Source organism: Coenobita brevimanus, chromosome 26 (assembly GCF_032717465.1).
Source record: "Coenobita brevimanus isolate Jiangsu-jjx chromosome 26, ASM3271746v2, whole genome shotgun sequence".
Taxonomy (NCBI): Eukaryota; Metazoa; Arthropoda; class Malacostraca; order Decapoda; family Coenobitidae; genus Coenobita; species Coenobita brevimanus.
In genome coordinates, this window is record NC_136979.1 from 41,194,966 (window position 1) to 41,314,965 (window position 120,000).

Sequence of the window (120,000 nt, forward strand, 5' to 3'; positions counted from 1 at the left end):
TGTAAGGTGTAGTAGTTTAAGGTGTAACAGTATTACAGTATTAGGTACTGTAGCTTGAAGTCGCGTGTGATGGTGTGGTACTCAGCGGTGCTGGCAGTGAGGCATGTTACTTGTAGTAGGTTGTGGTGTGGCACCTAAGCAAGTGGTGTGAGGTGTGACTGGAAAAATATATGATGTGTGGGAGTGCCGATTGTGCATATATGTATGAGAGAGAGAGAGAGAGAGAGAGAGAGGCTATCATGAACTATGGCTGTGTCTTCACAGTGACTTCTTATTCCCTACAGAAAGCTCCCTTACATTCTGTGTGTAAATGGCATACTGATTGATAAAACAGATTATAATAGATAAGACAGGTAACGTATCTCTTTCATGCACCGTAAATACGTCAGTCTAGACTCTAGAAGCTCCTTCACTGTTATATCTCCATTTTGTGTTGTATTTATAAGTACCACCAAACGTTTTTCTGCAGATGAAGAATAATCTCTGACAGTGAAAGAGCACGTTTCTTTGTAAATGCCGTCTCTGGTCGTGGTCGGAAATTGTTTGACAGTGACGCTGACCAGATCTTTGTCGGTATGGTATTAGAGAATGGGTGCCTCAAGCAGTTATATAGTTGCCTGGAAAAGTTACCTGTGTCGTATGTAACGTATATATTCTTTTTTCCTTTCACTTCCGATTAATATTCCGTAAAAGATCAGCGTCGTCATATTGCATCTTCATACCCCGTCTGTAATTTTCCTCAGCTGCCATTTTCCAAAGTTATGCCGCGTCTTCCCAAGACACCGTGTATATTCCTTTCCCAATTCTCTTCCTCTTAATATACAGTAGCATAAAAGATCCATGTCATGTTATTGCATCTTCCTACCCCATGCGAATATTGACAGTCGTATTCTTGGCCACTCAGAGGTTTTCTTCGACATCTTCTTTCAGTGACTGTGTAGCATACGAGTATTACACATCTTTATCTTCTTTTATGCTGTACTGGATGCTGTGTTTATCGGTTTTATATGGACGAACTACTTCAGTGGTATACAAGTGAGAGAGAGAGAGAGACTGATCGAGAGAGAGAGAGAGAGAGAGAGAGAGAGAGAGAGAGAGAGAGAGAGAGAGAGAGAGAGAGAGACTGATCGAGATAGACAGGGAGATAAAGAGGAAGAGGTATATATATATATATATATAGAGAGAGAGAGAGAGAGAGAGAGAGAATGTATATTGTCAAAGATGCTGGTGACAATTGACCTGCGTCAGTTGTAGGCCAGGCAGGAAACAGGTCATGGTCAGCATTTAAATGAAGCTTTAGTGGTGATCCGCATCACGTCTGTGGATGCACTTTTGTTAGTTCACTGACGTTCGTGCTTTCTCCTCCTTTGTTTCTGCATCCTACCTAGCTGGTCCCATCCTTTTGTAGAAAAGGTGTCAGGATAATGATCTATCTATCTATCTATCTATCTATTGCCAGACGCCATAATCCCGTACGGGGTGGCCATTTGACTTTGAGTTATTTGTTTTACAGGGAGGGGCACTAACCCTCCACCAACCCACTTGACACGTAGGGAGCACGTATGGTTTGGTTATATGGTTACCACCCAGCGTTGTAAATGGTTTCTTGGCTTACCGTACAGGAAACCATTTGGCTTGTCACTCAATGTAAAGCCACCTGTAACGGAAAGAAAAGCATTAAGTAGTGATAGGAAAGATGGGAGAAATAGGAAGAGAGGAGGGCAGGCACAGAAAAATAATGATAAAGGCTATGGAAGAAGTAGGCAGCACTACATCAAGTGAGTGGATGATGGTCGCCACCATCTACCACTACCTCTCCAATTTGAAAATTCTTATATATTATATTATTTTATTGACGTGGATGAAGCTTAGGAACTATTAAGCGACCGAAATGGATGCTTGAAGTATGTTCGTAAAAGAGTCAGGAGTTGTTCGGCAAACTTTGGTTTCCGATAGGTGTATATGAAATGCATTGGTAAACAAACAGGCACAACAAAATTGCGCTGTCCCAGCCTTACAGGGTCACAGCAAGCGCAGATAATGCATACAGTGGGTAGCCCCAAAGCGATTATTGTAATAAACTAATAATAGCATAGTTAGCCTTGAAACTGTTTTTTGGAACGCTCCCGGTGCGCCCGGACGCTAGTGGTTGCTAGGTAATGGTTTTCGTTAGAACTATCCTCTTCCCAAGATCTAAAGACTAGTCTTTATATCTTGCCTCCTCCTCTGCGTCCACGTCCAGGAATCGAGTCGTACCCACAGCTCATTGTGAAGTGGGAAAAATCCAAACGATCGTGTGCTGTTGGTTAGCCTATACATTTGAGATGGAGCCAGGACTCACAAGGCTTGATTGAATTGTCCATTTGACTCGGCTTAATGTGACTGCTGCTATCCACTTTTATGCTAATTATATTTATATTATTATTATTATTTTTTATCCTACATGGCTCCAACACTCGCTTCAAGTTGGTGGTAGGAGTAGATAGAACATTGAGTTAGGAACTGTGTGGTCAGAGGTTCGATCCCAGATGTTGCAGGGAACAGTTTATGAAACTGATCTTTTTTCACCATATTCACTATTTTCCATGTGGCCAGAAAAGATAATAATGGGCAAGTTCCCGAACCTGATATCACTATATTCAAAGCTTTCTCATATACAGGTAGATGGTAGGTATTATTGCCCAAGTGCTTGGTGACGTATCAGGGCTGCAAGGTTTAGCTTTCAGGTGGTGTGTCGTAGGTTGACTGCTGAGTCTCAGCAACAGGCTTCCTAGTCACATTTAAGAGTCCAGTGCACACACACACACACACACACACACACACACACACACACACACACACACACACGAAACAAGAAAAGCTGTCATTTGAGTAGTAAACAGTTACTTTTTGTCGTTAGAGAGAGGGGGGGGGGCTGGATTGTGAATCTATTTCTCTTACCTAAAGCGCAACATCCTGTGACGCATTTGTGTGCGTGTTAAGTAGAACGTATTGTCCCACTACTGCTAACCCATTGACCTCATTCTGACCACATCATGACGGGGGGTCCGGCCTCTATTTAAAACAATGAACGCATAGATCTGAAACTGATAAATATGTATTTTACTTCTAGTTGACGTTTATTCTGTGCTCTCTTTAACCTCACCAGCTACAGGATGTTTAGTACCACCGCTGACCAGTTTGGACGGTTACGTATGATGATTATAATTACTGAGTGTACGGTTGTGTGTACAATATATCTCAAAAGGTTGTTATCGGATTTAGGTGGGCAGTGGGTAACAGAAGAGTTGATAAGATTTTGAAGTGGATCGGATCCGGGTGCAGGAACTTATCATACATTTTATTGGCGTTGACGGAGTTATGCACCATATAAGACTGTAACAGAGCAGAAATAAGACCGTATAAGTAACTGATAATTATGTCAGACTGCAAAAGTATTCGTCTTGCAGGAAAGAGGAAGTACATCAGTAAATAATGAATTTTATAGACATTGGTGGAGGTATCCGCTCTTGGTGTGTTTTCTAATCTTATTTCAGCCTTGTTGTTGCAGTCAATCGGTATTAGGCTATTTAGCATACGAGAGCACCATATTAATAAAGAGGTTAATGAAGGCTGTATATAACCCCTCCAGTTTGGAACGCCTTCTTTAAGCTGGAGAGAGAGAGAGAGAGAGAGAGAGAGAGAGAGAGAGAGAGAATCCTCGTAGTGAAAAGGTTAACTTGTTGAAGCCTAGGACGTGTTTTATACATTTGTTCTCGCTTTTTCCGGACTGTTTTATTTAACCATTGTAAGAATTCGTCCGGCACATCAATCCTCCTTCTCTCTAGCTGGTTGTGTGTTTGTTTTATCTTTTGGTGTATGACATCAATTATGATGATGATGATGATGATGATGATGATGATTATAATTACTGAGTGTACGGTTGTGAATGCAAACTTTTCAGAATAAACGCGATATAAATACACGCTCGAAAATGCGACTTCTCATGCTTTAATCTGCATAATAAATCGCGGAGGAAAATAAGTTACGACGTCTACCATACCAGCAAGAATTCAGTATTAAAATTTAGTTTAGAAAGAAGAATATGAAATGTACATCTTATTCTCTGGAAAAGGTGACATAAAGAAGAACGTGTTAACAAATAGCGCAGCAAGTTCACCAAAGAGAAACATCAGATAAATACCACGCAATTAAAGTTTCCGGTCACCATAGACAAGTTTTTTTTTATCGTTTCCCCAGTAATTTATTTTTCACGTTACACTGAAGATTTCATATGTAGCCCATCTTAGGCTATTTGTATCCTTTTTAATATCGACCTGGCTTGCATATGTAATATCGGAATATAATAAAGGGCAGACTTCCTTGTAAGGCGGGGATGTGCAAAATTTATCGTAGTGTTTTTTTCATATAATTTGAGTAACTGACTGGGGGGGAACTGGCAAATCACCTACGTAGATATTGTATTAGAACTCTGACAGTTTTTTTTTTTTTTTTTACTGACCTGACTAATAGCAAATATGGACGCCAAATCGCTGATGGAAAGATGTAAAGAAATTTCTAAAGTCCAAGACAACCATTAGATAAATACAGCATCTCAGCATCGCCTCACCAATAATAATAGCAGTAGTAGTGGTAATAATAATAATAATAATAATAATAATAATAATAATAATAATGTTGGCTGGGACACGAGGGGAAAGAGTTCTGGGAAAGAAAGGGTGTGGGGAGTAGGGTGGAGAGTAAAAGAATGGATAGGGTGTGGAGTAGGGGAGGGGAGTAGGGGATAGGAGGGGGGAGGGGGAGACAGGAAGGATGTGGGGTGGGGAGGAGAGGGGAGTGGAGGAAGAACAAGGTGTGTGGTTGGGAGGAGAGGGGAGGGGAGGGGAAGGAGGGGGTGAGGGTGGAGTAGTAGCAAGGTCGGGTAACTTAGTGAAAGTTCAAGGGATAATGCTTTTACTTACGATCGATCGTTTATTATTATTATTATTATTATTATTATTGTCGTTGTTGTTGTTGTTGTACTCGAGATGGATGAGGAAAGTTTTGAAGGTTCAGGTGGTTCAGAAATCTAAGTTTAAATTCCTTATCAGTTTTGTATATGTAGGAAGGACAAAAAATAAACGAGATGGAGTGCAGAACTGTCGTCATCATGCCTCTTTGTTCTCCCTGGAGAAAAAATATCGGGGTTAAAAAGTCTCCCTAACACGTCATCCTTTGCATATAATTATTTTGCATATATTAATAGTGTCAACATATATTGCATAAATAACATACAAAAGCATATTAACATGCTTTATGCAAAAATAACCTTGTAAATAGGAAAAAAAAGATGTTAAATCTAGAGTGCCTTTCATAATAGTAGTAGTAGTAGTAGTAAAATAGTAGAGGTGTTGGTGGTAGTAGTAGTAGTAGTAGTAATAGTAGTAATGGCGGTGGTAGTGATGGCGGTGGTGGTAGTAGTAGTAATAGTAGTAGTAGTAGTAGTAGTAGTTGCAACCCTTGGCTTATCTGGACGTAAACCCGGTGGACTGCAGAATAAAGTTGCCAGTTTCCCGCGGTCAAGTATCCTTTCGGTGGATAGGGGGGGCTTTGAGAGATGTCTTAATGTTTATATAACCAGACAGGGAAGTTGCCTTGCCATATCGGTGCCACCACGTGAAGGCGTCCCTCTCCATCACCAGAAAACCTTCTAAACACACGAAAACACCGCGGTAGGTACAGTACCACAAACAAAATCCTTGTCGGGTGAAGATTTTATTCCACTGGTCAGGTGGTATAAACACAACGAGACAATGCAGGATAATGCGAGACAATGGCGGGGAGATGGGGAGATACTGGCGGTAAATAGGACAGTCCTGAGTTGCATATTTCCGGGGCGAGGTTCATATTTGTTAAGGATCTTACGGGAGTATTCTTAAAACATATACGGCGAAGTGAAAAGTAAGGATCCAAATTTTTGAGGCATCTGATGAAAATACAGCGCGAATTATTTTTGTATCGTACTTGACTGCACTCGGTTATGTGGAATGTGGACTTAATGGAGGAGAGAGCGGGGTAAATAGGACTGGGTCGCCTCTTTCCGGAGCCAGAATTACTGTTATAGCTTACGATTAACTCCCTCTCATATTTATCAGTATTATCAAAACATCCCACGTCACTGTGGGATGTTTCCTTGTTTTTGTCAGTGTTATTCTTGCTTAATTTAAAGTTGCGATATTTCACAGGCTATTTGGCCTGGAGCCTTCAGGCTTGGTCGGACAGCTGTCTGCTTCTTTTACCCAAAAATGGTGGCAGTCCGTCAACCAGATCACTGGATACAATCCGGAACACAGAAAAGTGAGTCAGCCATGCTGTCTCAAGAACGGCTGAAGCTAGGAAGTTGAAATTTTACCACAATATAGTCTTAAGGCGTACGCAATACGGGAAGGAGTATGGTTCCGATTGGTTATTTTATCACTGAAATCGCCTGGCGTAAAAATCTGGGACTTTTCCGGATGTCACCTAATATTCCATGAAGGATTAAAGCTAAAGCCACCAAACTTAGTGGACATATAGATTGTGATAACCTAAGGTGACATGCACAAGATCAGTGACCTTGACCTCAAGGTCCATTATAGCTCGGCTTCTGGTGGGCAATGTCTGTGAGATGTTTTCCTGATCAAAATCGTCCTTGGACAATTTTACGATGTTATTATTATATTATTATTATTATTATTATTATTTTGTGCTAGGTGGTGGCAACCATCATCCACTCACTTGATGTGCTGCCTACGTCTTCATTCACCTTAATCATTCTTTTTCTGTCTGCCCTTCTCTCATCCTGTTTCTTCCATCTTTCCTGTTATTTTTTATTAAGTTTCTTTCCTTTTCAGGTGGCTTTACACTAAGTGACAAACCTAATGGTTTCCTGTAAACCAAGAAACCATTTACAACGCTTGATGGTAACCATATTACCAGACCACACGTGTTCCTTATCAGCAAGTGGGTTGGCGGAGGGTTAGTGCCCCTCCCCATAAAGCAACTAACTGGAAGACAAATGGCCACCCCATGTGGGCTTATGGCGCCGAGCTATAGATAGATTAATGTTATTATTATTATTATTATTATTAATATTTGTTATAATTATTATTATTATTATTATTATTATTATTAATATTATTATTAATATTATTATTATTATTATTATTATCATCATCATCATCATTAATTGCCGCCATATAAATGGCGAAGCTTCTTGTTTTTGTCATTATTATTATTATTATTATTATTATTATTATTATTACACTGGTTTACAAAAAAAAATTTAGGCAAGCATGAAATTAGGTGTTCTTACCTAATTTTGGGGTGCTGATTTCAGATTCGCAATCCATTTTCATCCATCACCTCTAGTTTTTGAGATATACATGTATACATGTACAGACATGTATACATATATGTCTACAGTAGACCCAAAATATTCGCCAGAAATCCATTTACCGTCCTATTTTCTTGGAACTTAGTTTAAAACGCGCACCACAACAAGGTCAAACATGTGCATTGTGTGGCTGGGAACACCAGTAGCTTACTGGGGGTCTAGGAGCACTTTCGTGCCTGGGAAACAGTGTCCAAGAAAATCCTGTGGTGGACATGAACAAGGTGCTTCTTCCCCCTTTTCATATCAAGGTTGGCCTTATGAAGAATTTTGTGAAGGCCATGGACAAGGATGGCACTGCCTTCCAGTACCTGTGCACTCTGTTTCTAGCTCTCATTTCTGCTAAGCTCAAGGAAGGTCATCTTCATCGGACTTCAGACCTGGGAGGTGCTGAGGGATGAGGTATTCGGGGAGAAGCTCACCTTGAAGGAACCGAGAGCATGGGAAGCATTTAAGTCAGACTGCCATGGCTTCCTTGGTAACACACGGGCACTAGATTACCAAGAGCGTGTCGAGAAGTTGTTGCAGGCTTATCAGGATATGGGGTCCCAAATGTCTCTCAAGATTCACTTTCTCCATTCCCACCTCAACTTCTTCTCCCTGAACCTAGGAGCAGTACATGATGAACATGGGGAAAGGTTCCACCAAGATATTACTGAGATGGAGAGCAATTACCAAGGCAAGTGGAACCGCAGCATGATGGAGGACTTCTGCTGGATGCTCCTGCACGACATCCCGGAGGCAAAGTATACCAGATCGTCCAAAACTCAATTCTGACTGTCTGTAGTACTATGATGGATATTTATGCTTATATCCAAGTACGAGTAATAGTAATATTTAGTTCTGTCAGTGTTCTGTGTCTGATTTGTTTCGTTCTGTAATATGCCATTTTAATATATGAAATAAACTCATTATATTATAAATATATGCATTACAATTAAAAAAAAAAAACGGGATATGTGAAAGCAAAAAACTAGAGGTGATAGAGCAAAACTGTTTAGAAATTTGAATTAAGCATATCAAAATTAGTCAAAAACACCTGTTCACATGCTTGCCTCAGATTTTTTTTTTTTTTTTTTTGTAAACCAGTGTTATTATTATTATTATTATTATTATTATTATTATCTGCACTTTTTTTCTTCGATCTTCTTGATATTATACATGAAGGTACCCTAGGGTAACCCAAGTCCTTGTGCCAAATATAAATGACGACCTATTTTTGATGGTGATACACTCATTTTTATTCTAAAAAGTGCATATTTGAAATAGTAATATCTCTGAAACTAATTGAGATACAGCTGTTTGGTTGCAAATGCCGTGATAAAAATGTTTTCTGAAGAATTTTGGTTTAATATTTTGGAATTTAGCCTAGTGGAAAGTACCGATTTCTATCTATCTATCTATTGCCAGACGCCTCAATCCCGTTTGGGGTGGCCACAAACAAATCGCCTCCAAGTCGCCCTGTCCCCCGCCATTTCACTCCCCACTCCCAACTCACCCCCCCCTCTCTCATATACCTCTCCACCCCATCTCTCCATCTCATCCTCGGCCTCCCCCTCCCTCTTTCCCCCTCCACCTCACTCACATACACTCTCTTCGTCAGTCTTTCACCCTCCATCCTCTCCACATGGCCAAACCACCTCAGTGTGTTCCTCATAACGCTTCCTATCACATCCACATCTACACCACAACGCTCCTTTATATCCTCATTCGTCAGCCTGTCTCTCCATGTGACTCCACAGGCTCCTCTTAATTAACTCATTTCCACGGCTCTCACTCTTGACTTGTGTCCTTCCAACAACGTCCAAGCTTCACTTCCGTACGTTAGAGTTGGTATCACAATACTGTCATGTAGTAACTTTTTCACTTCCATGCTCACTTCCCTGTTTCTTATCACTGCTTTCAAAGTACCGATTTCAAATCTGCTAATTTTTTCTTCTTCTTTGCAACACGTTTTAGAGAAAACCACAAAAGCTTTAAAGCTATTACTTTCCAGATATATACCTGTGGTCCCTCTTATGCCGTGGCAAAAGTCAGTACTCCTTTCCTCGTCCTTCCTCGCAAAACATAGCTTTTGTAACTTTGTTCATCCTTTGCCGAGCAGCAGGCCGCAGTGAAAGTCTGCACGGGCCAGGCTATTAGCTTCGTATGAGATACAGTTTACGTTTGTTATAAAACAATGATTCATGGGAGGTAAACTACCTTACAAATTTATAATCAGCGCGGTAGGAGTTAAGGGCTATATTCTGTCTGGAAACTTCGTAACACCTTTTCCTTAGCGATTTATTCTGCACATTACACGCAGTATCCTTTTGTATGGTTATTGATGCAGAGTATGTCAGTATTAAAACTATATAGCGTACACAGGAAAATGGTAATGTATAACATTCAAAATAAATAGCAAATGGAAAGTTGCTGCTCCTGTACCAGCAATAATAGGCCTACGACCTTCAGCACGCAGTTTATTTACCTGACCTAACTAAACAACCATTATAGTCAGACCTAACATGTGAACCCTCCTTTACCTAGACCCTCCTGGAAAAGAAAATGTGTCCAACTCTAACCTAACATTCTAACCTTTCTAAATTTAGATCCTCCTGGAAAAGAAAGTGTGCCGAACTCCATCCTGACATCCTAACCTATCTAAACCAAGACCTCGTGGAAAAGAAAATTTGCTCAACTCTAACCTAACATCCTAACCTATCTGAACCTAGACCTTCGTGGAAAAGAAAATGTGTTCAACTCTAACCTAACATCCCAGGCTATCTTAACTTAGACCCGTCTGGAAAAAGAAAATGTGCTTAACTCTAATCTAACATCCTAACCCGGTGGTTCTTAGCCCCTGGGGCGCGACCCAGCAGATCCATATCGTGTGGGGCGCAAGTAAAGGGTTTGTAGTGACTGTCCGAACTTTCCTTTGTAGTCCTTCAGTTTACTGCACAAAGGATCTGAGATATCCAGAGTCTAATGAGATTCAAATTAGGCTTTGTTGGGGAGAAGGAAGTTGTGATAATTGAACCTTTTCTCCTCAGTTCGTAAACCCACTGACTTGTCTACCCTAGTGATCCATAAGCAGTATATATATATATATATATATATATATATATATATATATATATATATATATATATATATATATACAGTATACAGTATATATATATATATATATATATATATATATATATATATATATATATATATATATATATATATATATATATATATATATATATATATATATATATATATATATATAGTAACAAAATGTCTGTCAATGGCTAATTTACCACTCACCTAATGAATTCCGTTTTCGGAGTATCTGTGAATGACGTGTCGGTGTGACGTGTGTGTGTGTGTGTGTGTGTGTGTGTGTGTGTGTGTTATAGGTTACAGATGTAAACGGGTAGCATGCACCCCCCAAAATATACGAGTATGTAAATTTTTTATAAGTTATATGAGCTTATAGTAATAAACAACCACGAAATTATGATGTAGTGTCAGGTTTTTACATTTTTCGTGGGGTCATGATATTATAATAAGTTTAAGGTAAGCATGTTAAATTACTGATAAATTATTTTGCCATCGCTTTTACAAACCTAGAAATATTACCGGTAAAATTTATGACGTCATGGGTCGTCGAGATTGCCTCATTTCCAGAATGTGGGTCGCTGATGTAAAAGGTTAAAGAAACACTGTCCTAACCTAACTTAGCTAGAGCCTCATGGAAAAGAAAATATGTCCAATTCTAACCTAATAACCTAACTTCCCTAGACCTTCGAAGAAAAGAAAGTATACCCATTCTACTGCAGTTAACACGTGTCCACTCACCTTGACACGACCGTCCCGAAATTTGTGTCATCTCGCCAACCAAGGACAGAGAAAGGCGGGAGTGTCGCCGGTTTAAACTGTAGTTTCTGTTCTCAAAATAGATTTTGTGGGTTGTTGAAGTAATTGTTATTCTGTTGCATACTATGCTGGTCGTAAATAGTAAATAATCACGGATCTGCTCTACTTTACCAGACTCCGCTAAGCGCTTGAACATAATACCAGGTACGTTGTTATTTATTTTTATGGCACCCTAATTATAGCAGATGCTACCAGTCTACTGGTCACGTGATTTTTTTTTTTTTCCCCATCCAGGATTCAGAGGGCTTGAATGGTAAATAAATGGGTGTGTGTGACCCACTTCATTGGGCATGCTGTTGAATAGTTATATTTCTAAAATGCCAGGTATACCTGTAGGCTCCGAGGACGACACGACACCTCCAGAAGGAGCTGACGGAGGGGCAGACAACGTGCGGTCCAGCTTCGAGCGAGAGGGACATAAGTCCGCCCGGGCCGCGCACCCATATGACCCGGAACTCGCCCGCCGCAACCGTAGCAGGAAACCGCAGCTGCCTTGCGGGCGACCCGACCCTCAACAGGATCGGGGTGGAACTACTACTCTAGCTCCACGCGGCACCCCTGAGACGGCCGGTAACCGCTCAACCCTCCTACAGGAGACGGCCTGCAGCCACTTTGGAGGTAAACAGGAGATGGCCGGTAGCCGCTCTGAAGGTGGCTGGTAGCCGCTCGACCCTCCTACAGGAGACGGCTGGTAACTGCTCCGGAGGTAACCAGGAGACAGCCGGTAGCCGCTCCCGCCTTCGTCAGGAGACGGCCAGTAGCCGCTCTGAAGGTGCCCTAGATGGCCAGTAGCCGCTCGACCCTCCTACAGGAGATGGCCGGTAGCCCCTCTGGAGGTAATCAGGAGACGGCCGGTAGCCGCTCTGAAGGTGCCCTACAAGAGACGGCCAGTAGCCGCTCTGGAGGTAATCAGGAGACGGCTAGTAGCCACTCCTGCCTTGTCAGGAGACGGCTGGCAGTCGCTCCGAAGGTGCCCTTGTGTCGGCCTGTAGCCGCTCCCCCACACGGGCCACGGCCAGTAGCCGGGCATTAGCGACGGCCAGTAGCCGCGCCCTTAGAAGGCCATGGCCAGTAGCCAGGCCGTATGAGAGGAGATGGCCTGTAGCTGCTCCTTCGTCAGGTGCTGCCTCCCCTTCACGAGACTACTACCCAGAGGGAGGTCCCAGCCTGGGGGACTGCTGGAAAGGCCCTGTGACCACCACTGGGCTCTGTTCTCTACAGCCGGTTCCTGAGAGGCCTCGCCTTACAGACCCCGACGGAGGCCGACGCCGCAGCTCGCTCTTGACGGCGTCACCGACCACCGCAGACAGCAGCCCGCAGGACCTCAAGACTGCCCCCAGGATCCCTGGGTGGGACATCCCCACACCTCGACGCCGGAGACCCTCGTCCTCCGTTAGGCACCTGAGCGAACGGTTCAGGAAGCTATTCGGCCCCAGTCCAGAGGGCCAAACTCCAGCCCCGAGCCCTGAGAGCGTGGGGCCCTTCGCCACCCACAGCCCCGGACGAGAGAGGACACCCGTACGGGTGATCCCGTGGCCCCTGAATGTAGAGGTCCCTGGCGGAACTCAGCCCCGTCAGTAGTCAGGCTGAGCTATTCCCGCCTCCCTTGTACCTGATCGCCACCACGCCCAGTCCCGATAGTGAATGACAATGAAAGTACAGTGAAAGTGATACAGTGAAGTGAGGGCAGAACAGTGAGTTATTAGAAACACGGGAAATCAGAAATAAAACCTGTCAGTGTTAATGTGAAAGAGAGGTGGAGTACGTAAGGTAACCGTGAGACAGTGAACACGGCCGAGCAGTGAACAAAGTGTTTGTCTGGGGATGTAATCCCATCACAGTGACGTAGCCTTGCGCTAAGATCAATCGGAGGCTCCTAGAACCAAAATACAGTAATAATAACAGCGTAACAGACAAACAAAATAGACAATCCAACAGTAATAACAGGACCTCGGCCCCAGTGAACGGAACTCCACCAAAGCAGGTAAAGTATAGACTTCTCTCGAGTGACAGTGCTTGATTTCTCTGCCCTAGGACTCCTGTCTTAGTTAACGTACTATTCACTTTTACCTGATCTTTTCCTAAATAGTATCCTGCGTGATACTGCTACCCACGATCTAGACATATGTTTTATAATTGCCCAGAATAATTACTCTTGTGATATCTACCCTTTCCACTTGTAGAATTTAGCAATACACGTGTAAGGATGTTGCCTTGAGTTTTTGTGTCCTGCCTCTTTCTTATTTGTCTAAGCTCCGGTCTAGAAAGAGAACCCAGCTACTCACTAGGCGTTAGAGGGACGGGAAGCCGACCTTAAAACACCTAGCATTAGTTTCCTCGTTCTGGCTTTCTGCACCCCACATGCACGTGGGAGAAAGATGCTGGATGACGAATCAATGTCAGCCTTGTTGTAATACCCATATGGATGCATAGCGGCGATATGATTAACCGAGGAACTTTCCAATAAGGAGAGTATGTTTTCACCAGTTTGCTTGTTTCAATGTTAGTTTGTCTTTCTGTTAGCAGGATTACTCAAAAACTAAAAGAGAGATGTGGACCAAATTTGTTGGGTAGATAGCCCATATTTCAGGGAACCATAGGTTAACTCTGAGGACCGGTTCGGATCCAGTTTAACAGATTCTGGATCCAGAAAACACTTTCTGCTAAACCCTAATCAATGATGAAAGAAACTAACCCATTATGAAGAGTGGTTTGGAATTTACGTTGCCCTTGTCGGAGAGTGTTTGCCTGTTTTGCAGGATTACTCAAAAAGTAAAAGAAATTTGGACAAAATTTGGTTGGTAGATAGCCCATGCCCCAGGGAACAATCGATTAACTTCTGGGACAGATCCGGATAGTATTACTGATTCTAGATCCGGAAAACACTTTTTGCGAAACCCTAATCAATGAGAAAACCTATCCAATTATGAAGAGTGGAAATTACGTTGCCTTTGTCGGAGGGATGAACTCCACCGAGAGCCTATTTAATTCTTGGTTTTTAGATTTTTCCAAAGTTAAGCAGAATCACGTGATGTTAGTCTAAGTAACATTATGTGTGTGTGTGTGTGTGTGTGTGTGTGTGTGTGTGGACGAGTATTGCATAGTACTTTCATCCCTATGAGTATGCCAGCAGACAGCCGTGTGTGCTACTTACCCTCCTGTGGCCTTGAAAACCTCTGTGGAGTGGTGTCACGGTTTGTTATTATGTACAAGTATTTAACTCACCAAATGGCCCAGTTAAAACTTTCACCACAGAGCGTTTGTTCTAACCTGCCGAAGATCCCTATAGCCTCTTTCAGCACAATTGATGGCCAAGTGTAATCATATTCAAAAACTGGCCTTGAAATTTCACTCACGTAGAATGGTGTCGCAGATCATAATATTATGTACAGGTATTTAGTTCAGCATGTGACACAGTTAACACTTTCACTAGTTGAGGTGGTGCTGGAGAGGGACGCCTTCACGTGGTGGCGCCGGTATATATAACTGGGCTTTTCAACTGTACTTCCCTCCTATACCCTGAGAGACGGATGGTGGACTGCATGAGGAGTGTGCCGCATCCATGTGTAAAGGATTAGCCTAAGTAATTTGTTAACCCTTCCATCGAGAAGTTTCACTTTGCTATTAATCATCTAACGTGCGCTGAAGTAAAATTTCAAAGTGTACAGTATATAACCAAAGCCTTGACGTAAAGGAGTGAGGCACATGAGAGGGTTCGGGCCATAAGGAATGGACTTTCATATATATTCTCAGATTTAGACAAATCTCTCTCTCTCTCTCTCTCTCTCTCTCTCACACACACACACACACACACACACACACACACACACACACACAGGGTTAATACAATAATACAGTACAGTTTATCGTAAAATTTAGACTGGTATTCTACAAAACACCACTCCTTGATTTTAGGGCTTGATTGACCTGGAACTTAGCGAGGTTTATATCAGGGATAGCCTAATGTGACAACTTCATCCCCCAGTCCACCTTTGTGTGTATGTGTGTGTGTGTGTGTGTGTGTGGAGAGAGGAGAGTTAGTTTTTTTTTGGGGGGGTGGGAGGTAGATTATAGTTAAACAGTTTCAAATTACGGACGTCAAGAGTTCTTAAAGTTTTTTTCTTCACTCAAACTATAAGCGAGTATGCAACAATACTGTCTGAATCCTTCTTAGCCAAATCTAACAGAGTTATACATGTTCTTATAAAGATGACATTTTATAGAAAATATAGATTTCAACCTTATGTTTATTTGCTTATTTCTAGTGAATCAGTGGGAAGTGGCACATTGTTTAGTACTTCTCTCATAGCAACCGGTAAAGGGTGTAGTTCCCCCCTCCTTTCATATTTCTTTTTAGCTAGTCCTCCTACATTCCCAAATTGTCAGTGCATGCCTCCGGTACCCTACAGTGGATTGTGGGTTTCAATGCTTGTTGGTACTCAGTACTCATGCACACAATATTGACAGCCTCACTTGTCTGGTTAGATTTCTGTGGGTTGAATGTGTGACTGGGTTCATGAAACCATTTGGTTGCAGGTTATGTATGGTTATGGTGACTGTGTATTCACAGACGTTTGTGAAGCATAGTGTTGGGCAGAGGAGGAGGGGTGTTGTCAAGACTTTATATGCAGTTTTGGGATTTTTTTTTTTTTGGGGGGGGGGGGGGGAAAGCAAAGCGTGGCATGGATCCTGGGCAGAAGTGATGAACTGAGTTCCTTTCATGTTCATATGTCAGTGACTGGTAGTACTGTACTGTACTTTTGGTCTTTGGATGTCCTCTTATTGATCTGGTTTGTTTTGTTTTATCCAGCATTTAATGTTGGGTACTAATGTGGAGGCTTGTCTTGGGCTCATGTAATTTATCATTGCCTAAGTGGATTGTATTTATAGACTGTTTTTAGTGATTTCTTCCATTATCTGAGGGTAGTCAGTGTTGGTGTAGAAACTTGTTCTGACCCTGACAGTGCAGCGAGGTTTGGCTGATGTATGAAAGATATACATTGAAATGAAGGAGAACGGAAGCAAGTTATCTTAGAAGGACATGTGGGTTGAGTTGGTGATATCAGTGGATGAATGTTTATGAAATGACTGTTGAGTACAAGTGGATGCATTTGGAAATATAAATGGAACTGCTTTGAGATAGTTTGGCCATAGGGAGCAACTGGAAGGTGAGATTGACTTCAAAGGTGTGTGAGAATGAGATAGTCTGAGGATACAGCGCACGAGTTAGGGACATCATGAGCTATACTGATCATTTAAGATATCACTGCACCCCTTCCTGCACAATACTTTTTTATGTTGTGCATAAAGTACAGTAAGGGAAGGATTCCAGTCTCCACTTTCTGTCCCTTTTAGTTACCTTTTGAGTTCAGTTTGCTTATTACAGGAAGAGAAAAGAGTATTCAGTTCATGTGTATCATATCTGGCATAATTAAGTTAGATCATGAAAATAATTTAGATGTAAACAAATTATATATTTTGTTCAAATATACAGTACAGTATAATACAAAAGTAAAAGTAATATCACACTGATCCATTTTCACCTAACCATTTGATATTTGTATTACAGTCATTTTCAATAAAAAAGGAAATTATGTTACAGACATTTTCATTTGTCATTAGGGGATTATATAACAGCCAGTTTCACTGATAATTAAAGGATTACAATAAAAGTCCTCTCATTCGGCATCTTTGGGACCAAGCAGATGCCGGAAGTGCAAAAACTGCCGAATGACAGAAAACCTGGCAAAAAGTTTCTTGCAATCACAGTCAGTCCCCAATGCAATCACAGTTTCTAGCAAGTATTATTGGTCAATCTTAAGCACTAAATTGGCCTTCTATTTCTTAAGGTCATATAATGTACGGTGGAAGAGCTCACACCGAAATCTTCCATTTTCTTCTTCCTAGGAACAACTGCCTCCAATTTTTTCAACAATTCAATCTTCTTGGTGATAGTTAGCACCTTATGGGTGCATTTTTTCACAATACCAGTAGGCTTTCCATTAGCAGAGGCCATAGCGCAACATGAGAACAAGAAGATGACCGTAAAACAGCACAACAGTTTCCTAACTTTCGAAAGGTCCTGCTCACAAAGCCAGAGGCTCACGAATCATGATGGCCAACGGCGCAAGCAGTGTTGGCAAGCAGAAATCTTTAAAAGTGCTAAGCTCAACTTTAAAATGCACTAAGGTACAGGCAAACTGTTCAAACTTTCATGCTAAATTGGACTTCAAAGCGGGCTAGATATAGAAGGAAATCTAATATTTATATGTGGTAATTATTATAAAAAGTATTAAATTATTATGAAAAGCAGTAGATCTAGCGCCAAGAGTGCCAAATTGGTCCATGGGCTCGGAATATGTGCCAGAAGAGCAGAGAACTTTCGTAATGGGATTATTTACGAAAACCGCTGAAAGACCAGAAATACCATAAGACCAGATGCCGAATGAGAGGACTTTTACTGTATATTATAGTATTTTTCAGTGACCAAATTATTTAACAGCCACTTTCATGTTCCATTAAAGGAGTGCATTACAACCATTTTCAGTTTATCACTAGCAGATTATAAATTTTGCAGAGTTCTTAGTACAGCATTAACAAGGCATATACTACACATCGATATGAATGATAGTGGTATGATGTAGCTCAGGGGTGTCATGGTGGTATCTTGATGGCACCAACCTTGACGATGAAGTCCATGATGTACATCTGAACTTTCAGCTCCACTGGGTTTTGTGTTGGGTGGAACCCTGGCACTCCCACCTGCTGCATTGTTGTCTGCTGCTCTGTCACCTACAACAAAAGAGGTTAGCAGGAGATGGCATTATAAACTGGCTTGGTGGTGGACGCATTATAGAATGGTTTACAAAATACAGCACTGTATGATACAGTGTACCTAGGTTCACCTACAGGGCAGTGCAGTACAATTCCGCAGTTCTACTTTGCACTCAGTGCATATCCTTTAGTTACCTCCTGATGCATCATATAATGGAGCATTATCTAAAGGGAGAGAAACAAGTAAGCCTCTCTCAGCATTGGAATAATAGCCATTAGCCAGCAGAGAAAAGTGAGACCAAGAGGTGAAATATTACGTGAACTGGCTTGTCACTCAATGTAGAGTCACCCATAGGTGGAAGGAGGAGGAATCAATGAAAGAAAGAAAGACAGAAGAGGGAGTGTAAAGTCACCCGCACGCAGAAGGACGAGGAAAGAATGAAGTAAAGAAAGACAGAAGAGGAATGAGGGAAAGAAGGAAGGAGAAGAAGAAAGGGCAGACACCTGTGTGCAGCACTCCTCTAACTTTCTCTCTGTTGAGCACCACCTCTCCTCTAAACCTCACCTTCTCTTTTTAACTGAGACTCAGCTGTCTGCGGCAACTGACAGCAAACCCATTTCTGTATCCTCCTACTTTCTCTATGCTCATTTCAAAGCCAGAGGTGGCTGTCGTGTGTATGTACACAACGACTTATCTTGCTCTTGTGTTCCTGAACTTGATTCTTCTGAATTCTCTACTCTCTGGCTTCAGCTTTTCTGTCATTCTCTGATTAAATATACCTGTGCTGTTTACTTATCCCCTAATTCTACTGACTATGAAAACTTCTTTGATTATCTTACTTCTATGATGGAACACATCCTATCTGTTTCCCCTTTTTCTGAAATCTCCATTCTAGGAGATTTCAATGTTCACCACCAACTTTGGTTCTCCTCTCCTTTCACCTGGTGAATAATCCTACATCTTTTCTATCCTAAATGACCTAGTGCAGCTCGTACAGCACCCTACCCGTATCCCTGACCGCCTTGGAGAGAGTTCCAACATACTTGACCTCTTCCTTAAAACTAATCCTTCTGCTTATACTGTTAATCTTTCCTCTCTTTTGGGCTCCTCCAATCACAACCTTATTACCTTCACCTGTCCTATCACTCCAGTATGACCTGTGGACCCTCCATGGTCAGTTATGGCACTTTGGAGCTGCCAACTGGGAGGTATGTAGGCAGTACTTCTTTGATTTTCCCTGCAATGAATAATGTTTCCATGACTGGGAGCCATCTGAGTGTGCCATGCACATTATGGAGATTATTCTCTCGGGCATGGAAGAATACATTCCTTTCTCATATGCTTTGACTAATGCAAAAAAGCCTTCGTTTAATCATGCTTGTTCTAATGCTGTCCACAACAAGGAGAAGGCCTATAAAAGGTACCGGAACCAACTCACCCCTGAATCATATCTTTATTATGTTTCTGCCCGGAATCATGCTAAGTCTGTTCTTCACTCTGCTAAAAATAATTTCATCTGTACTAAATGCTCTCAACTCTCCAACTTAAATTCTTCCCGCTCCTTCTGGCACCTTCCCAAAAACCTTTCTAACAACTTTACCTCATCATCCTTCCCTCCTCTTTCTACTCTGATGGCTCTGTAGCAATTTCTTCTACTGATAAAGCAGATCTCCTTGCTCAGACTTTCTCTTCCAATTCCACCTTAAACGATTCCGGTGCTGTTCCTCTATCACTTCCCCCCTCTGACTTCCTCATGGCTGACATTAAAATTTCCTCAACTGATGAATTTTCTGCCATCGCTGGCCTCGATACTAACAAGACATATGGGCCTGATGGGGTCCCTCCTGTTGTCCTCAAGAACTGCTTCTGTGTTAAAACCTGCCTAGGTAAACTCTTTCGCCTTTGTCCATCAACTTGTACCTTTCCTTCTTGCTTGCTGGAAGTTTACTGTCATTCAGCCAGTCCCAGAGAAGGGTTACCATTCCCAACCCTTTAACTATCACCCTATTGCTTTAACATCCTGTGTCTCAAAAGTTTTCGAGTCTATTTCTAACAAAAAAATATAAAAGTATCTTTCCTGTCACAACCTTCTTTCTGATTGTCAGTATGGGTTCCATCAGGGATGCTACACTGGCGATCTTCTCATCTACCTTTCAGACTCCTAGTCATCCTCCTTTCATGACTTTGGTGAAGGTTTTGCCACTGGACTTTACATCTCAAAGGCTTGCAATTGAGTCTGGCATAAATCTTTAAATTCCAAACTGCTCACTTACAGTTTCTATCTGAGCCTTCATCTATAGCTTCCTTTCTGGTCGTTCTGTGGTTGCTGTTGTAAACGGCCACCATTCTTCTCCAAGATTTATCAACTGTGGTGTTCCTCATGACTCTGTCTATCACCAACTCTCTTCCTTTTATTCATCAATGACTTTCTATGCTGTATTTCTAACCCTATCCACTCCTACGCTGATGATTCCACCCTTCACCTTTCCATCTGGTTCCCACAACATCCATCTCAGCAGTTACTTCAGCAAACAATGGATGAGGCTATGGTACACCTAATGTCAGACTTGGCTTGTATCTCTGACTGGGGTAAAAGTAATCTTGTTGTATTTAATGCATCAAAGACTCAGTTCTTACACCTATTATCATCATCATCCATCATCCAATCCTCTATCACTCCACAGAGTGGGGCTGCGACAGGGATGTGTGACGTCGCCTTGGTTGTTTAATATTTACATGGATGGTGTTGTAAGGGAGGTGAATGCAAGAGTTTTAGGTGGAGGTCTGAGTCTGGTGAACGTTGATGGTGGAGAGTGGAATCTGAAGCAGCTGCTGTTTGCAGATGATACTGCACTGGTGGCTGATTCATAGGAGAGATTGAGACAGTTGGTAGAGGAGTTTGGAAGGGTGTGTGAAAGGAGGAAATTGAAAGTAAATGAGAATAAGAGTAAAGTGATGAAGTGTACAAGGTTGGTAGATGATAGGGGGATGAATATAGTTTTGAATGGTGAGCTGCTTGAGGAGGTAGAGTGTTTTAAATATCTAGGGTCACATGTTGCTGTGGATGGAAGAATAGATGCAGAAGTGAAGTTTAGAATAAATGAAGTAGGAAAGGGGCTGGGAAGAATGAAAAAAGTATTTAGATGTCATTCGCTTAGAATGGATGTAAAGAGAAGGCTGTATGAGGGTCTTGTGGTACCGACTGCGTTATATGGGGCTGAAACTTGGAATATGGGTGTAGCAGAGAGGAAAAGTTTGAATGTAATGGAGATGAGGTGTCTGAGGAGTATGTGTAGAGTGACTCGTATGGATCCAGTGCGAAATGATGAAGTGCAAAGGAGAACTGGAGTTGTTCGGGAGATGGCTGGTAAAGTTGAGCAGAGGGTGTTGCGATGGTTTGGGCACATGGAGAGAATGGATAATGAGAGATTGGTGACAAAGACAACTAGATCTGATGCGAAAGGTGTAAGGCTGAGAGGAAAACCATGAACAGGATGGATGGACAGTGTGAAGAGAGCGCTGGATGCGAGAGGGATGTCTGTTGAACAAGGAAGAGTGGCTGTGCATGACAAAAATAAATGGAGAGAAATTGTGAATGAATAAGTGATGACGCAGCCCTGAGGGGATATTCTCCTGCATTTGGTCTGATCAGCTAGTCAGGTCAGGTGCGGGTAAGGGGATAGGTCTGTTATGATGTGGCAGGGGTAAACCAGTTCTGCTGTCGGGCCCTGCTGCAGATGCCACTGATTGCATTGCGCAGTTGACCCTTGTGCGGTGTGGTGCGGTGAGGATCTGTCCGTTTTCCCCTTTGGGGCTAAGATGCGAATGAATGTGTTTGAATGGATGATTAAATGGGGAGTGCGTCGTCCTGTCTCGGCTACTTCCCTTTCCTTGGGGGAAGCAGCCTAGGTATATAGATATATAGTGTAGAGCACAACTCTCATGTGTGGGGAGGCTCCCCACATACAACTCTTCTCAATTGGGTGGAGTCAAAGGCCTTTCTTCTCATTAACTCTCCTCCTCTTACCGGCTCCCTTCAACTTCTGTCTCTTCACTGCACTGCTGCATCTTTATCCCTCTTCTATTGCTACTTCAATGGTCACTGCTTCTCTAAACTGTCTGCCTACATCCCTCCACCTCTACGACGGGTGCGTAGCACCTGTCTAACAACAAATTCTCATCCTTTTTCAGTCCAACTCTTTAATGCAAGAGTTAACTGTTACTCCTAGTCCTTCATTTATGCAACAGATCAGCTCTGGAACTGTCTCCCCGTCTGTATTTCCTACTTCCTACGATCTCCAATCGTTCAAACGCAGTGTGTCCAGGCATCTCAAAACGAATGGATTTTGAATTTGGCTCTGTATTTTTTTTTTTTTTCCCAAAAGGAACAGTTTCTGGGCTCCTAGCCCTTGGTTCCTTTTTCCTTGCAAAAAAAAAAAAAAAAAAAAAAAGTTTCTCAGCTTATGTGAAGTATCAGGCAAACTTTTTGTATATTTGGGCAGAGAAACACCCCAAGCCTCTCTCAGCACAGGAATATTAACTAGGAGTAATAGAGTAATGCTGGTCTGTCTGGCTGGGCATACCTATCAGCTGTAGGCAAGCAATCATCCTTGCAGGGCCATTCAGTGCGATGAACTGATGTTCCCTCTTGGTGGACAGTGTAGGTATTGGTTCCTCGATGGACACCACAACTGCATCTCTCCACCCAGTTAACTGGCGCACAATACTGTAGTAAGCTCCACATCACCCTGTTATTTGGTTAAGTGGTTACCACCCAGCATTGTAAATGGTTTCCTGGGTTACAGGAAACTTAATAGGTTTGCCACTCATGTAGAGTCACCTTAAGAAGTAGGCAGTACTAAAGAACATCAGCAGGTGGATGATGGTTACCACCATCAACCACAAAGGAATATTAACTAGCAGAGGAAAGTGAGAAATACAGGAAGTGAAATATTAGATGGTGGTAGGTGGGGGTGCTCACCATCCACTCACTCGATGTAGTGCTGCTTTGGGTGTCTGCCCTTTCCTCCCTTCCTTCCTCTTGTCTTTCTTTCCTCCATTCTTTCCCTCTTCCTTTTGCCTATGGGTGACTTTACACTCCCTCTTCTGTCTTTCTTTCGTTTTCCTTCTACCTATGGGTGACTCTACACTGAGTGACATGCCAAATGGTTTCCTGTACGCCAGGAAACCATCAGCGGGTGGATGATGGTTACCACCACCTACCACAAAGGAATATTAACTATAGGCCTTCTGTTTTATGAAGGCAGTTTGGGTGGAGATGCCTAAGACCTCACACCACTAGCTCAGATGCCACATCACCACCGCCACACATGTGTAATTACTCCTGCTCACCTATCTCTCCCTCTCTCTCTCTCTCCCTCTCCTATTTTAAGTTAGTAACTACTTATAAATGAATTGTAAATACTCTGTAGAGATGTGATTAAAAAAAAGCTATAGTATAGTATAAATCCCATAAGACTTGTCAGCATTGCTTTTGCAACATTGTCAAGTGCAGTGACATGAGAGACTGCCTTGCGTGTGCGGGTCAGACTCAGTCAGTCTCCTGCCATGGAAGCTTGCCCATCAAAAGTCAAAACGAGATAAAAAAATAAAGAAATTAAATTAGAAGTAGTTAATATACAGTAAATATAAATATGAGAGAGAGAGAGAGAGAGAGAGGAGCATGTGTGTGGCGGCAATGTGGCAACATAGCTAGCGGTGTGAGGTCTTAGGAGGCCCCACCCACACTGCCTTCATAAAACAGAAAGCCTTTAGCAGAGGAAGGTGAGAAATACAGGAAGTGAGATAGTAGATGGTAGTAGGTGGGGGTGCCCACCGTCCACTCAGTCGATGTAGTGCTGCTTTGGGTGTCTGCCCTTTTCTTTCTTCCTTCCTTCCTCTTCTGTCTTTCTTTCCTTCATTCTTTCCTGGTCCTTCTGCCTATGGGCAACTTTACACCAGGAAATAATTTCCTACGCTGGGTGGTAACTATATAACCAAATTATGGCACCTGGTGGTCTAGTGGGTAATTAAGGCACTCCAATCAGACTGAGCCTGTGAACGTTTATATCCGAGGGATGGTTGTGGTTTACTGCTCACGTAATGCCACTCAGGGATGAGTGAGGCTGGTCACTCTCATCTTAAATGTCAGAACCAACTTGCCTAGCCCTGGGCTCCTATGCTCCTCATGGGGCAACATAGGATTGGATGATGGATGGATGGATGGATGGATGGAAACATTAAATGAAGTATACCTTCTGGTCAAGGACTTGTTGGATGAGCAGGTGTGTGTTGGTGACCTCCTGAGCATGTCGTGTCTCCTGCTCTGTGCGCTGAGTCTGGTGTAGCGATGGCAGCAGTGCCAACACGTGAGCCTTCCCCTGACGTTCTGCTGCCAATACCTCCTCCCTCTGGCTCTTGTTCAGGGAGTCACGCTCCACTGGGGGAGGAGGGGGATGGTCAAATGACTATGCTCAGAAGTAAAGCTATTTTACATATTTTTCATAAAAATATAAAAACTTTTTCCCTTCACCTGGGACTGCAAATTCCAAGAAGTGGAAAATAAACTTAATAGGTGGCATTAATATTTCTATACACAAAATTTCTGTGAAGTACTGTGGACTTAACAGTAAAAAACAAAGTAAAAAAAAAAAAAAAAAAAAAAGTGACAAAATGTTCCTTGGAGTTTATAAAGGCAGGAAAAAATGAAACTCAGAGTGTACTTAACAGGAGAGAGAGAAAAAAAAGAAAAAAAGGGTGACATAACAGTGACCTGATGTATTAAAAAACAGTAAATATTACTGACTCTTATGCTTGTTGACCATCTGACAGTGCTGGTGGTGTAGGCTCTTCTCAGTCATGTGTTGCAGGTCTGCCAGCTCCCGCACAATCTCAAAGATGGTCGAGTCGAGGAGGACGTGAGCCAGCGAGGACAGGAGGTCATAGGGTAGCCGCTGTTGGTACTTCCTGCAACAGTACATACAACTATGATCACTTTGTTTTCAACTGACAGAACCAGGTTACTCCCAGAAATTGAATACTGAAGTTGTGGTTGCATGAAACTTGATTAGCCTTAGTTATGAGGCAGGAACAAGCCTCCATGATGCATGAAATTTGATGAGCCTTATGAGTTAGGATTGAGTCTCCATGGTTACTAGTCATATTAATCCTCCAGTCTGATCACACTTGAGCTGAATAGATAAATTGTCAAGTAAGAACATAGGTGCTATAGTGTTGTGCTGTAATGGGCAAGTTCTCTGACAATACCCTGCTAGTGTTTTGTCCTGCATTCCATACTTCTTATTCCTCCTTTAATGTCAGAGGGTATCCTGCCTTCTAATACCTTTTTGCTGTGTGCTTCAAATTACCATCTATCTATTTATAGCCAGATGCCTCAGTCCCATACAGAGTGGTCAGCAAACAAATCACCACCATCACCATGTCCTCTTGACATTTTGTTGCCCTCCCTCCAGCCCACACCCCCTTCTCCAGTACTGGTATAATTGCCTTCAACCCTTTCAGTTTGATGATATACTCTCCTATTTTATTCCAGCTTCCTTCCTGAGGGTTTTACTTAGCTGTAGGGAGACCTCTTGTAATGTTGGGGTAAATGAAGGCTATATCTACCCTCTCCAGTTTGAAAAATCTCCCCAAGACTTAATAAAATTTAAGAGAGTGAGAACATAATGAAAAAAGGTCAGTGGAGTGAAGGAGTTAATACCAAACTTTTATATTCAGTTGTAGAGATATTACATACACTCCCCAGTAACCCTTTCAACACCTGATAATTTAATTCAGCTAAGCCCATTCAGTTCAGTATTATTATTTTTAATACTCCCAGACTATTTTATTCAGCTTTGGGGAAACCTGTCATAGTACAAGTATTGATAAAATCTATATTTAACCCCTCTGGTTAAAATATCTCTACAGAGCTGAATTAAAATGTCTGGAGATACCAGGCATATGAAATAAATGTCCAAACTGCTGGTTAAGAGACATGAGCTGAAGTTCATTCTGAAGTTTTTTTTAGTCTGACAGTACCTCCACAATAACATCATCTTGGCTTTTGTGTAAATTTTGCTCAGATGGAAACTGAAGGACGCCAAAATTAGGAATAACGGTGAGATTTAGAATGATAAATATCTAGCCAAAATATTGACAGGGTTATAACCAGTGGATAATTATGACTATTGGATGTACAGTTAGGACCAGAGTATGCTGCTTTCTTGGTTAGGTAAGGTTCCACTTGGTTTGGTTGGTATAAAACGAATACAGTACATCAAATAGACATGCAGTGTCCTTCTTTGGTAACTGTCAAACAGCCAGTGTCCTTCCGGCTCCACTTCGTGCAAACATTTGACACCTACGGGGGAATATCGCGAGCCAAGGTTTGTAGCTTCTCAAGCATCTTGTATAATCTCTCTTGGGTGTCAGATGAATTGGACATTTCGCTGTGCATGGTTGCTGTTATTCTTTGAGAAATCGTACGCGGTAATCGCAGACGATGCACAACACCAAGACAAGTGTCCGAATGCATCAGTTTTGTTATATAGGCAAGTACTTTTAGGAATTCCAGTACTTGTTGGATAAGAGTGGTGCGGATTTTGTTTATACTTGTAATTTACATATAAGAGGTATTGTTTGAAGTAAAAAAAAAAAAAAAATCGTGCCAACTTGCCAAGCGATACGGAGAGTTTATTTACACCAACCATGTGAGTGACTGAGTCAGTTGGTCTCTAGCAATAATCTTGTGTTGCTGAATTTAGTTCTAACTTGCCGTTGAATTATTTAATAGCAAGTTATATTTTGTACGTAAGCCACTATGGGTAAATATGCGTTTTACTTTAAGCGGCATTACTACCAATTATTATTACTCTAGTTTCAGTATTTTTGCTTTTCATAGTGGTAAACAGTTTTTTTCTGTATACTTTTTTTTTTTTCTCTGACATTTGTAATGGCGGACATGCTGAAACTTGCTCGAATCTTGGTTGTTAGGTTAGATTAGGTTAAATTGCCAGGTTAGGTTAGGTTAAGTTAGATACAGTATAAATGTACGACATTGATTTGGTATTTACAAATTTCCCATTGGAATGAAGTGTTGACAGGATCCTATATTGTTTTGGTAAATTTTTACAAGTGGACTACACCCCCCGGGTAGTGCAATATATTTTTCTGGCTGTTTTTGATGCGATTCGAATGTTTCTGATCTTCATTTTTTGTCGGAAATGCCTCATTGTCTCTCTTTTACAATCATGAAATTTGATTGGATAAGTAGGTGAAATAAAGCATTTTCCAAAAAAAAATGAAGTAAAAAATAACAACTTGCATCAAAAACCACCAGAAAAATATACTGCACCACCAGTAAACGTAACAGAACAGACCAAACCAAATGAAATGGACCTAACATAACCTCACCGAACACAATAAAACTAACCAAACCTAACCCAACATACCTAACTTATCCTAGGGGAGCATGTAACATAACCTCACCGAACACACTAAACCAAACTTAACACAACATACCTAACCAATCCTAAGGGAATCCTTACCCTAGATATATGATGGTCCAGGACGAGGGTCGTCTGGGTCGTCGTTGTTTTCTGGGGGTAGGCCAGTTCCAGTGGTTTATGAACAATATAATTTGCCAGGGAGGAAGGTGTGTGTTGTCCAAAAAACTTCCTTTGTAGTCAGACACACAAAAACTATACTGGACCCGTTTCTTGGTTTTTGTGTACTTTTTGTACTGACCACAGTACCACTGATGTTTGTCTTTTCTAAATTTACACGGTTCCTGACAATCTGGGCAATAAACTTCAGGAGGTAATACACCGTGTCTTCTAAAAAACTCAACAGCCTCCTCAGGTTCCGAGTGGAAACGCTTAATCACCAGTAAATAATCAATATCACACCCAGGACACACACAGCACGTCTTTCTTCTTCAGAGGCCATAGTGAGAAGGATTTGAATTTTCCATCCAGACTGAATCAAAGACTGCGATTCAAATTCATTGGCTGAATTCCATCACATGACCTAAAGTAGGCCTATGAGTGGGTGATACAGACCTACGAGATGCATGTGCAGTCAAAGGGAAGAGAGGTACGAATGCATGCATTTCTTACCCAGAGTGGCCGAGTGAAGATGCAATGTATTTTTTTTTTTTTTTTTTTTTTTTTTTAAATTAACTTCATTATTTCTGAAAATATCAATTTTTCCGAATGGGGTTATGGGGGTTCATTATGATCCTTAGGAACTATACGTTAATGGTGCTAAAATTCCAAAACTGCGTATTGTCCACCTATAAAATAATACCATTATTTTTATACATTAGCATATATAGTGGGCTTTTAAATTTTTTTTTTATAAATATAAGTAGGAGGTTCCATTATTTTACGAAGTACTGCGCCTATCCTATATTTTACAGAATTTGAAGTTATTTATTTAATCGGTGAGTGCTAATTTACTAACGTGTATCATATTTGAATGGACGTCTCCTGTGTGATATATAGGCCTATACAAAGATTTGCTTTACTATTGCACGTACCTCTCGATTGCCAGATGCTTTTATCCCGTAAGGGCTGGCCACAAACAAATTGCCTCCATGTCACCCTGTCCAGCACCATTTCACTGCCTTGCTACCAGTTCACAACCCTCTCTCTCATATAGGCCTACATCTCCATTCCATCCCTCTGTCTAATCCTCAACTTCGCCACCCCTCCCCCCCCACTACCTCACTCGCATACACTCGCCTCGTTAGTTGCTCATTCTCCGTCCTCACCACGTGGCTAAACCACCCCAAAATATTTCTCCTAACGCATTCTATCACATCCACATCCACACCACAGTGCTTCTTCGCTTCCTCATTTGTCAGTCTGTCTCTCCTCGTAACTGCACATGCTCCTCCCAGAGAACTCATTTCCACTGTTCTCACTCATGATTTGAGTCCTTCCAACAAGGTCCAGGCTTCACTTCCATGTGTTAGAGTTGGTATCACAATCCTGTCGTGCAGCAACTTTTTTTTACTTCCATGCTCACTTCCCTGTTCCTTATCACTGCTTTCAAAGAACCAGCACCCTTTCTTCCCTGTTGTGCCCTTCAATCATTTCACCTCTCAACTTCCATCTTTACTCATCACTCTACTGAAGAACTGAAATGCACTCACATTTTCCATTTCCTCGTCATCCAACCTCACTGTACATTCAGTGGCTTCATTTCTCTCAAAGACCATAACTTTACTCTTCCCTACATTCACCTTTAGATTCCATTTCTTACACACTCTCCCAGACTCATTCGCCAAGCCTTGCAAGTTCCCCTTCGTCTTCATTTAACGATACCGTATCATTCACAAACAGCAGTACAGGGAGTTTCCAAATGCTGCTTTCTCTCATTAGGGTCACGTCAGCATCCACTGCCCTACCTTGTATCTCTTTTATAATCATATCTATACAGTATACAGATTGAACAGCCATGGGGACATGACACATCCCTGTTTCAATCCAACATTCAAATTAAAAAATTCACTCAGTTCACTGTCCATACGCACTGCAGCCTTAGCACCCTCATACATACTCTTCGTGGCATTCAACAAAACTCTCCCTTTACTCCATATATTCTTAATACTTTCCACATTCCTTGTGTATCCACCCTGTCATATGCTTTCTCCAAATCCATGAAGTCTGCATACAGATTCTTTCCCTTCTCCAAACACTTTTCCACTAAAGACCTAAGAATGAATATCTGATCTACGGAACCTCTTCCTTTCCTAAAACCTCCCTGTTCATCTCTAAGAAAATCCTCTGTTATTTCCCTAACTCTGTTAATAAGTATCTTACTATATACTTTTCCCATTACAGTAAGAAGACAAATGCCCCTGTGATTACCACACACTTCTTTTTCCCCTTTTCATTTGTACAGGGGAATAATTATGCCTAACCTCCAATCCTTCGGTACTTTACCTTCCTCCCAGGCCAATCTGCACATCTTCCATACTCACTTTGCCACTATTTGTCCCCCATGCTGCTGCATTTCACCACTACTCCATCAGTTCCTGCAGCTGTCCCCATTTTGACATTCATCATTGCTTCCATTACTACCATTTTATTTATTTTTATTTATTTTTTTTTTTGTACGACTCTGGGCAAAGGCTTCAGGGCCTATATCTCGGGGGCAGTAGCCAGTCCCAAGGCCCAGTAGTCCTCCTACACCTCCTCAATAATACTGGTTTCCTCTCTTCTCACCTCCCTCCTTCATCCAGCCATTCCCCAGCCACATATATATGCAGCACTTTCATTCTCCTTGTTCAATATTTCCTTAAAGTGTTCTCTCTGTTAACTTTTTCTCCCTTCTCCACCAGCAATCTTTCATTTTTATCTTTCACTCCCCAACTTACTTCTTTATCACCCTGTCTTTACCTCATTCCAGAACATTTTCTTACATTTCCTCCACTTTACACTCAAATTCCTTCCAAATTCCTCATTCATTCTCTTCTTACTCTCTCCTACTAATCTTTTTACCTCTCTTCCTCTCTACATAGGCTATAACTCTCTCTTCTGTCTCTCAATTTGCACATACCTTCGCCAACACATGGTTGTGTGACTATTGCGCCACGATTAATGAATGATCATAACACACAATACTGTTTTGGTGTAAGTGTTATGTAATTCATATATTAGTGTGCACTCTAGGTAGGTTATAATCATTGGGGGGGTCTGGGGGTTGGGCAAAGCCCTCCAGCTAGGTTTCATCGCTTCCAGTTAGGCTGCCACTGCTATTTATGGTTTTAAATTGTGTACATTTGAGTTTGTTTTGGTGTGCTGATGTCATGTCCAGTCGGTGGGATGAGCAGTAAACATGCTGTTGGAGCTGTTCAGGCAGCTTTCTGTCATATTGCAAAGTAGGTATATTTTGTTTGTTCTCCAGTATTTTTTTTTAATGAAAATCAAATGTTAATCACCTGGGATGTATCTAGTACTAAAATTATTTCCTTGAGAGCATAGGGCTGTATGAGAAAACAGCTTGTATCCCTGCATCACTTTTGTTCATATTTACCAAGGTACCAAAGGCAACCCGGACGTATGTTGAAAGTGTCCACATTACACTCGAAATATCATAGGGAAAGAAATTTAATGTAAAACATTCATTTACCACCCCAAAAATAACCAGAAAAATATAAAAGACTATCAGGAATAATAGCTGATTTGGTAATGTGCTCCTGCTGCTTAAGATAAAGCATATGTTTCTCCCTTTATGCAAGCTGGTAGGTGGTTTTAGGTGTGTTACAGCCAGCATTTATCTCAGGTGTTACCATAAATATTTAGGTCTTTGCAGTCAGATGCAACTATTTAAGGTGATATCACACTAATTTATGCACTTGTTTTTCAGGCAGGAATCATTCCAGGTGCAAGTTCCTTAGAACCAGGGACAAACCTTATCACAGCACACTTTGCCTTACACCCCCAATGCGTGACAGAGATCCCTGTCTACTATACTCTTTTGAATTCAGCCCAGTTTCTTGGACCCGTGTTTGTCCATACCGCTCCAGTTTATGACTGGGAGTGGCTTTCATTACCATCTCTGTCTTTGTAGTAGCTGCCTAGCATGGACAAACTGGTTTACAGATGTTATTCATTGTTCCTATATTCTTATGTATGATTCCCCTCTCAGCATGTGACACAAAGCATAGGTTTCCCTGTCTAAAGCATCCAGTGGCTGATTGAGTAAAAAAAAAAAAAAAAAAGATCAGTAAATAGCATTGGAGCACTGAGCAGTTTAGATTGCACTGTGTATATAGTTAACTCAGGCAAGTAGGATGTGCCTACTATATCAAGTTTTGAAATACCAGAAAACAAGAAAAACCATATACTGTACTGTACTTACGTTTCTCTTACAAGGCCCTCTCCTTGCCCTATGTGGTCCATTGGTTCTAGCACAGGGGGTTCACCCTTTTTATGTTTCTCTCATCAGACTCTTTATAGAAGAAGAAACTAATTGGTTTCCAGTGTCAACAGTGCTCCTGGTCTTACTGATTTCTCAGGCAGGTATCCCAACAGTCATGTTCCAAGCTCGTCGAGCTTTACTTTAGTGGAACGCTCTTGAGATGCATTCTTCAGCAAAAAGTAATCCCTCCACTATCCGATGTAACAGAGCCAAAGGCATGTCCGGAAAGTGGTCCCATCTGGAAAGTGAGCCTCTGACTGCTGGACTGGTACTTATGACCCTAACCAAGCCTAACTTTGAAAGCCACCTAAATAACTCCCTACCGGACATGCATAGCACTTATTTAAACGTATTTAAGACCCTATTCACACCAATAATGGACATAAAGCATGAAATAAATGAAAAGGGAACCAGAGAATGAGGAATTAGAAGTGAGTACGGAAAATACTCAGGCCTAGCAGTGTACAGGGTTCTGTACTTGCAGCACGTCTGTGACCTCCTCCTCTAACTCTCTAAGGCTCAGGTAGTTGTGAAAATGCTCTTGAAGCATATACAGTAATACAGTGTTGTGCTACACTTAATTCTTTGCACTGTGCGTTATAATTGTTTAACACTGCACATTCTTCTTAACTGAACCACGCCGGTTTCAACCGCCAGTTTCAACCGCCACTTTGCACTCCACACTCACTCCACACTTAATCCTTTGGACTTTAAATTCTAATTTCTTAACACTGCACAACACTGTAAATTCCCGTGTGGTCTAGTGGCGAGGTATTGCAGCTTGTTCACTGTTTATTCATAAAAAAGGAGCACATGTGGCATCCATTGCGATGGACGTCTTCCCTGAACGAAGGTTAGGCAATAACTGAGGACAGGGTTGCCAGATCTGAACTCGGCCACATTACCAAACTCCTCAATTTTCATTACCAAATTTAACTTTTCATTACGAAATTCTTAAAGGAAGCATTTATTCTTCACTAATTATATGTACAAATGGAAATAATCACTCTCTTTATAATCAGCAGGATGTTTATTTTTGCACTATGTATGCTAGCAGATTAATCAAAGTAAGCAGACAGTCCACCTTCTCCATTCTCTATATCTTCATACATGTGAAAAATCTGTTTGGTAATGGATCATGCGGATTCACTACCAAATAAACTTTTCAGTACCAAATTGGCCCACTTTGGTAATGAAAAATACCAAATGGCAACCGTGACTGGGGAGGGGGGAAGGGGGAGGAAGGAAGGGGTGAAGGGGCCATGGTGTAAACAGCTGTTTGGCGCCGCACAGCAGTTTCAAATTACGGGTGGGAAAAAGTTCAGATTTTGGTGGTATTTTTTTCTTTTTTTTTTGTGCCATTTTGGGGGCCGAAGATCCAGGCCTACAATGTCTGGTAAGTGGGGAGTCCGGAAAGTGGGCATCCGGAAAGTATAGGGATTACTGTACTCTTTCTGCCAAGGCAGACCTGATTCCAGGGGCTAGTTTGTTAGCCCCTTAACCAGCCTTACGTTCACAGATTGTTGATAACATCTCCTGCAGAAACAATGAGTAAAACCCACCAAAAATATTCACTTTCCCATTCCCACGGTCTTGCAGCTCAAAATCCCTCCTTCCCTTTATACCTTACCACAAGATCCCCTCCCTTTCCTCCAGCTTGCAGAAAACGGTTCTGCTCCCAGGTGATTAAACTCTTTCACAGCTGTTGGAGTACTTGATATTATAATGAATGGAACTTGAATTTGGCTGTCTGCCATCTTTTTTTTTTTTTTATTCTTCATCTTGGAGGGAACAGTTTTGCTGGCTCCTGGCCATTGGTTCCTTCTTTCTTGTATCAATCAGTCAATCAATCAATCATTTCCTGTGACACCCCACGGGATGCATAGGGTCTCGATGAACTCTTTCCACCAATATTTGTCTTTTGCCATCTCCTTCAGGTCCCACCAACACTCCTCTCAAAAAAAAAAAAAAAAAAAAAAAGGAAGTGAATTTGTTCGGCTGAGAGAAATTCTGGCTGTCAAAGACTTCAACATTTACATCATGTAACCATTTCTCTGCCATTTGTGTGACAAAGAACTGTTTGGGTTAACACCAGACAGTTATGTTCACCTTTGCGAGTAAAATAGTTTTGTAGATTAGCTATGGCATTTTTGGCTAGGCTACCAATCACAGTAAAGTATATTGTCATTGCTTTGCTTGATAAATAACCCTGTCATAAAAATCAGTCAACAAAAAATAGAAAAAAATAGAAATTTGAATGAAGTTTTAATGAAAAATTATATTTTGGACATATTGAGAGATTGGAGGATGAGACTGACTAGAAGCATTTATGTGAGTGGGTGGAGAGGGGAATGGGGAGGGGGAGACCAAGGATGAGATGGGAGGATGGCACACAGAGATATATGTGAAGGTGTGAGTTGGTGGGAGGATAGCCCAATGAGAGAGGACTGGACGACATGGAGGCCGTTTGTTTATGGCCACTCCTAATGGGATTAAGGTGCCTGGATGTAGATAGATAGATAAATTGATAGATTTTATCCAGACATAGCTGCTACTTGTGCAGGGGACATTAATGGCCATGTAAGTAGCCTTTTGAACTTGAATGTAGAAACTGTGGTTTGTAAATAATACAGTAATAGTATAGCTAATGCAATAGATATAATCTTATGTTTGTGATATACCTTGAAATGATGGCTTACATTACTTGCTTTGTGTTTTGTACCGTATAGCACTATTTTATGTACAGTAAAACCTCGATACACCGTGACGTACTTTAGTATACCGGAATTCGCTTTTATCGGAATTGAGGAGCTACTGGACTAAATTGTTAAACTGTATATTGGAAAAAGTGATAAAGCCAGAAGTAGTCCAGACAGCCTGACCACTTCAGCTATGTTCACCACATTAAGGTAAATAAAAGACATGTTTATCAGTGTACAAGTAATCCCTCCAATATCCGACGTAATAGAGCCATAGTCAGGTCCAGATAGTGGTCCTGTCCGGATATTGGGCCCCAGCTTATGGACCTGTACTTATGGACCCTAACTCAGTGAAACACCTATACAACTCCCTCTGGACATGCATAGCACCTATTTAAGACCCAAATCACACCAATAAGGCACATAAAAGATGAAATAAATGCAAAAGAACCATAAAATGAGGTTTTAGAGGTGAGTTTATACAATATTAACCCGTCTCGTCCCGGAGACGTAAATTCACGTCCTCACATGATATGCACTCATATCCCGGAGACGTAAATTAACGCGGCAACATTGCAAGGTCCCTAATTTGCACAATTTTCAATTTTCGCGAGTGATTTTTGGCACATATACACGGGACACCTTCCTCTACTGGATGCCAGGCAGGGACAATGCCTTACCCAGCATGACCTCCCCCCCCCCACATGACCTTTTCTCAGCAATTCACCGGTTATCAGTGACCTGGCCAGTAAAGCCATGTCATGCCACGGTATGATATTCAGGGCCAGAGTGATTCCCCAATCGATGACAATGTGGAGGACAAACATTAGAGGAAGAAACAGTCAGAAATGATGATCAGGTAATGTGGCAAAAAAAAAAGTCGGGAATGGTGATGAGTAAGTGAGTGAAACAATGCTTATGTTGCCTATATTACCGTTTGAAAACCAATATACTCTCGTACTACATATAAATTCGTACCAAATAAATAAATAAATACCGTTTATGAGTGGTGTAGAATAGTTATCCTCCCATAGAACTCGTTTTCTTTGCAGCCAGCCTGATAGAAAACCCTGTAAGGTAAGGAGGTACTCCTACCTGGATCGAGTATTTTAAACCTCAGGTGAGCGATTTCTCTATGAATTTTCGATGTTTCTCACCAAAAGTGGATGTTTGAGCCAAAAAAAAAAAAAGGTCCAAAAATGTCGGGACTAGGGCGTACCACTGCCCAGAAAACGTCAGGATGGGGCGGGTTAAACATTCTGGGTACTTACAAGTCCCTGGCTCCTGGACTGGTTTGAACTGGCAGTTTGCAGTCCACAGTTAATCCTTTGCACTCTAAATTCTAATTTCTTAACACTGCACAACACAGTAAATTCCTGTGTGTTCTAGTGGCGAGGTATTGCAGTTTATTCACTGTTTATTCACAAAAAACAAGCACCTGTGGCTTGCACTGCTATGAGCATTTGCTCTCGATCGGATTGAGGCTGTGACTGTTGATGATGGCGGGGTAACAGAGTTGCCAGATCGCAATGGCCACATTATCAGTCTCCTCAACTTTCATTACCAAATTTAACTTTTCATTACCAAATTCGTAAAGCTAGCATTTATTCTTCACTAATTATATATACAAGTGGAAATACATGTAATCACTCTCCTTATAATTAACACCATGTTGATTATTTTCACGCTATGTAGGGTAGCAGATTAATCAGAGAGAGCAAACAATCCACCATCTCCATCCTGTGTATCCTCATATGTGTGAAAAATCCATTTGGTAATGCATTATTTTGATTCATTACCAAACAAATTTTTCATTACCAAATTGGCCCACACTTGGTAATGAAAAATACCAAATGGCAACCCTGACAGGGGAGGGGGGAGGGGGGAAGAAGGAAGGGGTGAAGGGACCATGGTGTAACAGCTGTTCGGCGCCAGGCGGCAATTTCAAATTAAGGGTGGGAAAAAAGTCAGATTTTTTTCAAATTTTTTGCGGTTTTTGGCCCATTTTGGGAATATTGGATCCCAGGACGATTATGTCCGGTTAGTGGGGATGTTCGGATATTGGGCGTTCGGATATTAGAGGGATTACTTATTATATATACTATACCATTTGATTATTGTAGTGAATCTATAATACAGTACAGTACTGCAATGATAGTGAAAATGGTTTAAAAACCATGTGTGCAATCCAGACTAATGTCTGAGATATCAGAAAAAGTCCAGGATAGCAAGGGGAAGTCCAGATGTTGCTTTTGTCGGAATTTTGTTTTTTTTTTCAGAATGGCTTGGGCCCCAGTTAGTCCGTTTTAGTGAGGTTTTACTGTATTGTTATATTTTTCTGTGTATTATTATGTGTTTAGTACAGAACATATTGAACACCAGATTATCATTAGTCTCTTTTGTAGTTATATTGTGATCCTAGTATTTTTATGTATTGCAGATTACAGTGTAAGATTTGGTAACACTGGCTGACTGAATTTTGCAACCATGAGGTTTTGCCAGCTTGTCCTTGGTCCTGCTGGGTCAGGGAAATCAACCTATTGTACTGCCATGCAGAAACATGCAGAGGCCATCAACAGAGTAATAAGGTAAGTGGTTGACTGCTGGACAGTTTGAGACAAAAGTTTGTCTACTAATCCACTGCATATAGTTTGCACTTAGGAAATGTTTGTTACTTTCCTCCCCGATGCATGATATCAGGGAGAATCAGTGGGTATATAAACATACCAAAACCCTTTCAGTTTAGGAGAGTTATTAATTTCTTGAGAAGAGTAAGAATTATGTGTAGGAGAGATGAAATGCTAGGCAGGTTTTTGTCCCTGACTATACGGAAGACACTCAGCTGCTGATAGCTTGGTTATTTTTTGGTGGCACATATCCTAGAACATTTAAAGTATGACCTGCCTCTTCATGTATTTGGTGATAATGTCCCTTAATTAACAGTGCACTCACTCCTCGTAAATCGTGTGTTCATAAATCACGGATTCTTAAATCACGGCTAGGTGGCCGTCAGACTGCCGGCAACCGTAAATCACTGTTAAGTCATGAAAATCGCGGATCTAGGCACCCAAGTGGGCCTTTTCCGAGGAGAATTGTAAACTGTGGCATTCAAACTGAAAATCGTGACCCAACAACCAATCACCACGTGTCCCTGGTGGCAAGTGTGCATACTAATGTCGCCATGTTGTTGTTGTTCTTGTCCCGCCAGTCTGCACACTACAGACCATCGCCATGGAGTATGAGAGTTACCTGCCTTTTTTGTGCAACTTCCCCCTGCCTCCTACCTGCCATGGTCCCCCCTGACCCCCCAGTGAAGCGCTTTAAGCAGTATGGCGTCAAGAAGCTGCCACAATTGTTGTACAGTCAACGTTTGGAGCTCATTCGTCGTGTTGAGAGGGGAGAGAAGTTTTCAAAGCTGGCGAAAGAGTTTGGGAAGAACAAGTGCTGAGAGGTTCTAAGTTCTTCCCAGCACCATCCCACTTCATTCACTTAAGCAATTTCGTTGTAGCATTAAGGTGAGATCCCTTAATACATGCACTGAATATTCCTAAATTTGTATGTTTGTGTTTGATGGTGCCTAGATAGGTTGGCCAAAGTCCAGACCCAAATTAATTTTTCACATAAAAGTTATTATTCATAAATCACAGAATGCGTAAATCATGGCAATGGTCCAGACCCAAACTGCCGCGATTTACGAGGATTGAGTGTACTTCCCTCTCTCGTACTACAGTTTATAGTTGCTAGGCAATTGTGATATAATTTAGACATATAGGTACTGTATTTTGATAATTTGTTGGAAGAACTGATCCTAAATGCATCTGTTGCTTCTAAAGAAAAGTGTGAATGAAAATATTTCATGGGCGTTCTGCTGCAAAACAGAATAGTTTTGGAGGTAGCTAACAAAAATCCAAACTACATTAACCCTTTCGATACTTAGGGTAGTGATGCAAAAGTCACCCGCTTATTACTGGACGACACAGGCTGCGTCGAACCTAATCCCACCCGCTCATTACTGGATCACGCAGGCTATGTTGAACAAAATCACCCCTTGATGGAAATAAAAAACATCATAAATTAGCGCATAATTTATATTCGCTGAATGTTTTTATCAACACCATAAGCAAGTACAACTATTTGAGATTACGTGAATAAAAAATCACGCAGATAGTGGCATAAATAAAGGCAGGGGAAAAAATAATTTAGCAACAACTTTGGCCGTGTGAAACACCGCTCCCGCACTGCAGCATGATCGTAAGATAATTTCCTTTTGCGGTATGTAAAACCGACCCAAATTGTCCTACATTAAATGTTTATATACCAAAATGTAGCTAATGAAATTTCCTAAAACTCTTTCTTAGTAGCTAACAGTTCCCATAAAACATATTTCTATGAGGAAACAAGAAGGAAAGAAAAAACATCGTAAATTATCCCATAATTTATATTCGCCGAACGTTTTTATCAACACCATAAGCAAGTACAGTACAACTATTCGAGATTACATGAATAAAAAATCAGGCAGATTAGAGGCATAAATAAAGGCTGGGGAATAAATTACATAGCGAAACACTGCTCCCGCCCTGCAGCACGATTGTAAGATAATTTCCTTTTGCAGTACGTAAAACTGACCTGAATTATCCTACAGTAAATGTTTATATACCAAAATGTAACTAATGAAATTTCCTGTAACTCTTTCTCAGTAACAGTTACCATAAAACATATATTTCCATGAAAAAACAAGAAGGAAGGAAAAAACATCGTAAATTAACACATAATTTATATTTGCCGAATGTTCTTATCAACACCATAAGCAAGTACAGCTGTTTGAGATTATGGGAATAAAAAATCAGGCAGATAGAGGCATAAGTAAAGGCAAGGGAAAAAATAATTCAGCAACAACTTTGGCTGTGCGTAGCACCACTCCTGCACTGCAGCACAATCATAATTTCCTTTTGCGGTACGTAAAACTGACCCAAATTGTCCTCCAGTAATTGTTTATATGCCAAAATGTAGCTAATGAAATTTTCTAACACTGTTTCTAATTAACAATTACCATAAAACATATATTTCTATGAGAAAACACGAAGGAAAGAAAAAACTGTAAATTAGCGCATAATTCATGTTTACCAAACGTTTTTATTAACACCATAAGCAAGTACAACTATTCGAGATTACGAGGAGAAAAAATCACGGAGATAAATGCAAAACTAAAGGTGTGAGGATAAAATGTTTAAGAAGTACCGCAAGTGTGGAAATGGGGGGGGGGGGGTTCTCCCAACACTTGGCCAAGATAGAACCATCCCACTTCTTGAGTACTTGCCCGCGGTTGGATGCAGCCTGTGTCATCCAGTAACGAGAGGGTTAATTGTATGGGAAGGTGTTGACACTTCAAGGATAGAGATAATATAACCTTTTAAAGGCAATACTGGCTGTACAGTACAGGTATACGAGCTCTGTCAAAAAAGAAAACAGACCTTTTTCAGTACTGCACCAACTAACTGGTATAGCATGATCTCAGTGGGAGTGCTGTGTAGTGGCAACTTTGAGCTTTAGTTTAACAGTTGCCGCATCACACCATGTCACTTAATTATCAAGGTACACACACTTGAGTGACATTGCGTTTAGTGCAATTGGTGATATGTTACAAGTTGAACAATGAACCATCTTGAAGAGCAATGTGTTTGCCTAAAATTCTGTCTCAGATTAGGAAAAACTTTACGGAGATTTTTCAGATGTTTCAACAGGCCTATGGGTAGGATTGTTTGAGCTGTATGTAATGTGACAGGTGCTTCCAGTGGTTCAAATAGGGAAGAACATCCTCTGAAGATGATTCCAAATCTGGTTGGCCTTTCACATCAAGAGACTATGGTCATGTTGAGAAAGTGCGTCCTGTCCATGAAAATTGTTGCTTAACTGTCTGTGAAATTTCTGAAGAAGCAGGCATCTGTAAAGTTTGTGCTGCATGATTTTAACCGCAAACCAGAAGATGCATCATGTTACCACAGAATTATGCTGCATGTCTTGACAGGCAAGCAAAAAGAGAACCATGTCACAGTCAGTCAGGAGCTGTTCAATTATTGAGACACTGATGAAAACTTTCTGGAAAATGCCATAACAGGTGATCAAATGTGGGTGTATGGCTGTGATGCTGAAATGAAAAAGCAGTTGTTGCAGTGGGGTGAAATGCTGTCATCACTACCAAAAATTGCACGTCAGAGTCGCCCAAATGTGAAGGTGATCCTGATATATTTTTTTTTATTGGAAGAGTGTCGTTTATCATGAGTTTGTTCCACATGGTCAGACGTTCAATAAAGAGTTCTAGTTGGACATCCTGAAGTGTTTGAGGGAGGGCAGTGTCCTGCTGATAAAGGGGTTACATTCCGAGAAACTGCTCATAAATCAATTTTTTTGCAAGTCAAAAATGCATTTAATACACCTAACCAACTGAACGTCATAACCTAGTCAAGCCTACCTTAAATGTGCATAGAACACTTGCAGCTGGGCAAAATCATCAACACAAAGCCTATTTTGTAATAAATTATTGCATATCACATATTATTTAATGAATACTGTACTGTGATCGTCGGTTGCAAAAGTCCAAGTTCACATGTGATGGCCATTACGGGCTGGTTCGCAATTCCCCGTCACAACAAAAACAGGACAAGTTGCTGTCTAGAGTAACCGTGTTTCTTCGTCACAGTGGTAGCAGGAGAGACAGAAAGGCATTTCGTAGACATGATGGATGCACAAAACACAACGTAGATAGGGGATGGTATCCAAAAAAAAATGCTGGCAACACAGAACACTTTAGAGCATTGGAGTGTCGATTGTTTACACTAACGACCTCCCAGGCAGACTGGGAGTGACTCAACTTGCTGCCACTGCGTCATAGTGCTTGTCACTAGCCCTGGAAACGATCAGAATTCAAATTTCGAAGGACAGTTTCTAAATTTGAATTGTCAGAAATTTTTAAGGCAACTGTTCGTAAGTAGGGGACCTCCTGTATAGGACATGACTGTCATAATGAAGAGGTTTAATAAGGCTATATCTTATCACTCGAGTTGGAAAAACGTATCTTAGTCTACAAGATCTGTCCAAAAAGAAACTAAACTTTTTAACCTCTTAACCTCGGGTTACGCCCATAGTCATTCTAGCGAAACATGCTTTATACCCCAGGTGACGACTATAGTCAATCTAGCAAAATTTGAAAAATCACGTGTTTTTTCCTCCCCTCAGCCACCCTCCACCCTCACAGTCAGTAAGATATCTTAGAAAGTTGTGTATATATATATATATATATATATATATATATATATTGTTTCTTTTCGTTTCATTTTTAAAGGCTCCAACATGCTTGCATGTGTCGGCCTTGGTCACCTAATGGCGGCACTCCACGCTGCACGATCCATTGCAGCCTCCCTGTTCAGTCCCTTAACCCTAAGGTCACACTTAATGACCTCGTCCCATGTCTTTCTCGGTCTACCCCTCATAACCCCACCCCCAATATTAACACTTCTCACCTTCCTCACCCAATTATCATCCCCCATCCTCTCCACATGTCCAAACCACCTCAATCTACCTCTCCTCGTCACAACACCAATACACTCCAGTCCCATCCTACCTTTCAACTCTTCCATTGTAAACCCAGCCCCTCCAGGCCTTGGACGCAGGGACACACTGCACATCCACCTAATCATTGTCATTTCTGTACGTCTGAGCCGGCGAATATCTTCCTCCTTCACTGCCGAGGTCTCACTGCCATACAGCCTTACACTCCTAACACATGCTGCATACAAAGACCCCTTAGCACATAGGGAGAGCCCTCTCAATGTCAGGAGAGGCAAGAGCTCCCTGAACTTCATCCAACCACTTCTCACCGTAGCCACAGCACACACCTCCAGCACACAACATGTCTCCCAAATAACAAAACTCTTCCACACACTCAAGAGATTCACCAGCAAGTTCAATCCTTTCACGTCTGACAATCTCCACCTGCTCACCCCGGCACGCCGTACACATAAAATCTGCATTATCTCGCAGTCTACCTCTGATACCACTACATCTCTTATGCACTCAGTTATCACACGCACCGCACAAGATGGAATTACTTCCCACGTCCTTGTGGCAAACTGCACATTGCCACTCTCCCTCGTCTTTGACAGTACTGCCCCCAACCCTAGATATCATCACTTTTGTTTTATCTGCATTTACCCTTAAACCCTTTTGCCCCATACCATCTCTCCACTTCCTAAACCTTTCCTCCACCTCCCTTTCATTCTCTGCAATCAACACCAAATCATCAGCATACAACATCTCCCACGGGAGTCCGTTTCTAAAGTCACGTGAAGGGCTTCAAGTACCATGATAAACAACATGGGACTCAAGACTGACCCCTGATGCACACCAACATTCACGGAAAACTCATCACTCAAATCTCCATTCACTCTCACCTGGGTGTGAGCACCCACATACATGGCCATAACCACCCCAACCAGCCACTCCTCCAAGCCAAGCTTTCAAATTGCCCACTTCACCACATCTCTAGGGACTCTGTCAAAGGCCTTTTCCAAATCAACAAAAACAAAATAAAGATCCCTTCTCCTATCAATATATTTTTCCTGAAGCTGTCGAACAATGAATATGGCATCAGTGGTCCCCCTACCTGGCATAAACCCAAACTGCATCTCATCAATATTCACTCTTTCTCTAATCATACCTTCTAAAACTCTCTCCATTACCTTCATTATCTGATCTAAAAGCTTTATACCTCTATAATTCCCTCTTACCAGGGCATCACCCTTCCCTTTATACACATTTACAATTACACTCTTCAGCCAATCATCTGGGACAACACACTCATAAATAATCCTGTTGATCAGGTCAGTGACTAAACTCACCCCTATATCGCCTGAGGCCTTCAACATTTCGGCAGTCAACCCAGACACACCTGCTGCCTTCCCCACCCTCATCCTGCCTATTGCCTCACTCACAGTAGCAGTATCAATCAAAGGCCAAGGGCCAGACACTGGATCTGCTGGCTCCAAACCTTCCCTGTCCCAGTCAAACTCCTCATTCAACAACCGGTTATAATGCTCTCTCCATGCATCTTTAATATCCTCACTGTTCACCACTACCCTTCCTTAAGCATTCTTTACACACTGCTCACCTATGATATCCCAATTATCCCTTCACCTGACCTGCCACCCTAAATATATTTTTCCTTTCCCCATGATTTAGGTTATCAAGTAATTGTCTCTGTGACTCAGACTTCGTCCTGTATACCTGTCTTCTAGCCCTATGCTTGGCAGCCAAATATTCCTCTTTGCTACCACCCTTCTTCCATTCCCGGAAAAGCCTTCTTTTCTCCTTAATTGCAGCTTCTACAGCCTCATCCCACCACCAAGTTACTTTATGTCTTGGTGGTCCTCTTGTCCAGCCGCATGTTACATCAGTAACTCTCAAGAAATTGTTCTTGAGGGCTCTGTACTGTTCATTAACACCTCTGTCTACAGCTCCCTGTTCAGCCACCACTCTCCTCAACTCGCTATAGAAGGCATCCCTTACTACTTGGTTTTTCAGCTTCCATATTTTCCTCCTAGGTACATAAGTCCTCTTTTTCATCACTTGTTCTTTAAGCACCATATCACAAATCAATAGTTTGTGCTGCTGCACACTTTCCTCACTTCCTATAACTTTAACATCCCTCACTAACCTCCAATCGGCCCTCCTAACCAGAAAATAATCTATCTGATTGCTATTTCCCCCAGACTCATACGTAATTAACCTACTGTCTCTTTTCCTAAAATATGTGTTGCACACAATCATGTCCATTGCCTCCCCAAACTCGAGTATCCTTTCCCCTTCTGCATTCCTTAGACCATATGCACATCCCCCATGCACTCCTTCATAACCTTGTGCTGCTTCACCTACATGACCATTTAAGTCCCCTCCCAAAATCACTATCTCATCATCCCGCATACCACCCACTACACGTATTAAATCATCTCAAAATCTATCTTTCTCTGATTCATCCAATCCTGCCTGTGGAGCATATGCCGATATAATGGCAGCTATCTTTCTTCCCAACAGAATTTTCACTACCAATATCCTATCGCTTACTCTCACATATATATACTGTATTATATATACAGTATATATATGTGACTTTACACTCCCTCCTCTGTCTTTCTTTCCTTCATTGTTTCCATTTCCTTCTACCTGTGAGTGAGTCTACAGTGAGTGACAAGCTAATTGGTTTCCTGTACACCAGGAAACCATTTACTCTGCTGGGTGGTAACCATATAGCCAAATTTTGGCACCTGGTGGTTTAGTGGGTAATTATTGTGCTCCAGTCGGATTGATCTGGTGAAGGTTTATATCCAAGGGGTGGTTGGGGTTGATTGCTCATGTAATGCCTCTTAGGGATGAGTGAGGCTGGTCACTCTTATCTTAAATGTCGAGACCAACTGCCTAGCCCCGGACTCCTACGCTCCTCATGGGGCAACACAGGATTGGATGATGGGTGGATATATATATATATATATAGGGTATATGTATAAGTAATAACCCCAATATCCGATGTAATAGAGCCAAAGGCACGTCCGGAAAGTGGTCCTGTCCAGATAGTGGGTCCCAGCCTCCTGGACTTGTACATATGGATCCTAACTCAGAAAAACACCTATACAACTCCCTCTGGACATGCATAGCACCTATTTAAGACCCAAATCACTCCAATAAGGGACATAAAAGACTGAAATAAATGCAAAAGAACCAGGGAATGGGGTTTTAGAGGTGAGTTTATACAATATTAAACATTCTGGGTACTTACAACAAGTCCCTGGCTCCTGGACTGGTTTCAACCACCAGTTTGCACTCCACAGTTAATCCTTTGCACTCTAAATTCTAATTTCTTAACACTGCACAGCACTGTAAATTCCCGTGTGTTCTAGTGGCTTTGTATTGCTGTTTATTCACTGTTTATTCACAAAAAACGATCACATGTGGCTTGCATTGCGATGAACATTCTGCTCTCAATCGGAGTTAGGCTGTGACTGTTGATGATGGGGTAACAGAGTTGCCAGATCGCAATGACCACATTACCAAACTCCTCAATTTTCAATACCAAATTTAACTTTTCATTAGCAAATTCGTAAAGCTAGCATCTATTCTTCACTAATTATATATACAAGTGGAAATACATGTAATCTATCTATCTATTTATTGCCAGACGCTATAATCCCGTACGGGGTGGCCATTTGACTTTGAGTTATTTGTTTTACAGGGAGGGGCACTAACCCTCCACCAACCCATTTGACACGTAGGGAGCACGTATGGTTTGGTTATATGGTTACCACCCAGTGTTGTAAATGGTTTCTTGGCTTACAGGAAACCATTTGTCTTGTCACTCAATGTAAAGCCACCTGTAACAGAAAGAAAAGCATTAAGTAGTGATAGGAAAGATGGAAGAAATAGGAAGAGAGGAGGGCAGGCATAGAAAAAGAATGATAAAGGCTAAGGAAGAAGTAGGCAGCACTACATCAAGTGAGTGGATGATGGTAGCCACCACCTACCACTTACACTCTTCTTATAATTAACAGCATATTGATTATTATCACGCTATATAGGCTACAAAATTAATCAGAGAGAGCAAACAATCCACCGTCTCCATCGTGTGTATCCTCATACATGTGGAAAATCCGTTTGGTATGTATTTTTCTGATTCATTACGAAACATATTTTTCATTACCAAATTGGCCCACATTTGGTAATGAAAAATACCAAGTGGCAGCCCTGACAGGGGAGGGGGAGGAGGGAGGAAGGAAGGGGTGAAGGGTCCATGGTGTAACAGCTGTTCGGCTCCACGTAGCAATTTCAAATTACGGGAAGGAAAAAAGTCGGATTTTTTTCGAAATTTTTGCGATTTTTGGCCCATTTTGGGAATATTGGATCCCAGGATGAATATGTTCGGTAAGTGAGGATGTCCGGAAATTGGGCGTCCGGATATTACGGGGATTACTGTATGTATATATATATATATATATACTGTATATATATATATATATATATATATATATATATATATATATATATATATACTGTATATATATATATATATATATATATATATATATATATATATTGAGATTGAGATGGTTTGAACATGTGCAGAGGATGGGGGATGATAATTGGGTGAGGAAGGTGAGAAGTGTTAAAATTGGGTGTGGGGTTATGAGGGGTAGACCAAGAAAGACATGGGACGAGGTCATTAAGTGTGACCTCAGGGTTAAGGGACTGAACAGGGAGGCTGCAATGGATCGTGCAGTGTGGAGAGCCGCCATTAGGTGACCAATGCCGACACATGCAAGCGTGTTGGAGCCTTTAAAAACGAACGAACGTATATATTTATATACAGTAATCACTCCAATATCCGGATCAATAGAGCCATCGGTAGGTTCGGATATTGGTTTTGTCCGGATATTGGGCCCCAGCTTATGGACTTGTACTTACGGACCCTAACACAGAGAAACACCTATACAACTCCCTCCGGACATGCATAGCACCTATTTAACACCCAAATCACACCAATAAGGCACATAAATGACTGAAATAAATGCAATAGACACATAAAATGTGGGTTTAGAAGTATGTTCATACATTAATAAACATTCTGGTACTTATGGACTCTAACCGAACCTAACCTAACCGAACCTAACCGAACTCTGAAAAACACATTCCTACTGCACATGCATGAGGTAAGTTTAGTATGGAAAGAAGTACAGTATGACACTTTCTGGTAAGTATAGTATGGGAAAAAATACAATATGAAACATTCTGGTAAATATAGTATGGAAAATAGTACAACATGAAACATTTTGGCTACTTACAGCAAGTCCCTGGCCACCTCGATGAATAACCGCCTCCTCTCGGACTCTGACAGTAAGAACGATTTCCTGAAGCCCTTGCACTACACTCTTCCTGAAGTCTTGCACTGAACTTAGTCACTAACACACAGAAGTCCGTTCTTTTCACAGTGTTCACTTTAGTCCAAATAATGTTCCATTAAATTTAAGTGTTGCACATTAACTTTTCCCAAGTTTTTTAAGTTTCCAAAGCCAAAACAAAGAAGGTTAGTTACGTTAAATTTCTTTTCTACTTAGTCTTTTCTCCCAACTTGAAAACCTTAACACAACACACCGTTTTTCACTGCACAACACTCAAAATTCCCGTGTGGTCTAGTGGAAAAGTTCTTGCTGTTTATTCACTGTCAGAGCCCGAGAGTATCACTGGCAGGCGTCCAAGGGAGTGCATCGGTGGGTAGTGGTGATGGCGTACCGACTACAGAAGACTCTGAAGACAGCCGCAAACTCACGTCAAGCGGTGACTCCACTGTAGCTGATGTGCTGGGCTGTGGCTCGGAGCATGAGGGCCTGTCTTGGGGAGGCAACGGAGTGGAACCAGGGCTTGGCACAGCGGGGGTCACGGGCCTGAAAAAACTGTCAATCGTTGACTGGCCGCAAGGACCGACGATTCTGGCGATTGATGATGCGCTGCCGGAAAGCACGCACTTCCTCCACGAGTCCCAAGGACCCCATCTCCCTGTCGCAGTCCGGGTGTTCCAGGTAGTCTAGGACGAACTCTAGATGTTCCCGGAGTGCGCTCAGCTTGGGGATGGCTGGAGTAGTGTCCTGCTGGGCGAGTCTGCATCATCATCGCCTTCGTCGTCGGAATCTTCAAGTTCGGGACTGACACCAGCAACCGAAGACGCGATCTCGATATCAGACAACGTCTGATACCCAGGGCTCGCCCTCGTCGTCGTCCAACCACTCACGAACATCGTCCACATCAACATCGTCGCCGTGCGTCACGCAGTAGCCGTGCATGGAAGTCATCCACGTCAAACCCTAGGAAATCGTACTCCACATCTGTTCCGAGAAGCAGACGAGACCAACCATTTTCAAGAGTTTTCACAGGGACTTCCTTCCATGCACCAGCCCAGTTGTACAGCGCAGACTTGATGTTGTAGCGGCGAAGGTTTTCCAAAGTCCGCTTGCCTCGAGTGTCACGTCCTTCCCTGCGCTCGTCCTCGTCCTCGAGAACCACCATCACCTCGTCCAGGAACTTCCGACGGTACAGGCGCTTTGTTGCCACGATCACTCCTTGGTCCATTGGTTGAATGAGAGCAGTCGTATTAGGTGGCAGAAACATGCACCTAATACGGCCATTCTCAGCAACCAAGTCCTTGTCGCACGGGTGGGCAGGTGCATTGTCGAGAGAAGGAGAGCCTTTACCTGGTCGCGAGGAATTCCCAGTGTCTTCGTCTGGTAATGTATGACCTCCTTGGCCGAAGTGATGGTGAAACCAGTCTTTGAAAATCACAGCTGTGAACCATGCTTTCAAAGAATGGTACCATCTGACAGGAAGGACATCCATCACCCCACGAAGGCACCGAGGCTCCTTTGCACGGCCAACAATAACGGGCTTAAGCCGGTGCATACCCGTTAGCATTGGCACAACACAAAGCAGATATCCGTTCCTTAGAAAGCTTGCACGGCCAGGTACACGCTTCTCCGTCTCATCGGCGAGAGTGTTCGTTGGCACCGAGCGATAGAATAGGCCAGTTTCGTCAGCGTTATAGACTTGACCGAGAGTGAGGCCCTCCCTGTCGATCAAGCCTTTCACCTTGTGCCGAAACTCGTCCCTCCATCCTCGTTAGCGTCCAATGCTTCGCCATGTGCTTTACGGTTAGTAAGGCCATGTCGCAACTTGAACGAAGAGCCAACCCTCGGATGCCTTGAAGTCTAGGCGTCGTGAAGCCTTGCAAACTTCTCAGCAGCAGCCTTCAGCTCCGTTCCACGTACCATCACACCAGCTGCACGTTGCTGTCGATGCCAAATCAACGTGGAGCGGTCGATCTCTGCATACTTGGGAGTAAACATAACCTTCCTCTCCACGTTGCGTTTGCTTCTCGACGAAGTCAGCCGTGTACTGCATGAGCTTGTCTCGGGAACGCTTGATATCAAACAAAGTCGACCGGGCCAGGTTGAACTCGCGGAGAATGCGAGAGGAAGACCAACCCGCATCAACCTTCTCCAATATCTCCCGTTTCTTCTCCAGAGTCAACACCACTCTCTTCCTTTTCTCAGGAGGCGGGGCCATCATCACACACACTAAGAGTAGGGCAGAGAGCAGCAGGAGGCCTTGCAGCAAGTACGGCACCACCACAAAAGCGAGCACGTGGGCAGCCATGACGAAGAGCGTAGGTCTTGTCGCAGTGAGAGACAGGCGGGAAGTGGGGAGGATGCAGCGGCGCTCTATCGGACGTCGGAGGAATGACGAACCAAAACAATGCTCTCACGCGGCGCGCGCGGCAAGTTCAAATTACGGACGGCAAAAAATCGATTTTTTTTCCAATTTTTTTGGATTTTCGGACCATTTTGGGAATGTTTGATCCCAGGACGATAAGGTTCGGTTAGTGGGGATGTTCGGTTATTGGGCGTCCGGATATTAGAGGGATTACTGTATATCCATCCATCCATCATCCAATCCTACGTTGCCCCATGAGGAGCGTAGGAGCCCGGGGCTAGGCAGTTGGTCCTGACATTTAAGATGAGAGTGACCAACCTCACTCATCCCTGAGTGGCATTACGTGAGCAATAAACCCCAACCACCCCCTGGATATAAACCTTCACTGGCTCAATCCAATTGGAGCACAATAATTACCCACTAAACCACCAGGCACCAAAATTTGGTTATATGGTTACCACCCAGCATAGTAAATAGTTTCCTGGTGTACAGGAAACCATTTGGCTTGTCACTCAGTGTAGAGTCACCCATAGGCAGAAGAAAGAGGAAAGAATGAAGGAATGAAAGACAGAAGAGTGAGTGTAAAGTCACCTGTAGGCAGAAGGACGAGGAAAGAATGAAGGAAAGAAAGATAGAAGAAGATTGAAGGAAAGATGGATGGAGGAGAGGACAGGGCAGACACCCGAGAGCAGCACTACATTGAGAGAGTGGATGGTGAGCACCCCCACCTACCACAAATATATATATATATATATATATATATATATATATATATATATATATATATATATATATATCTATATATATATATATATATATATATATATATATATATATATATAGTCTGTATATATATATATATATATATATATATATATATATCTATATATATATATATATATATATATATATATATACTGTATATATATTTATATGCATACATATATATATATATATATATATATGTATTTACCTATTTGTAGTATACAGGAATTGAGCAATGCTCATGTTGTCCTGTCTCCATATCCACATTTATCAAGTCTACCTTTACACACATGAATGTTTTTCTCATGCACCATCTCTTTGTCTAAGTCGTTCCAAATATTTAAGTATTTACCTAATATACCTAATTGTGATATACACGGAATGTACTATGCTTGTGGGTTTCCGTCGCTGTTTCTCAATAAGTCGAATTTAGCTTTAAACTCGTTTAAGTTTTTAGACTGGACGATCTCTTTGTCCAGGCTATTCCATAAGTCTATACTTCTCTAAGGAAAGCTATATTTCTTGATATCCTTCAAGCAGCTTGACTTTTTCAATTTCATTCCGTGTCCTCTTGTTGCTCTCTTATCCCATACAAACAGATCTTCTTTGTCAATTTTATGTACTCCCACCATGTTCCTGAACACTGCAATCATGTCTCCCCTCTTTCTCCTTTCCTCTAAGGAAGGCAAATCCAGTTTTTCCAGCCTCTCTCTGTAAGACAGGTCTGTCAGACTGGGGACCATCTTGGTTGCTGTTCTTTGTATTCTCTCAATCTTGTTTATATCTTTCTTTTTTTGTGGGGACCACACTACCGCTGCATATTCTAACCTGGGGCGGATCATGGCCTCTATCAATTTTTTCATCATCTCCTCATCCATATAATGAAATGCTACTCTTATGTTAGTCAAGAGTTTATAAGTCTCTCCAACTATCTTGTTAATGTGCTTTTCTGGTGACAAACTATCTTGGACCAGCACTCCCAAATCTTTCTCTTCTCTCCTTTTTGTGATTAATTCATTACCCAACAAATAATTCAGTGATGGCCTCCTTGTACTTTTACCCATTTCCAATATTTTATATTTCTTTACATTAAATTTCATTTCACACGTCCGGCTCCAATTGTGTATCCTATCCAAATCCTCCTGCAGTATTTTACAATCCTCTTCAACCTCTACCTTCCTCAAGATCTTTATATCATCAGCAATCAGACTTGCATAACTGTTCACTCCATCTACCATATCATTTACTTAAATCAGGAACATTACTGGTGCCAACACTGAGCCTTGAGGGACTCCACTTGTTACTTCCCTCCATCCAGACATCCTATCCTTTATTACTGTCCTCATTTGTCTGTCTCTCAAAAAGTCTCTCATCCATTCCAGAAGTTTCCCCTTTAGTCCTCCCATATATTCTAGTTTCCACATTAGTCTCTTATGAGGTACCTTGTCAAAGGCCTTCTCTAAGTCTAAGTACACACAATCTACCCAACCATCTCTCTCCTGTACCACGTCAATCGCTCTTGAGTAAAAGCTCAACAAGTTGGAAACACATGACCTTCCACTTCTGAATCCAAATTGACATTCTGCCAAAATATTCATCTCTTCCAGATATTTTATCCATCTGTCTTTCAGGATTCTCTCACACAGTTTTGCGACCATGCTGGTTAGAGACACTGGTCTATAATTCAGGGGTTCTTCCCTGTTTCCTCCCTTGTAAATTGGTACCACATTTGCCCTCTTCCATTCTTGTGGCACTTTCCCCTCTTCCAGTGAGCATACGATTAAACTGTGAATTTTATCCACCAGTTGTTCTCAGCATTCCTTCAGTACCCAATTAGAAATTCCATCAGGTCCTGGGGCTTTCCTTACATCTTGAGTTTCTAGTAATTTATACACTTCCTGTACCTCCACTTTTATATCTTTCATCACCAGAACATTTCTAATCACTCCCTCCCCTTCCACAAGCTCCTTTTCTTTAGTGAAAACTGACTGGAAACGTTTGTTCATTATTTCTGCTTGCATTGCCGCATCCTTAAAGACTTCTCCTTCTACTTTCAGTTTGGTGATTCCTTCCTTTTGTTTCAGTTTGCCATTAACAAATCTGTAAAACAGTTTGGGTTCATCCTTGCATTTGTCTATTATACTTTTTTCAAAATTCCTTTCTTCCTCTCTATGTATTCTTGTGTATTCATTTCTTGTTCTTTTATATTCTTCCTATGTTCTGTTGTTACCTCTCTTTCTCCAATTGTTCCATGCCTTATCTCTCTCTTTTTTTGCTATCATACACCTTCTATTAAACCACTCCTTTTTCCTGTTTCCTTTCCCTCTTACTCTTGGTACAAATTTTTCCACTCCCAAATTATAGAGGTCTAGAAAGATATCCCACTTCCTCTGTATCTCTCTTGTTTCTCTGAATTTTCTCCAATCCGCATTTTCAAAAAAGTTTCTCAATACTGTAAAATTTGCTTTCCCAGAGTTGTAACTTCCCTGTCTATGAAGCTCATCTCTTGACTGGATGTTCCCTTTTCAACAAAATGTCACATGCACTAAACACACGTTCACTCAAGCCCTTGTACCTCAGTGACAAAGTGACGTTGAGTAACTTGGCTAGTGTTAAGCCCCATCCACACCAGTGGTCATGTGGCATGCTCTGTTGTGTGTCATGTTGCCCAACATTGGTTTTCATTCCACAGAAGGTCTATGCCATGTGCTTTTGGCAAATCTGGCTGAGGGGCATTTCGTGGTAACAGCGTGTACTGTGATGCCCTCTCAGTAACTGTCTGGCTTCCATTTAGAGCAATTGTATTGTTACTTGACCTTTTTGATCTCCAGTAGGATGCAATGGCAGAAGAAAGTATAGCACTGGTACTGATGTGAGATTGTAGATTTACCATCAGGATTTCAGGTGATCTTAAAAACTCTGTCTTCCTTCTGGATGATTTATATAGAGCTTAGATGTTACACATACAGAGTGTAGTTGATCTCTAACTCTCATACAGTCTATCATGGCACAGATAATGAGTTCCTTTGTGTGTGTTGCCCAGTGTCATGAGTAAACTGTTTGCAGATAAAACTGTTTCTCAAGCAGACTTGCAAGAGACCTACTGGCCTCACCCTGACTCAGGACGTTCTCAGGTGCATCAGCATCCAACATCTGGTTGCTTACTCTTAAATTTTTCTACCCCCACTGGTGAAGCGAATATCTTCTGATACTTTTTTGATACAGAGATTAATAGAAGACAGTTTAAATGGTAAAGCAGCATTGATACAGTATATGTGAATGATAAGAATATTGTATGATAATGTATTACTATGAGTATACAGATAGACGGGGAAATTATCTACCTAACTTAGTGTACATACATAGAAACATTATTGATATTACAGGTGAATGATAAGAAAATCATATGAAATATATTAATAATAAGGGTACACTAATTAACAGAAAAAATATCTACCTAACTTTATGTTCATACATAGAAACATCTGACTTAGAACGTTCTGAGATGCATCAGCGTCCAACATACTCTTACACTCGTTGGTCAAGGGGCAGTACCCTTCATTTTATAGAACTGCTGAAGATGCATCAAGTATGTCTGGCAGGTGAAAAACAAGCAATACTAGGACATGAACTTATGAAGTGCAAGTTTAAACCAGTGTCGAGACAGTCATAGCTTGCACCACATCTTTTTCCTATTTTCTTTTTGGCACAACATAGTGCCACAATGCTCCACATCACAGTCTCTTGAATTGATGAGGTGTTGGTATCCATCATCATCCTCTTTGCAGCTCAATGGTAACAGGCGTGTGCTGCCCATTATACTGTACTAATGTGGACATCACTGTCCTCAACAACACAAGTTGGGCAACATGATGTGCAGTAGAGCTTAGCATGACCCCTAGTATGGATGAGACTTTAGACAAAAACTCAAAGTCTCCACTACGCAGTGCTCCCATTGCAGTCGCACTAAGCCAGGCAGTTGGTCCGCTATTCTAGAAGTTCAATTGCTTTTTGGACAGACCTTGTAAATACAGTGATCTGGAGATGGTAAAATGAAAATGCTTATGGTCTCATTGGGTAAATGAGTGGGTTTGTTGACAGTGTGGTAAACCTGGACCCAGCAGCAGAAGCTTTTACATACAATGCAGCTGGGGATGTGCGTGATCTCATCCAGGTAGAGGATGTCATGCAGGCGGATGACCTGGACTTTGGACCCAATGGAGGGCTTGTGTTCTGTATGGAGTACCTTGTGGAACCAGATGGACTTGACTGGCTTAAGGTAAAAACTGAATTCATTCTTGACTAATGATAGTGTAGACATATTGTTTGCATGGTCTTTAGCCTTTTGTCAGTTAGATTTCATGTTTAGTTGAATAAAGTACCGGGTAGTCATGTACTCACTCGATGTAGTGCTGCTCTCATGTGTCTGCCCTTTCCTCTCCATCCTTCTTTCCTTCCATTCTCTTCTGTCTTTCTTTACTTCATTCTTTCCTTGTCCTTCTGCCTACGGGTGACTTTACACTCCCTCTTCTGTCTTTCTTTCCTTCATTCTTTCCATTTCCTTCAGCCTGTGAGTGACTCTACATTGAGTGACAAGCCAAATGGTTTCCTGTGCACCAGGAAACCATTTACCATGTTGGGTGGTAACCATATAACCAAATTTTGGCGCCTGGAGGTTTAGTGGATAATTATTGCGTTCCAGTTGGATTGAGCCGGTGAAGGTTTATATCCAAGGGGTGGTTGGGGTTGATTGCTCATGTAATGCCACTCAGGGATGAGTGAGGCTGATCACTTTCATCTTAACTGTCGGGACCAACTGCCTAGCCCTGGGCTCCTACGCTCCTCATGGGGCAATGTAGGATTGGATGATGGATGGATGGATGGACAATATCCGTGACTATTTGCTGTACATAGTTTGCCTCCCAAGTTTTGCATTATCTCATTACTTTTGCAGTATCTACCTATTCCTTTATGTAAACTTTTGATTTTGTTGTTGGATATCAGCACAGAACATTAGATTGTTTAATTTTGAGAGACTTTGTATTTGTTTGCATGTGTCAGCATTATTCTCTGGAAGCTGCAGTTAATGAGAAAGAAGGCTTTTCCAGGAATGGAAAAAGGGTGTTAACAAAGAGGAATAGGGCATGGCTCCCAAGCTTAGGGCTAAAAAAGAGGTTTACAGGGCGAAGTCTGAGTCACAGAGACTTTTACTTGATAACCTAATTTGTGTGGAAAGGCATAATATGATATTCAAGGTGGTAGATAAGATGAAGAGAGAGAATAGGGATATCATAGGTGAGCAGTGTGTGAAGAATGGTGAAGGAAGGGTAGTGGTGAACAGTGAGGTTATTAACCCCTTCTTTACCGACTCCTTCCCCAAATGTAAACATTACGTTTACCCCCCATACCGACCTGATAGCTCCCCTTCCTGTAGTGTGAGGGGTAATGTATATTTTTTGCCACGTCAAAACTATTCACTCTTTTTTATTTGTTTGTGTACTGATGATCACATAAACCCAGCATGATGTAGGTAATAAAAAAATATTATTAAATTAATCATTATGGTATATAAGTTTACATATGCTAAAGTACTGTTACCCAGGTAACTACTGTACAAACTGGCTTGAAAAAAATGTCCTGCACAGATGGATGGCTTATTTATTTACCTTGTAAGCTAAGCATGAAGTATGTGGACACACGTGATGGTGATGGCGACTTTGACCCATTTGTTGTCGAGAGTGCAGCGTCACTAAGCTCCCTACTATTTTCCTCCTCCTTCCTCACTCACATCAACTTCGCTATCATTTTCAGGATCACAGTCATCTACTGACACATCAGACACTGCTGCATCATCATCTGATACGTCTAAATAAGTATCCTCATTAGGAATAAACTCGTCACTATTGGAATTTGCCAGAGATGCCATGAGAGAAAAATATCCTGTACACCCTCTCTCGTGGTCAAGTGCGTGGTAACTGACTCTCTCAGGCAGGCCAAGGGGTGTAAATTTTGCCGTATGTCAGCAGAAAATATAGTGCGATATCTGTAGTAGAAATTATAAATAAAATAATGATTGGTCTAAAAGAGGTTACATCACAGATGAGTGAGCAAGCCATTGGTGCCACCGCAACTCAGTCATGACATATCTTATGATGTCAGAATTCGTCAGAACGTCGTCACAGTCTTTGTCGTCAAAACACAGAGCTGTTGCTAACACGAGGTCCCCAGAAACAGCCTTACCAGGCTACCCTGAGGCCCATAAGCTTCCATTCATTAGAGGGTGTACCAGCGTACAACGGTAGCGGTTCCGGTGTCTCACGGGTGCTTACTGGTGATGTATGGGGGTACATCAAAACACATTTTCGGTAAAGAAGGGGTTAAAGACACATGGAGAAAGCATTACAGCCGGTTGTTGAATGAGGGGTTTGACTGGGACAGGGAATGTTTGGAGCCAGCAGATCCAGTGTTTAGCCCTTGGTGTTTGATTGATGCTGCTACTGTGAGCAGGGCAATAGGCAGGATGGAGGTGGGGAGGGTAGCAGGTGTGTCTGGGTTGACTGTTGAGATGCTGAAAGCCTCAAGAAGTATAGGAGTGAGGTTAGTCACTGACGTGATAAGTACGATAATAAATGAGTGTCCTGTGCCAGGTGATTGGCTTAAGAGTGTAATTGTAAATGTGTCCAAGGGGAAGGATGATGATGCCCTGGAATGTGGAAATTGTAGAAGCATACAGCTTGTAGACCAGATAATGAAGGTAATGGAGAGAGTTCTAGAAGGTATGATTAGAGAAAGTGAATATTGATGAGATGCAGTTTGGGTTTATGCCAGGCAAAGGGACCACTGATTCTATTTTCATTGTTCGACAGCATCAGGAAAAATAAGGAAAGAAAAGGAAACTGTCCTTTTTTTTTTTTTAGAAGGCCTTTGACAGAGTCCCTAGAGAGGTGGTGAAGTGGGCAATGAGAAAGCTTGGGATTGAGGAGTGGCTGCTTAGGATGGCTATGGCCATGTATGTGGGTGCTTGCACCTAGGTAAGGGTGACTGGAGATTTGAGTGATGAATTTTCCGTGAATGTTGGTGTGCACTGAGGGTCAGTTTTGAGCCCCTTGTTGTTTTATCATGGTACTTGAAGCCCTCTTATGTGACATTAGAAATGGACTCCCTTGGGAGATGTTGTATGCTGATGATGTGGTGTTGACTGCAGAGAATGGAAGGGAGGCGGAGGAAAGATTTAGGAAGTGGAGAGATGGTAAGGGTCACAAGGACTTAAGAGTAAATGCAGATAAAGCAAGAGTGATTGTGGCAGTACTGTCAAAGAAGAGGGAGAGTGGCCATGTGTGATTTGCCATAAGGATGTTGGAAGTAATTCCATCTTTTGTAATGTCTGTGATAAGTGGGTACATAAGAGATGTTCTTGTATTAGAGGTAGACTGTGAGATAATGCTAATTTCATGTGTGTGGTGTGTCGGGGAGAGGAGGCGAAGGTTGTCAGGCTTGGATGGATTGAACTTGCTGATGAGTCTCTTGAGTGTGTGGAAGAGTTCTATTATTTGGGGGACATGTTATGTGCTGGAGTTGGGGCTGGACCTAGCTGTGGCTAGAGTGAGAAGTGGTTGGAAGAAGTTCAGGGAGCTGTTGCCTTTCCTGACTTTGAAAGGGCTCTCTCTCTGTGCTAAGGGATCTTTGTATGCAGCATGTGTTGGGAGTGGGATGCTAGTGAGACGTGGGCAGTAAAGGAAGAGGATATTCGCAGGCTCAAACCTACAGAAATGACAATTATTAGGTGGATGTGCACTTGTGCAGTGCATTCATGAGTGTGAGGCCTGGGGGGGCTAGGTTTTTGATGGAAGAGTTGAGGGGTAGGATGGGACTGGAGTGTATTGGTGTTGTGATGAGGAGAGGTAGATTGAGATGGTTTGGGCATGTGGAGAGGATGGGGAATAATTATTGGGTGCAGAAATTGTGAAGTGTTAATGTTAGGAGTAGGGTTGCAAGAGGCCAACTGAAAAAGACCTGGGACGATGTCATTGAGTGTGACCTCAGGGATAAGGGACTGAATAGGGAAGCTGCCAGAAATCAAGCAGCACAGAGAGCTGCAATTAGGTGGGCAAGGCTGATACATGCAAGCATGTTGGAGCCTCAAAAACGAATGAACGAACGAAGGGTCTCTCCTGATATCATCTCTCCCTGCTTCGTGACCTCTGGCAGCTTTTCATCATTCCCATTGATATAATCTCTTCCTGTTACTTGATTTCTGGCAGGTTTTCATCAATCCCACAACCATGAGGTCATTCTGTAAAACCTCGCTCTGTCTTCCTAGTCACCCTGTAGCATACTTTACTAATATCACAAGATCTTATATGGTCACTTTTCCTTCCAATTTCTCCAAGGAAACACTTGGTGACTATGATGATGACCTCATCCTGTTTGACTGCCCTGGTCAGATTGAACTCTACACACATATGGATGTCATGAAAAGGTCAGTTTCATACTTAGTGGTCTAGATGAGTTTTTTTTATAGTGAAAGATATTGATCTGTTGGAGGTTGAGTTCATTATTAAACTGGGACAGAAATGCCAAGGGATCATTGTGATTCAGCATTAGGCACTTGGTAGATATCACAGGCAGAGAGCTACACACTTGTTGAGATACTTAGTTATCTGTGGAAAGTAACTTGAACATGATTGTTGAAGGGATGGGTAATTTTTGGCTAAGTTTAGCTAAAGGTTAATCAGGACTGATTGTTGGAGTGGATAGACTAGAATAGTGCTGTAAACTGGCAAGAAAAACCTGGTTAATATTGGTATTGATATTGGAAGAGGAAAATGATCTGATAATCAGAATTGGTTGAGTAACAATGAAAAGTAAATAAATGTTTGATTAACTCATTGACAAAGACTGTTACAACTCTTCTAGCACTTATTTCTCCAAATTTTTAGGTGTGGACTGAGCCTGAGGTGATAATTATTTTCCAAAAATATGACTGTATCTTACATTCTGTTCACTGTCTTAAATGGTAAACTGCTTAAACTAAACCATACAGAATATCTGCATCATAATATTATAATATCGTTGTGGTTAGAATGTAACTCAACACAAAGACAGTACCTAGACAGTAGTCATGTTAAGAGGCTGTGTCCCATGCAGGGACACAGCATCTTAATATGTGAGTTAACCACCTGTGAGTCTGGTGGTTTACTGATCAGGGAGGGCATGTAGAGATTGTCAGGTGTGAAAGGATTGATCTTGCTGATGAGTCTCTTGAGTGTGTGGAAGAGTTTTATTTGGGGGCATGTTATGTGCTAGAGGTAGGGATAGGGTAAGGAGTGGTTGGAGGAAGTTCAGGGAGCTGATGCCTTTCCTAACATTGAGAGGGCCATCCCTCCATGGTAAGGGATCTTTGTATGTGGCATATGTTAGGAATGTATTGCTGTATGGTAGTGAGACCCGGGCAGTAAAGGGAGAGGATATTCGTAGGCTCAAATATGCAGAAATGACAATGATTAAATGGATGTGTAGTATGTCCTTGATTGGTAGCTTGGGAGGGGACTAGCATTATTATTGAAGAGTTGAGAAGAAGGTTGTGACTGTAGTGTATTGGCATTTTGATGAGGAGGGTTAGATTGAGATGGTTTAGACTTGCTGTGAGGCTGGAGGATGATTATTGGGTGCAGAAGGTGAGAAGTGTGAACATTAGGGGTAGTTTTGTAAGAGGCAGACCGAAAAAAAACCTGGGATGAGATCACATAATATGACATCAGGGCTGTGGGACTGAATAGGGAGACTGCTGACAGAGATCGAACAGCATGGAGAGCTGCCATTAGGTGACCAAGGATGATGCTTGCAAACATGTTAGAGCCTTATAAATGATACAATGACATACACATACACAGCACACACACTAGCGGTGTTTAATCAGTGGCATAGCTTACATTTAATTGTACAAGAGCTGTCAAACAGCTATGGTTAATTTTAATTGTTTTTTTTTTTTTAAATTAATTTTCACTATAATGTATATAAGGTGATATCTATCTATCTGTCTATAGTCAGACACCATGATCCTGGACCATTTGTCTTTGAGTTAGTTGTTTTACGGTGAGGGGAAATAACCCTCAGCCAACCCATTTGTTGACAGGTAGGGAACACGTATGGGTTGGTTATATGGTTACCACCCAATGTTGAAAACAGTTTCCTGACCTAAAGGAAACCGTTAGGTTTGTCACTCAATGTAAAGCCTCCTGAAAAGGAAAGAAGATGAATAAAGAGTGACTGGAAAGATAAGAGAAACAGGAAGAGAGGAGAGCAAACAGAAAAGGAATGATAAAGGAAATGGAAGAAGAAGGCAGCACTACATCAAGTGAGCAGATGATGGTTGCCACCATGTACCACCAAATAAGTTAATATACACAACATAATTGTTGCTGCCTTTCTCGGACTTTGAGGAATTTAATGCTAGATTTGATTGTTACTTGCAAATCAAAGGTTGTCAATGTACTCTATTTTGGTGTAGCCCTACATTGAGTGGGATGCCAAATTATTTCTTGTAAACCAGGAAATAATTTGATATGCTGGTTGGTAACTTTATTACCAACCAACAGGTGCACACCCCTCTTGTCAGCAAGTGGGTTGGCAGAGGGTTAGTGCCCCTCCCTGGAAAACAACCAACTAAAAATACAAACAAGAAGCCCCAAAACAGGAAGGACAAATAGATGACCACCTATGGACAAAGGACATGGTTCAGAATGCGACATGGAATGTGAGGGGTGCGAATGATGAGGTGAAAGAGATTGTGGTGTTTGAAGGTGCAAAAGTGGACATATGTGGATTAACAGAGACTAAATGGAGAGATGAGAGTGAGAGAATGGGGGTATGGATGGGGTATATGCATGAGAGTAGATGAGAAAGAAAGGACAAAAGAGGGTGTATGTATTTTGTGCAAGAGATGGAAGAAGAAAAAAAGAGAGTATGGATCAGTTGGTTCAAGGATTGTGTGGGTAAGATTGAAAGTGGGATTACAAACTTGGATGATTGCATGTGTGTTGTATGTGCCAATGCAAGATCGTGCAGGAAGAGTGAAAGAAGAGTTCTGGGCAAATGTGGAAGTGTGCTTGGAAAGGTTTGAGAGGAAGGACAGAGTGTTTTTGATTGGAGATATGAATGGAAAAGTAGGGAATGTGAAGGTGGATGGAGTAGTTGGTGAGTGGGGTGTGCCTACAGAAGTGGATGAGAATGGCAGTGCTCTAGTGGACAGTTGTGCAGAGCCAGTACCCTCTAGGCACCAAATGGTCCACAGGTATATGTGACGAGCATTGAGAAGGGTGGGTGGTAAATTGAATGAATAGAAGGCAATGATTGATTATGTGTTTGTGGATGAGAATGAGAAGGTATGTACTGGATGCAAGAGCACACAAAGGTTGGGGAAGTGGACTTTTGAACCATCACTTGGTGGTGGAGAAAGTCAAGGTTCAAGTGTGATGGAGGAGTAGAAGGAGGGAAGGACAGGAGGACGTAGTCCATACAACGAGAATAGAAAGGTTGCCAAAGAATGAAAAAAAAGCAGAATATATGAGAGAAGTGGAGGAGCGATTGGATAATTATGATTTCGAGCAGATGGGGAGGTGGAAGGTTTGTGCAAGATATTCATAGAAGAAATCTGTGCAGCATGTGAGGTGGTGTGTGGGGTGAAGAGAAGACTTAAGGGGGTGTAAGGAACAGCACTGGAATGAAGAGGTGTGACTGTGGCGCAAAAGAAGAAAGCATATAGTTAGTTGATGGGAAGCAGAGACATGGAGGAAGTTGAGAGATGGAAGAGAGAGTTATATATAGAGAGGAAGAGAGAGGTAAAAAGATTAGTAAGAGAGAGTAAGAGGAGAGTGGATGAGGAATTTGGAAGCAGTTTGAGTGTAAAGTGGAGGGAGTGTAAGAAAATGTTCTGGAAGGAGGTAAAGAGAGTTGACAGGGCGACAGAGAAGTTATTAGGTAAGCGAAAGCTAAAAATGGTAGGTTGATAGTGAGAAGGGAGAAAATGTGAACGGATGAAGAGAACACTTTAAGGAACTGTTAATCTTAGAGATTGAAAATAATGCGAGTATAAGAGGCTGGTGAATGGCTGGGAGAAGGAGGGAGGTGAGAAGGGAGGAAGAGCCCTGTGGGATGGAAGAAGCAAAAGCAATGAAGAAAGTCAAAACAGGGAAAGCCCCAGGGATTGATGGAGTGTGTGGTGAAATGCTGAAGTATGGGGGAGAGATCGTAGTAGAATCTATCTATCTATTGCCAGATGTCTCAATCCTGTTTGGGGTGGCCACAAACAAATCGCCTCCACGTCGTCCTGTTCCCCGCCATTTCACTGCCCTGCTCCCAACTCACACCCCCCTCTCTCATATACCTCTCCACCCCATCCCTCCATTTCATCCTCGGCCTCCACCTCACTCACACACACTCTCTTCGTCAGTCTTTCACCCTCCATCCTCTCCACATGGCCAGACCACCTCAGTGTGTTCCTCATAACACTTCCTGTCACATCCACATCAACACCACAACGCTCCTTTATATCCTCATTCGTCAGCCTGTCTCTCCATGTGACTCCACAGGCTCCTCTTAAATAACTCATTTCCACTGCTCTCGCTCTTGACTTGTGTCCTTCCAACAACGTCCAAGCTTCACTTCCATACGTTAGAGTTGGTATCACAATATTGTCATGTACAGTAGTAACTTTTTCACTTCCATGCTTACTTCCCTATTTTTTATCACTGCTTTCAAAGAACCAGCAACCTTTCTTCCCTGCTGCACTCTTTCAAGCACTTCACCCTCCAAACCTCCATCCTTACTCATCACACTACCCAAGTACTTAAACGTACTCACATTTTCCAATTCCTCACCATCCAACCTCGCTTTACATTCACTGACTTCACCTCTCTCAAAGACCATCACTTTACTTTTCCCTACATTCACCTTTAGATTCTGTTTCTTGCACACACTCCCAAACTCATCCACCAAGCCTTGCAGCTTCCCTTCATCTTCACTCAACAACACAGTATCATCTGCAAACAACAGTACAGGGAGTTTCCAAACACTATCCTCTCTCACCAGGGCCACTCCAACATCCACTACCCTACCATGTACCTCTTTTATTACCCCATCCATGAACAGATTGAACAACCATGGAGACATGACACATCCCTGTTTCAACCCAACCTCCAAAGAGAAAAATTCACTTAGTTCACCATCCACACGCACTGCAGCCTTAGCACCATCATACATACTCTTCACAGTATTCAACAACTTTCCATCTACTCCATATATTCTTAATACTTTCCACAATCCTTGTCTATCCACCCTGTCATATGCTTTCTCCAAATCCATGAAAGCCGCATACAACTTCTTTCCCTTCTCTAGAAACTTTTCCACTAAAGATCTAAGAATGAATATCTGATCTACACAACCTCTTCCCATCCTAAAGCCTCCCTGTTCTTCTCCAACTAATTCCTCTGTTCTTTCTCTAACTCTGTCTATAAGTATCCTACCATATACTTTTCCTATGATACTAAGAAGACAAATGCCCCTATGATTACCACACACTTCTTTTTCCCCTTTTCCTTTGTACAAGGGAATAATTATACCTGACTTCCAATCCTCCGGGACTCTACCTTCCTCCCAGGCCAATCTGCACATCTTCCACATCCATTCTACTATATCTCTCCCCCATGCTTCAGCATTTCACCACACACTCCATCAATTCCTGGGGCTTTCCCCAATTTAACTTTCTTCATTGCTTCAACAACTTTTATCCTACTGATTTCTTCCTGTCATCTCATCTCCCTCCTTCTCCCAGCCATTCCCCAGCCACTTTTACTCACATTACTTCCATCCTGTATGTTCAACAATTCCTTAAAGTGTTCTCTTCATCTGCTCACTCTTTCTCCATTCTCCACTAGTAATCTACCATTTTTATCTTTCACTCCCCTGTTAACCTCACTTCCACCCTGTCTTACTCTCTTCACCTCTTTCCTGAACATTTTCTTACAGTCCCTCCACTTTACACTCAAATTCCTTCCAAATTCCTCATCCACTCTCTTCTTACTCTCTCTTACTAACCTTTTCACCTCCCTCTTTCTTTCTACATATAACTCTCTCTTCCGTCTCTCAACTTCTTCCACTACCCTATTTCTCATCCATTCATTGTATGCTTTCTTCTTTTGTGCCACAGCCTGTCTCACCTCTTCAGTCCACCACGCTGTTCCTTGAACCCCCCTCCGTCTTCTCTTCCTCCCACACACCACATCACATGCTGCACATATTTCTTCTGTAAATATCCTGCACACACCTTCCACGTCCCCCATCTGCTCCAATTCATATTTGCCCAATCGTTCCTCCACTTCTCTCTTATACTCTGCCATTTTCTCATCCTCTTGTAACCTTTCCACTCTCCTTGCAACTACTCCTTCCTCTCGTCTTTCCGTTCTTCTATTCCTCCATCTTACTTGTATCTTAATTCTGGCCACCACCAAGTAGTGGTCAGAAAGTCCACTCCCCCAACCTCTATAAGCTCTTGCATCCATTTCACATCTTTGCATCATTTCATCCACACACACATAATCAATCATTGCTTTCCTTTCATTCATTTCACCACCCACCCTTCTCATCACTCGCCATGTATACCTGTGGATCATTTTATGCCTGAAGAGGGTATTGGCTATCACCAACCCCCTCCCAGCACAAATGTCCACTAACGCACTGCCATTCTCATCTATCGCAGCAGGCACACCCCACTCACCAACTATTCCACCCACCTTCACATTCCTTACTTTACCATTCATATCACCGATCAAAAACACTCTCTCATTCCTTCCAAACTTTTCCATGCACACTTCCACATTTGTCCAGAACTCTTCTCTTACTCTGCTAGCACAATCTTGCATTGGCGCATACACACACACAATCGCCCACATTTTTATTCCAACTTTCAACTTTACCCACACAATCCTTGACCCATCTGATCCATACTATCTTATGCTCTTCTTCCATCTTTTACTCACAACTATACATACTCCTTCCTTTGCCCTCTCGTTCTCACCTACTCCTGCACATATACCCCATCCATACTCCCATTCTCTCACACTTTCTCCTCTCCATTTTGTTTCAGTCATTCCACATACATCCACTTTTGCATCCTCAAGCACCTGGACAATCTCTTTCTCTTTCACCTCATCATTCGCTCCTCTTACATTCCACGTAGCCATTACCAAGTCGTTTGTCCGGTCCTGGGTTGTCATCGTTTGGTCAGTCTTTGTCCGAGGCTTCTTGTTTGTTTTTTTAGTTAGTTGTTTTCTGGGGAAGGGCACTAACCCTCCGCCAACCCTTTTAGTCGTCTTTTACGACAAGCAGGGATACTGGGGGAGTATTCTCGAAAACCCCCCCTACCCCTAGGGGGTAGAATGTATATGGAATATGTGCAGATTGGCTTGGGAGGAGGGTAGAGTCCTGGAAGATTGGAAGTTAGGTTTAATTATACCCTTGTACAAAAGAAAAGGGTGAAAAAAAGATTGTGGTGATCATAGGAGCATTTGTCTTCTTAGTGTAATCGTTTCATTTAATTTTTAAAGGCTCCAACATGCTTGCATGCGTCTGCCTCGGTCACCTAATGGCGGCTCTCCATGCTGCACAATCCATTGCAGCCTCACTGTTCAGTCCCTTAACCCTGAGGTCACACTTAATGACCTCGTCCCAAGTCTTTCTCGGTCTACCCCTCGCAACCCCACCCCTAATACTAACACTTCTCACCTTCCTCACCCAATTATCATCCCCCATCCTCTCCACATGTCCAAACCATCTCAATCTACCTCTCCTCATCACAACACCAATACACTTCAGTCCCATCCTACCTCTCAACTCTTCCATCGTAAACCCAGCCACCCCAGACCTTGCACGCAGGGACGCACTACACATCCACCTAATCATTGTCATTTCTGTACGTCTGAGCCGGCGAATATCCTCCTCCTTTACTGCCCAGTTCTCACTACCACACAGCATTACACTCCTAACACATGCTTCATACAAAGACCCCTTAGCATGTAGGGAGAGCCCTCTCAATGTCAGGAGAGGCAAGAGCTCCCTGAACTTCTTCCAACCACTTCTCACCCTAGCCACAGAGCTAACTCCAGCCCCACCTCCAGCACACAACATGTCTCCCAAATAACAAAACTCTTCCATACACTCAAAAGATTCGCCAGCAAGTTCAATCCTGTCACACCTGACAATCTCCACCTGCTTACCCCGACACTTCACACACATAAAATCAGCATTATCTCGCAGTCTACCTCTGATGCCACTACATCTCTTGTGCATCCATTTATCACAAACACTGCACAAGATGGAATTACTTCCCATGCCCTTGTGGCAAACTGCACATGGCCACTCTCCCTGGTCTTTGACAGTACCGCCCCCAACCCTAGATATCATCACTTTTGTTTTATCAGCATTTACCCTTAAGCTTTTGTGCCCCATACCATCTCTCCACTTCCTAAACCTTTCTTCTGCCTCCCTTTTGTTCTCTGTAATCTACACCAAATCATCAGCATACAACATCTCCCACGGGAGTCCGTTTCAAAAGTCATGTGAGAGGGCTTCAAGTACTATCCAACATGGGACTCAAAGCTGATCCCTGATGCACACCAACATTCACGGAAAACTCATCACTCAAATCTCCATTCACTCTTACCTGGGTGCGTGCGCCCATATACTTAGCCATAACCACCCTAACCAGCCACTTCTCCAAGCCAGGTTTTCTCATTTCCCACTTCACCACCTCTCTAGGGACTCTGTCGAATGCCTTTTCCAAATCAACATAAACAAAATACAGATCCCTTTTCTTCCCAGTATATTTTTCCTGAAGCTGTCGAACAATGAATATGGTATCAGTGGTCCCCCTACCTCGCGTAAACCCAAACTGCACCTCATCAATATTCACTCTTTCTCTAATCATACCTTCCAAAACTCTCTCCATTACCTTCATTATTTATACCTCTATAATTTCCTCTTTCCAGGGCATCACCCTTCCCTTTATACACATTTACAGTTACACTCTTCAGCCAATCATCTGGGACAACACACTCAAAAATAATAATATTTATCAGGTCAGTGACTAACCTCACCCCTATATCTCCTAAGGCCTTCAACATTTTGGCAGTCAACCCAGACACACCTGCTACCTTCCCCACCTTCATCCTGCTTATTGCCTCACTCACAGTAGCAGCATCAATCAAAGGCCAAGGGCCAAACACTGGATCTGCTTGCTCCAAACCTTCCCTGTCCCAGTCAAACTCCTCATTCAACAACCGGCTATAATGCTCTCTCCATGCATCTTTAATATCCTCACTGTTCACCACTACCCATCCTTCATCATTCTTTGCACACTGTTCACCTATAATATCCCAATTATCTCTCTTCATCTGATTTGCCACCTTAAATATCATATTTTTCCTTTCTGCCTGATTTAGGTTATCAGGTAAAAGTCTCTGTGACTCAGACTTCGTCCTGTATACCTCTCTTCCCGCCCTACTCTTTGCAGCCAGGTATTCCTCCTTGCTACCACTCTTCTTCCATTCCTGGAAAAGCCTTCTTTTCTCCTTAACTGCAGCTTCTACACCCTCATCCCACCATCAAGTTACTTTATGTCATGGTGGTCCTCTTGTCCAACCACATGTTACATCAGTAACTCTCAAGAGATTGTTCTTGAGGGCTCTGTACTGTTCATTAACTCCTCTGTCTACAGCTCCCTGTTCAGCCACCACTCTCCTTATCTCGCTGTAGAAGGCATCCCTTACTACTTGGTTTTTCAGCTTCCACATTTTCCTCCTAGGTACATAAGTCCTCTTTTTCATCACTTGTTCTGTGAGCACTATATCACATATCAATAGTTTGTGCTGCTGCACACACTCCTCACCTCCTATAACTTTAACATCCCTCACTAACCTCCTATCAGTCCTCCTAACCAGAAAATAATCTATCTGACTGCTATTTCCCCCCCAGACTCATGTGTAATTAACCTTACTGACAGAGTTAGGGAGATGACAGAGGAATTAGTTGGAGAAGAACAGGGAGGTTTTAGGAAGGAAAAAGGTTATGTGGATTAGATATTCATCCTTAGGTCCTTAGTGAAAAAGATCGTAGAGAAGGAAAAGAAGTTGTATGTGGCCTTCGTGGAGTTAGAGAAAATATATGACAGAGTGGATAAACAAGAAAGGTGGAAAATAATAAGAATTAATGGAGTAAATGGGAAGTTGCTGAATGCCATGGAGAATATGTATGAGGGTGCTAAGGATGCAGTGTGTGTGGATTGTGAACTGAGTGAAATTTTCTATCTGAATGTTGGACTGAAACGGGAATGTGTCATGTTTCCATGGTAGTTCAGTCAGTATATGGATGGTGTTACAAAAGAGGTACAAAGTATGACAGTGGATGTTGGGGAGCTCTAATGAGAGAGGGCAGTGTTTGGTAACTTCCTGTGCTGTTGTTTGCAGATGATACTGTATTGGTAAGTGAAGATGGAAGGGAACTGCAAGGCTTGATGAATGAGTTTGGGAGAGTGTGTAACAAACAGAATCTAAAGGTGCATGTAAGGAAGAGTAAAGATGTGGTCTTCAAGAGAAATTATGTTAAATCACTGAATGTACAGTGAGGTGTGATGATGAGGAAATGGAAAATGTGGATGCATTTAAGTACAGGCATACCCTGGTTTAATGATGCAGTTGGTAAAAGCCCATCACTAGGTGGGGTATTGTATCTCGGGGTAGATTTATCACGTAAAGTATAGGGATGCATTTTTGAGCCATGGGTTCCCCCCTTACCAAGCCCTAAACCCACCCATATTAGTCCAAAGACAAGTTTCTAGCTAACCTAAACCCCCCAGTAGCATTAAAACAAGCTAAACTAATCCCAGAAGCAGTTTATTACTGTACTCACTTAAACTCAGAAATAAAATCCAAAAGTCATCAAAAGTAAGTCTGGAAAAAATCAAACTTAGTAAACTATATCCCAAAATGACAATATCCACCCCACCTGTGACTAAAACACATTAATCCAAGTCTGAAAACAGTTTATAAATCAACTGAAACACAAACCTTAAGTCTGAAATATCATCAGAATCAGTTTTTAAAAAACAAAACCCATCGTTATGCTGGGGTTTGGCCATCATCTGGTGAGGTAGGGTGGTATTTCTACCCCCATCGTTTTGCCGGGGTACTGCATCTGAAGGTATCGTATCTCGGGGTCTTCCAGAACTTGGTTAGTGTGATGAGTCAGGATGGAAGTTTGGAGGATGAAGTGCTTGAAGGGATGCAACAAGGAAGAATTGTTGCTGGTTCTTTGAAAGTATTGATAAGAAATTGGGAAGTGAGCATGGAAGTAAGAAAGTCACTGCATGTTAGTATTGTGATACCAACTCAAACGCGTGGAAGTGAAGCATGGACCTTGTTGGAAGGACGCAAGTCAAGAGTGAGAGCAGTAGAAATGAATTATTTGAGAGGAGCATGTGGAATTACATGGAGAGACCGAATGATAAATGAGGAAGGAAAGGAATGTTATGGTGCGGATGTGGATGTGATAGAGAGTGTTTAGGGGAAATACACTGAGGTGATTTGGTCATGTGGAGAGGATTGAGAGAGAAACTAACAAGGAGAGTATGTGAGTGAGGTGGAGGGGGAAGGAGAGGGAGGGAGAGGCCAAGGATGAGATGGAGGGATGGAATGGAGAGGTGTGTGAGAGAGGGGGATGTGAGCTGGAGGGATGATGAAGTGGCGGAGGACAGGGTGACATGGAGGTGATTTCTTTGTGGCCACCCCATATGTGATTGAGGCATCTGGCAGTGGATAGATAGATAGAATACTGTATACTAAACTACATCAAGATATCTAAATTCCTTTAGCTTTTTTATTTGCAATCTCACTTGAAAGAAGATATAAAATGATTACTGTACTGTACCTTTATTTTTTAGAAGGTAAAAAAGGTTCACCAAGAAACCATTTACTATGCTGGGTGGTAACAGTATAACCAAACTGGCACCTGGTGGTTTAGTGGGTAATTAAGGCAATCTAGCTGGATTGAGCAAGTGTAGTTTTATATCCAAGGGGTGGTTGGGGTTTACTGCTCACGCAGTGCCATTCAGGGATGAGTGAAACTGGTCACTCATTTTAAATGCCAGGACCAACTTGCCTAGCCCCGGACTCCTATGCTTCTCATAGGGCAGCACTGGGTTGGATGATGATGATAATGATGGTGATATAAAGATGCATTATTACTTAAGAAGTAGTAATGTCATTTTAATTGGCAAAATAATTGAAAATGTAACATGAAGCACATAACTTTAGAGCTTGTATAGAAGTACAGTCGTGGTCATAAGTAATCACCTATCCTCCAGTACCCCGTGCCTCAGGCTGCCTCCTTTATGCGCAGCAAGTAACAGTGGAGCAAGAGGGGCTGAGAGGGAGGGGCCAGAGAGAGAAGGGAATGTGGGGGGGGGGGACAAGTGATGGTGCGGGGGTGGACTGAGGGAGGGGAGGGAGGGAGAATGAATGCGAAGTGGTGCTCATATTTTTTGTCTGTTTTCTTTCATTCAGGGCATGATATAAAAGGGTTAATATTCGGTAGATAATGCTGCACTACATCTTATTACTGGCATCAGATAACAAACTTTAGATAGGTGGTGATATCAAGGGCTGGCTCGTGAGAGAAATATGCTGACATGACAGATTAAATATTAGTGCAGAGCCAGATATTTCTGTTTATCAGTATATTTTGACTTCGGATGCAGAATGGAGTCTGGATGGATTTGACTTCCCTAATGTTTAAGAAATGTCCTTTACCCTTACATGTAATTAATTTTGAAACTTAATATCATATGCAACCTATGACGGCTGTGTCCACAGTAAATATGATCATCCTTTCTGTATACATTCTCTCTATACAGTCACCACTTGATGTAGTGCTGCCTACTTCCTTAGCTTTTATCATTCTTTTTCTGTGCCTGCCCTCCTCTCTTCCTATTTCTCCTATCTTTCCTGTCACTTCTTATTCCTTTTCTTTCCTTTACAGGTGGCTTTACATTGAGTGACAAGCCAAATGGTTTCCTGTAAGCCAAGAAACCATTTACAACGCTGGGTGGTAACCATATAACCAAACCATACGTGCTCCCTACGTGTCAGCAAGTGGGTTGGTGGAGGGTTGGTGCCCCTCCCTGTAAAACAACTAACTCAGTGTCAAATGGCCACCCTTTATGGGATTATGGTGTCTGGCAATAGATAGATAGATAGATAGATTTCTCATAAAATGTTAGAAGGAAAATGAAACAAAATCCTACTCAAATTCCCAAAATATAATATCTATATCAATGTTTACCGACATTGATAAAGCCAAAGCAACCAGGAAAGCCTTAGTAAGTAATCCAGTGCCTCCTGCCTCAATAACCTCTTGCAATCTTCACGGCAGCGAGGAACTAATGTTGCCGATGGTTTGCTGGTTTCGTCTGAAATTTTTAGAGCATCTTTCTTATCACAACCTTCTTTCTGATTGTCAAAATGGGTTCTGTCAGGGACGCTCCACTGGTGAACTTCTCACCTACTTTTCAGACTCCTGGTCCTCCTCCTTTTGGGACTTTGGCGAAAGCTTTGCCATTGCACTTGACATCTCAAAGGCTTTTGATTTAGTCTGGCATAATCTTTAATTTCCAAACTGCCCTTTTATGGTTTCTATCCTTCTATCTGTGCCTTCATCTCTAGTTTCCTTTCTGGTAGTTCAGTAGCCGCTGTTGTAGACAGCAGTCGTTCTTCTCCTAGATCTATCAACAGTAGTGTTCCTCAGGGCTCTGTCCTATCACCAACTCTCTTCCTTTTATTCATCAATGACCTTCTAAGCTATACATGTAACCCTATCCACTCATACACTGATGACTTCACCCTTCACCTTTCTATTCGGTTCCCGCAACGCCCATCTCAGCAGTTACGTCAACAAACATGGGCTGAGGCAATGGCACACCTAATGTCTGACTTGGCTCATATCTCTGACTGGGGTAAAAACAATCTTGTTGTTTTTAATGCATCAAAGACTCAGTTCTTACACCTATCAACCCGACAGAATCTTCCACAAGTGTACCACCAAACGTTTAATAATATTCAGCTCAATCCTGCATCATCTTTGAACATGCGTGGGGTTTCATTTACTCAGGACTTGTCTTGGAAAGATCATATTACATCTCTTGTAAAATCTTCTTCCAAGAGATTAGGTGTGCTAAGCTGACTCCATTCCTTCTTTACCCCTGCACAATATGTTGACCTATACACGGGTTTTATCCACCCATGTATCAACTCACGTGTGGGGAGGCTCCCCACATACAGCTCTTTTCAATAGGGTGGAGTCAAAGGCTTTTCGTCTCATTAACTCTCCTCCTCTTACTGACTCCCGTCAACCTTTGTCTCTTCACCGCACTGTTGCATCTTTATCTCTTTTTTATCACTACTTCAGTGGTCACTGCTCCTCTGAACTGTCTGCTTGCATCCCTCCACCTCTACGACGGGCACGCAGCACCCGTCTAGCAGCAAACTCTCATCCCTTTTCTGTCCAGCTCTCTAATGCAAGAGTTAACTGTTACTCCCAGTCCTTCATTTATGCAACAGGTCAACTCTGGAACTGTCTCCCCCTGTCTGTATTTCCTGCTTCCTATGATCTCCAGTCTTTCAACCGCAGTGTGTCCAGGCATCTCGAAATGATTGGATTTTGAATTTGGCTCTCTGTTGTATTTTGTTTTTCTCTTGGAAGGAACAGTTATTGCGAGCTCATGGCCTTTGGTTCCTTCTTCCTCGCATTAAAAAAAAGAAGATACTGGCATTGATAATTATAATGATGATAGTGGTGGCACTGATGAGGGGAGATATAAGTATGAGTAATTTTTCAGTTTGGTCCACCATCTACAGTCATGGGACTTCCGTGTGTGTGCAGTGTTTGTTTTGGACTCAGTCTACATGGTTGATGCAGCCAAATTCCTCTCTGGTTCCTTGGCTGCATTGGCCACCATGGTGCAGCTTGAGGTTAGTCACTCAGGTTTAACACTTGAGAATAATGAGTATGCTTGAATAATGCGTGAATAAATTTGTGGTCTGTTTTAGTGAGCATCCCATTTGAAAATGTTGGTGAGAAAAAGGATGATCATATTGATGGTTGTTGAGTGTTTTTTGTTTTTTACCTCAAAATCCACAATTGAAGGGTCTTAATTGATCTGTAAATGATTCTTTAGGTCATTTCACTGGACATAATGTTGAATTTGTAAGTGGGTAAAAGGCTTAGGATGTTCATAGTGATATGTTGATGATGGTTACCGTGATGATGGTGATGATGACGATAAGTTATGTCAGAATTGTTTTTGACCCTTTCCTCACCTTCTGGCAGGTGCCTCATATAAATGTACTGACAAAGATGGATCTGCTGAACAAATCTGCACATCAGCAGCTTGAGATGTTCCTTGAACCAGAGATTCATGAACTCCTCGCTTCTGAGCACAATGTCTCTAGATTTAATAAGAAGTGAGTATTATCTTGAGTTGTTTGATGTTTTTGTTTGCAGCTGGACTTAAGAGACTTCCATCTCTTATTGATTGGGTTGGAATGAAGGCAGTATCTTACCCATTCCAGTTATTGCATTCTCAGCCAAATTGAGTGAAGTTGTCTGTTGTTATTGATCAACCCCAGTCTGTTTGGCCAAGCAGACCCATAAACTGAGGCATGCAGCCACCCTTAGAGGATTGTCCCATGCGGTGAACTGGTGTTCCCTTGTGGCTGACAGCGCCTCACCGTAGTGAGTCGTGGTTAACAGTGTGGAAGTTTGGTTCCGGGTTGGACACTGCATTTGTGTCTTTCCACCCAGTTAATAGGGGCACCAAAGTAGGCTCCATTTCACCCAATAATTTGGTTGTATAGTTACCACACAGTATTGTAAATGGTTTCCAGAGTTACAGGAAAACATTAAACTTGCTGCTCACTGTAGGACCACCTGAAGTGGAAAGAAGAGTAATAAAAAGTGACAGGAAGGTAAGGAAGAAGTAGGAAGAGAGATGAGGGCAGCCACAAAGACAGAATGAGAAAAGGGAAGGAATAAGTAGGCAGTACTGCATAAGGTGAGTGGATAATGGGTGCCACCATCTGTTTAAATAGCAAAAATAAAGTACAGTATAACAGTTGTCCTTGGGCAGAAGGGATCATTCACCCTTGTTGAGCTTTAACCACATATGAGACACAGTGAAGGTCTGTACAGGATAAACTGCAAGACTCTTATGCGGTACAGTTTGCATAGGTTATAAAACTGTGACTTAGGTGAGGTAAACTACTTTACAAAGAATCAGTCTGGCAGGGGTTAACCCATAACAGTGTGGTAGAAGAGTGCCACTTTCCTTTGACATTTTTTTTTTTTTTCTGTTCTTACCTAATTGTTTCTTTAAAGGAATGAGTCAAGCTTGTATTGTCCTGTGTTTTGAAACAGTTTTATCATACATATCTTTAAATTTGTGAATACTGTAGTGTTGACACACACTATATCATTTGGTAGCGCATTCCACTGATCAGTTGCTTTATTTGTGAAACTGAATTTTCTTACGTCTTTATCACCTCTCTTGTCGTATAGTTTTTTGCAGTGTCATCTTGATGTAGCCTCTCCATAGGTTATATACTCATTTGTGTCTATTTTCTCTTTCCCAAAGTTGTATCCCTGAATAGTTCATCTCTTGTCTCCCCAATTCCTTCTGTCGTTTGGAACTCTGTCACTACATGATCACTTTTTCCAATAGGACACAGATGTTTCAGAGATTCAGTTGCATCAGGTTCTTTGGTCAAAATTAAATCTAGTCACGCTGGTGTGTCATCCCCTCTGTATGTTGTCTCTTCTTTAACTCACTGGGTCATTACATTATCCATTGCTACATTTAATAGTACATACTGCTTCTTGAGTCCCACTCTTCCCAGTTTACCTCTTTATAATTGAAGTCCCCCATCATGATTATGTCAGTACTTTTCTTAGTCACTTTCTGTAGGTATCTAAGCATGTCCAACAACATCTCCTGGTATTCCTCCTCATTCCATGCCCTTGTCCTTGGGAAGGATATATGCTATTGTGATGTCTCTCTTGCCTTTCCCTCTGTTTTATACTGCCATGTTTATCACTTCAGCCATACCTTCTCCCATTCTACACTATTCACATTTAGGCTGTTCTTCACTGCATTTATCACTCCTCCTCCCATTTTTTTCTTTTCTATCTTTTCTCCATAGTTTGTATTTCCCATTTCCCATTTAGATTTCAGTATTCTCTCTTAGCTTGGTTTCTGTGAAGCACATAATGTCTGGCTCATTTACCCTCAAGAAATCGTCTGTTTCTAACCTTGCTGAGATTAGACCATCTACATTAGCATATGCCACTTTCAGTCTTCTTGCATTTGTTTTTTATTCTGTCCCTCTCACTTCCTCTCTCCTTTGGTACCACTTCGTCAGTTTCTAATCCATAACTCTCCAATAGAACTTTGTCTTTTTTTCCTCTGTTCTTTGATTGTTTTTTTCCTTCGCTTCCTTAACAAGTTCCTTTATTTTAGCCCTCTCTTCCTCATTTGTATCTCTCCTTATCCAGATATTTTTAAATCTTTCCCTATCTGCTGTTCCCATGTCTTGTTGATTATTTCATATACTGTTACCTGAGATTGAAATTTTACTCTGCATGGCCATGCCCCTCCTCCACATATTTTCCCAGCCTAAACACTTCTTTGATCTCCTCCTGGGCATCGTCCTTTCCCTCCATAATTGTGGACACTAATTCCTTCGCCCATCTCAGATCTTCCCTTTCTCTTCCTGATCTTAGTGACATCGGTTTTTCTTTAAAACCAGAGATAATCATGCATTCTTTCTTGTCTGCTGTATCTCTGACAAGTGATTCTTTAATACCATCACCACTTCCTTCTGCACCTTTTCCTGGTTTTCCTTTTTCTGTTGTTATAAAATCTCCTTAAGACTTATTTTTATGTTCGTGTTTTTTTTTTTTCCCCCCACCCCTTATGGTGGTCTTGGATTTCCTTGATAGTTTCCTCGAGCAACTTAGTTTTAGGTTCATACTCGTCCAGTTTACATTTCAACTTGTCCCTTTCCTCCTCCATTCTTTTATTTTCCCATTTAAGCTATTTTAATTCACTTGTGGCTGTTTCATTACCTGCATTTAATTTAGACACCTTCCTCTCCAGGTCAGCACTGCTTGAGCAGACGCTGTCTAACCTATTTCTCAGTTCTGTTATCTCCCTCTCCTGTTCCAAGGTTTGCTCTTGTAATTCGCTAATTATTGCCATCCATCCATCCATCATCCAATCCTACATTGCCCCATGAGGGGCGGAGGAGTCCTGGGCTAGGCAATTTGGTCCTGACATTTAAGAAGAGGGTGACCAGCCTCACTCATCCCTGGGTGGCATTATGTGAGCAATAAACCCCAACCACCCCTTCGATATAAACCTTCACTGGCTCAATCCAATTGGAGTGCTGTAATTACCCACTAAACCACCAGTTGCCATAATTTGGTTATGTGGGTACCACCCAGCATACTGAATGGTTTCCTGGTGTACAGGAAACCATTAGACTTGTCAATCAGTGTAGAGTCACCCATAGGCAGAAGGAAGAGGAAAGAATGAAGGAAAGAAAGACAGAAGAGGGAGTGTCAAGTCACCCGTAGGCAGAAGGATGAGGAAAGAATGAAGTAAAGAAAGACAGAAGAGGAAGGAAAGAATGGAGGGAGGAGAGGAAAGGGCGGAATCCGAGAGCAACCTATACCTGTTTTAATTCCTGGGCTTTCTTCTCAGCCATTTTCGTCACATTTGTAACTCTTGTTTGGTTCAGTATGATACTTCCGTTGCTTTGGTCATTATGGGAAAACCCCACAAACTCACAATCACTGGGTGTAAATAATGAACTGCTTCTCTCTGCCATTGCGCAGTCTTACAAAGTTCTAAGCCGTCACTGTGTTTTAGCCCTCTTAAGCTACCAGAAGAGGCTGGATGACTCCATCGCTGATGCCTGACCAGGATGCAACACAGCACCCCATACTATTAAGCACATTGTGGAAGACTGCATTGCACACAATCACCTGTGCGAACAACACAACATACACTCTTTGAGAGCTCTGTGGGAAAGCCCGGTCTCGGCCATGGCCTTCCTAAGGAACTCGGGGCTGTTCGGCCAGACTGCCTAGGGAACGACTACTACTACTACTACTACTCTTATTTGACCGACACCTCCGGCTTATTTTCACTCCAGTGAGATGAGGACACCATTCTTACATTCAATTCGCATATTCACAATAGGCATGCTTCCATTTTGCTGCTGATTTTGCTTTATTTTTCCACAAACTGCACGGAGCTCTGCCTCTGACGACATTCTGTGTGTGTGTGTGTGTGTGACAAATGCTCATTTTCAGTTTGCAGTCGCTCTGTGAAGAAAAGGGTTATTTAGAAAAATAATGAAAGATGAGTGATTATATTCTTCCCTTTAAAAATTTTCATTCAGCAATGCACAGCATTGAGAAAATAGATGTGGCCTGCTGCATGGTACCTAGAGCCCAGTGAGTTGTGGGAGGTGTGGAAGAGATGATGATAATTGATGATGGAATCGCCAAGCATTACTTGGTGGAAATACCGTCTGTCACATGATGTATCCTGCATGATAAAGATGCTTAGTTATGATGTACCCTCTATTTAAGAGCCTACTGTAACAAAGCATATCTTCATTCCTGTACTTTTCTATTTTCAGGTACCACAAACTCACCTATGCTCTGGGGAAAGTGCTTGATGACTTCTCACTTGTGCGCTATGTCCCCATGAACATCAACAGTGAGGATTCCCTTACTGATGTCCTCATACAGACAGACTTTGCCCTCCAGTATGGGGAGGATCTCGATGTCAAGACAAAAGACTTTGAGTACCCAGATGCAGATGATGAGAAAACATAAATGGTTTGCATAAAAATGTTTTGTTAGTTCATGTTGCCTAGTATGTGATGTAGTTTTAGTTACTCTTGTAGATTAGTACCATGTATATTTTTTATATATCTATATGATATTTTATGACTTGTTTATATTTTGTCATTGAATAATCTAGTGGAATTTCCTTTCCAAAAAGACACCTCACATGGCTGATGCTTCACACATTAGAAAAACGTAAGAAAACTATTTCACATGAAGAAGCTGATGTTTTTCTTCAGGAGTGTCAAACTTACCACCTGTTACTTAGGTTATCTGTCATTGGTGGAATATTGGTGTCTCATTATAGTCACTAAAAAAAAAAAAAAAAAAAAAAAAAAAAAAATCAGTATTCCTTGACCCAGTTATATCAAAGTGTGGTGACCTTTTTGTTAGTTGTTGGTATTTATTAGAAAACTGAGCAAAAAGACAATTTTTGCTTTATTCTTGTTGCCACTCTACAGTTATATTCAGGGTAGTAGATCCCCTTAGTCATGAGGGGGTGAACTCTAGCTTGAAGTGTCTTCTCAAAACCAGTTAAACTGTGTGAGGATAAAATGAATAAAAGAAATGAGGATGGAATGTTTATTGTATTTTTGATGCCATTGGGGACCTCTCAACGGTAAGAGAGGTCCCCAGCGGTGAAGGGGTTAGCAAAAGCCATATCTTACCCCTCCAGTTTGAAATGTGTGATTTCATGTGTGTAAGATTGTCATGAGAGTGTCATGAATAAAAAGAAAAAATCAAAGTCATCATGCTGAAGGCATTACTTTTGCAGAGGTCAGGCTATTGCATAAGTACAATCTTTAAGTAGGGTTTCTTTTGGCAGTATGTGAGTCAATATTCAGACTGCTAATACTTTGAATAAATAATCTACCTTTGAATAAATAATCTCCTTTTTTTTTTTTTTTTTTTTTTAAGGAAAAAAGAACCAATGGCCAGGAGCCTACAAACTGTTCCTTCCAAGAAAAAAAACAAAAAAACAATACAACATAGAGCCAAATTTAAGATTCGTTCATTTTGAGATGCCTGGACACACTGAATTTGAAAGACTGGAGATCATGGGAAGTAGGAAATACAGACAGAGGGAGACCTGTTGCAGAAATGAAGGACCAGAAGTAACGGTTAACTCTTCCATTAGAAAGCTGGACAGGAAATGGATGAGAGCTTGTTGCTAGACGGGTACAAAGCACCCGTCATAGACGTGAAGGGATGCGAGCAGACAGTTCCAAGGAGCAGTGACCATTGAAGTAGCGATAGAAAAGAAATAAAGATGCAACAGTGTGGCAAAGAGACAGAGGTTGAAGGGAGCTAGTAAGAAGAGGAGAGTTAATGAGATGAAAAGCCTTTGACTCCACCTTGTTGGGAAGAGCTGTATGTGGGGAGCCTCCCCACATGAGAGTTGTACTCTACACAGGGACAAATAAAACCCATGTATAAAGTCAACAACTGTTCAGGGGTAAAGAAGGTACAGATTTGGCTTAGCACACCTAATCTCTTGGAAACTGATTTTACAAGAGATGTAATGTGATTGTGGTAAGTGTGGGCACTCACCGTCCACTCACTCAATGTAGTGCTGCTGTCGGGTGTCTGCCCTTTTCTCTCCTCCATCCATCTTTCCTTCCATCCTCTTCTGTCTTTCTTTCCTTCATTCTTTCCTTGTCCTTCTGCCAACGGGTGACTTTACACTCCCTCTCCTGTCTTTCTTTCCTTCATTCTTCCTCTTCCTTCTGCGTGTGGATGACTCTATGCTGAGTGACAAGCCAAATGGTTTCCTGTACACCAGGAAACCATTTACTACGCTGGGTGGTAACCATATAACCAAATTATGGCGCCTGGTGGTTTTTAGTGGGTAATTATTGCGCTCTAATTGGATTGAGCTGGTGAAGGTTTATATCCAAGGGGAGGTTGGGGTTGATTGCTCATGTAATACCACTCAGGGATGAGTGAGGCTGGTCACTTTCATCTTAAATGTCGGGACCAACTGCCTAGCTCTGGGCTCCTATGCTCTTTATGGGGCAGTTTAGGATTGGATGATGGATGGATGGATGTAATATGATCTTTCCAAGATAAATCCTGAGAGAATGAAACCTTAGATATGTTTAAGGAGGATGCAGAGTTGAGCTTGCATATTATTAAATTTTAGTGGGTATGCCTGTGGAAGATTTTTTTGAGATTGATAGGTTTAAGAACTGAGTCTTTGATGCATTAAAAATAAGATTACTTTTACCCTGGTCTGAGATACGAGCCACGTCAGACATTTTGTGTCCCTTGTTTGTTGAAGTAGCTGCTGAGATGGACATTGCGAGAACCGAAAGGAAAGATAACAGGTGGAATCATCAGCGTATGATTGGATAGGGTTAGATGTACAGCTTAGAAGGTCATTGATGAATAAAGGAAAGAAAGTTGGTGATAGGACAGAGCCCTGAGGAAACCACTGTTGATTGATCTTGGAGAAGAGCAATGACTGTCTACAACAGCAGCTGTAGAATGACCAGAAAGGAAGCTATAGATGAAAGCACAGATAGAAGGATAGAAACTATAAGAGGGCAGTTTGGAAATTAATGATTTATGCCAGACTCGATTGAAAGCCATTGAGATGTCAAGTACAATGACAAATCTTTCGCGAGAGTCCTGAAAAGAGGATGACCAGGAGTCTGAAATATAGATGAGAAGATCGCCAGTGCAGCCTCCCTGATGGAACCCATACTGATGATCAGAAAGAAGGTTGTGATAGGAAAGATGCTCCAAAATTTTTCTGTTAAGAATAGACTGAAAACTTTTGAGACGGAGGATGTTAAAGCAGTTGGGCGATAATTAAAGGGTTGAGAATTGTCACCTTTCTTTGGGACAGGCTGAATGAGAACAAACTTCCAGCAAGAAGGAAAGGTACAAGTTGACAGACAAAAGCAAAAGAGTTTACCTAGGCAGGGTGTAAGCACAGAAGCACAGTTCTTGAGGACAACAGGAGAGACCCCATGAGGCCCATATGCCTTATTAGTATTGAGGCCAGTGATGGCAGAATATACATCAACTGAATAAATTTTAATGTCAGCCATGAGGAAGTCAGAGGGGGGAAGTGATGGAGGAACAGCACCGGAATCGTCTAAGGTGGAACTGGAGGAGAAAGTAAGTGAAGAGATCTGCTTTATCAGTAGAACAGATAGCTACAGAGCCATCAGAGTAGAAAAGAGGGGGGAAGGATGATGAGGTAAAGTTGTTAGAAAGGTTTTTGGCAAGGTGCCAGCACGAGCGGGAAGAATTCGAGTTGGAGAGCTGAGAGCATTAAGTACAGATGAAAGTATTTTTAGCAGAGTGAAGAACAGACTTAGCACGATTCCGGACACAAACATAAAAAAGATATGATTCTGGGGTGGGTTGGCTCTGGTACCTTTTAAAGGCCCTCTCCTTGTTGTGGACAGCATTAGAACAAGTGTGATTAAACCAAGGCTTTTTTGCATTAGTCAGAGTATATGAGAAAGGAATGTATGCTTCCATACCCGAGAGAATAACCTCTGTAATGCCCAAGGGACAAACAGATGGCTCCTGGCCATGGAAGCAATAATCATAGCAAGGAAAACAAAAAAAAAGAACAGCCTGAATGCCTCCTAATCCACAGCTCCAAAGTGCCACAACCAACGTTTCTTTGGAGGGTCCACAGGCCTAAGCAATAGGACAGGATAAGGTTGTGATTGGAGGAGCTCAACAGAGAGGAAAGATTAACAACGTAAGCAGAAGGATTAGTTGTAAGGAAGAGGTCAAGTATGTTGGAACTCTCCAAAATGGTCAGGGATATGGGTAGGGTGCTGTACAAGCTGCACTAGGTCATTAAGGATAGAAAAGATATAGGCTTGTTCACCAGGTGGAAGAGAAAGGAGAGGGGAGCCAAATGTGGTGGTGAACATTGAAATCTCCAAGGATGGAGATTTCACAGAAAGGAGAAATGGATAGGATGTGTTCCATCATAGATCTAAGATAGTTGAAGAATTTTTCATAGTCAGTAGAACTAGGGGATAAATAAACAGCACAGATATATTTAGTAAGAGAATGACAGGAAAGCCGAAGCCAGAGAGTAGAGAATTAAGAAGAATCAAGTTTGGAAACACGTGAGCAAGACACATCTATCTATCTATCTATCTATTGCCAGACGCCTCAATCCCGTTTGGGGTGGCCACAAACAAATCGCCTCCAAGTCGCCCTGTCCCCCGCCATTTCACTGCCCTGCTCCCAACTCACACCCCCCTCTCTCATATACCTCTCCACCCCATCCCTCCATCTCATCCTCGGCCTCCCCCTCCCTCTTCCCCCCTCCACCTCACTCACATACATTCTCTTCGTCAGTCTTTCACCCTCCACGTGAGCAAGACATATCATTGTGTACATATACACAACAGCCACCTTTGGCCTTGAAATGAGTATAGAGAAAGTAGGGGGATACAGAGAAGAGTTTGCTATCAGTTACCCCAGACAGCAGCGACTTAGTTAACAAGAGAAGGTGAGGTTTAGAGGAGGAGAGGTAGTGCTCAACAGAGAGAAAGTTAGAGGAAAGGCCGTGAATGTTGCAGAAATGAAGAAGAAGCGAGTCAAACAGTGGTTCCAGGCAACTCGTTGAGTCGTCACTGGGAGAGGGGTGGATAATGGGGACAGTTTTTGTCCTTCCCCTCCCTCAGTGCGGACTCTGAGGCTTGGTACAGTGACATCATTTTATTTTTATTTTTATTTTATTTTTTTTTTTGGATTTTGAATAGGAAGTGTAGTGTGTAATGTCCATGTAGTTTGGTGTAGACAGTTAGAGAAAGTTGTATTGGTGAGTAGAGTATGCTGGCCTACTGTCTGTGTTACTGAAGCACTGAAAAAGTACAGCAAAGGGGGATGGTCAGGAGCTAGTCTTGAGAGCTGATGAAACGAGAGCTCCAGCTCTCCCTTTCATCATCTTCCCATCCACCTTGGGGGTACTCGACTGGTGCTGCTACATTCTACTCTCTTGAATACTAGAGTTACCCTTATCATGAGAGGGTAAATGGTATCAAACTTCTTTACTCATAATCATCTGAATAATCATGTGGCAGTAAATTTGAATTGAATAGCAGATCTGTTCTGACCATAAGACTATTTACCTCAAAATAGCTTTCTATTCCCAACCTCGTCCATTAAAATAATAGTTATGTTATCGTATTATTTATAATGCCTCAATATGCCTGCTTGTGTTGACCTGGGTCACCTAATGGTGGGTGTCCATGCTGCTCGGTCTCTCATAGTCTCCCTGTTCGGTCCATTATACCTGAGGTCACACACTGTGACCTCGTCCCAGGTTGTTTATGGTCTGCCTCTTGCATCCCTACCCCTGATGCTCACACTTCTCACTTTCCATACACACTTTTCATCCTTCATCCTCTCAACATGCCTAGACCATTTCAGTCTACTAATCAGTACATTCCAGTCCCATCCTTTCTCTGAACTCTTCAGGTACAATCTTAGCCATCTCCCCAGGCCTCGCATTCAAGGACGCACCGCACATCCATCTAACCAGTGTCATTTTTACATTTGAACCTACGAATATCCTTTTCCTTAATTGCCCAGGTTTCATTACCATGCAGCATTACACTCCTCACGCAAGCCACATACATACAGTATATCCCTCAGAGTGGAGGGAGAGCCTTCCCAGTGTTTGGAAAAGAAACAGCTCCTTGAACTTCTTCCAGTTACTCCCTACCCTAGCCACAGAGCTAACTCCAGCCCCACCTCCAGCACATAACATTTCCCCTGAGATAACAAAACTCCCCTACAAAGACTCTTCAGCAAGATCAATCCTTTCATACATGACAATCTCTACATGCTGTCCCCAACACACCCTACACACAAAATCAGCATTATTTCACAGTCTACCTATAATACCACTACATCTTTTATGCATCCACTTATCACAAACACTGCACAAGATGGAGTTACTTCCCAACCTTATGACAAACTGCACATGGCCACACTCCCTGTGTTTTGACAGTACTTGTACTGCCATTAGCCGCAGATATCACTTTTGTTTTATCCACATTAGCTCTTAAACCCTTGTGCCTCATTGTCTCTTGTTTCGTTTTGTTTTCGTTTCGTTTTTAAAGGCTCCAACATGCTTGCATGTGTCGGCCTTGGTCACCTAATGGCGGCTCTCCACGCTGCACGATCCATTGCAGCCTCACTATTCAGTCCCTTAACCCTAAGGTCACACTTAATGACTCGTCCCATGTCTTTCTCGGTCTACCCCTCATAACCCTTTCCTCCACCTCCCTTTCATTCTCAGCAATCAACATCAAGTCATCAGCACACAATGTCTCCCATGGGAGTCTATTGCTGAACTTATGTGAGACAAACAGTAAGGGGCTGAAGACTGACCCCTGATGCACACCAACATTCCTGGAAAACTCTTAGCACACATCTCCATTCCCTTTCATATGGGTGTGAGCACCCCCATACATAGCAATAACCACTCTAACCAGCCACTCCTTGATCCCAAGCTTTCTCATAGCACACTTCACCACCTTCCTAGGGATTCTGTCAAAGGTATTCTCCAAATCAACAAAATCAAAGTACAGCTCCCTTTTCTTTCCTGTATATATTTTTAAATGTACAATGTACAGATCATACAGTTATATCAAGTGAAGAATATGGTGTCATAGGATGATAGGTGGTTAGGGTTATTGTTGCATTATTCAGTCTTGTGAACTGATTAGCTCCAAGAAACCATACTTGAGATTGGTTCAAACCATATAGAGGCCAGGGCTTCCCTCTTCCTATAAAATCATCTGACAGTAGTCAGAAAAAAATATTGAGTGAGCCCTCAATGGCAAGAGCCATAATATATTTCTTATAAAGAGGTCATACCCTGGAAAAGGTTAAAACATCTCTTGTTGAGTATGGCCGGAACAGAAGAAATTGATTTGTCGGTTTAAGTTACATTTTTCTTTTCTCCTCAAGAATGTTGACCTGTTTTATATTAAAATTCATCATAATATATTTGTTCAGAATGTGATGTAAATTAAGACATCTTGTGTAATATACAGTTGATGGCTAGATGTCAGCAGTCACGATAGTGACAAGAATGAAAAATTTGTGTATAACATACATGTTTGGATGAGGTAGAAAAGTTATTGTAAGTTAATCTTTGTATGGCCTGTTTCATTTAGCATTTTATTTAGAAAGTTCTGGTTTATGTTTACTAATTGTTAACACAGCCAGTCGAACATTATATCTATATGCACTTCCCACACTACGCTTAAAAAAAAAAAAAAAAAAAAAAAAAATCGTTATGAAGCATTCAGTTGGAGCAGATCACATTTTCTGTGACACAAAGTGGTGGTCCTTGGCCCCACAGATTGTATCCTTCAGACCTTACAAAACACAAATTGAACATTTATAGTAGGAGCTACCTGCCCATGCCAGGGATGTGCAGGCTGGTTGCTGCTTATATACGGTATACATATGTTACCATACGGTTAAAAATAGTTTGTTCATCCATCCATCCATCCATCATCCATTCCTATGTTGCCCCATGAGGAGCATAGGAGCCCGAGGCTAGGCAAGTTGGTCCTGATGTTTAAGATGAGAGTGACCAGCCTTACTCATCCCTGAGTGGCATTACATGAGCAATACACCCCAACCGTCCCTTGGATATAAACCTTCACTGGCTCAATCCAATTGGAGCGCCGTAATTACTCACTAAACCACCAGGTGCCAGAATTTGGTTTTATGGTTACCACCCAGTGTAGTAAATGGTTTCCTGGTGTACAGGAAACCATTTGGCATGTCACTTAGTGTAGAGTCACCCACAGGCAGAAAGAAATAGGATGTTAGCGTAATATAATTTTAATGAAGTGTATGATCTTTTTAGTGACTAATGAAAAACATTCATTTCCATATCATATGAGAGATCACCAATAAAGATCACATTTTAATAAGGTGTAGTTTTTTCAATCCTTTACCCATCAGGTACATATTTGAACTGACAGTGTTTTGAAGTTAAATGGTTTTGATAAATGATTGTGTGAGAAAGTGAGTTGATGAGGCTAAGGAATTGGTGGGACTGAGTTGATTTGAATGAATTATGTGTGGAAGAGCATGTGGGAAGGGTTTGGCATTCCTTTTTTATCTTGAGAATTGAAGGAACTATCAGACAAGAATATATGAAGCCTATTTACAAGGAAAAATACCAAAATTTAGTGCAGTTTATTGTGAGGTGCAGCCAGGATTCCAGGGGCATGAATGGTATGTGAATGAGTCTGTCCCATTTTACTGGCTATGCTGTTGGCAGTTCTCTCCCATTTGTTTTGTCTTGTTTCTGGATCCTGTGTCACTACATCCTGAGATTTGAAAAAAAGATCAAAATGATGATGATAACTATCTTTAAGCCTTCATAACTGAAATAAATGTAGATTTTGTTAGACCAAGAAGAGAATAAAATCCATCCATCCATTCATCATTCAGTCCTATATTACACCATGAGGAACTAGGCAGGTTGGTCCTGACATTTAAGATGAGAGTGACCAGCTTCACCCATCCCAGAGTGGCATTACATTAGCAGTAAACCCCAACCATCCCTTGGATATAAACCTACACAGGCTTAATCTGATTGGAGCGCCTTAATAACCCAGTAGACCGCCAGGTGCCATAATTTGGTTACATGGTTACCACTCAGCATAGTAAATGATTTTCTGGTCTACAGGAAGCCATTTGGCATGTCACTCAGTGTAGAGTCACTCATGGGCAGAATGAAGGATAGAAACACAGAAGAGGAAGAGTAAAGTCACTCAAAGGCAGAAGGAAGAGGAAAGAATGAAGGAAAGAAAGACAGATGAGGAAGGAAGGAAGAAAGGAAGGACAGAAAACTAAAGCAGCTCTACATCAAGTGAGTGGATGGTGAGATCTCCCACCTACTAAATATTACAAACAAGAAAATTTAATAAAGCCAAAAGTAACTAGCCTTTTGTTCCACCTCAAGATGTTTGAATAAAAATCAGGTATGAGGTGTCCTAACAAGGTTACAAGAAAAACGAGGGTAACTTGCATGCCACGATGCAGCAAGGTGTCACTGAAAGTTGGAAACATTTTGGCTCTCCGAGTATGCAGTAGTTTTGCTGGAAAATCAGTTTCTTGTAATTTCTTTATGATGATTTTTTGCAATTGTAATACAATATTATATACAGTTTATACATTTGTTACATTTATTTGTTTTAGGCTGTATTACTTTTGATAAGATATTTTAAAGCTACTATCCAATCTGAGAGGCAGGAATATAATATCCATGAAAGTTTTCAAAAATTTATTTGAACATACAGTACTCGTCAGAAGTATTCAGCATTGTCCACCGGGCGCGCAATACTTATGGCCCAAAAAGAATCACCCATTTTTGGGGGTAAGAATCGAGCCACAAGTTTGAGCTCCGAGCATGACGTCACGGTAGCCTGAGGCCTTCCGATGCGCTGGTTGGTTCCCGCATCAGTCGCCCACGGGCTGCCTGAGAGAGAGGAACTCCGCCGAGTGTCCCTCTCAAATTGCGCCATTTTTTACCGAGTGTCCCGCTGTGTTTTGGCCTTCAAAACTTTGTTATGGCACATACCCGTGAACTATCGAGTGAAATCATATCCCAGATCATTGCTCTAAAGGAGGCAGGCCACCAGACAAATGAAATTAGTGAATTGGTTGGTGTGGCACGATCGACAGTGCGTCGTTGGTGTGCGCGGTTTCGGGAGGAAAACAGTGGTGAAGTTCCCACAAAGAAACTGAGGTCTGGTAGGCCTAGGAAAACTTCCCCAAGGTCTGTTAATGTTTTAAAACGTGCAGTGGAGTTTAATCCTCATGTGAGTGCAAGGAAAATTAAGGAGAGCAACCCGGAAGTGTTTGGTGAGGTGTCAGTGAGAACAGTGTCTCGTAGGGTGCATGAGCTTGGTTACACAAGTCACAGGCCTGTGAAAAAGCCTCTTCTCACCAAGAGCCAGAGAATTCGTAGGCTTGCCTTTGCTAATAAATATTTAAACTGGGGTGAGGAGCAATGGTTGTCAGTGTTGTGGTCTGATGAGGCAACGTTTAGTGTTACCTGTAAGAGAGGAGCACATGTGTATTGACTCAAAGGTAGTGACCCACTTGACCCACAGTATGTAGAAAGCACAGTTAAACATCCTGATTCACTCATGGTATGGGGTTGTTTCTCAGGGAAGGGTTTGGGGAAGCTTGTTGTACTTCCCTAGAACCTCAGAGTGAATCAGGATGTTTACCTGGAGCTTCTGTGTGATCATTTACCTGACTCCTTCGAGCTAACAGGTGCACGAGTGTTTCAGCAGGACGGTGCACCTGCTCACAAGGCCAAATCGGTCACCAATTGGCTTCGTGACTGCGAGGTATCATTCATGACAGACTGGCTAGGAAATAGCCCAGACCTCAACCCAATTGAAAACCTCTGGTACCTCGTAAAGAAGAGTCTCCAAGGGAAGGACGTGAGCTCTCTGCCTAAGCTGGAAGCCGCCATTCGTGACTCCTGGGACAAAATATCCCTCCAGCACCTCAGGAGCCTCGCCCTTTCACTTCCAAGACATCTCAGGTCCGTGAAGAAACGTAAAGGCTACCCTATGAAGCACTAAAGGTAAATAAAATGCATTATTTATATGTTTTTTCAATGTTGAATGGTTTGTTTCTCAGGAGGGACACAGGGCGCTCCATATTTCTGACGAGCACTGCAGGAAGACTAAGAGGTAAAGAATGTATACTGAATACATTTAAGATTATTACTGATACAGTAAATAAGATATACAGGCACAGAATCATTCCTATTGTACAAATGATATTATTTGATCATCGTCACCATTCTTACTATGAATTTTTCCATTAAATGGATTTTTGTAAAGAAACCTTGAGAAATTGTCTGTTAAAAAATTATCATACATTTTGTCCTTAGGAAAATATTATCTGTTACATTACGTATGAAAATGCTGCATAAAATTAGATTTCATCTTACTGTATCAAGTAGCTCAACATGTGAAACTTCAGTATGATAATGTAGTCTTAACTTTGTCCTTGTTCCTTTCAGACAGTGTATTCAGTTTAAAAGAGATTTTTCAAACTGGAGGTGTTACATATAGCCTTCATTTATCCTGACTTTATGAGAGGTTTACCCAAGCTGCATAAAATAGTCTGGAGATAAGAATTAACCAATGTAATACATTACCAGACTTAAGGGGTTAAAGTGTGCATAGGCACAGCCAAGGGGAGGGGTTGTGCCTTCCCCTCCATTCTAACAGAATAAGGCAAATGGAAAGGTGGTCATTTATTTATGTTTGTATTCATTCATTCAGGAATTAATTATTGTTTCTGGGGTTGCTTCCTGTACTGTTTAACACTAGATATATATTTAATTAATCTATGCAGTGTTATGATACTTTCCCTGAGCAGCTGTGTCTCAAAAATATTAGCCACCGAAATTCAGGTGCACCCACCCACTCCCATAACAAAGTCCTGTCTGATCCCTGAATGTGTGCCACTGTACTGTTCATTCAGGACAATAAGTTAGAGTGATTTGTATACACAGTTCATCTAGAGATCCTCTGTCAAGAATTGGTCTCGGGGTATGCCTTAACCTATTTATTTTTGCTATCTTTAGATGATTATGTTCACCTTGGGATTGACTTTTCAGACTTAGAAGGGTTAGGAATAGCTTTCACTAACTGTTTCAGCACAAGAGGCTTTCCCTGAGTTGAGTAAAGCTATCTGAAGATAGCCAAAAAAAAAAAAAAAATGCTCATCTGTCACCAGACTCAGGGGTAATATCATTTAGAATTTGCTTCTGCTTGTGTCTGAAAATTGGGTAATCATAACTGCCCTGGTAGAGAATTCTTATCTATATATATATATATATATATATATATATATACAGTATATATATATATTTTATTATGTGTCTGGCTCTGGGCATAGGCTTCACAGCCTGTTTTCAGGGCCCAGTAGTCCTCCTACGTACCACACACCTCTACATGTCACCACTTCGGCACTAACACCCACCGTCCATATTGAATACATGCTAGGGCTGTCTCATACAGGACTGGTGTGTTGGTTTTAGCAGTGGTATTTTTATGACATATCTGCGGTTCTTCTGGTAGATCAGTAAAGTCTGATTTTTATGAAATTCAAATCCTTAAACTATTCCCTGCCCCAGTGGGATTTGAACCCGGGTCCTTTAGGACTACAGGCCACCTCTCTACCGATTTACTGTACATGTACTTCTTCTGAATGAGTCCAATTAAATTCTGAGAATAAAATTAGTCTTAACCATGTCAGTTATAAGATATATGGGGTGGTCCATATATAACATTCCTCTTCCACTCTGCCGTCCTCTCATTTCCTTGCTCGCTGTTGTTGTGGGGGGGCTTCGGAGATGTCGATTGGGACTTGACGTGTGGGGAAGCTGTAGCGGGGTCTCTGTTCTGCCGTCTCCCCTCTCCTTGGGTCCCTGATGCTGCTTGAACTAATTTTGTGGGGCTCAGTTTCTTCTGCTATTTCTTCTTCCTTCCTTTTCTCTTATCCTCGCCAGACAGTGGAGGCCTTCTGGTGATGCTACTAGTCCCTGCCCATTTTGCCATCTCAGGTGGGACTGTTGCCTCCCCATGTGTTTGCAATGCATGGCACCCCTTCTTCTGGGAGCTGAGTCCATCATGGGGCAGGAAGTCGTTCCCTGTGGTGGGCAACACGCTCCTTTGGTGGAGGGGTTGGGATAAGACGGGCTGTCCAGAGTGGCCCTGCTGGGCTAATCGGCTGGCCTTGCGTTGGCCAGAGTCAACCTTGGCTAGGGTCAAGTGGACACTGTTTGGTGGGCACTGCATTGGTCCGTGGCTGCCATCCCACACCAAGCAGTGTCTTTGTATACCTCTTCCACTACCCCTGGGGCTTTTGTTTGAGTTTTGACCCAACATCAGCCTCCCCTCATTGTCTCCGTGGTGAGTTGTGGGGGTGGAGAGGTGAAGTTTACCTTTTTACATTTATATGGATAATTTTGTTTCCTCTGGCGTGACATCGGTGACAACCCAGGACTCCTTTTTGACCGTGGCCTCGACTTCCTCCGCTCCTTCTACATGTTCAGTTACCTTAACTAACCTATCCTCCTCACCTCCTGTGTCTTCCACTCCTCTAGCTCCTGTTCAGTCTGCTTTAGTCAGTTCCTCTTCCACTGTCACATTTCACCCTATCTTCCTCCTTCACCTCCTGTCTCTGTTCCTTCTGTGTCCTCTGTCTCCCTCCCCCAACCTCGCCCTTCATCCTATGTTCCTGCCCCATCCTTCACCTCTTTATTCTGTGTGCAGATGTGGATGCAGTACTTCAATATTATGAACGCAGATGACGACCTCTCGTTCCACCTCTCTCTACTTCGCCACGTAAGCAGGGATGTCGCCTTCTCGGCCAGTTCAAATGGCTCCCCCCTCCTTGTAGTCCATGATGCTGCCCAAGTTTAGAAGGTGGCATTCCTGGTCAGCAGTTCAGGACAACCCATTTCTGTGTCCCCAGATATCCAGCTTGATTCCCCCTCTGGCACCGTCTGGATGGCAACTGAAATCTCCAGAAGGAAGGGAATGAAGTAAGGAGGAAAAGGCAGAAAAATCAAAGGGAACAGAAGAAGAGAAAGAGAGAGACTTATTTGGCACCTTGAATCCCATTGTCTTCTTTCCCTCTTGCAGTTTGGATATTGAAAAGCTCATAGCACTTTAGATCCTCTCCTCTGTCTGAAGTATTTTATCTGTTCTGCCTTTTCCCCTTGCCGGTCTGTAATTGCTATATTTTTTTATTTGGATAAGGCTTACAATACTACACAGCAATATCATATTTTGTGTTGTCTTCACTCCATTGGTCTTCGTGGTAACATTGGTGTTTTTCTTCAAAATTTTCTTTCCCTCCACACCTTCCATGTCTGCCTTGGTGCCCATCTCTCCCGTGCCTTCCCCCAGTATGAAGGGGTCCCTCAGGGCTTTGTCCTCAGTACTACCCTTTTTCTCATCGCCATGAATGGTATTGTCTCTTCCCTGCGTCCCACCATTTCCGCCTTTCTGTATGTTGATGATTTTGCTATTTACGCTGCGGATTTGGATCTCCCTCATCTCCAATCTTTTATTTAGTCTGCCATTAGAGCAGCCCCCACTTGGGCCACCACTCATGGTTTTTGTTTCTCTCCCTCCAAGTCTTATGCAGTGTCATTTTACCCATTCCCTTGCTATACCGCACCCACCTCTTTACCTGTATGATACCCCTCTTCCTTATCGATCTTCTGTAATCTTTCTTGGTCTTGCCTTTGACTCTTAGTTAAACTGGAAAACACATGTTTCTTTCTTTCGTTCTTCCACTCTTCTTAATGTTCACTTACCACAAACTCTGTCTCATCTTTCATGGGGCGCTGATCACACCACGCTTCTTTGTCTCCACTCTGTCCTTATTTTTTTCTAAACTTGATTATGGGTGTTAAGTGTATTCTTCTGCCTCTGCCCGTACTCTTTCGGCACTTGATTTCTTTCATCATACTGGTCTTCATTTAGCCATAGGTGCCTCTCGGTCAACCCCGGTCACAAGCCTTTGCGTCAAATTGAGTGTCCCTCCCGTCTCTCCTTACAGTTAAGTCCTATGCACGTCTGCTTCAGTTTCCTTCTAACAAGTTGCATCGCCCTCCTCCCTCTCTCTACTGTTCTTTTCAGTCTGCCTCCCATCTCCTTTTTCCTTTCTCCCTCTGTGTCCCTGCTCTTCTTCAGTCTCCTAGTTTCACCTTTCCACCCATTTTTCAGTTCTGTTTGTTTCTCCCCATGGTTTGCACCTCCTCCAGTGGTCTGTTCTTCTTTTCTCCCTTGTTCTCACTCTCTTCTTTCTCCTGTAGCTCTTTGCTCCCTTTTTCTAGAACACATGTCTTCTCACTTTTGCACTACTCATAGTTTTACCGATGTTTCCAAATGTCTTCATGGTGTTGGTTTTGCTGTCATTTCCCCTGAGTCTTCTTTTTCCAGTTCTCTTCCATCTTGTGTGGGTGTTCTAACAGCAGAACTTTACGCTATTCTTTTCACTCTGAAGTCTCAGTTTTATTTCTCTCCTCCTCCCTCTTTTGTTATCTTTGCCAATTCCCACAGTGTGCTTTCTTCTCTACTGGCCTCTTCTTGTCATCCTCTTGTCACCCAGATTTAAGAGTGGCTCTTCTGTTTTTCTGTGCATAAGAAGTCGATCAAATTTTGCTGGGTCTCTGGTCGTGGTGGGATTGCCGGTAATGAATGTGCAAACTCACTGGTTCGTTCTGCTGCTCTGGCTCTCACGTCTTGACTCATTCCTGTTCCTGATTGTTTTCCTATTCTTACTCGCCTCTTCCGTGACCTCTGGCAAACCTCCTGGTACGCCCAGGTCACTAATAAGCTTCAACTCGATAAACCTTCTGTTCTTCCTTGGTCTATTTCCACTCACCCCAGTCGTCGATTGGAGACTGACCTTGCTTGTCTTCGCTTGGGTCATATCTGCCTCATTCACGGTCACTTAATGAGTGGTGATCCCCCGCCACTGTGCACGCTGTAACTGTCCCTTGACTATCAGATACTTTTTTCTTGGCTCTCCATTCATATTTGGTGAACATCGCTCTGCTTTTCCCTTCCTCTCACTATTACCCAGTCCCTCATTGCTAACTGATTTCCTTGGTGATTCTTCTACTTTTTCTCTTTTTACTATAATTGCATTTCTTTCAGCTTTGCATGTTCTGCATCTAGTTTAATTGTCCTCCATTTTTGCTACCTTAGTGCCACATGGCCTCTCGAGGCTTGGTGCTAGTTATTTCTCATTATTCATTCACTGTTCATTCCACTCTGCCAGGTGATTTCTCATGTGTTATGGGGACAGCTCAGTCTGTGCTATTTACTGTCTATCTTGCATCCCATTCCCACTGCCTTACCCACTCCCGTATCAACAGACTGAGCCATCCCCAGAAATAAGATAACATCAGATGAGTTTCCATTAGAGTGCTATTTAGAGACCACCCTATTTAATCCATTCTTACTAACTCCAGCTGATTTTATTGAACATAGAAAAGACCATTCATACTGGAGGGGTTAATGAAGGCTATGTATAATTCCTCCAGTTCAGAAAGTCTCTTTTCACCTGAATAAAATTGTGTGAATGCAGCAATGAAATAAACATGAAGCCTTCAAGTTGAAGTGGTTGCTATGTGAATTATGGATGTGGTGGCCCCTTTGTCTGTACTTGATACGTGTACATATACTAAGTAGTTTTACTGTCTGAGTGTCTTAAATTTAGTACCATTTTGGTACTTTGGCTCCTCTAACCATATGCTTAAGCTTCAAGTTGCGCAAGTACACTCATGAAATTAACTAATGTTGGGTACTATGTTATACTCTATTACATATAAAGTTCTGTACTGTACAGTAAACAAGCAGCATAAATGAAAATCTTGCAAAGTAAGAGTTACTTATTTATGTCAGACTTTGACTAACCTACCAGTGTATGCTTAAGGTTAACCTAATTGCAGTTCTTGATTGAACTTTGCTTTTCTCTACAATCACACTGCCTTATTTCCCACACTACATTGATGTATCTTTTATAAGTTCTACACAACCTTATTTCTCTCCAAAAGCAGTTTAAAATTGTCTGAAGATAGGAAGAATTTAATAAAAATATGTAATTATGGTGAAGACATAAATGCAGTAAATGACTGACCAAAGTAAAAAGGAATAGTTTTTAAGAGAATGTGCGAACTGTTTATACTTTTTCAGAATACAGTATGAGCATAGCATAATACTGTATATGAACCCAGGACATGTATAACTTGGGTGAGTAAGCTTCATAATTTTTATTAACAGCATTAGGTATAAGAGGTAGCTTAAATATGTTATTTGAGACTTGTCAATGTTCTCAAGTTCTTAACTGAGCATTACTGTAGCATGTATACTTCAACTTGGTGGTGACAAATGATTGCTGGGTACAAATCTGTCATCAAACAGTGTATAACACATCCAGTAACTAGGAATTATTTCACACAGATTGCATTCTGTTTTCACTTATTTGTACTGGAATGATAGATATACTGTATAAACAGATATAAATCTACTGCTGTGGTAAATAATATTAATAATAATTATTTGAGTGGCAAGCATAAAGCAGTTAACATTCATCCTAAATACTGTGACAGCTTATGCCACATGCATAATGCATACAGTGTACTGCAATGTGTAGGCTTTTTAGAAAATGGCATTTAATTGTCTATTATAGTACAACTATGAATATTAAACTCATGAAGATAAGGCACTTTATATTTGGAGTATGGCAGTACTGTACTTAAGTATATGTTATGTCTGGCTGTATTTATAAAGAATCCTTGTCAGCTCTTATGACAGTTTTCCATAGAAGTTAATTCCTGGTAGAAAAGTCTTTGTTTGGTTGTATTATTTCACAGCTATTTAGTCAAGTTTGCTTGTGAGGTTGCTGGTAAGTGTATAATTGCAAAAAGCATAAAACAAACAGTCTTATACACACCTTAAGCATTGGAAAATTTATAAATATAGTCCATGAATGAAATGTTCATTGCCAACTCACCATGCTTCAACACTTACACTGTCATGGCTGCATACATACTGTATATAGGTTCTGAAAGGCTATGTCGGCCTGCTTACGTGGGCCTTCTTGTTCATCTGACAGTAGGAAAGCAAAATACAATACAGCCAGTCGTCAGTGCAAGTTGGTGATGTATTCTGAGATCTCACAATTCATCCTTATGATCTGTATTGTAAAATGCAGGAATGTGGCAGATTAGCCTTTTGGTAGTACTAAAACTTTAAGAGGCAAGTTTTCTGTGGTGAAATAATTTCGCTGCCAGTTCTTGCTACTGTACTGAGATGAAAGGACATGGCCCTGCACTATACTGTATACACAACTTCATCAAAGGTACTTAACATATACAGGTACAGTACATTCCCACAGTAGGTGAGTTCCGAGTACGCGATCCCCCATGTATGCAAGGACCTATTTTTGTGTGTGTGTGTGTGTGTGTGTACTTTTTATTAGTAAGCGAATTGAACTCCTCGTAAGCGAGATGGGAGGTGATGAGTGGCCCAAATCCAGGTTTACCCCAAGTACACGACATCGCCCCCCCAAGAAGCGATAACGGTTACTTACGCTCCACCCACCTTGTGACGTCGATGCTGCTCACTCATCACGTGATGCCCATATGCGCCGCTTGGAAGGTGGTGAGATGAGAGTCCCAGCAGAGGAAACACACGTGCTCAGAGGGTACACTCGCTGTTCCAGGTACGTCCCCGTGTACTCAGAGGCTATTTTTTCTGTGAGCCAAGATGTCTGCCCCCTCTTCCAGGAAGAAGAAGTGCATCACCCATGCCATGAAGATGCAAGTCATTAGGAAGAAGGAGAGTGGGATGGGTAACATGGCCATTGGCAAGGAACTAGGCTTGGCAGAATCGTCCGTGCAAACTACATGGGCTAACGGGGAGGCCATAAAGAAGACTGTGAAAACATATGGGACGGGGGCATTAGACGGAAGAAGCAGGCTGACCAACCAGGCCTTAATTCTTATGGAGCGGTACCTGACTACATTTATCCTGAGGAAGGAGAAGGAAGGAATTCCACTGAACGGGCGCTACATAAGGGACCAGGTCAAGTTTTCTACAAAGCTGCAGCTCTGAAGCTTGCTGTTAAGAAACCATTTAAAGCCTCTGTGGGATGGCTTTGCCGCTTTCTGAAGAGGAAGGAGCTACGTCACATTCTGCTCACAGGGGAGCGTGCATCAGCGGATGAAATGACGGCCAGGGATTATCCAGCCATCCTAAAGGGGATAATTGACGTTGGTGGCTACAGCAGGGACCAAATTTATAACATTGATGAAGCAGCCCTATACTGCAAGGCTATGCCGAAGTGTACTTATATTAGTAAGCACCAGCGCCAGGCCCGGGGCAGAAAAATCGACAAGAGCAGGATAACAGCCATGTTTGCCGTGAACTTATCTGGTTCATACAAGATGCGGCCTGTTGTGGTGCATACTGCAGCACACCCCAGATGTTACAAGAATCTGTGCTGCATGGATGACAGCGGGGTATACTGGTACAGCAACTCCAATGGTTGGATGACAAGCAGCATCATTTCCGAGTGGCTGTTGCGGCATTTCATCCCTGATGCCAAGGCAAAATCCCTGGAACTTGGCATCCCCTTTGAGGTGCTGCTCATCCTTGATAATACCCCAAGTCATCCAACCTGGCTAGCAGACAGCAAAGAATGCAAGATCGTTTTTCTGCCCCCAAGAACGACCTCTCATCCAACCACTAGACCAGGAGTTGATTGCAACGGTCAAGCAGCTATACCACCAACGCCTTTACGATCACCTCCACAGCAAGACCAACAGCTGTGAGGAACTGCAGGCAATTCTTTACTTGAACACAGTTGGGAGTGATGTCATGGACGCTGAGGATGGTTTGGACTCGCTACCCGCTTCACCCGCTTCGTCTTCACCACGCACAGCACCCGCACAACCAACTTCAACTCCTGAGAAGACTATTATGGCTTTTTGGTGGTTTTTCAACCTCAAGGATGCTATCACTCTCTTGTTGTCCTCTTGGGCAAATATAACCACTGCAACAATTAACCATGCTTGGCGCCTCCTTGTACTTCACCTGTGTGAAATCGCACGGGGAAGCGGCTTTCAGTCCCTGGCCGCTGCCGAGGCAGCCACTCTCACAAGTGCACAAGCTGTGCCCGGGTTTCAGGCCGTCTTGCTGGAGGAGATAAGGGGTTTACATTCGGCAGCAGTAAAGCAGGATCCCTAGGAAATCGTGCAGCGCGTGGACGAGGCCGACACAGAGCAGGAGATCGCAGCAAAGCCAGCAACACCAGTGATGGAGAGTAAAGATTTGTCCATGATGGAAATCAGCAGGGTACTGTGTACCCTTGATAAATTCAAGGAAATCGAATGCTCTCAGTTGCGAGTGGAGGAGGTGACGTCTTCGCTGGACAACACCTTTCACTTCTACACCGGCAAGTACAACTAGGAAGTAAACAGACGCAAGCAAACACTCATCACCCATTACCTTCGGCTTGAACAAAGAGAGGAACCGCTCCCTTCAACATCAGAAGAGCCATATCCTGAGGAGGATCAAGAGACTGATTCGATGTCTGAGGTGTCAGAAGTAGACTTTGAAGGGTTTATGAATGAAGTGAGTGCATTAGCTGGTGGAAGTGTCAAAAGTGCTGGTGACGAAAGTGGTGAGGAAGGTGGTGTGTCGGGTGGTGTGGTGGGAGATGCAGGAGATGCACGCTCGGTGCCTCATCCTGCCTCGGATCCTCATCTTACCTCCATCACGCCTGTTGTCCTCTTGGGTAAGGGTGAGCAGCCATATTCTTGTTGGTTTAGTTAAGCCATATCCTTGTTGATTTACCTAATAAAGCCATAATCTTGTTGGTTTACTTTATCTTAGGTAATATGTCTTAGATAGTTTCCCTGTATAGTACAATACTTAGGTCTGAAAGGGGTCTCAAGGGTTGCCCATGAAGGGGGGTGCTGCCCGTGTATAATTTTTCCTATAGGTTTATGTATTCACAGTATGCGAATTCCCAGTAGGCGACGTCCTCTGCCGCCCATATACTCGCATACTGAGGGGATGTACCGTATACCTCGATATAAGATATGCCTAAATGCGATACCCTGGCTTAACGATGGGGGTAGAAATACCACCATACCCCGCCTAATGATGGCCAAACCCCATTTTAACAATGGGTTTTGAATTTTTTTTACCTACAGTATTTTGATGATATTGTAGAGTAAAATTGTTTGTTTAAGTAGATTTATAAACTGTTTTTAGACTTAGATTAGTGTTTTATCCATAGGTGGGGTGAACATTGTCATTTTGGAGTACAGTTTACTAAGCTTAATTTTGTCCAAACTTATATTTGACCATTTTCAAATTTTATTTGTTGGTTTTAGTGAGTTATTTACAGGTGTTCGGCTTAGGGTAGCTTCTTTTACAGCTGTTAGGCCATTTACATTGGGTTTAAACTTGTTTTTGTGCTCATCTGGGTGGGTTTTGGACTTGGTTGGGGGGGAACCCAAGGCTGAAAAATCCATCCCATTACATTACATGTTAAATCTACTGCGATATACGATACCCCGCCTAACGATGGGTTTTTACCTAACTAGTTGCATAGTTGAACTGGGGTATAGCTGTACTGTACGCTGATATGGTACGCCATTATGTATAATGTGTTTATTTAAAACTGTTGATATGAGATCTGACGTATTACCATTAGACAAATTTCATCAGCTAAAGAAAACAGTTAATATCCACCAGCTTTGGTTGGGAGAGAGAATATTGTAAACAGCACCAGTCGAGCAGGGCAGTACTCCCGAGGTGGATGGAAAGCTGATGACAGGGAGTGCTGGAGCTCCCGTTTCATCAGCCCTCAGGACTAGTTCCTGACCATCCCCCTTTGCTGAACTTTTTCAGTGTCTCAGTTACACAGAGAGAAGGCCAGCATGCTCTCAAGTACAAATTTCTCTATCTATCTACACAAAACTACATGCACAGTACACACTACACTTCCTATTCAAAATTCAACAAAAATGGCGTCTCTTCATCAAACCTCGGAGTCCCCAGGGGGGTGGACCATAAATGCCCCCACCATCCGCCCCCTCTCCCGATGACGACTCGAGGTGCCTGGAACCACTGTCTGACTCTCTTCTTCTTCATTTCTGCAATATTCGCGGCCTTTCCTCTAACTTTCGCTCTGTTGAGCACCACCTCTCCTCCTCTAAACCTCACCTTCTTTTTCTGACGGAGACTCAGCTGTCTGAGGCAACTGACAGCAAACCCTTTTCTGTATCCTCCTACTTTCTCTATACTCATTTCAAAGCCAAAGGTGGCTGTTGTGTATATATACGCAACGACTTATCTTGCTCTCGTGTTCCTGAACTCGATTCTTCTGAATTCTCTACACTCTGGCTTCAGCTTTCCTGTCATTCTCTGACTAAATATATCTATGCTGTTTACTTATCCCCTAATTCTACTGACTATCAAAAATTCTTCGACTATCTTACTTCTACGATGGAACACATTCTATCCATTTCTCCTTTCTCTGAAATCTCCATTCTTGGAGATTTCAATGTTCACCACCTCCTTTGGCTCTCCTCTCCTTTCACGGATCCACCTGGTGAACAAGCCTACATCTTTTCTATCCTTAATGACCTAGAGCAGCTTGTACAGCACCCTACCCGTATCCCTGACCGCCTTGGAGAGAGCTCCAACATACTTGACCTCTTCCTCACAACTAAGCCTTCTGCTTACTCTGTTAATCTTTTCTTTCCGTTGGGTTCCTCCGATCATAACCTTATTACCTTAACCTGTCCTATTACTCCCGTACGGCCTGTGGACCCTCCAGGGAAACGTCGTCTGTGGCATTTTGGAGCCGCGGACTGGGAGGCCCTCAGGCAGTACTTCTTTGATTTTCCCTGGAATGATTATTGCTTCCATGGCCGGGAGCCATCTGAGTGTGCCTTGCGCATTACGGAGGTTATTCTCTCGGGCATGGAAGCATACATTCCTTTCTCATATCCTTTGACTAACGCAAGAAAGCCTTGGTTTAATCACGCTTGTTCTAATGCTGTCTGCAACAAGGAGAGGGCCTACAAAAGATACCGGAGCCAACCCACCCCTGAATCACATCATCTTTACGTTTCTGCCCGGAATCGTGCTAAGTCTGTTCTTCGCTCTACTAAAAATAATTTCATCCATCCTAAATGCTCTCAACTCTCCAACTCGAATTCTTCCCGCTCCTTCTGGCACCTTGCCAAAAATCTTTCTAACAACTTTACCTCATCATCCTTCCCTCCTCTTTTCTACTCTGATGGTTCTGTAGCTATTTTTTCTACTGATAAAGCAGATCTCTTCAAACAGACTTTCTCCTCCAATTCCACCTTAGACGATTCTGGTGCTGTTCCTCCATCACTTCCCCCCTCTGATTTCCTCATGGCTGACATTAAAATTTCTTCAGTTGATGTATTTTCTGCCATCACTGGCCTCAGTACTAACAAGGCATATGGGCCTGATGGGGTCCCTCCTGTTCTCAAGAACTGTGCTTCTGTGCTTACACCCTGCTTAGGCAAACTCTTTCGCCTTTGTCTGTCAACTTGTACCTTTCCTTTTTGCTGGAAGTTTGCTCTCATTCAGCCAGTCCCAAAGAAGGGTGACCACTCCCAACCCTCCAAATATCATCCAATTGCTTTAATGTCCTGTACTTCAAAAGTTTTTGAGTCAATTCTCAATAGAAAAATTTTAAGGCATCTTTCCTATCACAACTTTCTTTCCGATCGTCAGTATGGGTTCCGTCAGGGACGCTTCACTGGCGATCTTCTCATCTACCTTTCAGATTCCTGGTCATCCTCTTTTCGGGACTTTGGCAAAAGCTTTGCCATTGCACTTGACATCTCAAAGGCTTTCGATCGAGTCTGGCTTAAATCTTTAATTTCCAAACTGCCTTCCTACAGTTTCTATCCTTCTATCTGTGCCTTCATCACTAACTTCCTTTCTGGTCGTTCTATAGCCGCTGTTGCAGACGGCCATCGTTCTTCTCCTAGATCTATCAACAGTGGTGTTCCTCAGGGCTCTGTCCTATCACCAACTCTCTTCCTTTCATTCATCAATGATCTAAGCTGTACATCTAACCCTATCCATTCATACGCTGATGACTCCACCCTTCACCTTTCCATTCGGTTCCCGCAACGCCCATCTCAACAGTTACTTCAACAAACAAGGGATGAGGCTATGGCACACCTAATGTCTGACTTGGCTCGTATCTCTGACTGGGGTAAAAATAATATGGTAGTTTTCAATGCATCTAAGACTCAGTTCTTACACCTATCAACCCGACAAAATCTTCCACAGGTATACCCACTAATGTTTAATAATATTCAGCTTAATCCTGCATCATCCTCGAACATGTTTGGGGTTTCATTTACTCGGGACTTATCTTGGAAAGATCATATTACATCTCTTGTAAAATCTGCTTCCAAGAGATTGGGTGTGCTAAGCCGACTCCACTCTTTCTTTACGCCTGCACAATTGTTGACTCTATACAGAGGTTTTATCCGCCCCTGTGTGGAGTACAACTCTCATGTGTGGGGAGGCTCCCCACATACAGCTCTTCTCAATAGGGTGGAGTCAAAGGCTTTTCGTCTCATTAACTCTCCTCCTCTTACTGACTCCCTTCAACCTCTGTCTCTTCGCCGCACTGTTGCATCTTTATCTCTTTTCTATCGCTACTTTAATGGTCACTGCTCCTCTGAACTGTCTGCTTGCATTCCTTCACCTCTACGACGGGCACATAGCACCCGTCTGGCAGCAAACTCTCATCCCTTTTCTGTCCAACTCTCTAATGCAAGAGTTAACTGTTACTCCCAGTCTTTCATTTATGCAACAGGTCAGCTCTGGAACTGTCTCCCTCTGTCTGTATTTCCTGCTGCCTGTGATCTCCAGTCTTTCAAACGCAGTGTGTCCAGGCATCTCAAAATGATCGGATCTTGAATTTGGCTCTCTATTGTACATTAATCACTCCAATATCCGACGTAATAGAGCCATAGGTAGGTCCGGATATTGGTTCTGTCTGGATATTGGGCCCCAGCTTATGGACTTGTACTTATGGACCCTAACTCAGAGAAACACCTATACAACTCCCTCTGGACATGCATAGCACCTATTTAAGACCCAAATCACACCAATAAGGTACATAAATGACTGAAATAAATGCAAAAGAAACATAAAATGAGGGTTTAGAAGTAGGTTCATACAATAATAAACATTCTGGTGACTGGCTCCTGGACTGGTACTTATGGACCCTAACCTAGCCTAACTCAGAAAAACACCTTCCTACTGCACATGCATAGCTCCTAACACCCTCTTCACACCAATAAAGGACATTAAAGGGTGAAATGAGGTAAGTATAGTATGGAAAAAAGTACAGTATGAAACATTCTTATGTCCGGATAGTGGGGATGTTCGGATATTGGGCGTCCGGATATTAGAGTGATTACTGTATTTTGTTTTTCTCTTGGAGGGAACTGTTACTGCAGGCTCATGGCCTTTGGTTCCTTCTTCCTTGCATAAAAAAAAAAAAAAAAAAAAAAAAAAAAATATATCATCCCCCGAGCATGAGACAAGCTCCAACATGAGTAAGGTCTTCACATAGTGGCAGTGGTGAAATACAGAGGACATAATGTGTTTAAGGTGTTGATTTAATACTGTATTAATTTATTCTGACAGTCCTCATTATAAGTCAGTGATGTTGCCAAACACATGACAATATTTTTCATACATTTTGGTACAGTCCTGTAAACAGGGAGATTCTGGAAAATCAGCATTCTAGGTAGCAGTGAAACTTTATAGGACAGTAGTTTAGAAATTTACCATGGACTTAATAGCAGAAACAAACTTAAAATGAAGGATACCTATAGTGAGGTCTTATAATCAGTGTTAAGGATTGCATGACTGAAAAGAGCATGGATATTCATCTGTGGGGTCAGCTGAAGACAATTAATTGTACAAGTGAAACTGATCATGCTACTTATTATGAACTAAGGCCAAGGGTCCTATTTAATGACTGAAGTCTCACAGATGAATGATAATCAAGTCCTTAACTCCTTGAATCCAGTTGCTTATTACTGGTACTTTACATTGATTCTTTTAACCTTCAGATAATTTTATTTAAGAACAGAAAGACCTTTTGTACTGGAGGGGTTAATGATGGCTTTATCTAGGTCATCTAGCATGAAGGTGACCACAAAGGAAGAATTAATGAATCTGAAGGTAGGAAGAATAATATAAAAATATGTTATTTGACTGAAGGAGTTAAAGAAACCATACTCTAACACCAGTAATCCTGGCAAAGTTTGAAGCCCATTTTACTGTACTGCATAACAATCACAACCAGATTAAATGTATTGATATACCTTATGTAGCAATATTGTGTGAGTCTGTTCAAATGTTAATATAAGCCAGTGAATCAAGTAATTAACAAAGTGCAATACTTATACAATCATACTTCATTAACCTGTGTTCACCAAAAATATTTTTTACAATGCAGTATCCTCTTGCACTACACGGTTAATGTACATTTGGTCTCCATTTTGCATATTATGAAACAGCATCCTTGGTACCATAACAACCTTTGTGGTAGAGCTACTATGTTTTGTAAATCCCAAGAGTGACCTGCTTCCCCGCATTAATCTTGGAAGGAAATGTTTTACCCTCAGTTAATTGATACAGTAAACTCTCAATTATCCGTTGTATTTTAGCCAAATCTTATGCCGAATGAAGTGAAATGCCAGGTGTTGCATAGTACCCCCCACCAGCTCAACATTTGGCGTTGAGCCAGATACTGTATTATTATCTGTCTCAACCCTCTACCCCAAAAACTATCCTGTGAGTAAAAGGTGAAAACTAAGCTTAAAATACAATAAAATAATGATACAGCACAGTAATACAGCACCGGTTGGCTACCTCTTATGAGCTGGTTGATATGCCTTAATACCGGATACATAGAACCGCTGGTCACGTCCCGTATTGACGCCGGATGTTGCATAATTTCACTGGATATTGCTTTAATAGAGCCAAGCCAGCAGTGCTGGATATTGTGATGGGCCGGATATTGCGACAACAGATAATTGAGAGTTTACTGTAATGTGCTTCATAAGAAACTACAGAAACAGCAAAAAGTATTTTAGTAGAAAAATGGAATTATATATTTGGGAGTGATATGCTAATACTGTGAGGATAATTTGAAATAGTACTTAGACTTGATTTCCAAATATCCAAGTGCAGTTGCGATAACCGAGAGTTTACTGTAATGTGTTTCATAAGAAACTACAGAGGCATAGCTAAAAGTATTTTAGTAGAAAAATGGAGTTGTCTGTTTGAGAGTGGCATGATGATAGTGTGCAGATACTGCAATTTGAAATATTACTTAGACTTGATTTCTTACTATCCAAGTACAGTATCAGTCCATGTGTACAGTTCTGTATATATTTTCCATGTATGCCATGAATCAGACATGGTTGAGGTTGTTATGTACAGCATGACTGCATGAGCCAAGAATGTGCAGAGCAAGGGATTACTGTACCATAAAAGTGATTTATAAACTCGGAAATACTTTGTACATGGCACACCACAATTCATTCAAGTAGATACAATGTGCAAATGAGGGTCAAGGTTGACACAAAGCACAATGACATTTATCTCAGTAAGTTAATTCTTCAGTCAATCAACCAGTCGATCAATCAATCAAAGTGACACCATGCTTCCTCTTAACTCATGGTCAGGACAAATCTAATACTGTATTTGATTCCTGGTAATGGCAGACTACTTTATTCTCCCAAGAGTGAGTTAAAGGAGCTGAAGAGTATTAAGAAACCCCCATATTGACATTGGCCATAGTATTACACATGTACATATTTCAACAATGTAGTTAATGGTGTAAGTCCCATATGGAACCTCTTACAATACAACCTCTCAAATCCAAACGTCTGATTTCCAAAAACCTCCACTTTCCTTGTGTGTGTGTGTGTGTGTGTGTGTGTGTGTGTGTGTGTGTGTGTGTGTGTGTGTGTGTGTGTGTGTGCACGCAGTAGGAATGTGTTGATATCATCTGTCCTCTCACAATTAATGCATATCTGTAGACAAAGTTTATTTGTGGGTAAGTATAACAAAAAGATGATATAATACTAATATAAGGTATTACATTCATTTACTGTTCATGATACAGATGACTATTTCTTACATTACTATTCCAGAGTTATCATTATGATTGTACTTTGCAAAATATTCCATTTTTCATAACTTCTGAAACCAAGCAGTTCAGATTTGAGAGCTTGTACTGTATATAATAAATATGAGTAACAAGAAATCCTTACCATAAAATGATATACCTTTTACAGTAGTAAATGCTGTATTAATTTATTGATACTTGAAAAGATAAGTGTTTGGGCCGACACAAAATTCTCACCCACAATAAATTTCACTTAAAAATTACAGTTTCTCGAAAGACATCCACAGTATGGTATAAAGTTGCGTAAAGAATTTTGCAATTAGATGGAATACTCTTATGTGGGGAGGAAGGGTTATTCTGTACTGTACGTAATTTATGCGGGATTAGGGCTTCGGGCTATAGATAGATAGATATATGTAATTTATGGAAAGGCATCTATAAGAAAATAAGTCAGATCTCAACCATGATCAAAACTTATCTAGTATTTATCTATCTATCTATTGCCAGACGCCATAATCCCGTAAGGAGTGGTCATTTGACTTTGAGTTATTTGTTTTATGGGGAAGGGCACTAACCCTCCACCAACCCACTTGCTGACACGTGGGGAGCACGTATGTTCTGGTTATATGGTTACCACCCAGCGTTGTAAATGGTTTCTTAGCTTACATGAAACCATTTGGCTTGTCACTCGATGTAAAGCCACCTGTAAGGGAAAGAAAAGCAATAAGAAGTGACAGGAAAGATGGGAGAAATAGGAAGAGAGGAGGGCAGGCACAGAAAAAGAATGGTAAAGGCTAAGGAAGAAGTAGGCAGCACTACATTAAGTGAGTGGATGATGGTCGCCACCACCTACCAATCTTATCTAGTACAGTATGACTATAACATTTGCAGATCTGTATGTCCTGGTACTGATGGTTGCTTACATCAGATTCCTCCTCTGTAAGAATAGGTTCATGGAAATTGTTTGGTAACCCCCTAAAGACCACAGTTCTCCCACCCTGTCTGGCCCCTGAACTGCATTTAGGGTCTGATTTTTCAACTTTCACAAAGGTAAATTTTGGTTTTATAGATTTCAAGAACTTGAATTTAATCACCAGAAAATGTATACTTCACTCATATGTCAAATGGTTATCGCACTATCGACCATCAAAAAAAAAAAAAAAAAAAAAAAAGTTACCCCCTTGCATATAGGCTACATAGAGAAAAAAAATTGTACCAAAGTAAATTTTAGTTTTATAGATTTGAAGGGCTTGATTTTACACACCAGAGAATGTACACTGTATTTCACTCATATGTCTAATGGTTACCACACTGCTGACTGTCAAAAATATAAAAAAGTCTCCCGTCACTATGAGTGAGAATGGAATGAAATAAGGGGGAATAGGGAGGTGGAGGGAGTGTGAGGGGACATCAGGAGGGAGGGAAAGAGAGGGAATATGCCTGCCACACACAGCCAATACAGTCTGCAGGGGGTATGAGGGTTAGTTTGGGTGGGAGGGGACACAGAAGGCAGGATCAAATGGGGCAGAGGGAGGTGGAGAGATAGAGTGGGGGGGGGGTCCCTCCCCACACCCAGGGAGGGGGCTGGATCATGCCTTCCAGCACCAATCTTTTAGTTTCCATTAGCTAGGTACCATTTATGTTATCGAAGAGGTGAGGCTTCCACGTGCTGTTTTTGTTGGCCATTCTACGATCGCCTGCAATAAGTACCAACGCACAATATATGGCTGCGTCCAATCGCCTGCAGTAGGTCTTTAGGGGTTAACATCACTATAGCCTATTCAATCTCTGAGAAGAGATGAGTCTTAAGTCCCGTCCACACTAGGGCTCATATTTCGCACTATGTTGTGTATCATGTTGCCCAACTCATGTTGCTGAGGCCGGTGATGTCCAAACTAGTACAATGGGCAGCGTGCACCAGTTACCACTGAACTGCGAGAGGAGGATAATAGATACCAACACCGCAGCAGTTCAAGAGATTATTTATGTTGACCAATATGGTACTGTGTTGTGCCCAAAAGAAAAGAATAAGAAAAAGAAGTTGTGGTGCAAGCAGTGGCTGTCTTGATGTAATTTCTGAGGGAAGCCAGACGTCTACTGCGGGCATCATGGTATGCGCTATCACCATGAAATGCCCCTTGGCCAGATTTGCCAGAAGTGCGTGGCTCAGACCTTCTGCAGCATGAAAACCTGAGTTGGGCAACACTATGTGCAACAGAGCACACAACATGAGCCATAGTGTGGACAGGGCTTTAAGCTTCTGAATGCTTGCAGCAGATTGGTTGTCCGAGTGCTTTTATTATTAACAGTGCATTTTAAATTTTTTTATTATAAAGGTTACAATAACAGTTTAATGATAAGACTGACCAAATAACATGGTATGTATAGTTATCTGTATAGATTAATTAAAGAAAAAGGGACCTTACAAAGTTTATCAAATGGTCTAGATACATTTGAAATTTTGAATTCTCAGGACAAATCAAAACACATCCAAGACTTACCAATAAAATCCACGGGTTCGCTATTGATCTATATAGATTCTATTGCCCGCTTCCTTTTCCACCTGTACCATGTATTTATCATACCTTTCCTTAAAAATATTTATTGAGGGCACACTCACTACATTCTCTGGGAGTCTGTTCTAGTGTTTGATTACTTTGTGAGCAAATGTGTTTCCGGTTTGTGATTTGCTGCATAGCTTTTTGTACAGCTGTCTTGAGTTCCCTCACATACTGATATCTGTCCTTTGATAGAGGTCCAAATGGTTTATATTTTCATGTTCTTCCAGTATCTTACAGACTTTAATCATGTCTCCTCGTCTTCAACGGTCCTCCAGTTTTGGGAGGTTGAGAGTTCGATGACGTTGTACATAGGTAAGATGTCTGAGATGTGGGATTTTCCTAGTGGCTCTTCGTTGAACTTTTTCAATTTTGTTTAGGTTTTGTCTTTGTTGGGGAGACCATACTTGAACGGCATACCCCAGGTGGGGTTTAATATATGTCCTGTAGATGGTGGTGAAGCCCTCATTCGCACAATACCCGAATGTTCTCTTCATAAGTCCAAGGATACTGTTTGCTTTAGACACAGTCCTGTCAGTGTGTATGTCAAATTTTAGGTTATCACTAAATAGTACCCCCAGGTCTTTTTCTGATGTGGACTCCGATATATTAACCCCTCTGACGTCATATGTGTGCCGTGGATTGTTCTTTTCAATATGCATAATTTTGCATTCAGCGGGGATGAATCTCATTAGTCACTTATCAGACCATTCTACCATACTGTTCAAATTGCTTTGTATTATTTGGCACTCTGCTGGTGTATTGACTTGGTTATATATTTTTGTGTTGTCTGCAAAGATTTTGCATGTGGAGCTCACTATTTTGGGGAGGTCGTTGATGTGTACTAAGAACAACAAGGGACCTAGTACTGAACCTTGTGGGACACCACTTGATACCTTAGTTAAGCCAGACGACACCCATTATAAGTACAGTTTGCTCTCTCTGTTTGTTAGAAAATCTTCAATCCACTGCAGCACATTTCCTCCCACATCAATTTTCCGCAGCTTGTAAATTAGCCTGGCGTGTGGAACTGTATTAAAGGCCTTGGTGAAGTCAAAGTAGACTACATCAAAGGAATGCATGTCTGACCAAACTTGCAGCTTTTCATGCAAGTTTGTCAACCCCTAAAACGCGGCCATGGACAACTGACCCCCCCCGGGTGGCGGGGTTGGATCGCAGTCTGAGTACCTGTAGGAAAATATTAGCTAAAAATCAGAGATTAACCTTAGAACATTATACTTGGTATGGCAGATAGTACTTACATTCAGCTTTCTCCAGAGACAGGTGTTGAGCCTTCGTGGACTACCAAAGGACTTGTGGAGACTTGCAAAGTTGGGTAACAAAATCTTCACTTTCACACCTCCAACAACCCGGTTTCCCCTCTACCACAGCCTCATTTTGTCGCAGTAAACTTTATACTACAACGTACAGGTAGTTTGGAATCCGTATTTGTACAATAAGCACTGAAAATAAGGCTAAAATCAACGGAGCGTATGGCCGACATGCAGCGCGGCGGCGGTCTTCCCGTCACTCAACAAACATTTCCATTTTCACAGCTAAAAACACGTATACTACATTATTTTCAATCACAGTACTTCCCAAAAGACCACCGTGGCGCGCTTGTATTCTGCCTTACGCCCGTCACTTTATTCTCGTTCCTGTCGGCTGCTCGCACTGACTCGGAAGAGCTAGAACTCGCCATAATGTCACTATGAAAGCCTGCAGTAAACTGACGCTAAACAGGGGAAAACCGCGCGAAAAAAAGCTAGTGTGACAACTGGGGAAACAAGCGTTTCCTATCAGCATAAAATGCTTGTGAGAGGAGAGTGCAGATTTACAGTTCTGAGCAGTCAGCGCACTGCCATATATCATAGCCAGGCTGGCCAGGCCGTGGTGGGGGGGGGAGGGGGGAAAAACGCGATACTTGGCAACAACGGAGGTCAGTAGTACAAAGGTCAACAATGCTAATTGTAGCTAAAGGGTGGCAGTACTGATAGACAATACCAGCTGGAACATCCTTGCCCGCGTTTATTCAAAATTAACTCGAATTGCAAACACGACGATCCGCCGTTATGTCCTTTTTGGCGATCGACGCTTTTGCGATGCTCCGCGTTTAAAGGGTTAAAGCAAGATTTCCCACTTCTGAACCCATGTTGGTTTCTGCATAATACATTTCTGTCTTCCAAAGATTTTACTAAGTAGTCCCTTATTGTATCTTCAAGAACCTTTCCGATAACATTTGTCAGGCTCACTGGATGATAGTTTCCTGGCTTGGTTCTATTACCACTTTTGAATACAGGAGACACTAAAGCCTTCTTCCAACTCCTTGGCACTGTAGCTGTTTGAATTGAACGGTGGAACAGAATCGTTCGTGGCTCACTAAGTTCCTCTTCTAATTCCTTTAATACTTTTGGGTGTATATTAACTGATCCTGGTGCCTTATATTCGGTTAGTACACAGAGTTTGGCCTTGACAGTGTTTTTGTTAATCTGAATGAAGTTAATCACCTCCTCAAATTCCTCAGAATAGAAGTTTAGTGGCTTTGGCACTTGATCATTATGAAGGTGATGCAGAAAATCGCTTAGCCAGATCACATCTTGGTCCTCCTCATTTGTGAACACTGAATGGAAGAAGCTGTTTAATACATTGGCTGTTTCCTCAGTTTTTGATGTAAGCATACCATCAGACTTTTCTAATTTAGTTACACAATCTTTTACTCTCATGTTGCTGTTAATGTATTTATACAGTGTTTTAGGGTTAGTTTTTACCTCACTGAAGAGCTTTAGTTCATAGGTCTTCCTTATTTTACGCAGTGTCTTGGTACAAACATTTCATTTTTGAACACAATCTCTGTGTGTTCTCCATTTTTGTTTTTCCAAATATCTAGCCCATTAACAGTGTTTATTTTTCACATCCTTTTCTGCAGTCTTACTGAACCATGGTTGTTATACTTCTCTTTGGTTTACAGTCTTTATTGGTTTGAATTCCTTTATTCCTTCAGTAATTTTCTTTTCTATCTTGTCACTCATTTCATGCACATGTAAACCAAGTAATGTTTCTTTCTAGTTTATTTGCCCTATTTTCTCTCGGAGTTTGTTGTAATCACCACTAAAGAAGTTAAACTTATTGGTTTTGTCTTCAAACTGTGGTGGTGACACACATATGTAGTCAAATGCAATATCCCCATGATCACTTCTACCCAAGGGATCTGAGATGTTTATTTTGCTCAATGGAGTTTTCTTCACTTGTGATGATGAGGTCAAGAGTGCTTGGTCGATGATCCCCTCTTACTCTTGTGGCCTTTGTAATATGTTGAAATAAGAATCCATCTTCCAGGCTGTCCAAGAATTTTTGTTCCGCTGAATTTATTGGTGTTGGCTTAGTTTTAGTTCTCCAGTCGATATTCAGTAAATTTAAATCACCTGTAAGGAGCACATTGCATTGCATGTCGCTGATTTTTTCAAATGCTTGATGAAGTACTCTATCGTTTTGTTCTGTTGACGTTCCTTTTCGATAAATACATCCTGTGAGAATATTTGGGCCATCACCCTTTTTTATCCATTTGAACTGGGCTTCTGAAAAGCTTATAGTGTACCTGTCTAATACATCACAATCAACAACATCCAGGCTCTTATGAAAGTACATGATAGTTCCACCTCGGGTTTCATTTGTATTGTCTTTTTGTGATAGGAGATAATTGTTTAGTACACCACTGCCTAGTTTGCTGTCGAGTATGTTATGTGGTTGACACCATGTCTCAGTTAAAAATATCATGTCTGGTTTCACTTTGTTCATCAGGTATTTTAATTCTGATAGTTTGTTTCTGATACTTTCACAATAAGTTAATAGCCCTTTTAGGATACAATAATTTTCTTGCCCTTTGAGCTTTCCAAGACAACTTTACGTAAAATAGCTTTGGGTTTTCTTTTCAATTGTTTAATATTAGCATATTGAGATCTTTAAACACTGCACTGTTATGATCATTTTTGTTTTCTCTGTTTACACATTTATTTTGTATAACTTTCTTCCTGTCACTATTTACATTATTCACACTTGGATAGTTTGAGCAGTTTGTTGAACTTATGTCCTTTCTAAATGGTTTGTAGGAGGCCTCCTGACAATTTTCCCATTTTTTATCACCCAATCATTGCTTCCAGTGTTAATCTTCTTTTGTGTCAGTTCCTGCCAGTTTGTTGCAAGCTTCTCTTTGTTTTGGCATTTGGTCTGGTGTGATGTATAGGAAGCTTTCCACTGGGATGTCCTCAGTTTTTAGGGTTCTGAATATCTTTGAGTTCTTAAGGAGGCCGCTTTGGCATTCTTCTTTTTCAACTCTGTTCTTTAATAGTCTTGGTCTGTTGCCACATTTCTTTGATCCAAGCCTAATTGCCTGACTTATTGTTAAATTGACATTACTGCGACACTGTACAAAATCTAACTTAGTAAAACATTGGAATTCCAATGAAACATGACTGGTAGACACAGGTGAAGAAGCTATATGTCACTGTCACTTTTAAATATCCCATATCCCATACCCTGTCACAGTTCTGTTGTAAGTTGTAACTAGATATTTGAAACTAAAAAGTTAGAAAACTGATGATGCAAAAGTAGAAAGCATAATGCAAACTGATGCAACTGCAAAACACTCAAATTAATTCTGATGTTCAACTGCTGTGGGACATCCCATGAACAGCCTACCGCCCCGCGTCATATTTGCTAGGTTAGATTTGACAAACTATCAAAGTAATGACATAATTTACCTCAATTTGTATGAACATGAGACAGAGAACAAAAATGGTATCTGTAAAACTTTGCTTGGACATGTTTTGATTTGTCCCGAGAATTCAAAATCAAATGTATCTAGGCCATCTGATAAACTTTGTAAGGCTCCGTTTCTAAATAATCTGTGGAAGTAACTATATATAATGTCATTCATCAAATGGCTATTATAACCCTTATAATAAAAATAATGTAAAATGGATCGTTAATAAGGAATGTAGTTGGACAACCAAGCAACTGCCAGCATTCAAAAGCTTAAGGCTCATCTCTTCTCAGGGAAGATTGAATAGGCTATAGTTACTTCATTTTATACTTAGTTACATTATATTAATTAGGCTGCAGAATTTTCTTTTTGAAATGACTGGTTTTTAGTATGAACAATGTGTGTCATTTATGTACTTCAGACTGCAGTGTATTATTAGAAACAAAAGTTTGCAGATAGTCCCCCACCAACATCATGTCAATATCATGATCAGCATCATATATGATGCCTTCCACATTTCCAGTTTCTCCTTGAACATCAGAGCCTTTCTTCTCATACTCTTTTGTTATGTGTTTATATTATTGTCACATAAAATTTTTCATGGACTAGGTAACACCTTCCATTACCATAGCCAGGCAGGAAGGCAGAAGAATGTTAGTGAACTTTACCAGTTGCACATCAATGAGTGTCCTTTGTTGGTTTGTCTTTCTGTCCTAAGTGTTGTATTACAGGCATATCCTTCTCACTTCATGGGAATATATTGCAGATAAGGAAGTATTGGCAGAGCTTTGTAATTACTGTATTTTTCTCAGTTAGATATAATGGAAGTGATGGGAGTTGTTGCTGATACACACTTTCATGTTTCATCTTTAAAAGGATATGTACCAGCAGTCTTCACGTAGCTACTTCACTTAACATTTTTATCTCAAAATACAATGCTGTTTCACGATCTGTTACAGTTTTGTAAAGCAGATGTACAACTTTGCATGTAAAATTAACATCACTTCTGTATAATGTTTTAATCCTATTAAATACCATAGCACATTTAATAAGTAGGACTTAGTACAGTGAAGTACATTTCTGTGTTGAAATTTGATCCATTTATAGTAAATAATGCAATTTAGTCATGCCTGTGAATATGGTGTATCACAATGAATGGTGGTGATGACCATCATCCACTCACTTGATGTAGTGCTGCATACTTCATCCTTAGCCTTTATCATTCTTTTTCTGTGCCTGCCCTCCTCTCTTCCTATTTCTCCCATCTTTCCTGTCACTTCTTATTGCTTTTCTTTCCTTTACAGGTGGCTTTACATTGAGTGACAAGCCAAATAGTTTCCTGAAAGCCAATAAACCATTTACAGCGCTGGGTGGTAACCATATAACCAAACCATACGTGCTCCCTACGTGTCAGCAAGTGGGTTGGTGGAGGGTTAGTGCCCTTTCCCGTAAAACAAATAACTCAAAGTCAAATGGCCACCCCTTACGGGATTATGGCGTCTGGCAACAGATAGATAGATAGACAGACAATGAATGGCAGACTCATATTAATATACTAAGTAGAGTACTGTATAAGCAAAAGTGCTTACACAGTACTATATATAATGATACAATGTAAACTTTTGCATGGCAAGTATAAGTATACAGTAGTTCATTCACCTTAACTTGGGTAACATATTCATACTTTTGCATTAAACTGCCCATAATGGCACATAGCACCATGGCACTATTGCCTTTCAGTAGCACTATGTGACTAGTCCCATGCAGTATTCTAGTTTTAATCACTTGTTAATTCTAGTTTTAATCACTTGTTACAATTCATCATTTTAAATGGAGAGATGGTAGTCTCAAGCCAAGTTAAAGTGGACAAAATATAGACATAGTCTAGCCATAGGGTCTGACCACTTGCAGGTCTGCATAATGCAGGTGCAACAGGCAACCTCACACAGTAGCTTTGGGGACGATGACTGATTTTGTACCATTGCTGGACTGCAGGAGTGGGTCCGTGGCTTCAGAATCTTCATCCTCCTGTTTCATCGCCCCTCTATGCCCGCTGACCTCATTGCTCTCCGCACCCCCGCTCACCATTGGGTAAGGCCCTGTCAGAATGTTTTTAGAGGTTATGTTCTGGTAGTAGAATATTTCATTAGGTATTCTCCACTGAAATAAAGATGAACTATAAAAGAATTATACCTACTTATGAAATGTAGTTCTTCCAGTAAACAGCATTTCCATATATGGGTACCATCTATGCTATTGCTGTATTGTTTGTACTGTATATGTGTATGTATGTAACAAAACACCTAACCTTATTTTTTTTAATGAAATGTGCTTATATAACAGGGTTTCAGTAGCTGGCAGCCTGAGTTTAGTTCTGAATGATATCTTCTGAGGGGGTTTCACAACCACTTTTTGCTAGTAGCTACAGTGGCTTCATTGGTTGTAAAGTGAATGGGAGGATGTGTAGAGCTTTTACATTTTGTGTGTGTGTGTGTGTGTGTGTGTGTGTGTGTGTAATTCACCCGGTCAGTCAGGATCACGTGATGGTTGTGATCATCAGCTTTTTACCCTACCGGAAAAGAGCTGAGAGCTCATATAGTCCAATCTAAGGGCAAAGCCTTGACCTTCACCTTGCTGAAGGGGGACAGTAACCGCCCGCTTCGTCAGTGAAACTTTTCGCATCCTGAGCAAGGCGCGAACCCCCGTCTTAGCAGATGCTAAGCGAGAGCGCTACCACTGAGCCAGAGAGCAATGTACTGTACTGTGTGTGTGTGTGTGTGTGTGTGTGTGTGTGTGAGAGAGAGAGAGAGAGAGAGAGAGACCAGTCCCATTTTACCTCTCTTGGACCCAGAGAGACCTGTGATAAAGAAGTGTCTGAGGCTAGGTTGCTTTAATCCATATTTTTTTTGTTTTATTTTCTTGCTGTCCTATGAATGTTGCATGTGTGCTTTGTGCAAGGTATGGTGCCAATTGACTGGGCAAGTGCTTTTGTGGTCCCGTTGTATAAAGTAAGGGTGATAAGTACAGTACATCCCCCTAGTACACGAAATCTCTAGTGTGCTAGGACCTGTTTTTAATATTTTCCTAACTAGAGTATGCGAGTCACACCCACACGATGCGAGGCGGTAGGGAAAAGCTGCCTGCAACTGGTGTTTTCCTGTGTGAACCTCAAGAGCGACACCCACCTCTGATGGAGAGTGATTTGCCAATGCCTAGGATTAGTCAAATCCTGTGTGCCCTGAATAGGTTCCAGGAGGAATTTGGGTGCATGGAACTGTGCCAGCAATGAATGGAAGAGGTTCTGAGTTCACTAGACAGAACCTTCCGCTGCTACACAGAGAAGCACCATCAAGAAATTAACAGGCGGAAACAAACCCTCATCAGCTGTTACATTCAGCGGCCACCACAAATTCAGGGGCCCGAGGAAGCAGTGCCTTCTTCTGCAGAGCCAATTCCTGGGGAGGAATTGGTGTCATCAATAGACTTTGAAGGATTCATGGAGGAAGTGAGTGAGGTGGCTCGTGAAAGTGTCAATGAGGAGGTTGGTGAGGTGGGTGGTGTGGCTGGCAGTGCATCGGGTGGTGCAGGGAGTGCACACTAAGTGCCTCACCCTGCCTCAGAACCCCTTCTTACATCCATCAAGCCTGTTGTCTTCATTGATTAAGGTGAGCAGCCATATTCTTGTTATTTCAGTTATATCTTAAGTACTGTACTGTATATGTCATAGATATTTTCTCTCAAATGGGTCAAAAAGGTCACTGATAGAGGGAGGGGGGGTGCTGCCTGTATGTTAATTTTTTAGTTTATGTATTCCTAGTATGCGAAATCCTAGTATGCGAGCATGTCTGCCGCCCATATAGGCGCGTACTAGGGAGATGTGCTGTATGAATGTACTAACTTTAGGGGTATAAGTCTTTTGAGTGTTGTAGGTAAGGTGTATGGTAAAGTTTTAATTAAGAGAGTTAGAGAGGGTACAGAGGGAGTGATTGGTGATGAGCAGTGTGGCTTTAGGAGAGGGAGGGGATGTGTGGATCAGGTGTTTGCTGTGAGACAGGTGTGTCAAAATTATTTAGCAAAAGGTAAGGATGTGTTTTGGGCATTCATGGATTTAGAGAAAGCTTATGATAGAATTGATAGGGAGGCTTTGTGGACTGTTTTAAGATGGTATGGCCTTGATGGTAGGTTACTAAAAGGGGAGAAAAGTTTTTATGTAAATAGTAGAGTGTGTGTAAGAGTGGCAAATACTGTGAGTGATTGGTTTCCCGTGAGAGTGGGGCTGCGGCAGGGATGTGTGATGTTGCCTTAGTTGTTTAATATTTATATGGATGGTGTTGTAAGGGAGGTGAATGCAACAGTGTTAGGTGGAGGTCTGAGTCTGGTGAATGTTGGTGGTAGTAAGTGGAATCTGAAGCAGCTGCTGTTTGCAGATGATACTGCACTGGTGGCTGATTCAGAGGAGAGATTGAGACAGTTGGTAGAGGAGTTTGGAAGGGTGTGTGAAAGGAGGAAATTGAAAGTAAATGAGAATAAGAGTAAAGTGATGAAGTGTATGAGGTTGGTAGATGGTAGAAGGATAAATATAGTTTTGAATGGTGAGTTGCTTGAGGAGGTAGAGTGTTTTAAGTAATTAGGGTCACGTGTTGCTGTGGATGGAAGAATAGATGCAGAAGTGAAGTTTAGAATGAATGAAGTAGGAAAGGTGCTGGGAGGAATGAAAAAAGTGTCGAGATGTTGTTTGCTTAGAATGGACGTAAAGAGAAGGTTGTATGAGGGTGTTGTGATACCGACTGCGTTATATGGGGCTGAAACATGGAATATGGGTGTAGCAGAGAGGAAGAGTTTGAATGTAATGGAGTTTAAGTGTCTGAGGAACATGTGTGGAGTGACGTGTATGGATCGAGTAAGAAATGATGAAGTGCGAAGGAGAACTGGAGTTGTTCGGGAGACGGCTAATCGAGTTGAGCAGAGGATGTTGCGATGGTTTGGGCATATAGAGAAAATGGATAATGAGTGATTGGTGAAAAAGATAACTAGATCTGAAGTGAGAGGTGTAAGGCTCAGGGAAGACAATGAATAGGATGGATGGACACTGTGACGAGAGCATTGGATGCGAGAGGGATGTCTGTTGAGTAAGGAAGAGTGGCTGTGTGTGCTAGGAATGAATGGAGAAAAATTGTGAATGAATAAATGGTGATGCAGTCACGCAGCCCTGAGGAGATATTCTCCCACATTTTGTCTGATCAGCTTCAGGTCAGGTGTGGTTAAGGGGATGGGTCCATTATGATGTGGCAGGGGTAAACCAGTTCTGCTGTCGGGCCCTGCTGCGGATGTCACTGATTGCACTGTGCAGTTGACTCTCGTGCAGGTTGTTGCTGTGAGGATCTGTCCCTTCTCCCCTTTGGGGCTAAGATGCAAATGAATGTGTTTGAGTGGATGAGTAAATTGGGAGTGTGTTGTCCTGTCTCGGCTACCTCCCTTTCCTTGGGGGAAGCAGCCTAGGTATATAGATAGATACAGTGGATAGACTATCCTATGATGTTTCCAATCAGTTCAAGTTTGACTTTCGAACTGAAAGTGTTAATGAAGGCTACATACGTAACACTCCAGTTGAGAAGTCATCTAAAGTGAATGTAATCATCTGGAAGTGACAAGTACAACTGAAATATGTAATTGTATTCAAAGGATCATCCCTTGCATGTGTTCAGTACAGATGGTGGGTGTTAGTGTCAAATTGATGGTACATGAGTGTGTGACACAGGCAGGACTGCTGGAGCTTGGGAAATGGTCTGTCAAATCTATGTGGAGTCAGACACATTAAAAAAAAAAAAAAGCTGTTCTCACACATTCGTATTTTTGGTAGTTCACTGGATTGATGGCATTAACACCATCAGTTTGGATCATATACAGTATATTATAGTTCATTCCTGCTTACTCTAGATTGTTTTATGTAGCTTATGAGAGCACCTTATCAGTACAGAGTACATAAAGGCTGTATCGAATCTCTCCAGTTTGTAAAGTTTATCCTAAGATGAATAAACATGTCTAGTGGTAGGAGGCATAAGCTAAAC

The 120,000-nt window shown here is 41.9% G+C and overlaps 3 protein-coding genes across 3 annotated transcripts in view; 1 reads left to right on the top strand and 2 right to left on the bottom strand.

Annotated features, from left to right (window-relative positions):
- Window positions 1–17,881: 17,881 nt before the first annotated feature.
- gdl (gonadal protein gdl) lies at window positions 17,882–26,561 on the bottom strand. Its single transcript, XM_080268076.1, has 4 exons — window positions 26,459–26,561; window positions 24,898–25,058; window positions 24,347–24,531; window positions 17,882–18,109 (listed from the first exon to the last, which is right to left on the bottom strand). The coding sequence occupies exons 1-4, from the start codon at window positions 26,548–26,550 to the stop codon at window positions 17,972–17,974; spliced, it is 576 nt and encodes a 191-aa protein (XP_080124202.1). The 5' UTR covers window positions 26,551–26,561; the 3' UTR covers window positions 17,882–17,971.
- Window positions 26,562–31,469: 4,908 nt separating this feature from the next.
- On the top strand, window positions 31,470–79,740 carry LOC145394098 (GPN-loop GTPase 3). Its single transcript, XM_080268077.1, has 7 exons — window positions 31,470–31,485; window positions 37,164–37,311; window positions 54,890–55,067; window positions 59,179–59,267; window positions 73,731–73,863; window positions 74,222–74,355; window positions 78,598–79,740. The coding sequence occupies exons 2-7, from the start codon at window positions 37,211–37,213 to the stop codon at window positions 78,794–78,796; spliced, it is 834 nt and encodes a 277-aa protein (XP_080124203.1). The 5' UTR covers window positions 31,470–31,485; window positions 37,164–37,210; the 3' UTR covers window positions 78,797–79,740.
- A 36,005-nt stretch (window positions 79,741–115,745) lies between these two features.
- LOC145394021 (sodium-independent sulfate anion transporter-like) overlaps window positions 115,746–120,000 on the bottom strand; it is a 75,904-nt gene continuing 71,649 nt past the window's right edge. Inside the window, exon 11 of the mRNA XM_080267991.1 lies at window positions 115,746–116,031. Within this exon, the coding sequence (XP_080124117.1) occupies window positions 115,874–116,031 (158 nt within the window). The 3' untranslated portion in view covers window positions 115,746–115,873. The remainder of the gene's footprint in view (window positions 116,032–120,000) is intronic.

Excerpts from the sequence above, each read along its gene's own strand:
- LOC145394098 (XM_080268077.1), top strand. The coding sequence starts at position 37,211 with ATGAGGTTTTGCCAGCTTGTCCTTGGTCCTGCTGGGTCAGGGAAATCA. Across the intron at positions 37,312-54,889 it reads GCCATCAACAGAGTAATAAG|TGTGGTAAACCTGGACCCAG; the intron begins GTAAGTGGTTGA and ends GTTTGTTGACAG. Across the intron at positions 59,268-73,730 it reads CATATGGATGTCATGAAAAG|TTTGGTCCACCATCTACAGT; the intron begins GTCAGTTTCATA and ends GTAATTTTTCAG.
- gdl (XM_080268076.1), bottom strand. The coding sequence starts at position 26,550 with ATGCACAGCGAAATGTCCAATTCATCTGACACCCAAGAGAGATTATAC. Across the intron at positions 25,059-26,458 it reads TTGGCTCGCGATATTCCCCC|GAAGTACCAACAGCGGCTAC; the intron begins GTAGGTGTCAAA and ends GTACTGTTGCAG. Across the intron at positions 18,110-24,346 it reads AACAAGTCCTTGACCAGAAG|GTGACAGAGCAGCAGACAAC; the intron begins GTATACTTCATT and ends CTTTTGTTGTAG.